The sequence below is a fragment of the Dendrobium catenatum genome, unplaced genomic scaffold (assembly GCF_001605985.2).
Source record: "Dendrobium catenatum unplaced genomic scaffold, ASM160598v2 fragScaff_scaffold_334, whole genome shotgun sequence".
NCBI lineage: Eukaryota > Viridiplantae > Streptophyta > Magnoliopsida > Asparagales > Orchidaceae > Dendrobium > Dendrobium catenatum.
The window spans coordinates 3,141,742-3,285,920 of NW_021318796.1; the positions used below are offsets into that span (position 1 = coordinate 3,141,742).

The following is a 144,179-nucleotide window of genomic DNA, read 5'->3' on the forward strand; positions in this document are numbered from 1 at the left end:
GGATCCCAACAAAGTTTTACAATCCTCTTACCAGAGATCAATCAACTTAGTTGATAGCCTATAAAAGGAAAGAAAAATAGTTTACAAATCAGTGCATTTTGCAACAGGATCCCAACAACAACTGAGAGTTGGAAAAATCTAGCAAGGTATCCAACATCAACAAAAAGACCCAAAACCATCAACAAGGAGCCAAATAAATCATCATCTAAAGTATAATGATTGTATATTTGATGGTAAAGTAACTTAGAATTTCCATTTCATGTTTTTTTTTTCTCTTATTAAAAATAAAAGATTTTCTCTTTTAAATCATACGATTTGATCTATCCTCACTCAAAGTGATCATGTTATTGTCGATCCAAAGTTGGGAAGTAGTAATATGAAGGCAGGAAGAGAAAATCTTCGGGTAATCTTACAAAAGAAAATCTTAGTGTGAGTCAAAACTTGCGAAAATGAGCACCCTTTTGAAAAAATAATCATATTGAATGCACTTTTGCAGATTGCCAAAGGAAACCTAACAATCAAAAAAAAAAAAAAACAAAGGAAACCTAAAAAAAAAAAAAAAAAAAAAAAACATGTATTTGTTAGAAATGTGTAGAATTTGATTGCACTGATCAGTCAGATTATATTGTTGCCTCAGACTTTAGGAGGGAGGTCCTTCCTTTGCAACACTGGGAAAAATTTTTTCCCGTACAACACCCCTTGTCACTGTCTACTCAAAGCACATCAGCGTTATGTACCTAAGCGCCCAAACGTTGTGTTACCAAGCACCCCGATGCTACAAAATTTGATGAGAGAAATTAACAACACAGAGCAGAGCATCACAACACTCTAGATTTGACGCCGCAACGCAGTGGAGTGTTGATGCAACAGCGCGGCGGATTAAAAGACCGCAACATTAGCAGGCAAATTGGGATTAGAGGCCTAAGCACCGCAAAGCTTCAAACTAGTGCCGCATCGCTTCGAGGCGGATTGAACAATTTTCTTTCTCGTTTTTCTCAAGGGAGAAGAGAAGCAAGGAGGGAGAGCAAAGAGAGATTTATACTTATTTCTCCCCATGTCATAGTGGTTTTCTTGGTTTGATTTGACTCCGTGATTTTTTCTCGATTTTGAGTTTTTCCACATTAAATCTTAATGTCGTTCGTTTCTTTCTCAACTTTTACTTTTTTATTTGTTTCGTCGCGTGGCGTACTTCCATCCCCAACTGTTTTTCAATGCCAAAGTTATTAAGGATATAAGTTTGTTCAACTGCAAATGTTACGCAAACAAAATATCTTTAGGTTTACGACCTTGAATTTAAAATTTTCAAACAAATAGTGTATATTTATTTACACGCCCTTTAGACCATATAAAAATTTCCCAGTTTACTGTAACTAGATTTTATTTAATGCTCGTCTAACTATAATTAGTATTATAATTGCTAATCGGAAAATTCAAATTTGGTGGCAGCAACTAGCATTCGTCTCATTAGTAAGCCTGTAGGCAAATTTCGAAGACCGTTAGAAATAAAGTCTTTCACGTTCACAGAGTAGAAGTAACCAAAGCAAGAACGAGTTTCAAGATGAAATTTGTCAATAAAAGAAGAACCAACAAAGTCAGGATAAAAAAAAAGAGAGAACTATATATCCATCCTTGTTAACCTTAAAAATATGCCAGTTTTGAATTTTAATAGCACTATTATGCAAGAAATTCAAAGAGAAGAAGCCTCAGTTATAGTCGTGCATGAATTTAAGTCATAAAATAATATTTTCATCAAGTAGAGGAAGATATATAATATTGCATTATTATATTGATGTTTGTGCTTCTCTTGAATTTTATATTTCTAAGAGAAAAAATTATGATTTACTTCAAAATTTAGTTCACATGCTCATTAATTCATGTAGATTGTGTTTTCATATAATAAAATAATTTTTAATCATAATTTCACTGATATTAAAATGATTTATCAGACAAGTTAATGAAGAGAAATATAAAATTCATTAAAAAAAAGAGTTTGAAAATGCGTAAATTTAATGTATTGCCAGGTGGTCATTCACGGGTGTTCATTATATGATTGTGATGCGATTCCAATGCAGAGTTTATGGGCTTAACTGGGTTGCTGGGCGAGCATGGTTGGGAATCTCCCAACCCAGTTCGATTCCCATCTCAAGTGGCGCGACCCCTTAAGTTGAGAGAAAATAACAATGGGTCCTGCACCTGTGGGACTAATTGTTGACAGGCTCGCCAGAGATTAGTTATGCCGTCAAATATCTCTTATGGGACAGTAGCAGCAAGTTGATACCCCCATTTCCCAGAAAAAGAATCTCTCTTTCAATTGGCACTAAAATGTGATGTGGTCTATCCACATATCGGATCCAACAACATCTATTATTTCACCTTTAAAATTTTATCTTAAACAAAACTTTTTCATCGATTAAATCACAATTAAATGTGATGCACTCTAAATTATAGCTACTATAGAATTTAATTACAACAAAGAGTCTTCAGGAACCGACAGTCTTAGCAACTCCTCCAAATACTCAGTTCCCAAATCCTCCAACACCAAGACTCCCTCCACCTTTTCCTCCTCTTCTCCTCTCTCCTTAGCTCCAATCTCCGCCGACTGGCCCCTTAACCTCCTTCCCCGAACTATATTCTTCTTCTTAATAGCCAGCAATGGTGACAACGATATCTTCTCCTGGCTTCCATTCAACTCCTCTCCTTCAAGCGATTCCCTCACTCTCTCCACCGGAAAATTGAGCACTGCCGTTTCGCCTCTCGTGGAGAAGGCCGCTTGGTCGTAGACCAGCGCTGCCTCTTCTGCGCTTTTGAAAGTTCCCAGCCAAACGCGCTTGCCGCGTTGCGTTGAGTCCCTTATCTCCGCCGCGAACTTCCCCCACGGTCGCCGCCGGACGCCGATATAGCAGCTGCTTCTTTCCCGCGGCGGCGGATTTGTCTCCGGCGACTGTGTTTGCGCGTGAAAGAGTATTGTTGGCGCCATTAGCTTGTTTGGACGTCTTCTCTGTTTCAACGAATATAAATTGTTAGGACTTTGCTTCGCCGTCGGAGGGGAAGATTCGTGGCTTCCGGTGTAACGGTTCGTGTAGCGTCGGCGTTTGTTTGGGACTCGAGGACCGGTCTTGACCACTTCACCAGGCGCCGTCGCTATAGGAAGAGCAACAGCGTGCGGGCTCAACGGTCGATTTCTTATGATAAAAGGTCACGTGGGCGACGCCAACTGGCTCGTTAAAAAACAACAAAATTGACGTCATCTATGATGGCGTTAATACGATCAATAAGGCTCAAACAAACCAAAGGCTCAACAGCTAATGGCCTCTCAAATTAATTAGAGTCCATATATGATCATTTGGTTATTAAATTAAATAATTTAGAATTTTATTTTGTAAATATGATGAATAAATTAATTTGAAATCTTTATACTTATTATCAATTAATATCCTAATTAATCATTATTTAATAATCAATAAAATTAATTAATATGATAACATCTATTAATTAGATTCAATTATGAATATCTATTTAATTAATAACAAAATTATTAATTTATTTAAATATCTTCTCACAATCAGACAATCTAGTAAAATAATGCCAAAATTTTAATCCAAAGTAGCTAGTGTTGACTCTCTGTTGCTCATATATAATAACTTGAAAGGCCAAAATCTCTCCTGCTGCTTTCTCTCTTAAGATATTGCACACTCAAACTCTCTAAAATGCTAACCAAATTCTCAAAACCCTCCAAGACAAGTTCGAAAAGTGGCAGATTCTTATGATAAAATACATCTTTGGAGTCAAAAATGTGTGAACATGAAGACGGCTCCTGAGTGAGGTCTCTCAACAGGACAAACGAGCGGGAAGGAGAAAAGAAATTTGTCGACCAAACTCTAAGATAATCATTATCAAAATAACTATTATCTTCTAATTATCATATATCAATGTTTATTGGTAGCTTAGGCAATGAATTATTGGCATGGACCTATTTTAAATGTTGGGAACTCAAACATCTCTCTCTCTCTCTCTATATATATATTATCATGACATTGAGAAAAATTTTAATTTTTATACTAAAAAATTGCTTAAAGAAGCAACAACAAAATTGTACCAAACGATGCCTAAATGTCTTAAAAATAATTCTTATTATATAATATTAGAATCTTAGAAGATTTTTTTTAATTATAAACCTAAACTAATAAATGAGCCCGGACAAAGTAAATTAACCTTACCAAGCTAACATGTTAATTGTTCAATATCATCAAAAATTTTGCCCAATTCGGTCCACTTTGACTTATAGCTTGAAATATTTTTATATTTTAGGTCTTTTGGGTAGTTAGTTTAAATATTTTTTTATTTTAATATAGGCCAAATTTAATTTTATGAATTCTATAAGAAATTTTTAAATATTTACCTATTTAATTAATTGGCACGTGCCATTTAACTTTATAAAGTATAAACTGAACAGATGCCTCAATAGTGTGGTTAAAAAAAAAAAACATAAAGGCCCAACTTAACTGGTTTAGCATACTAATAAAGCCCATCACTGGAAGGCCCGTCGATTATAGTTATAGATTATACCTATATTCCTCTTCCATGGATTTAAGAGGTGAAATTATTTGGTGCAGGTCCGGACGTAGAGTCCAATGCAAGAACAATTATTAGGTCAGGTGACCTGACTTAGGTATGCCTTCATGCACTAATAATATTTCGCCACATCTTCATACTTTTTACCGCGCGGCCCGACGACCCGACCCGGACCGGAACCCGAAATTACTATGTTCGCGTATTGCTAGGTATTGCTCGGTATTGTTAGGTATTACTTGGCAATAACGAGAAATACCGTTTTGTGAAGACCAATACCGACTAATACCGAGAAAAACTCGGTATTGGTCTTCACAGAATGATATTTCTTATTATTGCCGAGCAAAATCGACCAATACCTAGCAATACCGAGCAATACGCGAACATAGCAATCCCGGGTCCGTTCCGGCTCAAGTTGTCGGGCCGCGTGGTAAATAGTGAGAACACGTGGCACTAATTTACTGGTGTCCGAACGTAGAGCTACGTTAGGTGACCGAACCAAATAAAAGTTTCCAATCCAAAGGCCCCACATATTTTTTCATTAATATATTTTGTGCTGTCACATGGATTTTTTTACTAAAGCAGGACCCCATAACCCGGCTTGGCTATTTTACAGGTCGAATATACCGTGTATACAAGTGGCCGTATCGGTTTTAATTTTAATGGAAAACTGTAAAAATAATAGAATTCAAGCATATATGTGAATGGATCAACACACGTTTCACATTGAAAACAAATGCTTGTACTAAATTTACATGGAAAAAACGTTGTGAAGAGAAGAGCTTGCACTAAACAGTAGTTAACTAACAAGGGAGGATAGAGCTTGCCTTCTTGAAGATAAAGAGCGGTTTGTGATCAGAACAATCCTTATGTGAGCTTGCACTAAACGGAGAACAATCCGAAAGCAAAACCCTGAAAATGTTGTAAGCTCTTTTTCAGAATTGAAGGAGATGACGCTTCTTCACCATTTTTTCAAAATATTTTACTCAGGATCGGGCCGGGCAGGTCGTTAGAAAAAACATATGCTGTCTTTGAATTGGAGTCTGAATATTGAACTACATCCGGACTCCGCACCAAACTAATCATTTTTATTTCTTCAAAATGGTGATCAGCCAAATATGTAGATTAAGTTTATAAATCATTATTATTATTATTATTATTATTATTATTTTACAATATTAGAATTGATCTTGGAAGGATTAAATCCAAAAGTCTGACACAAATTGTTGGACAGTTTTTTTATTGTGTAAAATCATAAATTTTATAAAATGTTTATTTGCATAACACTTAAATATTTAAATAACATGAAAAACATCAATAATATTAACTTATTATAAATAAAATATATCTTTTTCGTAATTTTTATTAAAATATTTCTAACAATCTTAGATTAGTGGAATTATTTTTTAAATTACATCAAAATTTTCTTATGTTTGTTTATTAGAATGTAACTATTAAGAAAAGGTTATTGTCTATTAATTTTGTGGATTATATTTGTTACATGGTTCAACCTCTACTTGCAAATAAGATCTTTATGGAATAACATCATATATTTTAAGAGTTTAAATTACATCATAAAGTGAACTACAAAATAAATTTGAAATTCATCAAATATTTACACTCCATTATTTTTTCTTCTATTCAAACATCAAAATTTTTAAAATCTATATATTTAAAACAATTTATATTTACTTTTAATTAAATCAAAGAGCCCTTTTAACTAAAATTTTTTCTTAAGCATACTCAAGAAAGAAATACTCATGCTTCTGCCCTTTTGATCGATCACCCACTGATCAACCAAAAATATTTAAGGTTTTTTCGGAATAATTTTTGTCAATTATTTTTTCATTAGTTTCAAAAAAAAATTATGCTAAAAAGTTGTTAAAATTAGTGAGGAAGCATTCTCAAACTAAACCTTGTTAATGGATTAAAAACATAGTTTTGCAAGACATCGTGATGCAGAGCATCTTAACTAAATTACTTCTTAGGCATATATTAATTAGTTTGTTATGAGCTTATTACAATTATCTTCTAAATTGTTCTATTTAGCTTATATAAGCAAGTATTGTAGGAGGAAAAGACATTGAATGAATAATATCCCTTTTATGAAGCTTTGAAGCTTGTGTTCCTCTTGTTCCTTGGATTGAGATTAAATCCTTCTTGCAGGTCGATTCTTCCGACCATCCACTACATTACATCGCATCTCATCTCATGTAGACTTCATTTAGGATAACTTTTTACTATTTTTTTTAAATAACTTTTAGTTAAAAATTTTTTTGAACTTGAAATTTTTATAATAAAAAGTTGTTTTAAAACATACTAAGAGAGTTATCTCGAATGAAACCGTATACTACTACATCTACACCACAATTCATTTTTTTTTTTTAAATTCTCACCACAATCAAAAGAATATTGCCAAAATTCAAAATGCGCCAATCAAACAATACGTATCTCAGGCACTTCTGATGGTGGCATGGTGCCGAACAAGCCTGACAAAGAAGAGCAATTATTAGGTCCTTTCACTGGATGTAGAGGAAGGTTCGGTTTTAGCCAAAAATAGGTAAAAAGTGCAAATACCGAGTTTTTTGAAAAACTCGGTATTTTTTCAAAAAACTCGGTATTTGCACTTTTCTAGGCAAAACCGAACCTTCCTCTAGGTCCTTGCACCGGACCAAATAAAAACTCCTAAGCTAAAGGGGGTTCTTCCCCTATTTTGAGCCAATTATTTCTCAAAAATTTTCAGGAGAAAAGTTATAGAAAGCCTATAAATTATTTAGGCTTTGTTTAGGATAGTTTTCTTATTTCTTTCTAAAATTTTAATACAAAAAGTTCTTGAAAATAACGAAAAATAACGGCAAAAAATTATCTCAAACGAAACCATATTTGTGAACCAATGATCATTCATATAATTATAATTTTATTATAAATTAGAAGGCTAATATAATATTTCTACCTCATTTATTAGTTAGTTTCTATTTGTGCTAATATTTCAATAAACGAAATAATATTTGCAAGGTTATGTTTCCCATTAGTCATATTTCAAAACTATCAAAAATTCAAAATGTACATTTAACTCTATGTTAACGTCATGTTTTATTTATCTTGTCATACATAATACATTTAGGCATCATAGAATATAATGTTTTTTTTTTTTTCAAATTACTTTTATAATTCTCCATGCTTTCTTTCTGGATATTTGGATGCATTTATGAGTAAAGTAATTTTTAATAAATTATATAAATTTAGTTTAATTAAATTATTAGCATTAAACTTTAAATTTCATTTTGATATTAATCCCTTTATATGTCACCAAAAATCATCTTAATTATACATGAATCTCAAAACATATATGAATTAATAACTTTCAAAATTAAATTCAGCACCATCCGAGCTCCAATTTCACCAAATTTATAATCAAATTGAATGTCTAAATGAGATGAACCCACCCACACCAAAATTGGTCCAATTCTAGCCCAAATCAAGGGAGCAAAATAAATTTAGAAGCTTTAGAGCATTAATTGGATGACCAAATGATATCCAAAAAGAGCATGCTTATAGTCGAATTGAGCGGCTCCATGTCCAAGATAACTTATTCTGACATCATTAAGACACATAAATACTAAACAAATACTCAATGATCAAGGGAATCATTATGAGCTGGCTGATGTAGCACTCCAAATTTGTCTTTGATCTTCTCCATATTTACATGGTATGTCACTCTCAAAATTTATAAATAGACCCCTACCGACCACATGAAAAGCGGGATGAACTTTTGAAGGTTTAGACCATGGGTTCGAGACTCAAGAGAGTTATAAGGCTTGAGCACCCAAGAGCTCCACCCCGACACCACAATCAGTAAACCCTAGCCATAAGGCCGCCTCTATTGGACCTTTGTCTGACCATCGTCGTTGGACCTCCATCGTCCAGCAATCACTGGGCCTTCTTCTGACCACCATTGCTCCCAACTAGTGTCGCTTTGATCACCATCACCCCACCAACTTCATACCTCTTTGACCACCGTTGCCCCCACGAATATAGTCCCTCCAACCTCTGTCACATACCAACTACGGTCCCTCTGACCATCATTACCAACAAACTATAATTTATCTAACCTCTATCGTCTGCTGACTATGATCCCTCCAACCACCTTCACCAACCGACTATGGTCCCTCCTACCTCCGTCGCTAGCTTACTACAATTCCTCATACTTCTTTCATAAAACAATGGTCTCCTCGATCTCAGTCGCCCGACTACGATCCCTCTGAACTCCTTCGCCCACCGACTGTCCTTCTAGCCATCATTGCTTGTCGACTATGATTCCTCTTAGTACCGTCACCCGATTACAGTTCTACCGACCAAATGAATATGCCAATTTCCTCAGAACAACTCTCATGACATTGGATTCCTTCAATTCCAAACAAATAATGCACGAGTCAACTACGATCCTTCCGACCTTTGTCCAACTATGTAATGTATATTATATAATGTATATTGATTTAATGCCTCCCTCGAGGAAGGGCATCATTTGTAATCAACAACAAACATTAGTGGATTCATTTCAACTGGGAAAAACCTTATGGGTTTCCCCCATTTAAGAGTTTTCCACGTTAAAAATTCGGATATCTCTTATGACACTCGCATCCCTCTCTCAATCTTATTTGTTTGTGTGTTTGAACTTCGTACAAAACTATGACGCTAAACTTTATATCTCTCTACTATCACGAATGTTTCGGAACACAATACTTTTAACTTAATTAACCACAAAATACTTTGTTGAACAACTTAGAAATTAATTAACTAATTTAGGACAAGTAGATTCTATTTTATTGATGCATTAATTTCCCTAAACACTTAATATTTGATAATTAAGATGCCAAATTAGGGCTTAATTAGTAACTGTAGTTACGTTAATTAGTTCATTATTAGATCAAATATAACTATGTAAGATAAATAGACTTGAATAGGCTAATTAAAAACCTTAGTTAAATAAAATATCATAAAGTTCTGTAATTAATATTTTGGAATTTTAATTCATATTAAAATTTTAAGTCATTGGAGGGTTCCATGGAGGAGATGGAGCTCCTCCTCTTTGGGGCAAATTATTAGGTCCAATCACATGACAAAGAGATACATCCGAATTTCTCTTTATGTATAGTAAAAGCGCAGTCAAAGCATAGTCAAAGCGCAGCTGCTATAGTAACTACGCTTTGGCTGTATTTTTATTATAAACAAAGAGAAATACGGATATATCTCTCTATCAGGTGACCGAACCTAATAATTTTCCCCTCTTTGGAGGGTTCTATTGAGCAGAGTACTCGATAGTGATTGAGGTTTGGGGTGTAGAAATAAAAAAAATGATTCTTAAAAAATATGAAATCATCTAGAACTCATTTTTGCTATTTATAAAAATTAAATAATTTATTTATAAAATAAAAAATAAGCATAATTTTGTGAAATTTTGTTACACTCGTCTTAAAATAAATCTAATAGCTCTCAACTTCATCATAATAAAAACAATTATCCATGTATCACAATTTTTATCTAAATTGATGATTAGGTAGGACTAATTAAGATCAAATTATAATTAATCAAATGAAATCGTAAGGCTTCGTTTGTGACAACTTTTTAAAACGTCTTTCTAATACAAAAATTTTAAATTAAACAAAAATTTGTACTATAAAGCTGCTTTAGAAAGCAAGAAGAAAGCCGTCCCAAACGAAGCCTTAGTTTAGGATAATTTTTTACGAATAAAAAAAAAAAAAAACCTAAACATGAACAGTAAAAATATTTAACCTTGCAAACACCAATTTTCAATTATTAGAACGTTCTCTTAAGCTGAGCAAAGATAATTTGTGCCCCATGCAAAACGTTAATGCTATTTGCAAACTGATTAATTTGTGGTAGGGTTGGCTTCGTAGACTAATGACGAGGGATCGTTGGGTGCACCAATCTATACTTGAACAGTTGAGTTTTCTCTGGATCTGTATTCTGTACCAAAGAGGCATCCAAAACTGAAGGAATTGAGGGCATCTTGCGGACAAAGCCAGCGAATGCGAGCCCAAAAGAAGACAAGTTCTACTCTGTTGGCTTTGGATTCTTCACATCTGTCAAGAAAGGGACAACTGATGGCACATAAAGCTTTGGAAGGCTGCTCAAGTGCTTATGTCGCAGGCTGATCATCCATGGCCAATAAATAATAGCCAAGAAAACGAGCTTTCCCACTGTATCCCCTTGTAATGCAGTCCCAGTTATGTTGGAGGTTTTTTCCTAATTGAATCAAGTAAAAATAATAAATATGTAAGTTCCCAAATGAAACATACTATTTTTCTTTTTTTTTGGAGAAAATTTTAGATGTCAAAGTAAAAAACGGCTTTTTTACTGCTCCTTAAAATAATTTATAGTATAAATATTCTAATCTTTGTACTAAAAAACTATTTTAAGAAAAACGTATCAAATGCAGGCTCCATATTATTGATATTCTATCAAAAAAAATTCACATATACTTAGAAATTCTTTAATGACTAAAATAGCAAATACTCACATAAAATATGCTTGTAATAAGCTTTGGCATTTATTTATTATCTTAATTACAATAATAAGCTTGTTTAGAAGCAAAATTATCAATTGAGGGGTGGGCAACCTTTGGCGAAGGTTTTGATGCTAGAGTTAGTAAGTTGACATAAAAGGCTCTATTTGTTTTAATTTGTGGACTGGGAGTTTGGTGGCATACTTTTAAATGAAGTTTATATTTAGGTATGGACAAAAAAGAGCCTTAGCACTTAATCTCTTGTAAGCATTTGAATGGGCACAAATAAATTTTGTGTGCTCTTTTATTTATTTTTTTTATATATAAGTGAATGAAAAAGTAGTTCCCTTTAACTCGACCTTTTGAAAGACCTAGAAGGGTTCATGCATTTTACATGGTAGACATTACTATTAAAGGGTTGTCTCTTTAATGAAATAAGGGGAAAAATTTTGAGTTGTGAGTCATTAAAGGGTTGTTTAAATTGATGCTTAAGATTCAAAGATCAATGTCATATGCGGATTGAAAACTTTGAGATTTTATTGTTATTGATTATTTCGATTGTATGACCATTTTAAGGTTTAGATCTCAAAGATTGATGCTAATGGTAAGCCTTGTTAAGATGATCAAATTGAATTCCGGTGCACATGATTAGATTGATAAATGTTCTTAAAATTGATTATTTTTTTTGAACAAATCTACATATAATCAGATGCCTTTGCAAACATAAAAGCAGGCTATGTTCGAACCACATTGTACGATAATACTTTTACTTAAAGCATAAACATCATTGCATATTAATCTTTTTAGATCAAATCATATTATTACGTTTTAAAAAAAATCAATCAATCATCCCATTATGTATAGGAAGCTAGTCATAAGTGAATTCATGAATGCTATTTGTACATTTCGTTGACTTCAAGCATTTTAGGCGTCCATATGTACATGTATCAATTAATTTGGTCGAGTACCATATTAAATTTATTATTTATGGGCCTCTTCTTATAACAAATGCTTACTTTTTGCAAATCAATAGTAAAAAATAACTTGTACTTGTAAAATAAGTAATTTCAACTATAAATTACCATGAATAGTTCAAAAATTTTATAAATTTGATGCTGAATTTGTTAATTCAAGCATAATTAGCTTAAACTGACTATTTTTTATCCCTCAATGCCAGCGAATTTGACAAATTCGATTGCTTAGGACCAACAAAACTAATCAATCCAAAAATAAACACATAGAAGTCTTTTGATGAAGAGAGGGGGAAGTTCACATGGCATCTTTCAACGTCCACTCAATGAGGATAATTGCTGTCACAATAAATATATAATGATGCACATATAAAAGAAAAAAATATATATATTTGGCGTGTGATTGATAATCATGTGCCTTTCAATTAGTTAGATAATATTTGGACCATCAAACATTGCTAAGGGCCACCAACCAACCAACAAGACATAATGCATTGATGCATACAGTATTTTGTACCCACATGAATCTAACCAACAAGGAGTGTACAGTGTGCCTTAAATAGAGCCTAATTAATGTCCAAAAGAGGAGTTACAGACAAGTTACTCTTGTTGAGTCCCATAATTTTTGCTATTTGCAGCACTGTGGTCAGGAACCATGTGTATCTAGCCTAGTTGTAGCATCAGCCTCACTGACTGGTAAAATTTTTCTCCAGATGAGCCTAAAAAAATTGATTTCACTTTAATAATTTTTCGCCTACCTGACTCATTTTGGTTGGTATCCGGATGTAGAGTTGTGTTCGACGTCCGCACGAAATAATCTCTCCCTCCAGAGCCACAGATTCATGTCTTCCAATGGATCCAAACTATCATGTCACTTGGCATCTTCTTAGCTTTACCCATGGGCATCAAAAGACTCGCAACCCTTTTTTCACCTCATTTCACTAAAGAGACAGTTCTTTAATGGCAATTTCTCCATGTAGCATGAACCCTTCTAGATCTTTTACTAATGATTCCATCCACAATATGACGAAACTCACAGTGGAAACAATAATATTTCACGTCACCTCAGTGCTGTGAAAAAAAATGAAAATTTGATTTACAAATTAATGACTCAGCTCACATCTCACTGGCGTAGTTAGGAAGCAAGAATATAAATATATTCATTTTGACTAGTAAAAATCGATTTTCAAGCTTCCTGCCTCAATTTTCTTCATGACTTCCATTTGCAATGGCTTCAGTGCCTTCTAGCTTCATAACCTCCCATAGATCCACGTTTTCATTTCCAATCTGAATTACTTTCTCTATATCTTCCTCTTTCATGTGAAAATCTTCCATTTTTCTGCAGCTCTCATCACTTTCTTTAACCCAAATCCCAAACAATCAAAAGTTTAGCCTTTAAAGCGCAAGAAGTCTGCTTTGAAATCTCAGAATTTTACCACATTCCATGCTTCCTTATACAATACGACCTCCTATTATAATCCTATCGCCACCACCGCCACCAACGCCACCGCTAACTCCTTCAGGCTCTTTAGAGTCCAGTTTCCCAATTGTCACAATTTCAATTATAGGTATCCTAGCCACAGCAATTCTCCTCATGAGCTACTATGCCTTTGTGACCAAGTGTTGCTTAAACTGGCAGCAATCCAACACCATCAGCCACATCTACCAGTCTCACCGCCGCCGCCGAAGCCATCATAGTGAAGACATCTTCACACTCCAGTACTCTGTCATGCTCGGCGACCGTGGGCTGGATGAATTGACAATTCAGGCAATCCCAACATTTCGATACCGAAGAGACCAAGTGCAGGGCTCTTCCAATGATTGTGCTGTTTGCTTGAATGACTTCAAAGAAGAAGAGAGGGTCAGATTGCTCCCTAATTGCCTCCATGGCTTCCATATAGATTGCATTGATGCTTGGCTGCAGACACATGCGAACTGCCCACTTTGCAGGTCTGAGATCACAACCGCTAAAACTTTACCAATCAATTCAAACATAGATGAAATTCCAAGTCAGAATTCAGCTGAAATGGAGAGCATTGTTATTGAAGTAAGGGATGATGAGGCTCAGATAAGTAATGATGATGGCTACGATGAGAGGCTTGATCTGAGGAATTGGAGAAAGAAACCTTATGTCTCCAGTATGGGAGACGAGTGCATTGATAGTAGAAGCAAGGAAGGAGAGTTTGGAGTGCAGCCCATGAGGAGATCTTTCTCTATGGATTCTTCTAATAACAGGCAACTCTACATTGCAGTGCAGGAGATACTACAGAAGAACCCAAATTTCCAAATGGCGAGTAGTGGTGAAGAAAGCAGTAGTGGCAGTTCTGCTAGAGTTAGAAGATCATTCTTCTCTTTCGGACATTCTCGTAGTTCCAAGAATGCTGTTCTACCAATCCAAAATGAATTGTAAGCTGTAATGGTGTATTGCTACACTTAATTTTTTTTCTTAGAGATTGTATGTAAAATGTTAGAGGGTGAATTTTGGATGTGAGAAGAATCATTACTGTAAAACATATTGAATTAGTGGGCGGTTTCTTCTACAAATTTACTCTTTCTTTTTTCATGAAACAAGACTTTGATCTACATGGTTTTCGATAGACAATAAAACGGAATAGTTTTAGATTGGTCTTTTGGTTCTCTTATCCCTCACGAGAAATAAAAAATTATTTCAGGATCACTGCAGGTAATTTTTGTATGAGGGTTGGATGAGTGCCACTTATTCTGTGCGGAAGTCCGGAAGGCGAATCAGGTGCAGCCATGTCAGCAGTACTAAGCATTAACGAGCCGCGGTATAAGGGGTGACGTGATGCATTCTGATTAGTCTCCGAACGGCATCCGACGTCCGCACAGATTAATTTTTAGTTACTTTGTCTCTCATTTGAAAATAAGAAAGTGAAATAATAATAAAATGTGAAAGGATTCATATAACATTGATTAAAGGAGATGATTATATTTCAATGTTACTACTTTAAACTACATATTTTTTATAATATATCACTCATTATTTTCAATAATAATAAGAATAACGACCCAATCGTGTCGTTTTTTTTGAGTTTAGATATATATTTTGTAAACTTCTGCTACTTTTAGTTATTATATTAAGGCATGGTTAGAGACGGCTTTCTCACTGTTTCTTAAAGTGACTTTTTAGTACAAAAATTATAAAAATTAAAATTATTGTACTAGAAAACCACTTTAAGAAGCAGTAAGAAAGGCGTCTCAAACAAAGCCTAAGAGTCTTTGCATTTTGCTGTGGGAGAAATTAGTATGAGGAGATCTTGATTCAAATTTGAGGAAATTATTTGCAAAATTATCATCCTCCTGCCTCTATTTTTAAAATCAGCACTCAAATATCAAAATTCTCGTTGTCAAATTCTCAATGATTTGATCATGACAGGTGCAAATACATAAATTCCATAGTTCAAAATTATAACATGGGAATAAATGATTTGGGGGTTGTATATGTAATTCCTCCTTCAAATGTTTTTCCCTGAAAGTTTCACAAATAAATGTAAAAATGCTTAGCTTCAAACCATTACTGTCATTGGTTCCTTTTATTTCCAAGTGATATAAATATCTATCAATTCAATCAAAACTTCTAGTCTTTTAAGCGGAAGGCTTGAGACAAGTCCATGTGTTCTTCCTTGAAATTGCGATGTCATGAAAACTACATAAGAAGGGGGGACCTTAGAAACAGCCAAGGAAAGAAAAGTAGAAAGATGGGGAAAAAAAGTGGGGGTGAGCTTTGGTCATCTGAAACCATCAAAGTTTCTGCTCAAGTCCACCCTCAGAAATACCAGAGATTCTTTGGTAGACTGGAAAACTTGGAACTTTTGACGATTCATTTACTTACAATTTCATAATATTGATTGTACAAATATTAGAGCTTCGTTTGAGATGATTTTCTTATTATTTATTAAAGCAGCTTTTTAGTATAAAAATTAAAAAAATTATATTAAAAAAATGCTTTAAGAAATAGTCTGTATCAAACAAAGCCTAAGTTACTGGATCTAGCAATATGGGTTCTTTGATTTTTTGATGATTAAAGAGGATATGAAGCAGTTAAAGTACTGTAATTCGGAGATTAAAACAATTTAAGCTAATAATTTGTTAATCCTAAGCCTTGCCTGGTATTAAAAAAAAAAACCTTTTGCAAGGTAGACCAGTCTCACATTTATTTACTGTTATGGGTTGTTCGTGTTAATGCTTTGAAAATATTGGAATTATGCTATATTGAATTTGAACAAGTAATGGCTAGCCGTTCAATTACGTGCTTAAGAATTGGAAGTGAAAGTAAAGTTGATCATATAAACATTCTAAGTTAGATTACTAACATAAGAAAAGTGATGATCCATAATGAGAGATCTCTTATATGTAAAAAATATTTATTAATACGAGATAAAAATATTGGATTTAGGGACTGTATGGGATAACTTTCTTATTGTTGTGCTTTCCAGACTTTAATTATAGATTTGTTCGTCTAACATTTTTTTGTTGTTTACAGGAAATTTCTGTGTTAGGAAGTTGTTTTTTGCAAGAACTTTCAAAAAAATTATTTTCTCCATAGCAACCTTACAACCATCTTTACCAAAAGATGGAGCCATACACAAATAGACTGGTAGAGTCTATTTGGGACGGCTGCTATTTTTTGTAAGTGTGATGATATAATTGTTGTGGGGAAAGTGTTTTTTAAAAGCTGCTGTAAAAATCAGCTTACTAGTACTGAAATTTTTTAAAATTAAAGCAGCAAGAAAATAGTAGTCGAATAGAACTGTGGTTGTCATTTGGAAATCGTAGTCAAATAGTAATCAAAATAAACTCGTAAGTTTTTTTTTTTATTGGGTGTATACAAAGTAAAGTAATATCAATGTATTATGAGCTTGTTCTCTAAAACCAGGGCATCATTATGGGAGTTTGCCAAAGAAGCGTATAGAGGACACGAAGATTTACGGGATTTGGCCAAAAAAAGCGAGGAATTATGGGATTTGACTGAAGATGCGAGCAAATTGACAATCGAGTGAGTTCTTTGTGTGAGCGAGCGAGCTCTTCGTGCCTTCTGATCCAAGAGGAAGGGAACGCCGTCTAAGCAGAGGAAGGGAACGTCATCAAAGTTGGCAACTGTGCCTTCCTATCCGAGAGGAAGGGAACATCATCCAAGTAGGGTTTCGAATGTTGTGCTGCCGACCCAAGAGGAAGGGAATGCCATCGAAGCAGAGGAAGCGTAATCCGAACAACAAAGAAATCGAAGTGAGCTCTTCCGCGCCTTCCCGCAAGATTCTTTCTCTCCCATGCCCGTTGATTTCCTTTTTGCTCAAAACGAGTAGTTTTAGTTTACGCAGAATTTGAACTGCCGCAGGGAGTTCGGGGTTTTACTTTACTTTGCATTTTAGCCAACTAAACATCAAAAAGTATTATTAAAAAAAAACATTACATTTTTTTTACAGTGCATTTCTTTTTCCTCCAATTAAAGAGCCCTTTAAACAATCTTGATATATTTCCATTAATTCTCTAAGCTATTGTTGGATGAAATTAATTGTATTTTTATAAAATTTCTTATCTTATATCACTCCAATTTTTTTTTTTAATATTTTAACAACGTATCTATAATTGCAAATGTTACGGTTATCTATATCTCATTTCTTCTATATAATAAGATTAGACCGATGCATGTGGACATATTAAATATAGGTATCGCTGTACCTTTTATATGCAATTATTCTTCTTTCTATTTACTGCAATTAGAATTAGATGGATCGATCCCTTCCATCAGATGTCATTAGACAGGAAAGATCAGCAGGATGGAGCAATAATTGTAAAAATCACCGGTCAACATTCCAATTTGGTATTCATGAAAAGCCCGGTCAATTAGGGCTATTTGTCATCTAGTTTTTGAACATTACACATCAAGTTATCAAACAATCCAAACTTGTCAAATTTTTTTTTTTTAAAGAAAATAGAGGTCTAGTCAAGCCATTAGTCAAGATACGCGTAGTTTATTTAGAAGAAGACTTGCGATGGATACAATTATTATTATTAGTATTTTGATGAAATATTGATCCACCTTCACATAGTTTATTTGATTATGATGGACGTATTATGAGATATATTGATGACAATATATTTGTCACCGTGCATTTTTGTAGGAATATTGATGATAACCTATAGTTTTTTTTTTAAGTCACTTAAGCGAATAATTATTAGGTCAGGTGACCTGACGTAGCTCTACGTTCGAACATCAATAATATATCGCCACGTGCTCTTACTATTTACCGTGCGGCCCGACGACCTGACCCGGGATTTCTATGTTCGCGTATTGCTCGGTATTGCTCTAGGTATTGCTCGGTATTGCTCGGTATTACTCGGTATTGCTTGGCAATAACGAGAAATACCGCTCTGTCAAGACCAATACCGAGCAATACAGAAAAATACCGAGTCGGTATTTCTCGGTATTGTTCGGTATTGGTCTTCACAGAATGGTATTTCTCATTATTGTTAAGCAAAATCGACCAATACCGAGTAATACCTAGCAATATACAAACATAGCAATCCCGGCTCCGTTCTGGGTCGGGTTGTCGGGCCGTGCGGAAAATATTGAGAACATGTGGCACTAATTTATTGGCCTCCGAACGTAGAGCTACGTTAGATGACCGGACCAAATAAAAGTTCCACTTAAGCAAACCAATTTACTAATCCCATTTGCGTAAGATCGGAGTTCAGCTTATGCACTAATTTAAGCAATTAAATTTTACTTCTTATTTCACCATGCCACATGGTTACTTCATACATCAGAATAATAATCAATGTAAACCTTCTATTTATCATATTGATCAACCCAATCAACATTAGTAAAAGCTTCAACTTGTGGAAATTCCCCCTTTCTAAAGAATAGCCCCTTTATGAGCTTCTCTTTAAGCAGTTTAGGATCTATATATTAGCATTAAGTTGCTCTTCACAAGAGATCTAGAACATAATTTCTTTGAGATACGATAATATCATTGTTGTGTCCTTTGAGGCGAGAAGTTCCACAATTAAAAACTAATGAAGAAGTTGAGGCATGCGAGTACAAAGAACCAATATATGGTTTTTTATATTCACATCATGTAATGTACTCCATATGATGTACATTAACTCAAGGCCTTCCCCCCAAGGAAGGGCATCATTTGTAATCGATTACAAATAATAGTAAATTCATTCAAATTGGACCATGCCTTGTTGTTTTTCCTTCTTTTCAGTGGTTTTCCATGTAAAGTATTTGTGTCTCTAATAAATACTGCACCATCTCTCTTATCTGATTGCATGATGGATCTTCATATAAAGCTAAGACGTTAAACTTTATATTTCTTTGCCTCCGCAAATATTCCAGGACGCAACAATCATATCTATTTCTAACAATTTTTATACAAAGAAAAATACCCGTGATGATTGAGTTCTTTGATTTCAAATTGCTTAGCAAGCTTTGCCTTCAAGCAACTTATATTTAAATCATGGTCGTCATTTAGGATGATATTGCTAACATATATAATTAATATTGTTGGCTACGCATAATCTTGGTATTTGATCCATGTTTGAGGCAACAATCATTATTATTTTTTAATTTGGATAATTTTTCGTTACTTTTAGTCCTCATAAATCCCAAAAGATGTTCCATGCAGACATTGTAATTCAAGCTTTCCTTTAGAAAATTATCATTGGCATCTAGTTGGTGCAGAGACCAATCAATCTTTACAACTATGGAGAGAAGTAATTTGTCATGTTTCAAAGTAATTTAAGAAAGTATTTTTGAATGAAATAATTTGTTTTTATTTTTTTAAATAAAAGATTTTTTCTCCATTTTTCTTTTTCCTCACTTCTCCGTTGCATTCCAAGTATCTCTTATGCTGGCTCACATCGGTTTGCAACACTCTTTGAGACCATAGTAATTCACGGGTGTAAGTGAGTGGATCTGACTCGCAAGCCAACTCGAGCTCGACTCATTAATAAGCTCATAAGTCTAGTTTATCGAGCCACGAGTTCGAGCTCAAGTTTATACTGAAGCTTGTATATTAAACGAGCTCAAGCTTGAGCTCTGATTCAACTTGAAAACTCATTGATCCACTTGATTAAATTAAACTATATTTAATAATTTATTTAAAGTAATATTATATAATATATTTTAATATTATTAAATTAATTCTATATTAAAAAAAATAATTTTTAAATTTAAAATTAAGAAAATGAGCTCAAAATCTTAGACTTTATAAATGAACTCGAGAGCAATAGAGTCGAATTCGAGTCTATTAAATTTTAAATGTCTACAAAATTTTAAATGAGTCAAACTAGAGCTTAATATACGATCTCTAATTCAGTAAATGCTAAACAAACTTAGCTCGCAAATACTTAATTACGCACCCCCTCACGCGGCCCTGCAATAGTCTGCCAGCGGTTGATCCTCCCCGCATGCTGAATCTCCCGCGAAGCCGGACCCGATGGATCTCTCCACTGCTCGTCTTCAACAATGTACTGTTCACAATCTTGATTTGCGCCTTCCATCAACACGACTCGACTTCGATTCCCACAGCCGCGTCTTTGGTCCCTGCATGGCAAACCCTTTTACTCTTCTTCCTGCCGCTAAACAGCCCAACCCCAGGATTTGTGCCCGATATCTAAGACGCCCGATCATGTCAATTCCGTGGTGCCATTCACGCTGTTTGTGCTGATCTTTACCATCGCATCGACCACCGCCTCTGTGTTCTCTACAGAATCGTTGATTTGTATCTATATTCTCCATCAGGATCACCGATTCCCCTATCGAGGCTGCAATCTCGATGTCATCTGTTCCGCATTCGCGGCTCTGTTTTTTGCGATCACATGAGGTTCTCTCATGTTCTTTTGTATGGCTTTATTATGCTTTTGATGTTTGTAACATATAATAAGGGTTTACCATTATCAGTATTCGTAATTCGATAGTGATGATTACAAAAATCACAAACTTTTATATTTATTTGTCTGAGCAGTGTTCCATACATCAGTTAAATCGGTCTAAATTCTCATCCAGACTATTGATTATTATGGTTAAACATTCTACTCATCGGAATTCATACAACACCTCTGATTCATATAGATATTTGCTGTGCAAATGCAGCTGAAACAAAATCAGAATCAAAGCACAATCAATACAAAGAACACGATGATTTATGTGGTTTAACTAAGATGTCTATGTCCACGGGGAGGAGATGATGATTTCACTATATTGATTATTGAAGAAGAATAGGGATTACAATTTCGCTCTCTTCCTCTCATGCCTCTATAAAAGCCCTCAAATTCCTTTAAATAGATTTGAGACAAAACAAATAAGGAAAACTTTCTAATCTATGCATCAATCAAATCTCCAATAAAATTTGTAATTAATGCAATAGTAAACCCCTCTAATTAATACATTAATTAGTCATCAAAGCTTTCCAAAATAAAACTTATTTAAATTTGAAAAGATTTCCAAATCAACAATCTCTATCTCATTTTTCACCTAAAAAATGGAATATGATAAACTAGACTTCAATATCACGACTGCACCAAGATGGTTCCCTACGTACCACCCCCCCCCCCCCTTCCCCCCGTCCCCCCCCCCCCCCCCCAAAAGATCAATCCAGGCATAGTTCTTTAAAATTAGTAGACAATCAGTCATGAGTCTGAATGTTCACCAAAATCATACAGTAGTTGAACCTGCTCACTACAACTAAATACTTATCAAATCTGCAAACCAATTATTTTGAGATTCCAAAGCTAGGCGATTGTAAAATGTGGATCTCTTCTTAGAATTTCTAGTATAAAAATGCAGTTTTTACATCGAGTTGCTCCAAAATCAAACCATAATGTGCTACAAATGCTAAGAGAACACGGATCGAGGGATGCTTGACCACTCGGGAGAACACCTCATCACAATCAATCTCTTTCTAGTTGCGCAAAGCCTTTTGCCATCCACCTAGTATTGTACCGCATATCATCTTTATGAGATCATTTCTTCTTTGCACACACCTATTTGCACCAAATGGCTTTCCTTCCTAGAGGAAGCTTCATCAAACTCCAAGTAACATTCTTCTAAAGAGACGCCATCTCTTCATCAATAGCCCTCTTCCAAAGATTACTATTAGGATTATCCACTACTTCCTTATAGTGACTAGGAACTTTAATCTCTATGGTTGAAAGTGTAAATGCAATGTGGTTCTTCAACTAAACTGATTTTGGGACATTATGACGCTTGAACCTGCTCCTCACAATAGATTCCTGAGCTAGAACCTCATCCTCAACATCATCTTCTTCCTCTTGATCTGCAACTGTTCTGGGTATAAGTGATGTCTCTGTGGAACAAATGGTGTTGTATCAAACTTTAACTTCTGTAGCACATCTGTGGTCCCAATAGAACTCTCCACCCACTTAAAGTCCTGAGGTTTTAGCATGCTCTTTTCGTCAAATGTATCATCTCTGTTAATGTCAATCTTCTTCTCTATTAGATCATAGAGTTTGAAACCTTTGACTCCACGCTTGAAGCCAAGAAATATTGCCTTATTTGCTCGTGATTCTATATTATCATTTTGAACATGATAGTAAGCTGGACACCAAAACACTTTTAAGTGCTCTCTAGCAGGATTAGGGGTGTCAAAAATTTACACGACATGAAAATCCGAATCAAATCCGACGAAAAATTTTCGGGTTAGGGTCAACTCGATTTAAGAACAGGTCAAACTTGGGTACTGATTTTCGACCTGTTTCGAATTCTGGGTCAAGTTCGGGTCAATCCGAAAACCTGATTTGGACCTGGTTTTGACCCAACTCGAATTCTGCTCGGCTTAGCTTCTACCTACAGACCCGCTTAATTTAGGCATATAATCGAGCTCTAACCGCGCTTCCGTTTGGCCTTCCAGTGACAGACCCTGCTCCGCCTCTTGCGTGCTGCAGTCGATAACAGTTTGCCGACGTTCACCTCCTTCGATGACATTCCTTCTTGTTGGATCGGAAGTCACAACAACTCGCTGCTCGTTGTTCTTACGAGTCGATAAAAGACTTATTCGCTTCCTTTGATGTCTTTCATTCATGTCGGGTCGAAAGTCACAACAGCTCGCTACTGACGTTCTTTTGTACGAGTCGATAAACGATTTCTTCACCTCCTTTGACGATGTTCCTTTATGTCGGGTCGGAGTCACTACAGCTTGCCTTTTTTGGATCGAAAGTAACGACGATGATGGGAGGGACGAGGGATTAAGGGAGCTTGCTTGTTGCGAAGGTAATCATTTTCTCCCTTTTGAGCGCTTCTTCAGCCAAATCAAAATCGTTTCGTGTCTAGTCGAGTTAACTTAGAAACCTGACAGGTAAGATCCAGCCAAATCTATCTTTGCAAATTCCTTGTTCTGTTCAGTAATGTTGTAGTCAGCTCACCATAGTTTAAGACATCCTTCCAATGAATGAGCGTCATCGTAAAGTTCTTGTACTAACTCGGAGCGAATTCAATAGAAGAAGTGCCTTGTCTTCATTTCCAACATCCTCATCCATATTCAAAACATCTACCAACAGTTTTGTGAAGTCATTCAGACGCTCATTAATTGTATCCTCATATTTCTGTAAAGCTTGCATTTCATATGGAGACGATTCTCCACGCTCTTCGTCATGTACTTATTCTCTAAAATCTTCCACAACTTCATAACAAAAGTCTCCATCATCACTCCATACTTGATCTCTTGAGATAAGCAATTTCTGATCAGGCCATAGGCACCCCGGTTCATCTTCAGCCTATCTCTCTCTGAAATCTCTTCAGGATGTTCATAGCTATTCAGAACTTTCTCCATATTCAAAGTGCACAGCACATCCATCACCTCACATCTCCATATATTAAAGTTTTTTTTGCCATTAAATTTTGTCACATCGATTTTGACGAGATGTGTAATCACCTAATGGATCGACGCCTTTTCCACCATCGAGGTGGATGTTTCCATTGCTCCATCGGATCTCATAGCCTCCACCAAATTATAGCCGTCTCACAACGCTAGAATTGCACCAATCCGTCTATCTTCCTTTGCCTAGACGAACCACATGAACAGAAATAACTTATTGATCTACTATTCTTCAAGCCGCCACAGAAAATCCCACCGAAATTTTCCTCTAATTCCAATTGTTGTGCAAACACAGTGGAAACAAAACTAGAATCAAAGCACAATCAACACAAAGAACACGACGATTTACGTGGTTTGATGAAGATGCTTACATCCATGCGGAGGGAATGATGATTTCATTATATTGGAGAAGAATAGGGATTACAATTTCCCTCTCTTCCTCTCATGCCTCTACAACAGCCCTCAAATCCCTTTAAATAGATTTGAGACAAAATAAATAAAGAAAAACTTTCTAATCTATGCATCAATCAAATCTTCAATCAAATTCCTAGTTAATACAATAATCAGCCTCCCTAATTAATATATCAATTAGCCATCAAAATTTTTCCAAAATTAAGCTTATTTAGATTTGGAAAGATTTCCAAATCAACAATATTCACCCCAAACTCTTTGATTGTACTCTTATTCTTTTAATAATGGCTAATATCAATATATCAATAAGTACTAAGCTCGTTTAATTTCTGGATTATTGCTATCATTCACTTTAACATGGCATGCAAGAACCTAAATCTCAGTCAAGATAGTATGAAAAACATTTAAGGATCTTAAATAAACACATCAATTACATTCTAAAATCACAAAGGAAGATTTTTGACCATTTATAGTAAAAAAGCAAACTAGCGATAGATGATGAAGATGTTCAGGATTAATCTAAAATTTATCTGATTGTGCTAGTGTGAGATCGAATCTTTCAATTGTGCCTGCAGGTGAATCTAAGTTTACAGAGATCGTTGTTGTTCTAGGTTACTTTAGCCATTGCCAAAGGAAGACCGCTAATTGTTCATAAGGCTTCCATCTTCTACAAAAGTCATTGATATTGGGTTTATACTTTCTCTTTTCATCAAATGCGAGTAGTCCCAAGAGTATATCCTTCATTCCATATCATGTACTGTGTCCAATTGCTTGCACTTGTTCTCGTTATCTAGTTCACCTCCCTACTCAACTTGTTATTGTGTTTATATTACCATGGCATCCATCTACCACAACATAGATCTTGTTGATTACTTTCATCATAGACTGAATGCTTTCTCATGACTGTGATCAAAACCCGACCGCCAGAAACCTTCCTTAAACCACATGCACCCTACTGATTAGAAAGTTGAGCACTATCAAATTCCACCTGCTTCACCACCATGGACACCTTCCAAGTTCTAACTCTTCAGAAAAGAGTTTTTTTGGGCCAGGTGTATGATGCAAGACAAACATGGTTGTTTGATTTCTTTTCATATTAGCTTATAAAAATGCATCCCTTTAATATAAATACTTTTAATTATGTTTCAAATAGTTTATTGTACACAAGGAGTGCGCTTAAATCCTTCCTTACATGTCTTGAGTAGTTTAGAGTAGTATTTGGAGCCTTGAGTTTATTAAAAGGTTCTGGTATTATATTATGGAAGCTGGGACTTGATTATTGAATGAATTATTGATCATTTACTGTTCTCCTATTATTTTTCTTTATATATATATATATATAGCTGATCTTGATCTGTTGGTTGGGAACTTTGACTATTAATCAAAAGATTTTATGTTTAAAGTTTATGTGTTGTGTGTGTGCTATTAGCTTGTCTTCTTATCTTGTTGACTAAAAAATTTTACATGCAACTCACAAAAATATCACAAATGTATGAATAGTTAAGCTAATTGTACTAAGGGCCGTTGAAGTTTATATTTAAATTTTATGAAGTGGTGAAATTTGCCAGATTCTTTAATTTGGGTTTTACATTTCACAACTTCTCAAACTAAAAGATTTTTTTTCACCATGTCAAATAGTTGAAAACAAATTCATCATTTTAGAGAACATCTTTTCCATTTACAAGCAGCAAAATGAGCTCAAGTATAGAATTGAAATAAGGATTAATACAGATTTACTTGCCAGGACCTCATAAGCATATGTAGTATATAAAATTCTTAAACAAATGAAGCATTTTGGAAAGGGAAAAGATCTATCAGGATATTATAGATATGTTTCTCATTTTAGGAGGGAAAGAAAGACGATCAAAATTAAAAGGCAAATGCTCAAAATACAAAACATTTAAACGGAAATAAAAACAGATAGATGATCAAAAACTTGTCTCTAGTGTTGTTTTTAGTCTAAATTTAAATATTATCTAATTTTTTGTGTTCGTCTTCCCATATTGACACAAAAATAATAAAGATACCCAGATATAATTTTTTTGTGTCTTGGGAAAGGATCTTTTGTTCATTGGATCCTTTGAGGAACTCTCCATAATTTTCAATTTCACCCAACTCATCGTGCTGCTTCCCAGAAGATAAATTGGAATGGTCTTGCTATGTTCATGAAGTTCCTTGATCATTTTCTTTGCCCCACAGCAACAAGTATAGGCCAATTATAACAATCGATCCTCCCAATATGCTACAACAACACAGAAAACAAAGATAAGAAGTTCACAAAGAAATATGAAATGTTCATGTGATTTTTTGGGACAAATTGGCTCAGAATTTATAGAGATAAACACTTCTTCCTCCGTTGTGATTTGAACTAATGGTCTAATTGCTTATATTGTGATATCGAGTTCATTGAGTCAAGTCACAAGACAATCTCTCAGAAAAGGAACGTAAAGTTTAATACATCAATCTCTTCCGAAATCTTGCAGTATCTAGAGCTGCGTACACTGGACTTTCCCCTTTTTTTTGTATGAAACTTTTTCTGGGTAGCAAGGCAATTGTTCCTATTTCATAGAACAAGAATATTTTGTCATGCAAAATAAAAACTATTTATTAGTTGATGTGGACTATGCTACACCTTTGACAAACCACAACATTTTTTGTTTTCCTCCACTATGTTTTCAACTTTATTACTATTTTTATGTAGTCAGTGCTTTTATCATTTTTTTCTGTTTGGTTTATAGTAGAATAGTTTCAAGCTAAAATAGAATAGTATAGACGTAATTGGGCTGTATTAGAAAGGATATATAGAAAATACATATACGCCTGATTGGTATCAAAGCTCGGCAATTGGCATCAATGGTGAAATTGGGAGAAATAAGTATAGATCTACATTCTCTCTCACTCTCTCCTTGCTTCTCTTCTCACATGCATCATTCTTATACTTGCCCTAATAAAAAATATAAAGAGAAAGCCAAGTAAATAACTTCAAGGGACACAACCCTTCATAAAAAAGAGAAATAAACCATTCAGTCTGTCTCGCAGTGCTGTGGTGCTAGTTTGTGGCGCTGCAACACTAAATCCTTTGTCTTGCACCGCTGCGGCGCCATGTCTAGGCCACTGGCGCTTTGCTCTCTGTTATTCAGCACTGGGGTGCTCGGGTACATAGCGCCAGGGCGGTGTACGGGAAAAAAATTTCAGATGCAAAGCACCCGAACCCAAGCAGGGGGCAAACCTCTTGCACCCTCTAGTATACACAACAAGCTTTGAGGTCCGAGACAATAGAATAACTAGATTAATCAACACAATCAAACTCCATACATAACATGCCATTACCTATCCCACATTTGATTTGTGAGGATTTAATCATGTATTTTATAATGGAATTGCCTATAATGAAGAAAGGGCTATTCTATTATAGTGGTGGTTGACAGATTTTTGAAAATACTCACTTTATAGCCTGTAGAAATTCATTTGATGCATTAAATGTCATTCTTATTTTCTTTAAAAAGGTTATACTTCTTCATGGCATTCCCAACGACATCACATCGGATTGCGATTTTAAATTTGTGAGTCATTTTTAGAGAGAATTATGTAAACACTTAAGGCATGAAATTAAATTAAGTTCCACATATCATCCTCAATTAGATGGCCAAACTGATGTTGTCATTCACACACTCGATAATATATCAATTATCAAGGTACCTTACTCAAGACCATCCTAAATAATGTGATGAATTTCTTTGTCAAGTTGAATTTGTTTAAAACTCTGTCTAATAGATCTATTGGCAAATGTCCTTTCAGCATCATATATATATAAAGGTTCTAAACCACTTAGTCAAAATTGTTGTTCTTCCTAAATGCTAAAATAAATTCACTGTTGATACCGCTGAATAGTTCACCGCAATATTGGAAGAGGTCGATGCTAAATTAGCTACATCAAATGCCCAATACAAGCAGATAGCTGTTGTTCATCGACATCGCAAAGTTTTCCATCCGGGCGACCTTGCTATGGTATGACTTTGGAAGGAAAGATTTCAGCAAGGCATGCATTCTAAATTGAGCCTATGTAAAATGGGTCATATTCCTATTGTGAAACGCATCAACGATAATGCCTACATTGTTGATCTCTTGTGGGGTATGCTTACCTCGTCCACCCTTAATATTCCACATCTATGCTTATCATCCATTAGATGCTGGCAATACATAGCTCATTTCCTCGGGTGCATGGAGCGGGGGAGAAATGATGCAGACTATCCTACACCTACGGCACATCACAACATTTTTTGTTTTCCTCCACCAATATATTTTCAACTTTATTATTGTTTTTATGTATTCAATTAGGGGTGTAAACAAGTCGAGTCTAGTCGAGTATCTACCTAATCGAGTTAAGCTTGTTAGCTATTACTAAGCTTGAGCTCGAGCATGACTTGATAAAAAATTCATAGGCTCAAGCTCGACTCGATTACTAGAGCTCATTTAGAAAGCTTAAGCTCGACTTGATTTCTTAGTTTTAAATTAAAAAAATTTATTTTTTTATATAGAATTAATTTAAAATTATTAAAATATATTATATAATGTTAATTTAAATTAATTATTAAATACATGCTAATTTAATCGAGCGGCTCAACTAGTTTTCGAGCCGAGTTAGGCTTGAGCTCTTTTAATATACGAGTTTGAGTATAGGCTTGAGCTCGATCTCATGGCTTGATAAGCTTGACTCACAAGCTTGTTAATGAGTTAGATCGAACCGGCTCGGCTCACTTATACCCCTATATTCAGTACAACTTTTAGCTTTTGGCCGTTTGGTCTACTTCATGATAGTTTCTGGCTAAAGTAGAATAGTATATGGATAATTGGGCTGTATAAGAAAGGATATTCAGAAATGCATATACATTTTGCCTTTGTTCTCTGTTTGATTTTCTTCTCGATGTTTCTGCAGCTACCATGCAAGTAGTTGTTTTAATTGTTCTCTTATAGAATAGAAGGGGGTCCTTCAATTCGATGGAAATACTTTTAAAAAGAAGTGTATTGTGTCATTTTTTAAAATTTTTTTCCTCATGTTTGATTTGCAAAATTTAAGATAAATTACCTCCCAGTGTACATCCTTTCACCAAACACAAAGTATGCTAGTAGTGCCACCATGATTGATGCGAGGGGATTGAACATTGCTACAAAAACTGGTCCCTTTTCTTCAGTGCACCATAACTGAATGAAGATTAGTAGGCCAGAACAAATGGCTCCCTGCAAAAAACCCAGTTTTTACAGTTGGAATTTACTATCATGACAATTCTAATGAATTGATTACTTACAGAGTATATGATATTCCACAGGTCAATGTTAAATCCAATGTGCCAAGCTTCTGATTTATGCTCCATTAATACAGCAAAAACTGCTGATTGTGCTCCTCCAATTAAGCACATCCATGCGGTAAGTGAAAGTTGTGCTGGATATTTCTTTAGTGTAACGGCCTGTTGCGAATATATTAACTACTATTAAGATGTAAGTTTTGATGTAGTTTACTACCTCAAGACCAAATTTCTCATGATAAAATTTCATTGCACACGCTGTAATTAATTCTTTCTCATTCGAAATTGACTTGCTCTAATTTTTTTGGCAAGCTTGCAATTGCATGACTTTGATATCCCATGTAGACATTTAATTTTCTTTTTACTAACGTCGTTAGTACATTCCTGCCACAGCATGCCATATGGCAGTGCATCTAAATAATATATTATTTTATGGAAATTATAGATATCAATATACTTATTTTAGGCTTACTTTGTTCTGTTGTGTTACAGCATGTATTGTACAACAACAACAATATCAAGCATTTATCCCACTATTACAGAATGTATTGCATGAAATAAAAATGTCATGTTTTCTATGAGCTTGTCCTTAAATCATACACGTCAAGTTGTAGAAAAGCTACATGTGCAAAATGGCGATTTAAATTAAAATTTCAAAAGTTAAACAGGAGAGAATCAACCATAACTTATAGTATGATCTGTTAAATAAACTACTAAAAAAAACCCAGAAAACAAACAAAAACAACAATTGGCTGTGGCTTGTAGGAAACTCGATGTCCTCTGTTGAAATAAAACAATTAACTACCCCAACTATTTAGTTTTTGTTGTTGATCAAAATTCTCATTGATGTATTGAGACATGCGTAGAGTACCTGCATTATATACCACATTGACCATGTTACACAGCTCGCAACTGCGAGAATTGATCCTATCAACTGATTTTCATGGATTGTCCTTCCTTGGATGTGAATCAATGCACCCCAAAGATTCCTTATTGTTGTTCCTTTATAAAATGTTATAATTGTGACACCAGCCAAGGAGATTATTGTTCCTGCAACCTTAGCCTTTCCACGAGCTTTCTTGATGTCAGCAATTTCCAATCTAAAGAACAACCATGAAATGAAAATTCATATCAAGAACAATAACTGAAGAATAAAAGAGTGATCGTAATATGATCATATAGGATAAAGATTTACGAGGCTCAGAAATAAATTTTTCTACAACTACAGTCACATGAATTTCATTTAATCGTTCAACTTACAATTATATTTGATCATGGCCTTTAAATAGAAGTTTAAAGAGTTTGATCAAAACAAAAAGAAGTTATATTTGTCCTCAGAATATGTTAGATCTGTCCAGGCGATCCATCCTGAACCAGCTTTGGTGTATAAGAGGCGGAACAGATGTCTGTTCCACCCAGCAACTCCCGCTCTCCTCTCCTATGGGGTCTAGTAGACTTGTTTAGGAGGGAAAATTTAAAGGAGGGGCTGTTTTGGGATTTACATCTTTATTGTATGCTTTAATTATTGTTTCACTAGGGTTAGTGATATGCTTTGTTTGCTGAAATTGTAGTGTTCTTAAAGTGTTTTGGGCTCTGGCCTGTGGCTAGAGAATCGGGACAGCCGGATCTTCCTCTCTAATTGAGGATTCATTGTATCTTGTTGTTTTCTTCCATCTATCATCAATTAAAAGCGTTTTTCTCTAGTTTATCCTATTATTTCTTTTTGTGGATTGAGTTTGAGAGTACAACAATAACAACAACAAGCCTTTATCTCACTATGTGGGGTCGGCTACATGAATCATTTTTCTCCATTGTTCCATTATTCCCTCTACCCCCCAAGTATCCCACTATGAGTTTGGGAGTGCTGAAATTAAAATTTCAATCAAAGATTGTTCGATTTCTATGAGTACTTCCTATCAAATTGATATAAGAGCAGTGTCCTGGGCTGAAATTGAGGCTTTTCCTTGCTGATTTATGCGGAGTTTTCCACTTGCATATTTTTGCTGTTTGAAGACCAGAATGACTATTTTTTTGTTGTTTGGCCAAGATCCGGGTACCTATGGCGGCCAAGTAGTCTGTTGCATTGGATGAACGACTTTTAGGAGAGATGAGTCAAATCAAAACAATGGTCCTCCATGGAAGCTAAGTTCTCCAACCTAGAAGAGATGGCGAAGAAAGTATTGGATCTTCACAACCAAATGGTGGCATTAGAGGAAAGAGTGCCTGTAGGAGGAAATACAAATTCTGATAGCCAGAGGGATGATTACATGTGGAAATCTTAGAGGGAGAAGAAAGAAAACCTCTAGACCCTATTCATAGGGAGGACATAGGTAGAAGGTATGGGAAGAGGTGTAAGTATGTTGGGTATGAGCGAAAGGGTGCTAATTTTGAAAGGAGAGTGATTGATCATGATCATAGAGGTGTTGATTTTGAGAGGAGAGGGGAATTTGAAGATGGGTTTGGGTATGAGCATGAAAGGGATGATTGAGATACTTGGGGGGTACCACCCACTTGGGGAATTAAAAATTATGGAGGAATAAGGGGGAACAGAGGAGATCCTAGGATAAGAAAGTTGAAAATGCCTATTTTTGAGGGAGAGGATGCACATGAGTAGATCTATAAGGTGGAAATATATTTCGTCATCAATGGGTTGACGAATGAAGAGATGCTGATGACAATTGACCTATGTTTAGAGGGAAAGACATTGACATGATACCAGTGGAGCGACATGAGATGGCCCACACAGAGCTGGATGGAGTTCAAGGATTGCTTGTTGGAATATTTCTAAATCAGCAGGGGAGGGGACTTCTATGAGTTGTTCTTCACTCTAATGTAGGAATGATCAGTGGTGGTGTATCATGAGAGATTTGAGTACCTAACTAGTCGACTAGACCAGCTCTCTGAGATTGTGCTAGAGGGAATTTTTATGAAAGAACTAAAATCAGATATTCGGGTGGTAGTTAAGTTAATGAGGCCTCATGATTAGAGAGAGACTATGTAGCTAGCCTAGTTAGTGGAGGATTAAGCACCTGGAAAGGAGGGTCAGAGGCAGCAGTTCAGGACGCTCGTACATGATGATCACCACCTTTTTAGCACCCAAGCGTCCAACACCTGGTAGCCTTCGAGAGACCCCAAAGGAGAAGCCTGTAGGAGGGGGAATCAGGGGAAACTTCAAGAACCTCACTGAGAAGGAGCTGCGGGAGAAGAGGGTGAAAGGATTGTGCTTCGGATGCAATGAGAGGTATACACATAGGCACATGTGTAAGGACCGAACTCTTTAGTTTCCCACCGTCTGTGATGACAAGGAAGCTTAGGGAGGTGGGAGTGAGGCATTAATAGAGGAGGAAGAGTTGCATCTAGACATGGCGAATGTCTCCTTAAACTCAGTGGTGGGATTCACTTTAAATCACACCATGAAAGTGAAAGGAGAAATAGCAGATAAAGAGGTAGTGGTGTTAATAGGCAGTGGGGCTATCCACAATTTCATCTCCAACCAGGTCGTAGGCTAATTTGGGGTGAAACTGGTGGACATAGGGTGCTATGGAGTGATGATGGGTACTGGGAAGGTGGAGGTGGATAGAGGAGTGTGTATGGGAGTGGTTCTTACCATATAGGGGGTTCAGGTGAGGGAGGACTTCCTTCCATTGGAGGTAGGGAATACTGATGTCATCTTGGGGTTGAAATGAATATAGACCTTAGGGATATTAAGGTTAATTGGGGAGCAATGACGATGGAGCTGTGGTGGAGGGAAGAAGGGTGGTGATTAAGGGACATACATGGTTATCCAAAGCCATGGTGTCTCTCAAAATTATGGTGAGGACCCTTCAGGAGGTGAGAGGAGGATTTTTAGTAGAGTTGCAGAGCTTAGATGGGAGTAGATTAGAGGAAGGGGGATACATCCGTTCTTCAGTACAATCGCTTATCCAGCAGTTCAACGAGGTTTTTTAGCCACCATAGGGATTTCCACCATAGAGGGAGTAGGAGCCACTCTATCATCTTGAGGGAGGGGGTGTCACCAATAAGCGTCAAGCCTTACCACTACCCTCAGATCTAGAAGAATGAGATTAAGAATCTGATCCGGGAGATGTTGGAGGCAGGAATAATCAAGTTAAGCTTGAGTCTTTTTTCTAGCCCAGTTTTACTGGTCAAGAAGAAGGATGAAAGTTGGAGATTTTGAGTAGATTATGGGCCCTAAACAAGGAAACTGTGCCAGTCAAATTTTCCATCCGGTGATAGATGAGTTGCGGAATGAGCTTTGAGGAGCAGTGGTGTTCACGAAGATGGATATGAAGTTAGGATGCCATCCGATCAGGATGAAAGAGGAGGATTTTTTGAAGACGACATTCAGGGCACATGAGGGACACTATTAGTTTTGGTGATGTCGTTTCGCCTCACCAATGCCCCTACTATATTCCAATCCCTCATGAACAGGGTGTTTCAACCATACCTCAAGAAATTTTTACTAGTTTTCTTTGATGACATCTTGATTTATAGTAGGTTGAGTGAGAAGCATTCGGAGCACTTAAGGGTGGTATTATAGGTGTTACAGTAGCATCAGCCGAAGGCCAACTTGAAGAAGTGTTGTTTTGCACAAGCAAATGTGGAGTACTTGGGATATGTGGTATCTCAGGAGGGGGTGATTGTTGATTAGGCCAAAATTGAGGCAATGTTGAAATGACCTCTACTTAGGAATCTGAGGGAGCTAAGGGGTTTCTAGAGTTGACTGGATACTACAGGAGATTTGTGAGGGGAAATAATACCATAGCCTGGCCACTAACATAACAACTGAAGAATGATAACTTATTTTGGGGAGAGACAACTATCTAGGCCTTTGAGAGATAAAAGAAGGTCGTGACCATGGTACTGGTTTTGGCCCTACCAAATTTTAGCTAGAGTTTCGCGGTAGAGATTGATGCATCAAGGTATGGATTGGGGGCAATGCTCATGCAGAATCACAGACTCATAGCTTACTTCAGCCAGGTGTTGATAACCACAGCTAGGCTAAAGTCAGTCGAAGGAGTTGATGGTCATTGTATTAGTTATTCATAAGTGGTTGCCTTACTTGTTGGGCTGACATTTCATCGTCAGGACAAACCAGAATAGCTTGAAGTACATGTTAGAGCAAAGGATGTTGACCGAGGAGCATTAGAGGTGGATGTCAAAGCTGTTGAGCTATGATTTTGAGATCCAATATAGATCAAGGCTAGAGAACAAGGCGGTTGATGCCTTGTCTAGATGCATGGGGGAGCTCTAGGAGTTAGCCATTTCAAAACCACTGAAGTTGGATTTGGGGGCTATTAAAGAGGAGAGTACGCAAGCCGAGGAGCTGAGGAGGACTATGGTGGATCTACTGAAGGATGAGAGTAGCCACTCTGGCTATGCCATAGAGGGTGAGAGATTGTTGTATCAGTGGAGGTTTGTGTTGTCACAGATCTCGATTTATATTCCACACCTACTGCAGGATTTCCTCTGGAGCACTGTTGGGGGTCATTTTGGTGTGCAAAAGATATACAGGAGATTGGTGGCAGAGTTTTATGGGAAGGGGATGCATAAGGATGTGGAGGGGATATTGGCTAGATGTGAGGTATTCCAGATGAACAAATGCATGGCCATGGTTTCAAGAGGATTACTACAACCCCTAGCTTTCCAAACAGAGTGTGTAAGGAGGTCACCATGAATTTTATAGATGGTTTACCCTGATCTGAGGGGTTTACAATGATTCTGGTGGTGGTTGACATATTGAGAATGTATGCTCATTTCATTCCCCTACGACATCCTTACATGGCCGTGATAATGACAACAATATTTATCAAGGAGTTGGTCAAATTGCATGGGATACTAGAGTCTATAGTGTCCGATCGAGATAACATGTTTCTCAGTCCTTTTTGGAGGGAGCTGTTCAGGATGCAGGGGATAGTGCTGAAGAGGAGCACCGCTTATCACCCTCAGACAAATGGGTAGATAGAGGTGGTAAATTGGGGCCTTTAGACGAACCTGAGATGTTTTGCTTCAAAAGCATCTCAGTTATGGGCCGAGTGGCTAGTATGGATATAGTACTTGTACAACACTTCATATCATTCAGCTTCTCAGATGACTCCTTTCAAAGTGTTGTAAGGAAGAGACCCACCTCATTTGGTGTACTTTGGGTGCAGTAGCACACCAGTTTCTTCAGTAGAGAAATACTTAGAGGAGAGGGATAGGATGTTGAATGAGTTGAAAAGGCACTTATTGAGGGTTCAACAGACCATGAAGAAGTAGACAGATGGGTGCAGGAAAGACATTCAGTTTGAGATAAGGGATAGGGTATACTTGAAGCTTTGTCCCTACGTACAAAGGACGTAGCTAACAGGAGAAATGAGAAGCTGGCTCCAAGGTAGGCCCTTACAAGGTATTCGAGAGGATTTGAGCAGTGGCTTACCGATTGAGATTACCCCCAACCGTTGCTATACACCCATTGTTTCATGAGTCACTCTTAAGGAGAGCTATTGGTAATCATGCCTCCAGTTTAGAGTTACCCGTGACACTGATTGAGGATTTGAAGGTGGTGTTGGAACCATTGGAAATGAAAGGGGTACGACAAGGAGAGAAAGGAATTAAGGAAGTGCTGACAAAGTGGAAGAACCTACTTGACTATGATGCCACATAGGAGCCGTATAAGAGAGTGAAGCATCAGTTCTCATTCTTCCACCTTATGGACAAGGTGAGTCTTTGGGGAGGGGGTATTGTCAGACCTTTCTAGCTAGTCCATCTTAGATTGGCCTTAGTATATAACAGCCTAGCAACTCCCACCCTCCTCTCCTATGGGGTCCAACAACCAGTTGTAGAAGGAAATTAGGGCTTCTTTAGGAGGGAAAATTCAAAGGAGGGGCTGTTTTGGGATTTACATCTTTATTGTATGCTTTAGGTAAGGTTGTTTCCATAGGGGTAGGGATATGCTTTGTTTGCTGAAATTGTAGTGTTCTTAGGGTGTTTTCGGCTCTAGCCGGAGGCTAGGGAATTGAGAGAGCCGAATCCTCCTCTTTAATTGAGGATTCATTGTATCTTGTTGTTTTCTTCCATCTATCATCAATAAAAAGGGTTTTTCTCTGATTTTTCCTATTAATTCTTTTTGTGGATTAAGTTTGAGCATGTTGAAATTAAACTTTCAGCCAAGGGTTATTCGATTTCTACAATTACTTCCTATCAGAATACTCTCACAAAATACAAGTTAAAATATTCCTTGGAGGAATGAGTCTATTTCATATTATTTTGGGGGTTGAAACTCTGCCCTCAAATCCCCAAGCAAGGGGGCACTTAATTGTATAGCCCCAACCAACTCTTCTTGGAGTTAGATCCGCTGAAACTGGGAAGGAATCGACACCAAGTAATAAGCCGTCTAGCTTTTTTTACTTCGAATAAGTACAATGAACATCTTTAAGTTGTGCAATTATCAAGTTCAATGGACAGCCGTTTCTAAGTCACTAGTGCGAAGTATTGGAGAAGATGACATACCTTAGTAAAACAGCAATAATAAATGTCAAGGCTGCAATGTTGTTAAGCATTGCAGCAACAAATGTTGGCGAGGTGCATCTTAAGCTTGCGAAGTACATATTCAGAGTAAGGCTGACCCTGTTAAGAAAAAGAATGATCCATCCTTAGTTCTACAGTTTTGAATTTTGTGATATCTTCTACTTAAGAGGCGTTTGAATTTCACAGGAAAATGAATTCACCCTAGAATCGAAAGCACAAAAATCTCAAGAAATAATGCCCACGTTAGCTTTGGTCTTGCCTTCCTGTGACAGTTAAAATAAAGCCATCAATATTAAGCACCAAGAGAACTTTCCATGTAGTATCAAATATTGTAAAAGAATAGAATAGCTCTACCTTTCTAAGAAATAGGCAAAGGGACTCATTATTAAGGCGGCGACAACAAGCCTATAAGTTACATAGATATGAGGATTCATCCCATGATTAAATGAAGCTTCTGTGAAGAAGTAAAGTAGTGCATAGCTTATCTGAGTGAAAACCATTAGAATATGAGGCTTGAATCTTTTGTATATTCCTCTGATCTGAGACAGCTTAGGTTCCATAGCTCTGAATCTTGTCCTCCAAACTTCAGAAGATTCAGGTGCTCGTACTCCAGGTCAATTGTTTCTAAAAGAACAGATTTGTAGTAATGTGTTCATATAATATTGTACTGATAATGCTGTTGCCTACTTTTTATTCTTATTATTTTGATATATCACTTTGTCACTGGAACGCATAGTGGACACAAAAAAGACTCGTTAGTAGTGGCTGGAGCTTAACAAACTTTTATATGAAAGCATATTGGATGATGAGTCATGACAGACTAGAGAGGGAGGTAATACCTGTAGGCGAGTATTGGTTTTCCATGATAAGGACTTTGCTTAGCCGCACTTGGGTAGCTTGTAAAACTTGAGAGCAGAAAATTTGTTTATTTTATTTTGATGCAAGTTCATTTCTTGAATCCTTTCACCAAGTTTTCCTAATATCAGCCATTGATCTTGTTCATACACTATGGAAGCTAACTTTAACATCCCATCATGAATGAAAGGAGATTAATGATGATTCAAAGGCCGACCATAATCATTGGGATAAGGCTAATTAAAGTAAATTTTTAGCCCAAAAAATTCTAATTCAAGAAATTTTTATACAATAAAAAATTGTTTTAGAAAACGATAATAAAGTTATCCCAAAGGAATCCTCAAATTAGCCGTTGGAGCATGAGATATTGTGGCGAGCTGGAGTATAATGAAAAACTTATTTGATGGGTTGATTTGAGAGAATTTGTAGGTTAAATTTTTTGTTTTATCACCTCTATATTCCACGAGGATTTTTGCCTAGGATGAATCTCTTCTTGTAAATATATGAGAGTTGCGAAGCCTTGTTAGTGTGCTTACTGTAGCTTTGTGTATAAAGCTTGAGATATTTTGCTCTTGTTGACCCATGAACCAAAGTTTATAAGGACTCCCTCTGCCAGGCCCCTTGAAAGAGCTCATGAGGTTGTGGTAGCAAGCTCGAAAGTAGAATCCTAGGAGTTTTAATGAAGGTTTATATGTGGATATAAAACTATTAATGAAGATTATATTCCTCCTAAGTCTCACTCATTGGTAAACTCTGTAGAGGACTTTCAAAAGAAGATAAAAACTATTCTATAAAAAATATGTCTTCTTTAGAATGATTGCATTTTGATGGAGCTATTATAATTGTTTCATGTTGTTGAAAATTTCTATGTGATATACCTCCATCGAAACTTTTTTCCTTCTAAGAATTTTAGCAAACAGTAGGGTATGAAATTTCCAAATTAAAACTAAGAGCGTCCATTTAAATGTTTCTGATATTTCTTCGAATGAAAGAAAGTTGCCATAACGAGAATTTCGTGAAAGCAATGAATTTAATCCTCAGTTGAAACTCTCGTACATCCTTTTTTTTTTTCTTAGTTTGGATATATTTATATGATACCTGTGACAAGGGAACTTTATCATTATATATTTAGTCATATTCAACATATTAGTTGTTAAACTTAATTGATGTTATTTTTTACATAACTTTTATCAAGTTTATATTTATTATGTGTGACATCTAATCGTGTTGATCAATCGGATTGTTCTGTTGCATCGGACCTCAAGTTTCTCATGCTCACTGGGGGTTGCGGGGGGTTTACCCCTTGCTTGGGTTTTGGTGCTTCGCATCCGAAATTTTTTTCCCGTACAACGTCCTGGTGTTGTGTACCTAAGCACCCCGACGCTACATACCCGAGCATCCCGACGCTGTGTTCCCGAGCGCCCTGACGCTATGTTCCTGAGCACCCCGACGCTGAGCAGGGTGCCGCAATGATTAAGACAAAGGTTTGAGCGTTGCAACACCCCAAACTAACGCCGCAATGAGACGGACTAGATGGTTTTACTTCTCATTTTTCTGAAGGATTGTGTCCCTTGGGGTAAATTTTCTTGGCTTTCTCTTGTATTTTGAGTGAATAGATATTGAGAATGGTGCATTTGATAAGAGAAGCAAAGAGAGAGTGAGAGAGAAGAGAGATCTATACTTATTTCTCCAGATTTTCATAGTGAATTTCCTGGTGTGGTGCAACTCCATGATTTTTCCCCTATTTTGAATTTTTTCCACGTAAAATCTCGGCGTCCTTTACTTTTCCGCTGCTTTTACTTTCTTGCTTGTTTGGTGATTTTGGTGTTTACTCCTCATCTCCAATATTCATTCTCTCATTTTTATTTCTCTAATTCTTGAACAGTAGTTTTATTTAATCATCTTCTGAATGCTTTTTTTAAAGCTTTAGCATTTGAGTTTGAAAAATGGGCAGAACCAATATTGAATATTTTATAGTGGAGAATGAAGCAGATTTTGATAAGCGAGCACATGACACTAATTTGGTTTACTGTTGTTTGATGATTTTATTTTTCCTTCTTAATTTTGCTATTTGCTACAATGTCAATCGCAATAGCCATCTTGCCTTCAATCCTCGTGAAGAGTTCTGGGAATTATATATATATATGCATTTGCTATGGCCTTCTATATATGCATGACTTCTTTGATGCGAAGCATAATGGATTCGTCCATACACATACACATTCTTTTGTCAAATAGACCTGCGCTCTCACTAGTAGGTTTTCTCAGCAGTGCTAGATTTTTTTTTTTTTTTATCGAAAAACATTAGGTATTAAATACGTGTATGCAAGTGCTATTTTTATAATCGTACTCCTATGCAGCTGGGAACCAAGCACATTTTTAAGGCGATCTAATGAGTCTCTTTATTTCTCTTGAAGAGTTATATAAACTCTGCTACTATGCTATTTGCTTTTGAGCAACCAAACTTGCATATTGAGCTCTTGGCATTACCTTATGTTAGAAATTTCTTGAGGAACTTACTCTTCTTGGATGAGAGGGAGAGGGGGAGAGATGGAGGGAGAGAACTTCATAGCCTATATATAAAAAAAGACATTGATATGATGTCTTGCAGAATAACTAATTTAAAACTAGACCAAAGATTACTAACAATCTCTACCTTAGTCCAATTTTATTAAAAAAAAAAAATGAGATTTTATGCCATTTTCTTTGGCTGCAAACTTTCAAGCCACATATCAAAATTTATCATGGTCGTGACGCGGTTCAGTGTTGCGCACTGTATAGTAAGGATTATTATAATATATTGCATGTATAAGATGATTAGTAATGTAAATTGGTTCTCCTCTTATGTTGAGTACCCACCCATACCCACCCACGAGGCTATGAGCGTACCCATACCCACCCATGCCCATTGGGTATGGGTGGGTATGTGGGTGGGTGTGGGTATGGGTACCCAATGCAGGGCTCTGCTGCCTTGGTGTGCTTTTGCATGCCTCCGTGTCCTTGATCACGAGCCCGATGATCCAAGCTCAACATGTGTAATCCTCTTCTCTACCTTGTTTCGGCCATAAGAAACCCATACACTTATCCTCTCCATTTGCATAATACACGATCGTCAAGAACCGGATGAAATCCCTAAAATGTGATGCACACCTAGATTAGGCCCCAAAGAAACTTAGACGAATAGGTTTGCTCGTTGAAAACTGCATACAAGATCATTAGCTCCAACACACAACTCGTTGTCCAGTCTCTCGTGCGACAGTCTGTTGTATATGCCTAATCAGCCCAACCTACTCCTGCTCACTGCATCAGGCCGCTCTATGCCTCTCGTTCGCAGCACCAGGCCCAAACCCAGCACGACAGTCACGCCTCCGTTTCTTCCACGCGAACAGTCTACCGAGCTGCCTCACACGAACGAAATCACACATTTGTTTGTATGTTTCCTTATGTGCCTTAACAAATTAGTATGATCTACTGTGCTGTCCGTCGCACTGATCCAATGTCTTACCTCCCTTTCTTAATTACAAGATGCTTCGTCTTCCTTCCCCTTGATCAACTCCATCGTGCCCTAATTCCGATTTTTTGGAAATTTATTGAGGAACTTGCTCCTCTTGGATGAGAGGGAGAGGGGGAGAGATGGAGAGAGAGAGAGAGCTTCACAAGTCTTTATTGATTCGTTCTCTTGAGGTCCCTTTTACAACTTCCTATAAGCCTATATATAGAAAAAGACATTGATATGATTCTTGCAGAACAACTAATCTAAAATTGGACCAAAAAATACTAACACCTTATATACTCGAAAAGCAAGTCTCTCAAGAGTCGTACCTTGCTAGACAAAATCTCTAGCCCAGAGCGATGAGTATGACCATATATGACTCTTAACTAATCCATGCACATCTCTAAAAGACTTGTTGACTTCAAGATAGGAAGAAGTTTTGGATTGCACTTTGACAATTGAAAAAAATAAGAAATAATGAAAATTAAAGGCTAAGTCGCAAAAGGATAGGGAATTAAGACTCACTCGATGGAAGATGAGCTACCACCTTATCAGGTGTGTCGAGTATGTAGTGCTTGTAGTTCATCCCCTCCTTTTGCAAGCTCAAGACAAACTCAAATTCTTCAAGAAAAAGGATTAGGAATCGCTACTCTGTACGGGGCATCTCCTTGGGACTAGTACCCACAAAACATACTGTGGTTGACTCCATAAAAAGGAACTTTTTCCTATAGTTGCTCGTCTCTCTCAACAAATAAATCCTAATTAGAAGTAAGGGTGAGAAAAGAATGCAGACGGCTTCAAGCTTTCTGGATCTGATCAAATTATGAAAAGGTAAGCACTCTGCTAGAGTTGTCTCTCTCATAAGAGGGAAGAAATGCAAGTAAGAGGATTAAGATACTCAACAAAATCTAGGAAAGAACTAGCTCATAGAGGCTGAGGATGGCTAACACATTACTAGAAAGGGATAGTCATCAACCACAATGAAATCGATCTAGATAAAAACATATTTCCTCATCCTTTGATGAATTTGGAGACTCTCCTCAAGAAGGAGCTCAAACCATGAAATCATCGCTAATATTGTACTTTGGTTTTAACGGTTCAATATCATGCCCTATAATTAATGAAGGACCATGAAAATTGAAACATAAGAATTTCTTAGCATATCAAGTTAGATGACTCGGCATGTCACTTAAGCTAAAGATCAAGTGAGTCATTTGGCAAGGTGGATAGATAAGGTAAGAGTAGAGTAATGATAAACAAAATGATCCCTAACTTGAATTTATAATAGGGATCGGGGAAGACAAAGTATTACATAGTACAGATGTCAAATTTTCAATGATATATCACAAATTTCTATATATTCAAAGTGACACCCTCGCTAATGCACATAAATGTGCATCTTTTTAGAAGATGCAAGTTACTCATTTTTATAGAAACAATTAGCATATTAATGATATGATGACCCCTTTACAGATGGGATTAAAGTATTGGATATAGATGTCGCTCATCATCTCCAATTAAATCAGGCCATCTAAAGAGTAAACGACAGACACATTGTGAGACAATGCTACCTCCTCAAGAATCATCAAATGGGGGTTGCGCACCATTTCCTACTCACCTTAAGCTAAGTAAGATGTCATAAATATCTAAAACTTTCATATATAAAGATCAAGGCACTCACCCTGTACAATATCCTTATAAAGCATTATGAAAAGATAATGAATCACTTGAATTAGAAGTCAAGTAACTAATTATAATAGGCACTCACCTTAGAGGAGCTCAACCAAGAGAGACATTTACCATAAAAAGAATTTAACTAGATACAACACTCGCCCATGTCATGAGGCACTTGCATAAGGCACAATTACTCAGGCCAAGGGAGATCCTCCTTGAGGGCCCTCACTTCATAAGAAGTTGCCCAATTAAGGCAATCACATTAGAAGAACTTGGCTCGAATAAAGGGACATATATTCAATAATCCAGAGATAATGATCCTAGAAGCTTGCATATTGCATTAACAAAAGAAGCAAAAAATACCACTATAAGCATACACTTATATCATTATCTTCCTTAAACAAAATAAAAAAGAAAAAGAAAGAAGATAGCAACGATATGATCTTTCCCATACAAGATTACAATCTAAGGTAAAATTTCCCAAAAATAAAAAAATAAAAAAAAGGCAACCTTGTTGTAGTTCCTAGGAATGTACTAAAAAACTGCCTCATAGAAATGTAGAAAGAAAGAGGAATTCGGGGCCTCATGAGAATGGGTGGTTCAAGTCTTCTTGTGAAAGCTCATTCTGAGGTGATTGAGCATGCTCTGGTTGTCCCCTTCAATAATGATATCCTTTAAATCATATGTCCATGGGGCGATGAGGGTCTTTAGGAAGATCATAGATTCAAGCTCATCAATATTACTATCCTTGTATTCCCATGTGTGGCTAACAACTAAGATGATGGTACCACACTCATCATAAATAATTTCATCAATGTCTGCTTTGCATGAAAAAAGATGGGTTATGTCCACATTAGCTTTTATCCATCCAGGCAGATAACACCATGAATGAGGGGCAAGAAGCAAGTGCTCATCCACCTAATAATAATAACTTCATCAATCAAGTCAACATCTTAGCTAGAGGCCAAATTTGCTAAAGTAATCAACTGTAGTCACACATCCTAGGTTTTCACCAAAGGCACTTGCTAGTGGTGTTGTAGCCATCAAAGCCATTTTCATTTGCCTACAATATTCAAATTATTTATTTATTGTATTACTTATTAGATATAATCTCTCATGTAGTATTTTTAACCCTATAATATTGGGTTGAAAGACATTTTTAGGACATAATGCAATTAATGCTCATAGAGAGTAATATAATTTCGTAGCTCTTTTCCTTACTTGCTTATCTCTTCCTTCTTCCCCTTTGTTGTTCAGGTTAGAATTGCAAATAGGGTCAAGATGTCACCTAGGGTGTCAATTTCGGGTAACGGGTAGGGTTCGGGTCGACCCGACTCGTTTTTGCAAACGGGTCGATTTTCTAGACCCGACCCAACCCGCAGACTGAAGCGGGATGTGGGAGTGACGCAAGATGCGAGACGCGGACTGACGCGAGTGACGCGGGACGTGGGCAGACGCCGGACGTGGGACGCGGACTGACGCGGGACGCAGGCAGACGCCGGACGCGGGCACACGCAATTTCAAAATATTAATCTTCTTTAATATTTTATTCAACTAAACTAACTAGCACCACTATCAACTCAAATTTGTTAATATTGAGATTACAGTTTTGAAACAGCTTTCTTACTGCTTCTAAGGCATCTTTTTTATATAAATTTAAATTTTTATATCAAAAAATTATTTTAAGAATCAATAAAAAAACTGTTTCAAATGAAGCCTACATTTATAATACAAAGATAAATAGATGAAGACAATTGGACAAGGATAACATCTGATGTAAATATCAAAAATATATGTTATTAAAAATATAGAATAAATATATTTATCACTCATAGAGTTATAATATGTATTTACATATGATATAAAATTATCTATATTAAAAATTAAGATAATAGCATTATAATTTCATGGATAAAATAAAATTTATACAATCCAATTATAAAATAATAAATTTTATTTTTGCCAGAAAATAAAAATAAATATTACAAAAAAATGTTTTAAAGTATTAATTATTAAAGAAATGTTTTCATGATACATATATTTGATGTCTGTATTATTTATTTAGTTATTATTTTTAAATTAAATACACTAATAATTTATTCAATATTTGTTAGAAGCATATCAAATAACTGTCACGAAATTTGATATTATAAATTAGAAAAAAAAATGAATGAAAGTAATATGGATAAATTTTTATTCAGAATACATTTCAAATTATTATTGATATGTCATCAAAAAATTATCTTGATTGGGCACGAATCTCAAGGCCAAAAATCAAGTTGGGAACTTCAAAAAATTAAATCTGGGATCATCTGAACTCCGATTTCAGCAAACTTATAGTCGAACTAATCGTCTCAAAAATATGAACCCAACGACATCAAATTCGACTCAATCCGAGTTCAAATGAGTCCAAATCAAGGACCCGAAGCACTGTTGGAAGGGCCGAACCACAATTTGGGTTACCAAACTGTTTCCAAACATGACATTCTTGTAATCGAATCGAGCGGCTCGACGAGACAAATTCAACGAGCCCAAGATTGCTGAATTCCGACATCATTAAGACTTTCAATTTTTTGACAAACGATACACGATCAAGAGATTCAATATCGATCGTCCATCCAACCACTCCCCATTTACCCCTAATCTCTCACATATTTACGGTCCATGCCACTTCAGAAATCTATAAATATATCCCTTATTTCTCTTGAGAGGGGACCCCAAGCAAGAAGAAGAAGAGAATAATGAGAAGAGAAGAAGGATAGAAGGTAAGAAACTCATCCGCAACCACCGCTGGAATTATGCCCGACTTCCATGGGACATCGAAATTTTGTCTAACTACCACGGAACGTCGGAATTCGGCCCGACCTCCAAATGACGCCGGAATTTTGCCTTACCTCCAAGTGATGCTAGAATTTCGCCCGACCTGCAAGTGACGCCGGAGTTTTGTCCGAATACTATCTAATGCTGGAGTTCTCCTCAGCCGCCAACTGAAGTCGGACTTCTACCCGACGCCGGACCTCCGCTCGTCGCCAAGTTTCTACCCGACGCCGGACTTCTGCCTATTGTCTCACTTTCGCGGGACATCTATCTAATGCTGGATTTTTTGTCCATTGCTGGATTTCTTCCTAACACCATCTTTCTAACCTTCGTCGTTAGACAACGACCCTTCTAACATCCGTCGCCCGCTAACCACGGTCCCTTTGAATTACGTCGCCCACCGACTACAGTCCTTCCGACCTCCGTCGCCTGCGACTAAGGTCCTTTTGACTTACGTCACCCACCGACTACGGTCCTTCCGACCTCCGTCGCCTGCCGACTAAGGTCCTTTTGACTTACGTCACCCACCGACTACGGTCTCCGTCGCCCGCTGACTACGGTCATGTCGACTTACGTCTCTTGCCAACTACAATCCTACCGACCTCCGTCACCCGCCGACTACAGTCCTTCCGACTTATGTTACCCATCGACTACGGTCATTCCGACTAGGTCAACAGTGACTCTCTTTTCTCATTATGTATTTCATATAATGTACATAGCCAAGGCCTTGCCCCTAAGGAAGAGCCTCAATTGTAATCGACTGCAAATAATAGTTGATTCATTTAAACTGGGCTATGCCTCATGGTTTTTCCCTATTTTCAGGAGTTTTCCACGTAAAAATCTTGGTGTCTCCTATAAATGCAACATTATCTCTTTTATCTGATTGCGTGCCAGATTTTCATACAACATTAATACGTTAAATATTATATTTTTGTACCGCCGCGAATACACTGGGACGCAATAATTATATTCATTTTAAAATAAATAAAAATAAAGTTTAATTAATTTCTTATAAATAACTATTAACTTTGACAGAATATTCAGATCCAATAAATATTTTTTTTTCCCTAAAATCGATTACAACGCCGCCTTCGCTTTTGCCGGTGAGCTAAGTGGCACCCCCGTAATTTGGTGCTCATACTGAGGGTAATTTCTTGGACGATACCAGAGCTCTGTCTTCTCTGCACAGACGTCGAGCATTGAATCGGGCGCTGGCATCCGAGCTCCTTTTGCCAGCAAATCAGCCTGACGGGATTGGGAAGAAGCGGAATATCGCTCAGTTTCTGCTGTCTTAGGTCCATCTCTTGGACCTGCCGAGCTGGGGTTTGAACTAACTATGGGGTTCTTTTCTTTTGCAGGGAGAGTTCTTTTCGCATCCATCTTCCTTCTCTCCGCCTACCAGGAGTAAGCTCTCTCTCTGTTTCTCTCTATCTGTCTTAAAACTTGCAGTTGGAAGGCATAAGAAAGCGAGTTATGTTTTGGCGTCTGATATAGGTAAGTCACGCGTTTCTTGATGCGGATCAGATGATGAGCGACCGTTTGGCTTGTTTTGATAGCTACAGATGGTTTCTTTTTTAGACTGTTTCCTTTTTTTGTTTACTATTTTTAGTCTGGGAGAAGTGATGATGCGTGCTTTGTTATCTTGATTGGTTTTATGCGTCGAACAGCTTAATTGGTGGGTTTCCATACCTTTCCTGATCAACCTTCGGGTTCTTCGTTTAGGGTTTAGAAATGCACGATTGCTTTTCTGGGTGGGACTGATGACTGAGTTGTTTTTCGAAGTGCTAAAACCTCAGTGGATGATTGAAGAGATTATGCAACTTTCAAGTTCAGCGGTATCAGAATGACTTGGTCGTTTGAGCTCTGGTTGGTTCTTCTGAAGATTATGTATTAGGATTTACTTTTGATAGATCCTAGGTAGAGGTTTGTTGCATTTGCTAAATGTTTGAAGTTCCGAAAGTAATACATCTTAATTGAATTTATGGATATTCATTTTTAACAGAAGTGGGAATGAGGGTTACCTTTACATGCTTACCTATTGTTATAGTGAAAATGGTATGTGAAGCTGGGTGCAAAGTTAAGAGAATGTGACTCAGGCATCTATTGAAGAATTTATGAGCTTGGATGGGTTTAGGGATGCAAATAAATCTAGATGAGTGTAGTACTGACTTGTTTAAGTTTATTCATTTTTTCTTATGGAGTTCAATATAATCATAAGAAGAGTTATAAATTCTTGTTTATTTATGCTTATTTATTTTCTTATCAAATTTAACCCACAATCAAGCTTTAATTGGGCTTAGCTATACAATAAGATGGTGATGATTTAAACATATAACTTAATTAGAATGTAAATGTATTCATAGTTTTTCAACAATTTTTTTTAATTCACTTAATATTGTTTCTAATATACCTTGAATTAAAATGAGAAAGAGAAAATTTGAATTAAATAGAACCATTTAGTTATTTATTTAATATAATAATTCATCATAGGAGAATCTCTACTGATAATAGACATCATTTTTGTTGCTTGTTGAAAAAATTGTAGTGGCAGAGATAAGTTAATGCCTTTGGTTGTGCGAAGATCTTACACATAAAATAGATATGTTGAGAGCAACACACAGGAATACAAGATTTTTTACATGAAAACCCTAGGAAGTGAAAAAACTAAGGAGCCTAGTCTAGTTGAAACAATTCAACTCCTATGAGTTTAGTATTAAAAAGGACACCATTTCTTGTAAATGTAGAAAGCACTGACACTAAATAATAAGCTTGAACTATGAGAGACCTCTCATGTGGTGCTAATAGGAGAATTCTAAGTTGTCATAGTTATTGTTGAGTGATGAATGCTAATTAGCAATTAACGGAGAACATTAGAAGTTTTTGAATGATCAATTTGGTCATTTTCTTAATAAAAGTTGAAATTGAGTGATCATGAAAATGAACTTTAGGTGTTGTAGCTACTAGACATTGGAAGTTGATCATTGATTGACATTAGATAGCGGTTGAAGGGTAGCATCAAATGTTGTGCCATGGGGACAGTATTGTTGCTCGTTCTTTTGATAGGACCATACAATCAAGAAGATGGATGTCAGATGTTGATCATGGCAGGCGTTACATATCGGATGATAAGAATCTTAGACATTGTGTGATAGTGGGAAGTTGACTTAGTCATTTTTTCTAACAAGAATGGTAGGTTCATCTCAGGGGTGGAGGCAAGGTGGGGGCATTGGGGGCACGTGCCCCCACTAGACTCATGAAAAAAAAATTGTTCTATTCAAGAGAGAGAGAGAGACTGAGAGAGTACAAACTGTCTGAAAAATTTTTCTTTGCGAGTAAAGAGGTGCACGATTTTCTTCTTCAAGGGTTGGAATTTGAATATTGAGTAAAAAATTTTAATTTACAAATTGATTTTGTTTGTATCTCTTTTTTTAAATTATTATATTTCTTCTTTAGCAAATTAAAAAAATAAATATAAGTGGTAAAATTTATTTGAGTTTAAATAGTCTTAAGGTTTTAAATTAAAACTTTTCATGTACGTTGAGTTGTGTTGAATAATTTTTTGTTTTTTCACTTGAAAAATAAATTATTTAATTTTTCTAGTAATTATTCATTATTTTTTTTAGAAATTTTTAGAAGTAATTATCATAATCCACTGTCTATTAAATTTTCCATCAAAGTCTAGACTTATATTGAAAAATATAGTTTTAATAATATTGATAATAAAGTAATTGTACAATATTTTCAAAAAATGAAGACTTGATGAGAGAAATTGTAGGTGTCATGTAAGAAGAATATGAATAGCATGTGCTCTTGATTGCAAGTTTTTTTATTATATAATTTAACTTTTTTTTTTATAACAAGTCTAAAAAAAAATTTAAAATCATTGTCCCAAGTCCAGATGAAAAAGGTCGAAGATATTTGTAGTATTCATGATTTGTGCCCCATATGAAAAAAGTTCTGGCTCCGTCACTGGTTCATCTTCTTTAGAAGTTGGACGACAATGAATGATCAACTTAGTCATTTTTCTGATAAGAGTTGACATTGAGCGATCATGAAGCTCAATTTTAGATGTTTGTAGCTACCAAAGATCAAAAGTTGATCATTAACTTGCATCAGGAGGTGTTTGATGGGTAGCATCAAAAGTCATGCGATCAGGGCAATTTGTTTACCATTCTTTTGATAGGAGAATTGGTTAGGTAGCCAAGAAGATGAGTGTTAGACATTGATCATGGAAAGTGTTGAAGTATGGTTGACTAGAATGTTAGATTTCTCGTGATAGTGGGTTGTCAACTTAGTCAATTTTCTTATAAGATGGGAGGCCAGACATATGGAAAGATGGGTGTCGAACTGATGTTGTTGGTGGATGTCATTTGTTAGTCATTATTAAGTGTTGAATGATGTTCAATAAGAATGTTGGTCGTTGGGTGATAGTGAGCAATCAAATTGGTCATTCTACTAATATTTAAGAGAGATCGGGAAGTTGGTAATATGGATATTAGACATTGTAAAGCATTGAGAGATAATTTATAGGAATGTTGGACGTTGGGCAATTGAAGGCAATTGTTTTCGTTGTCTTTTTGATAGGAGGGGAGCTTGGGCGATCAAGAATATGAGCACTAAATGTTGTTTGTTAGATGTTCAATGTTAATGTTTGATGTCAGGCGATGGTTGGCGATTGATTTTGTTATTCTCTTAATTGGAGGTGAGACCGCCAACTCAAAAAGTGGGTGTTAAACATTAGTGGCTGACAAAAGTCAAACATTAGCCTTTTGGCAAGCATTGGGAGATAATCAATGGGTAACAATAAAAGTTGGGCTATTGTGAGTGTTTAGCTTGGTTCTTCTGATTAAAGGGGAGATTGTATTATCGAGAAGATGGGCATCAAGCGCTTGTTGTTGGCAGATGTTGGACATCTCTCGACTGGGAATGTCAAAAGTTAGCCAATTGTGGATCACTTTCTTAATATGATAGGAGATGAGATGATTGAGAAGGCTAGTGCTAGAAGTTGGCGGTTGACGGACATTCAACAATGTATGCTGACAAGTTTCAAACGATAGTCAATAAGGAACGCTAGAATTGGGCATCGATGGGCAAGTAGCTTATCATTCTCCTGATAGGAGGGAAGATCGGGCAACTAAGAACGTGCATCGAATTTCAATGACCGGAAAACATCAAATATTGGTTGTCGATAGACATAAGGAGAAAGTCGGCCAAGAACATTACAAGTTAGGTGATAGTGAGTGATTTGTTTGGTCGCCCTCTTGAATGGTGGGAAACAAGATGATAAAGAAGATGGACGTTGAACATCTATCATCAACATACGTAGGTGACGATTGATGGAGGAAGTAAAGAATTGGGCAATCAAGGGTGTAACACCTTGTTTTGTGAACTCCGCATGGTCGCACATGTGTCTAGAAAATTTGAATTTAGATTAGATCAATTTCCATCACTAGTTAACTAAATTTAGAATATGGCTAGGAGGGGGAACAAATTGCCACCTTAGGTCAATTTTACCCTATAGAATACCTGCCAGTTCAATCCTCCTTCATTGATAGATTGGATCGGAAAGGACCCCCTTGATAGATTTAAGCAATGCTACCTTGGCCTACTTTGCTTCAAGTTGGCCGTATCATTTGGTGAGCTACTGGAAAGGTTAACCCCCAACAAATCTGCCTGACATGCTCTCTATCCTGACTAGATTTATTCCTCATTGTTACCTTATGATATTTTCGAGTTTTGCGCTTGTTCAAGGTTTTAGTTGAGCTTTTACTCCTTCGTATATATACTTGAGTGGTAAGGTGTCTGATTTTCTTAGAGTTTGTGCTGTAAAAATATCAAGATAAAAGTTTTCTAATTGATAGTTCTCCATTTGAAGATGAATTTGATTAAAAAAATTGTTTCTCATAATAATTGAACCATTCATTAAATATGTGAGAAATATGTGGACGATCAAAAATGATATAAAAACCCTCTCAAGGTGTTGTTTTTTCCATATTATTCACTGATTAATGCCACCAAATGAACTCTAAAAACCGTCAATGGTCCATCTATTTTAATTTCAAGCAAGTTGAATGTCTCTTTGCACTTTGAAGTCAATTCTTTTATGCAAGCAGAACCATTCATTATAAAGTTTTTGAACCATTTGATTGATGACCAAATAATATGAAAAGCATTTAAATCGATAATGTATCTGATATGTTATATTAAAATTATCATGATTGGGCACGAATCTAGAGACAAAAATCAAGTTGGAAACTTAAAAAATTTAATCTGGGATCACCTGAACTCCGATTTAAGCAAACATACAGTCAAACTAAGCGTCTCGGAAATACAAACCCAACGACACCAAATTCGACTCAATCCAAGCCCAAATGAGTCCAAATCAAGGACTCGAAGCGTTGTTGGAAAGTTCGTACCACAATTTGTGTTACCAAACGGTCTCCGAACTTGACGAGCTTATAGTTGAATCGAGCGGCTCAACGAGTCGAATCCAACGAGCCCAAGATCGCTGAATTCTGAAGTCATTAAGACCTTCAAATATCTGATAAACGGTCCACAATTGAAGGATTCAATATCGGCCTTTCATCCGAACCACTCCATATTTGCCCCTGATCTCTCATCTATTTACGGGTCATGCCACTCTAGAAAATTTATAAATAAACCCCTCATTTCTCTTGAGAGGGGAGGGAAGCAAGAAGAGAAGAAGGAAGAAGAGAAGAAAGAAGCTCCTCCTCGACTACCGCTGGAGTTTCACCGGACCACCACCTAAGGCCCTCGCCTTCGCCGGACCACCACTTGAGCCCTCATCTCCGTCGGACCACCGCCTGACGTCGTTCCTTCGCCGGACCACCATTTGAGGCCCTCACCTCTGCCGGACCACCACCACCTGAGGCCCTCGCTTTCGCCAGACCACCACCTAAGGCCCTCGCCTTCGCCGGACCACCACTTGAGGTCCTCACCCTCACCTCCGTCGGACCACCGTCTGACGCCATTGCTCCGCCGGACCATCACTTGAGGGCCTGAGGCCCTTTCCTCCGTCGGACCACTACTTGAGGCCCATACTTCTACCGGGCCACCATTTGACACCGAGAGTTTCTCCCGAAGTACCGCTCTTCTACTACGATCTTTTTGACCCCGGTCTCCTGTCGACTATGATCCTTCCGACCTCCGTCACCGACAATGGTCCTTCCAACCTCCATCATCAGACAATTGTCTTTCAGATCTCGGTCTCCTACCGACTATGGTCCTTCTGACCTAAGTCGCCTACTATGATCCTTCCGACTTACATCAGTAGACAATAGTCTTTCTGACCCCGGTCTCCTGCCAACTACGATCTTTCGGACCCCTGTCTCCTGTCGACGACGGTCCTTCCGACCTGCATCACCTACTACGGTCCTTCCGACCTCCATCACCAGACAACGGTCTTTCCGACCTCTATCCTATCGACTATGATCATGCCGACCAAGCAAACACATCTATATTGATTATTGTAACTCCCACCATGTAATGCGCTCTATATGATGTACATTTGTGACATCAAGCCAAGGCCTTCTTCTAAGGAAGGGCCTCATTTGTAATCGATTGCAAATACTATTGGATTCATTCAAACTAGGCCAGACCCCGTGGTTTTTCCCCCTTTTCAGAGGTTTCCACGTAAAAACTCTGGTGTCTATTATAAACGCTACACCCTCTCACTTATCTGCTTGTTTGCTGGATTTTCGTACAATGCTAAGACGTTAAACTATATATTTCTCTACCGCCGCGAATACTCCAAGACGCAACAGTATCTAGTTCTTATGATATTAAAAAGAATGATCAATTTTGTTATTGTATTTGAAGGTCATAACATCAAAATCTAATTGGTTTGAGAATGATGATCCTAGATGTTTTTCCCCTATCCGTTAAATATGAAGGACTAAATCCATGCAGTACACCATTAAATATAGTAAATGACTAATATTTATTGTATTTTTTATAACTGGTTGGTTGCAACTTCTAAGATAGCATGATATAACATTCCTTATTTTTGGTGTATGTTATATGTTCAAAAAAATTGAATTTCGTGCGTGAGATCTGAGTAGGTTCAAGCATTTACAAATCCTTCTTGCCTTCTATTATATGAAGATTGTAAGCAAAAGAGGAATGAAGTAGCTATCTGATAGTGGCAGCACCTTCATCCTATTTGTACTGTTGTCCTGCTGTTGCTTATGCAACAAGGTTAAAAATGGGTGGAATTAAGATGGCATGGTGCAATTTATTTATTTATTTTTTTTTTTAATTTTTTATGTGCATTTGTCTTTACTTCAGAGTAGCTTGAAATGATATATATATGATGCATTAATTGTGTGTTGGTGGATTCGGAACCATGTAAGGGTACCAATTCCAGCCATTCAATTCACTCTAGATTGGAATGGACTAATTCTGCTTGTTTTCTGTATGAACACACTGGTTTTGGAAAAGATAATCTATCCACTGCTGGGATTGGCAACCGCACATGGCGAAATCAGAGTAGTTTTAAAAAAAAAAGGCAAGCATCTTTAATTCCGCCCAATCCAAGGTGGGTTGTATGGATGGAATTAATAACACCACGTTATGTGTTTAGCATGCCGATTGGAGAGGATCCGAATCCTGTGTTTTTACTGCATTCTGCAGTGCGACGGTAAGCATTTGGTTCTAGCATGTTGGAATTTTCTTGCGTTTTCATATTATAAACCTGAAAATCCTAGAAAAGTTTGGAGAGCAGAAGCTACACGTTATGAAGGTGCTTCTGTAGTTGCTTATGCGGCCAAGTTGAAAATGGGGGGATTCTAGAACGTGTTATCCCCTTTATGTATTTTTCTTGATTAATTGTCTTTTTTTTTTAATTTATTCTCCTTTTCATTTGTGGAAGGTTGTTTATACCCTAGGCTTTGTTATGGAGGATATTATATATGTTGTGATTGGTCCTAGATTTGTTGATTATACTTTCTTGAGTAGTCTCTTGTGCTACCATTAGGATCTTGTTTAGTTTTTTTTTGTGTGTGTGTGTGTGGGGCTATTATGCTTCCATTAGAAGTTTATAAATAGTTACTACAGTTTGTAATAAAGAAGCAAGCCATTAAGTAATAAATCTTTTCTGTTTTTTAGTTCTCTGCCCCCTCTTTCCTCCTCTCTCTCTCTCTCTCTCTCTCTCTCTCTCTCTCTCTCTCTCTCTCTCCTCTCCCAAGAAGCTCAAGAGGAAGAGCTTCTTCTTCAAGAAGATTCTAACAGGCGGTATCAGAGCAAAGTGGAGGTAGAGGAAGTTTTCTTGTCAAAGAAAATGACTCAAGAGGCGGTAGGGAGTTCTCAGGCGGAGACTAGCTGGAGTCGGGCTGTGCTTCGTAAGTTTAGGCATGCTCCCAGGAAGCAGGGCGTCTAGAGCCCTTAGATTGTGGCGTTGGCCCCGCAGGACTCGATGAAACTCGTTTGCGAGTGTGGCTCTGAGCGCGGGAGACCTGGTGCCACTATCGGGCTGAAGCGAAGAATCGCACAGACAGATGGGCGCAGGCAGAGCGCGTGGGAGCGCAGGGCATAGAAGACCAAGCGAGAGCGTACGACATGCGATAGGGGGTGGGGTTCGCGCGGGTGAAGGTGTATGCGTGTGGAGCGCAAGGACCAAGCGTAGTGCGTGGGTTAGCTGGCATGAGGGATTGCTAGGCATGGTAGGGGTTGACCAATGCAGTGTGGCAAGGGAAGTCGTAGGTCGTGAACATAGTGCAAATGAGTGGAACGCATGGGGTAACTGAGCACGAGCTAAGCTAAACTCTTAAATATTGAGACGACTTTTAGTGTAATGGCTAAAGTTTTCGTAAGAAACTCTGCAGTTAAGAGTGTTAGTGTTAATTCCGGAGCAATTTTGAGATGGGTGACCAACTGGGAAGTTACACCAACAGGACAAAATCGTGAAGCTCTTAGGCCAAAGCAGACAATATCTCGATAGTTAAGAGTTTGGGCTGTTATAAATGGTATCAAAGCAATACACCAGTCGTAAAATGGAAACTAATTATCATACTACCATGGGAGCCACCTCTTGAACACTGTATGGGACAAAGTGCTATATGACAGGAGCCACCACTTATAGCAGGAGCCACCACTTGAACTTATAGAGGCCACCTCTAGAATCCTATCTATCTAATGGATGATTCTGGGATAAAGATGTTGACGAGGACGTCAGTTATTTAAGTGGGGCAGATTGTGAAACCTCTTAAGTAAAAGAAGTTAAACTCTTAAACATCGATGCACCTTTTAGCGTAATGGCTGGAATTTTTGTAAGTAACCTTGCAGTTAAGCTTGCTCATCCCGAAGCAATTATGGGATGAGTGACTTACTAGAAAATACACTAACAAGACAAAATCGTGAGGCTCTTAGGCCAAAGAGGACAATATATTGATAGTTAAGAGTTTGGGTTGTTACACGTGCTCAGTCCGTTCTCATAAGGTGGAGCAGACGATTAGAGTTTGAGTCATGCAGGCAAAGGTTGCATAGGTGAACAAGTGAGGGGCTGCAGTTTTTTGCTCCAGTGCAGTTCTTACAGTCAGACTAGGATGGCAGATGAAATTCTTACTACAAGTTCTTGACCATATCGATGCAAAAATTCAAAATCGATAAGTTTACTGGTGAAAACGATTTCGGCTTATGGAGAATCAAAATGAAGGCCCTCCTTGTTCATCAAGGAACCTCTGAGGCGATTTTTATAGAAGATATTGTTGCCATAACTGATAGGACAAGGGATAGGCAAATCCAATTGAAGGCTGATAATGTAATTCTGTTATTACTCAGTGATGAAGTTTAGAGGGAAGTAGCCGAAGAGGGTTCTATCATATAAGTCTTGGAGAAATTTGAATCATTATCGATGGCCAGTTGGTTATATCTAAAGAAAGCTCTATATACATTGCATATGGATGAAGGTAAAGATTTGAAAAAACACATTGATAAATTTAACAAAATTATTCTTGATCTTAATAATGTAGATGTAAGAGTTGATGAAGAAGGTCAAGGTATTATCCTCCAAGTTCTTTGCCAAAGTCATATGAAAATATAGTTGATACATTACTATATAGAAAATAAATGTTGACCATGACCAAGGTAAAGTCAGTGTTGGTGTCCAAACAACTGTAGCGTAGGAATGAAGATAAAGAAGAAAGTGTTGGCAACATTCTGATAGCAAGAGGAAGGCATGAGTACAATAAGTAATGTTTCTACTATCACAAAGAAAGTATTTCAAGAGAAATTACCCAAATTTGTTGAAGCAGAGAGAGTTAGGACCAAAGACGACTTCAACTTAGCTGAGACAATAAATGGAGTCATATGGAGTGACTCAAATGTTTTGTAAATCTGGACCAAGGTGAAATTTGTTGTGATTGGTCTAATATTTGTTGATTGTACTTTCTTAAGTTAGGTTCTTGAGTTGCCTCTTGTGCTACCATTATTATCTTGTTTAGTTTTTTTCTTTTTGTAGCTATTGTGCTGAGTCGGTCTACTATGGAAGTCATACATTTATTGAGAGGTTTGATAGAGAAATATAGAGAGAATAAGGAGGATCTACATATGATATTTATTGATTTAGAGAAAGCATATGATAAAGTTCCAAGAGAAGTTCTTTGGAGAGTTCTTGAAAAGAAAGGAGTTAATAACGCTTATATTCAAATCATTAAAGATATGTATGCAGGAGCTATTACTTGTGTTCAAACACAAGGTGGTTTGACCAAGTATTTTCCTATTTCGGTTGGATTATTACATCAATGATCATCCTTAAGCCCATATCTTTTTTCTTTAGTCATGGATGTTCACCCTAGACATTTGCAAGAGAATGTACCTTGATGTATGCTTTTTGCATATGAAATTCTTCTTGTTGATAAGACTAGAAAGGTAGTCGAAGGTAAACTTGAATTATGGAGGTCAACCTTAGAGTTTAAAGATTTTCTCTTGAGTAGATCTAAAATGGAATATATGGAGTGTAATTTTAGTAGGAATAGATCTAGTGAGGGGATTTTGACTTTGAGCGATAAATCATTAATAAGAGTACACGTTTTAGACATATTGGATCTATTGTTCAGAGTAATGGTGAAATAGATGGGGATATTATCAGTAGAATTCAAGTTGGATGATTGAAGTGGAGGAATACATCGAGCTTGTTGTGTGATAGAAAAGTCCCCCTCAAACTTAAGAAAAAATTCTATAAGATGGTGGTCAGACCTGCAATGTTTTATGGTGTCGAATGTTGGTCATTAAAAGAGAAGCATAATACTAAGTTAAGTAAAAAAAAAAAAAACTAAGTTAAGTGTTGCAGAGATGAGGATGCTCATGTGGATGAGTGGCTTTACCCTTAGAGATAGGATACGAAATGAGCATATACGTGAAAAGGATGGAGTAGCTCCAACGGAAGATAAGATTAGAGAGTCGCCTTAGATAGTTTGGTCACATAAAACGGTGGCCTTCCGAAGACCCGGTGAGGAAAGTAGAGGTATTAGATTGACTTATGTTAGAAAAGATAGAGGTAGACCTAAAAAGATTTGGTTATAAAATATTAGAAATGATATTTCTTTATTAGATTTAAATGAGAATTTAACTTTTAACAACACATAGTGGAGAAAAAGGATTCATGTAGCCGACTCCTCGTAGTGGATCAAAGGCTTTATGTTGTTCTTGTTATTGTTATAGCTATTGTGCTGCAATTAGAAGTTTATAATAGTCCCTTTAGTTTGTAATAAAGAAGCAAGCCATTAAACAATAAATCTGTTCTGTTTTTCCCTTCTCTCTCTCTCTCTCCCGCTCCCTCTCCCTCCTTTCCCAAGAAGCTCAAGAGGAAGATCTTCCTCAAGAAGATCCTAACAATATATGTAAGCAAATTAATTTTTTACGCTTGGATGTCATGGAATGCTACTTAAAATACTCTACTTAATTTTGGTTTGTATAGGGAAATCATTTAAATCAGTTATTTTCTTGCTGGCAATGCCTTTGTTCTGCTATAGATTTACTCATGAACTACCTTTTTTTTCAGACACAAGTAATTACAACTGAATGAATCAGTGTTTCGTGGGAGTGTCTGCTGGCTTTGCTGATTTAGATATTATATGACCCCTTTTATGTTTCTGATTCTTTTTTTTTTTTAACACACAGGTTCAATGAATATGTCATGGATGGTGGCCCAGCAGCTCAGACCTTTAGATCCAAATATAATATTTTCATAAGACATGTTACCACTACTCTGGGAATGGAAGTGCCTAAAGATGCAGTGAGCATTTTTCCTGTCATTTCTCTTATTGAAACAGATGCATCATCCTATTCTTAATTTGTGCATTTTTCCTTTAGGTCAAATATATTGTTAGTGCTCATATTGTGCTGAAAGGAATTGGAGGCTTGCTCTTCATCTTCAATAGTTCATTTGGAGCTTATCTGCTGGTACGTAGTTCAATCTTCTTTTGCCTTGATTTTATAGCTTACTGTATTTTGGAGAAATGATTGCAAGCAGGCCTTCTATACTCTTACCACTCTTTTAGCTCCAGCAAAACAATAACAAATGATAGGTGGCATATGATTTCAAACTTAGATTAGTTTTGAAGTCCACTGCAATGATCATGATTGAGGACATTGATGGTTTTATATTCTTGCAGCTTTTTCATTTGGCATGGACTGCTCCGATAATATATGATTTCTACAATTATGACATAGAAAAGCCAGAATTTGCACAACTGTTTGTCAACTTCACACTGGTTTGTTGTGTTTTCTCTTTTCTTCATGTGCTTATCATGGAAATGATGAATATAAGGGTAACTTGTTATCCCTAAGCATGAGATTTTGGAATTTGCTTCAGAATCTAGCTCTCTTTGGTGCATTGCTCTTTTACCTGGGAATGAAGAACTCAATACTAAAGAGGCAAGGAAAGAGGAGATCCACCAGACCAAAGACACACTGAAGTGAAGATAGTCGCCTTTACAACATCATGGTCTGATACTCTGATTATTGTTGGTTTCATGATACTGGTTGGTGCATGGCTGATTTATGGAACTCGTTTACTGCTCCCAAGGTAATCTGGGTATTCTATACTTGTGCTATAGACCGTCCCTAAGAAGTACAGGTAATGCTATAGGCCCTTTTTGATGTACAACGAGCCATTGCAGAAACATGACATGTTTGTATGATTAGTTCATTAATAATATTTATATATTGTTTTAGATTTGCTGACTCATGTTGGTATGGTCTATGCCAAACATAATATTGTGGGCTTTAAAAATTCTCGCGCCCCGGCCTCTCCTCTTCCATCTATTTTCTTGTTTGTGATGGAGGGTTTTAATGAGCTTAGATTCCAATTGGATTTTCATAAGGCATATTGGATTTTGGATTAAACATTACTCAGAGATTTCACCTCATTTTGTGAGGACTTTATAATCTGAGTTCTGGTTTCCTATAGGCGCAAGCCTCTATAGTTAATTATCCTTCTCGATAAGGAGAGAGAACTTTCGATTAAGGCTAGTCATGAGATAGGCATTGAGTACTCATATAATAGCCACAACTTTAGGATTTGACTTAAAGTTTATCACCATAAACTTAAAACTGGTGATGGGGAATGAAGACGAGTCTGATCAAGATCCCATGGTTCCATCGTCCCGGGCTATCATGGTCCCTGGTCTACTTAGTCAGAGGAGGTAGTCGACCCAACCTGATAGAAGGCGCACCTTATCGACAACCATGAGTTGCTTTGTCTAAGAATATCTTGTAGACGTTAGGTGGTGTTTGTCTAAAGGGATATATCTAAATCCACCTGAGCTTTCATAGGGCTTTATGCCTATCAAATATACCCTATAATTCATTAGTCAAGGGTTTGACATCATTAGGAAACATACGGGCTTTAGCCGTGATCGTAATAAAATGGTGCTATTTTACAGCAAAACCACCCGATCAGAGGGCACTTGTCCCTGCTAGCAAGAGATTGTTTGAGAATGAATATTAATGATACACCCGACACGACATTTGCTCTTTGTGAGCTAAGGTTAATTTCAAATTTATCACCCTTGACAGATGGTTGCGGGAGGTGGATGAGTTTTAGTTTTAAGTTTTTAAGTGATAAACTTTATTTTAAGAATTCATATTTTTTCATAGTTTTAAGATTTGACCCCTCCGGTTGAGATTCCTTATCAACACGGCCATCATCATAGTGACGTTAAAGTCACTTGTATTTTCGTAGGAATTTGGGAGATGTTTTAAAAGTTTGTGGTCTCCCCGGCTGAGATTAGCTTTCAATATGACCATCATCCTGGTAACATGATTGTCATTTGAAAAACATTTGTATTATGTAGCACCTTAAGAGGTCCTATAATTCTAGTTAGGTCGATCAAGGAGGATGATGAAACTTGAATATTTGACCCGTGCAACATTCTCTGGCCGTTGGATGTAGGAATCATATGTGACAATCGGAGTACATGCGGGTGTATTTTTCAAACGTATTTTCAAGTATATTAATACTTATACACATGCATAATGTATTTTACATTTTACACATGAATGACCTATTTGTATTTGCATGTGCACAGTACATTTTCTCACTATAACACATTATTGTATAAAGCATTTTATATATGTAATTCATTTACGACACTTGAGTATTATATTAAAATCAGTTTGATGGTGTGAATGATATGCTTATGTGATCATTATCAACGTCTCTATCTACCACCAAAGCTATAAGGTCATTTTCTTTTTATCATTGCAACCTAAGTCACTTGCGTCAGATGATCTTGTAATTATGCTATGATAACTTAATTCAATAGCAATCTTCATATTTCTTTCGTCTTCTATAGACCTATTTTTCTCAATTAGGGTTTGCAGTGAGAATGGCTATGTTGATTTGTATCTAGATGGAGGCTTACTCAAGGAAAAGTAATATTTGGTATATTTATACATTGGGTTGTAATGTTGTATTATTGTGATTAATTGGGTGTAACAGTTTTAGTAGATAGCTATATTGGTTACTATTGAAATTGAATGACTAGCCATTACTGAGGCCAACATGAAGATGACCCATCTCATAGCTTTCAGGAAGAATTTGATAGGCCACAAGAGAGTACTGCACTCTATTGTGATTGTCAAAACATCATCATTTAGCAAATAATGACACTTTGCACTCTCAAACGAAGGACATGTAATTCAAATATCATTAAATAGCTTGTGATTTGTGAACAATAAAGGGACAGAAAGCTTCTTGGAGTCAACAAGAAAAGGTAGAAGGCATTGCAAAGCCTTGATTAGCGACAATGAATGATACCATAGAAATGTCACACATAGAAGTATTTAGACACACATCACTAAATATGTTTGGCTGTCGATGTCGGGTGTTAGTGTTGTAGTTTTAGAATTCAACATATTTGAAAGCATGACTTATTTCTAGGATTTTAGAGGGAACATTTTGATCGTTTTGATAAGAAACAAGGATATTCCATCAGATGATTGGAGTTAATTCTTAATTATTTAGTATTTTTCTCAGCTTCTTAAGGCCTTAATTAATGTACTCAAAATTGAATGATTTTTGGCTTATTAGATTCATTTCTTTGCGATGCTCTTTTCGATCATAAACACATTTGAGTTGATCCCTTTGATTATTCATTATTTTTTGGGCATCTTAAGGCTTTAATGAACTCATAATTGAGTGATTTTATGCGTGTTTAATGCATCTCATCGAGGCGCTCACTTTGATTATAACTGCAGAAATCAAAGGTTGTTTGGTCCTTCAGGCTTCAAGTATATCTACAAAATGTTCAATTGTACTTCTTAAGTGTTTAATTTGGGATCATTTGGGCTTGAGCCTAGGCATTTTTGATATTGTTGGTTTTGAAAGTTCTGTTTTGAAATTAGGAAAAAAAAATTACATTATTCATGATCTTTCTGATGACTGCTGAAATTCTTTTCCTGTGCTTTATTAGTTAAGAACGTCTACTAAACAAAAAAGTACTTTGCTTTTCTAATACTAAACAGACCAAAGAATTCATGAGCTCGAAATTTTCGAGTATGAAATGCACTCTTTCTCCAGTTTTCTTTTGAGTTAGATCAATTTCTTAATCTGCTAAAGAGAACATAATTGTTTTCATTGCGGCTTTATTTTTGCATGCGAGTCCTAAAGAATGATTGATTGGGGAGCATCAAGTGCATTTGAGCGTAGGTCAATGACGGAGAGCAAAAGCCAGGGGTGAAAAGGAGTCAAGTTGAGCTCAAGTCATGCCCAACTCGTGAGCCAAATCCTAAGCTCGAACTCGAATTGAGCTTGAGCTTGGCTCGTGCCAGTGAAACGAGCTCATGTGCTTCCGCAATCTAGCAATTGCGCGCGCTTTGCCTTTCACGGTCCGGCATTCGTATGCGTTTCGCCTTCCGTGCACACTCTTCGCCTTTTGAGCTTTGCTAGTTCGGGACGCCCTCGGTTTGGTTTCTGCGGTCTACTGTTTTGCACGCGTTTAATTGTGCCGCTAGACAATTAATTGAGTCGAGCATCATCTAGATCGAACTCAAGCTCGATAATCCAACAATCAAAATTTTGCTCGAGCTTGAAACTCATATAAGCTTTGACTCGTCAGCTCGTTAATGAATCGAGTTCGAGCCGGCTCGTGAGTTGACTTGACTCGTTTACACCCCTAGTAAAAGCACTCAGCCATGTCTGTATTCACTTTAACTAACTATATACTTAATGAATCTAAAATCTATTCGCTGCAACTGTGTATTTTGAGGGGCATTTCATATAAACTGTTCCTATTCAGATAAAATGATTTTGAAAGTAATAACACTGTTTTTGGTGTTAATATAACATTGATAGGATTAGAAATCTTTTGGGCAATTCAATTCATTTATCTTTCCATTACATTGGAGTTTTACTCCTCTCGTGCTGCCATATTTCTAGCAGAAATCCTTTTCCGTAGATGATACAGATAAGTTATAGATAAATATAATTTCCTTTGACATCCGCATCCTAAAATATTAAAAGATGCGACCGTCAACAATTTGTAATTGCTACAGCGAAAAAGGATAGCTTTCCACTCCCAAAAATGGAGAGATTATTAGGTGCGGAGTGCGGACGGCGAGAACCGTCCGCATAAGCATTGGGTATCTAGCAGTACCCGCACTCGATACTGTTGCGTACAGCTAGGTACTCAGTGCTTGTGCGGACGGTGCGCACTCCGCACCTAATAATTTTTCCCACAAATGATATCAGAGTGCACTATTGAAGATGACTTGCAAATAAGATAGCCAGTGAATAGTCCCATAGCTTCTTCTTCACGCGCTTACTTATCTGCTAATCTACCGCAAAAGCACAAGCTCCGTAAGAGTAAAGCAATTGGATTTCAGCCTTTGTGAATGATAGGATTTTGCTCTATCCAGTCATTAAAAAAATCTTTATTTGTTTGAGAGAGAGAGAGAGAGAGAGAGAGAGAGAGATTAATGTATTTATTACTCTATATGATTGTATATTATATCTAAATCTTTTACATAAATTTAATATACTAATGGATGATTTTTATGTTTTTTGGGCTTGAAATGGGATGATGTAGCATTACTTAAACTTAGTGGCCTTACCCTTTCAACTAGATAGTCATAGACTCATAGCTTAACCAGCTTGCCTACACATAAAATCATCCAATTTAAACACTTAACATCTTTTTTTATTATTTGCTCACATACCCTAGAATTCTTCAAGTAACATCAAAGTACCACTTTTTCTTAGTATGAGTGTTAATTATCATGTTAGCTTGTGCCTTTTTCCGTTGCAACTTTCTCAAACTCTTCTTCATTGGTGAAGGTTTTTAGTGCGCTACCTACCCACCGGTCTTGTCAATAGTCTCCTTATGAGTTCTTCATTGTAACATTCTCTGATATTTTTGTTGTTGAGGGTTTTGGAACTACACAATTCGAGAGTTTTGTGACTTCCTCTATACAAAATCCATTCATTTTTGCCCTTCGTTGTTAGATCTCATAGTGACTTTCTCTTGGGTTAGATTAACAGAGTGGAGTAGCAAATAAATAGCAACTTTAGATGTTAAATATATAAATGAGATAATTTTGAGCATTATGCATGTAAGTCTCTCTTTTTATTCAAAAAGTTGGGCAAAGACGACAAATTCATTTAATATGAAAATGTTAGCTAATAAAATTATGATCAAATTTTTAGTCACCATGATTGAAAACCATCATATTTATTTTAAATCAAGTGCAAGACAAATTTTAATTAATTTCTCTTACACTAAACTCATCTCAAAGCAAATCTCACAATTCTGAACTCATTCTAACCAAAATTTGATCAATATATCCTGACCTGACCCAATTTTATTTTCCATTTAATATGATAAAAAAATTATTTTAAATATGCCAAACTCATAAATTTTTTTTTTTAGAATGACAAATATACATAATATAAAGAAATTCATAAATGGACTTTCAATGACAAATTCTTAGTCCTTTTATTAAAAAAAAAAAATTAAAATTCAACAAAATGAACAGTCAGTCAATCTAACATCATCATTATTAATTAACTAACATATCCACCAATCCTCTGATTAACCTCCCATAATTTTAATCCCCATTACGTAACGCGCTTTCTTGTCATCGATTCTTACAACGCACATGCACCTGCCTTTGCCATATAAAACATACCTTTCACTCCTTATCATGGCTGCAATTCTTCTCTCTACTCTTTATATTGATAGCTACCTAAATGATTAGACTTCTTCTATTCTTTTTTTTTTTGAACGGGGTATCGGCCACTGGCACGTCAGCTTATGACGCGCATGGTGATGTCCACTAATTTCTCGGCGAGTCTACCAGCAACCAACCCCACAGGTGCAGGACCCACAGTTCTTTTCTCTAGCTCAACTTAAGGAGTCATGCCGTATGAGAGGGGATTCGAACTTGGGATAGGGGTTCCCAACCAAGCACACCCACCAACCCAATTCTTCTAAATTGTTAATAACATTCTGTATATTATCTGATTGCCACGTGGCATCTTCGTCCATGAAACACCACGTGGCCAGCAGATAATCACGGTGCGTTGGGGAGAAGCACTTTTAAGTAGTGTAAGAAATATTCATGAAATTCCAAATGAAAGGAGGAGGAGGAGAAGAAGAAGAAGAGATTAAAAAATAGTGGAGGGTAAAGAAATAGATTAATTAATATAGGGTTGGAAAATCTGCCTGCTAAGCAAGACAAAAACATCTGCGTCGCTATGATCTAAAGGCAACTAAACTAAAAGGCCACACGGGCGTGAAAGCGAGGGGATGCGAGGCTTGTCGCTGGACCATCCGGCAACGCCGCTCTCATGGCTTTGTCTGTCCCCTTCTCCGCTCGGAAAACCGCCGTTGCTCCGATGATGACAAGGATGAGTAAGGAAGGAGATGAAGTTTTAGCATTATATATCAGTTCTATGGGCGAGAAGTCGCTAACAAATTTGTAAGCAAATAATATAAGATATGCAGAATATTATTATTATTATTTTAATTTTGAAAAATGAACATTTTAACAACCAATTTATATGTATGCGGCATTTTAAATATAAGAAAAATAAGGTGTACGGAACATAATATATAAATGTAGTATTTTAATTAAATCTGAATAATGTATAGGTACACCTTGTTAGAAGTTGTATTATTGCTAAGATAAAGAAATGTTGTGTGTGATGTAAAATTTGCGAAGATAGAGTGAGAATATATTGTCTTAGGCGTCAAACACTGATGTTTGACAAATGTTAGATGTTTGCTATTGCTCAATGGGGAATATTGAAAGTTGAATGATGATTACTGATCGACTAAGTCTTTTTTTTATTTATAATAGGGAAAGCCAAGTGATTTAGAAGGATGGCATTATTAGCCATGCGGTGGCTGACGAATGGTTGATGCGGTTGTTGATTTGTATTAGGCATATGTAGATTAAAGGATGTTAGATGTCAGTCAACAGTTGGTTGTTTTGACATGTGGGAAGATTATATGATCGAGAAGATGAGTTTAATTAGATGTCAATTGATGACTATCAATATGTGTCAAGATGATGGACATTAATATTAGTTAATTACTAGTGATGGACATTGATGTTGGGAATAGCTAATTAGAGCTATGAACTTCTCCAAATCTATAAATTCTCTTCAAGAAAGATCTCATCCCTGAATTTGTAGAAATAATACATATTTATAGATTTCTAATGGGGTATTCTAATCATTTTTGAGAAAAAATAGAAAATGTATCAAATAATTTGAAAATATTTGCTTGGTCATGTTTTTTTTCTTTTCTTTTTTCTTTTTTTCCCATTGATGTTTTAGTTCTTTAATGAACTCATAATTGAGTGATCTTAGTAATTTCTCATCATGGTGCACATTTTGATTACAAGCATGTAAGTTTTGAAAGACATTTGACCCCAAAATGCACTTTGGAAGTTTTCAATTGTGCTTCAAAATGTTTGATTTAGGCTCACTTGGATTTAGAGTTTGGCGTTCTTGGTATTATTAGGTTTGTCTCATCAAATTGTTCTATGTTGACTAATCATATTATCTTGAAATAAATGTTTAAAGTTTTTGGCTTAAATATTTGTGTGCTTTGAGATCCAACAATTATATCAAAGTTATGTTTTGTGAGATGAAAAGATTAATTACCAACTATTTCAGATGGCAAAAACTACAAGTTCAAGATAACTTTGGGTCTCAAAATATCTGAGATATAAAATTAAAATTTTGAGAAAATTCTAAGGCACAACATCTGCCCAGAGGTCAATGAGGTTATCCTTTTGAGGCTGTGAACAAGTAATTTCCTCTCTATTATAATTTCATTTTTAATAGGGTCAACATATTTTAGGTTGTAAATTGCTAGAATATTCGGCTTAAAAATATATTCTCAAAATTGCTTCATAGGATTCATTAATTCCCAAAAGTGATTAAATTGAATCTAAAATTAAGAAGAAAAAAAATTGTAGTTGGCCTAAAAAAGCTCAAAAAGATTTATTTATGCTTGAACTAATTTGGTCAACTGCAAACTGCCAAGGTTGACTATTCTTCAACTCACATTGGCTTGGCATACAATTTTGTAGAGATGTGTTGCTTTAAGTATTTTATTTTCTACTTTTTCCATCTAATATTATTTTTTCAAGGTTTTAAAAAGAAATTATGGATTATAACATTTTAAATTTTTTTTTAAATATTCCAAAAAAAATGTCAAAAATAATTTGAAGAAACTTTCTCTAGCTGCCTCCCATCTTTCAAATTCTATAATAGACAACTTAGAGTTTAGAATATATCACAATTTCCTTTCAAAGCTACATTTTTTTCTTCTGAAAGACATAAGCAATTATCCTAAGGGAGGCATAGCCGAATAGCTATAAAATACCAAAGTTCTTCAGAAATTAGCATGCCCTCTTAAGACATTTTAGATAAATGAATATCTTGTTTATTACTTGAATTCACAAGGTTTATTTACTAAGCCTTTATGAAAGCTATTAAATAGGGAGGGAGAAATTTATTTGTCTAAATGCCTATTTGTGATCAATGAGATAATAAGCCTTCTCAGAGATTTTTAAATAAATATATCTTTGTCTATTTACATGATACCCTAGGGTTTCATATATTTTAGAACTCTCCGAGTTACTTTTAAGTAAGATTTCATGTTATCTTTCCCTCATGTGGACTATGTGCTTATGGTCTCACTTGGAAAATTTTGAATTAATTTTTTTTTTTTCTACCCTGTCAGGGTTCATATGAAGATAAACTCCCATGCATTGAAAATTTTGAAAAAGAGACTTTTGTTGAGTATTATGCCCTATTTTGGTCTATATATTGATGGACTCTTTGGGAGAGTTTGAAATATATAGACTATTTATAATCTTGCCCTCTTAATGATTTGTAAATTAAAAGTTATTGTCAACAGAGGTAGAGGTTGAGCCTTAGCTTGGCAAGAGGAGATAACTTCTTAAACATCCTCAAATGGGTGGTCATAAATACATGATAGAGGAAAGCATGATTTGTAATATTTTTATGTGATGGTCTTGAATCAAGAATCATGCATAAGATGAAAAAAAATTGGGCTGAGATTTTTTTATACAAAAGAAAATGTCCTTTAGATATGCATCAATAAAACCTTCACCAATCGAGCTCTATTAATATGTAGATAAGAAGGATATATAAAAACATTGTCTTAATACATTAAAGAGTTCTTTGAATGGTATATCCTTATTTGGGAATTTTTAGTGAGGCTCATGTCATATATTATGGAGTCTTATTGAAGAATTTTTAATAAGGATCGTGTCTAATACTAGGTGCTCTCTGGGGCTTTTGAATGTATGAGGGTGCTCTAAAAATACTTTTTAGATTATGTTGCCCTAAAGTATTCAAATGTAGATATGTCATTCTATTTATTGTGTCTTATGAATTTTCTTCTCTATAAAGGAAGCATATAGAATTGATAGTTTGGTCAAAATCTTGTGAACTATAGTAACTCCTTAGACATCAACATATGCATTGCCTCAACACTGCAGTCCAAATAGGACTTTCAGCTACTTGTTCAATAACAAGAAAAAACAACCCTTATTTTTTTACACCATTCTAGAAAAGAAATGAGGTTTTTCTAATACATTGGCAAATTATAAATTGAAGGATCCACATAAGTACAATCATATATATACATTAACATGAATATTGTTCTTTGGAGTCTACAACATGGGTTGCCCTTAGTCTAAACATGCTTCTTATAGATTAAAAAAAAAACTATCATGTGTTGGGATATTTATAATTTAGTGTAATATAGAACTAATATGATATATTTTCCATGGAAAACTTAATAAGGTGAAAATTTTATAGAGCCTAGCTATATTGAAATATTTTTAATAATGTGTATCAATGATAAATAAGAATGCCCTTCTCTATTGATAAAGATGATATTGATACAATATAATAACCATAAGCTAAGTAATATTTCTCCTATGGTAATAGTAGGAGTATGTGATATAAAACTTGTTATCATGAGATAATAAATGATCAAAATGGTCATTCTCTTAATAGTAGAGAGACTAAGTGTAATATCCATCGTCAATAGATAATTTCTATTGAGGATCATTAATATTAATTTAATTTTCATTTATAAGTCTTAAAGTATTTAAAGAAATCTTGAATAAGTCAAGAAGTAGATTGAAGAAGTAAAATTCCAAGTTAGCAAAATTGCTTTGTGGGCGCCACGACGTTGGGATTAGCAGTACAGTGGAATTAAGCTCTCTTGCAAGAAAATGTGATAACATAGTGTGCTTTGCGGCATTGAGTGGCGCCGCCGAGTCTTCCACTAGTGAGATTCTGGGATACAACGATGTTAGAAAGTTGAGCACCGCAGTGCTATCTCAAGTTCATGGTTTTAAATATTAAAATATCTTAAACCATTAAACTAATCCCATTCTAGCCACCTTGCCAGACAAGAAAGGGAAAGAAGGAAAAGAGAGGAGAATTAAGGAGAGAGAGTTCGGAGGCCAAAACTCAAGATTTATTTGACGGGCCTATTCAGGATATTGTAGAGCACAAGATAGACTCCTAAACATCTATCTCTTATTTCAATTTCAATGAGTTTATAAAAAGTTATGAATGAATATATATATTTCTAAATTTCTAAAAAAAATTCACCATGTAACTATTAATATGTTATTGTATCCATTATTCCAAGCATTTTGGCTATATGAAAGTATCATTGGTTAGTTTTTCCCATGTGAATTTTTTAGTATATAATTGAATTTAGGATTTTCTAGCAATTTTAATAACATGTTCAAGTAAAAGTCCCTCTGAAATTAAAAATTAAAAAAAAAAACCCAGTAAGTATATTTTTAAACAAGCAATGTGACTTTTTACCAATAATACATGCATTATCTGGGCATTATATTAAATTTTCTAACATAACTATTATTGCATTACATTTGCATTATGTAGAACATGACATTGAAGATATAATGATACATAGAAAAGCACACTCTCTGATATGTTATAAACTCTCTGATATGTTATAAGGGCTCAAATATATTCTATTCTAGCCTCATCTATCTGCTTAGTGTGGACGTGGGAGGGATTTTGGCCTCACTTGGTGAAAGCGGGTGTGAGAGGTTATATGGTACTACCATGTTCTAATTTTAACCCCCACTTGCTCTATACAAGTGAGGGAAATTAAAGGGAGGCATAAGTGAAAGTAGAGTTATAAGTATGTATCAGAATATGTGTATTATAATTTTTGCATTACATATGTTAATACTCTAATGAAATAAATTTAAGTAATGTTTTAAATTAAGCATTAGTAAACTCTAAACCTCTGTTTGAATTCTGATGAAAAGTGAATGTGAAGTGCAAGCAAATATCTAAGAATAAATGTTGAATATTGTGTCTGAGAAACCTCTCTGAGGGTGGTTGTATGAATATAAGTGATAACTCTAAAATCAAGTATACATTGAAACCCTCGTAACTTTTATTTTGTTTGCACTTTAATTACTCAATGTAAAAAAAAAATGTAAGTCTTTATATTTTCTTTAAACATTTTTTATTTAATATTTGAATTGGATATTGATATTTGTAATGATTAAGGGAGGAAGTCTACTAAGTTAGTTGTGCTCATTTCATTATTTCTAACATCTCAGGAAAAAGTGAAGGCTCAGCAGTGTAGAAAATTGCAAAAGCCAAATCTTCTGAGTTTAAGTTTTAAGGTTCCATTTTATGATCCAATTTTATGATTTTGATGTATGGATTATTGGCTAGCTCAATTATTGTATATATCTTTTGATGAAAGAATGTGTTTATATTACTTTTATTGTTCGGATTGTGTAGCATCTCTAATTGTTTTTGTGATTATTGAGTAGTAACTATAGGTTTAAGTAATCAAATCCTTTCATTAGATTGTAGAGCATGACACTGAGTGATTAATATTAAAATGTCGAATATTAGTGGATGTACTATGTTAGATATGTTGATTGTAGAAAAATTAAAATGGCATATGATTCAAAATATTGAAAGTTGGGTGAAAATTGATAATCATTTATATCATTTTGCTGATATGAGAGGGGACTTAAATAATCGATTTAGAAAGAATGCATTAGACATTGATGTCTACCAGACTTTGAATATCGATGATTTATAGGCATTGTGTGATGAACTATCAATGATGTCAATGCAAATGTTGGTAACCAATTTTGTCATTCTTTTGATTGCAATAGAGATAGGCTAAATAGGAAGGTTTCCATTGGGAATCGATAATTGACGGAACTCAAACTTTGATGGATGATTAGTACTATGTAGTGGTGATGATGGGAGTCATTTTTAGTTGATGATTATAATCACACGGTGTTGATAGTGAATATGAGTGTTGGTTAATGACAACTGTCAGATGATGGATGATGATTGTTGGTATCAATGTTGAGCAAATTTTATGAATGCCTATTGATGGCTAAGAAGGCTATGAAAATCCCTCTAAGTTTGAGAATTCTCTTAAAAAAAAAAAAAACTTCTATACAAGTAGAAATATAGTATATTTATAGACTTATGGAGAAGGCATACATATCATTTTTAACAAAATAATGACACTCCATCATACAATCTGAAAACATCCTTCTTGAATATGTTATATTTCCTTGAAGACATTACTAATTACTAATTAAATTAAATTCATTAATCTTAATTAAAATCTATAAAATACTTTCAAATTTTCTTAAAAAAATTATATGACCCTACTTTCATTTCTTCTTATCTCTGAAAAGCAAATCACTATGTTTTAATATATATATATTTATCTCTCTGCAAGCAACTAACGATCTCTAAGAGAGCTTTCTTTCAGTCAAAGGTTCCATGCAAAGCCATGCTTGGAAAGACAATGACATTAACCTAACTTGAGGTAATAGGGTCGTTGTTAACCCTTCTTCTTCCTATATTCGTAAACATATCTATGGTGATCTTCAGCTACTGTTAATCAACATGGACACTGCAACTGAAGCTTCCAGCTGCCTATGATTCTCCTAGATTTTATACAGTTGGTACGTAGACACTGGACTCTCTGACTGACTGCTTTAGCTTTAATGAGTGCAAGAAAACTCTCCCACGCTTATAATTTACTCAATATTTATCATTTATATAAACGGGTTTAGGTTGATCTAAGCTCTCAGGTGGGGTAGGATCATATAGCTAATCACCCACACACATGTGTGGTGGCCCGCACGTGACATATCTGTCGGCTTGACCGGTCTTCCTAGAATAAATATAGGCAGCTGTTGCTGTGTTTACATATATAAATCTATAGAGTAGAAATCTGAACCAAAACAAGCCAAATTTGACCACCCAGAAATTGAGCTTCCCTGTGCTGTGCTTGTTCCTTTGCCTTCAATGATTTATAACTATTTCTGTTGAGGATGATCGCGTGATTTCTAGTTCTATCGGATCCTGCGATTTCTGCAAGAGAGAATTAATAGAGGCTATAGCAAAATCTGCTATTACCGTCGGACTTTCGGAGGTAATATATACGTCGGAAAAAGTAGCGGGCGTACCGGCGGCGAATACTCCTGCGGAATTGCCGCCGTTAACTTACTGGTGGATTAGGGTGCATGCATGGAGAGATTGAGAGGGAATTAATAGCTGATCTGAAATAAAAGACTCAGAATAATGCAGTATAGTAGTATACATTCTGAACAGTTGGGAGAATTCTTCACTGAGTTTTTAATTTAGCTCTTTTTTTTTTTCTATTTTATAAGACAACAATCAGTACAATTATAAACTATTTGCTGAGCCGTGCGAGACATAAAATATTAAAAAAAAAAAAACTTTTTGAGAATATCATCTCCGAGGAATATTTCGTTTATTTTCCTATCAGCATTGATTTCTTTTATTTTCTTTGTCGATTATGTGTCAATGGTAGCTGCATATTTGGGGGAGAAGGAGAAGCTTAATTAATCAATGAAGAAATCTTAATGAAAAAATAGTCCTTAAGATGTCCTAATCGTTTTTTTAATATGATGAATGTTATACGAATCAACTTCCTTGAGCATTATTTTTTTTGGTGAAGACGACTAAATAATCTTTGAGGATTTGCTCTGAATTGAAGATTTGGGTCATCATTACAAGATTTTTGGAGCTGAATAAAATTTATGTTACTTCTTAATTAATAGTTCAGCTTCGATTTTCTATCATTAATTATTTGTTACGGCAGTGTGCAATTAGAATAATTAATGATTATAATTACAGGAAATATGAAACAAGACACATTAAATACTCGGTCAAGCTTCAAATTTCAAAGATGAGCTGGTGAACAGTATTGATTGCTCTGTCAATATTGAAGCTGGATGAGAGCGATTCCATGAATATATAATTAACATTATCCCTCATTTCTCCCAAACAAAATAAAAAAAAATTAACATTATATATATGTTTTTGCAAAATGCAAGAAATCAGCTCTTTCTATGCTAAATTATTCAAATTATCATAATTTTGAAAGTATAAGTCTTAATATGTTAATGTTGGGGAATAAAATCACACGCAATGCAACAAATAAGAAAAGAAAGCAATGAAAAATGAACACTAGAATTTAATGTAGAAAAATTGAAAATTAGGAAAAAAATCACGGAAACACAACAAAACAAGATATTCACTTTGAAAATGAGAGAAATTGTATGAATCTTTCTTCTCTCACCTCTCTCATTATTTTTTTTCACTTCACACTTCATTCTCAACTCTGACATAATAAAGCGACATACATATAGACGCAACCCTTCAAGTAAAGCATTAAAAATAAAAGAAAATTATCCTGCCTGATGCGCTGCGACACACGGGTTTGGAGCGTTGTGGCGTTGTAGCCTATAACGCTGTGGCACTGAGCTATATATCGCCAGAAAACCTGAAATAGTGCAACACTCCAACATACAACCAACATACAGCGTTGCAATGCTTGTACCGAAAATTAACTATAAATGCATTTATTTTGGATTATATTTTTAATCATTATATGCATTCATTAGATTTAAACGAGAATTTGACTTTTAATAGGACACAATGGAGAAAAAGGATTCATGTAGCCGACCCCACGTAGTGGGATAAAGGCTTGATGTTGTTGTTGTTGTTGTTGTTGTATATGTTTTATTAAAGACTTTTTTGAACCGTTATAATTTTTTGTAATTATGATTGTAAAATTATTGTAGGTAAAATGTTTTTCTTGGAAGCAATTATAAAAAATAGTTTCATAACATAATTTTTTTAAAAGTAACAAATAATAGCCAACAAAATTATAATTACATGATAAAAAAATTATACCAAATAATTCATGGTTCAATATAATTTTGAATTAAAATAAAGCTCAAAGTTGACCTTTTTAAGTTTGCACAAACTTTAACGGTCCTCTGCATCTAACTCTTCTTTTTAGTGTTCCGTCCATTCCCAACCCCCACTTCATTTGGTCTCTTCGGACCGTGGCCAGCCATGCTTACGTGGAATATATAAATAAATTATATTTTGTAATCACTCCGAGATCCGTAAAAAAACCTATGGGTTGCAATATGGTGATGTCAAAGCTCATGAAACACGTTGGCCCACGTGGAAGAGAATCCCTAAGAGAACCTCACACTACAGCGTGCAAAAACTTTGTTCTTTTTCTTCCTTTTCACTTTAATGGCTCGCCGGCCAAAGAGATTTACGTTCTAATAAAAAAATGCATTCAAATTTATTTATTTATTCAATTTTTTTCTTATAAATAATTTGAATAAATGGATGGATTTTTCTTTTCTGAAGAAGGAATGATTTTTAAGGAAGAGTGTCTCCTTAAGATTTTTGTTGAGACTATTTATTATTTTTTTTAAATAGTTTTTTTAGTATTAAAATTTTTAAAAAATATTAATAATGAAATCTAAGAGTTTATATAAAAGAAATTAGTGGAAGTATTAATTAGGATTTTGAGAATTTAATTAGTGTCATAATAGATTAATAATTAATTATATTTATAAATTGGAGGCATCAGCAAATTAATTAAATAAAACTTTTAATTATGTAGGTCTAATTTAATCATTAGATATTAAATAAGAATAAAAAAATTAATTACTTAATTAAGTAAATGCAAATTAGCATTTTAAACAAATTATATACCAATGATTAAGATAATAAGTTAATTAATGATCATCCAATTACGTACGTAATTATAAGAATATTATTAAATCTGGTCTATCGGTCATTAATTTCAAATTAGTTACAATGATAAAAAAAATAGGATATAATTACACTAGAGATAACTCATAACAGATGGTAATTATAGTGACCGCCCCTTCTCTGAGAACTATTACTTTGAAGGCTCAAACTTTTTTGAATCTTTGTCTCGAATACTCCAATAATTTGTATTTCATTTGCCTCTAAATATTCCTTTTAGAGAGAAGTTTGTCCAAATATAATTATTTGGGCATTGTCTAATATTTATATTCAATTTATTTGATAAGCAATGAACATTATTTCAGTAAATATCATAATCTTGCTCATTAAAACTATTGATATGTGACCATCAATGTTCTTATTTATAATATTGGCAACAACAATGTGGTATATTTAGTTTGAAAATTAGAGGCCTAGGCTTCATTTTGGATGGCTTTCTTATTGTTTTGTAAAGCTACTTTTCAGTACAAAAATTTCTTGAAAGCATAAAAAAAAAACAGCGGTCTAAAGCTGTTCCAAACGAAGCCTTAGTTGGGGATGAATGATTTTTATAGCCCAAGTCAATTCATGTATATGTAGGTGCATGAAAGGGATAAACGTTGGGTTAGGATATCCTAAGCCAAATATGGATATGATAGGTTTCTTGATTAGTAGATTTAGATTAAGATTAGTGTAATCTATGATTAATTAATCAGCTTTTATGATACACTCATGTTAAAATTAATCATGATATTCTCAGACAAATATCTTCAAGGCTTGGTTGATTTTTTTTTTCTTGGAAAGCTTTGATCTTCACAATTTATAATGCATAAACACAAACTTAACTTTAGAATGTCTCATATTTGGCATCAAGGAAATATTTGTGTCGATTGGGTGGCCAAAGAAGGGGCCAACTCTTTAATTGTATACACTTCACTTTAACGTTGATTCTTACTTAGGAATTCTCAAGGGCATGAACAAAATGGATATTTTGGGTATTTCTAATATTAAAAAATAGCCATTGATCGACCTCTATTCTTTGTTGCTATCCTATTTCTGATATCCTTTTGTTAGTGCTGATGCCTTTTTGTTAGCTCCTTGGTGTTGGTTCTCCTGCTATGTTATCTTGTTGTTGGTTCTGCTCAGCTTCCTAATGGTGGACTTTGGTTTTCCTGGTGTTGTTGGAGTTTTGATATTTAGCTTATTTGTTTTGTTTTGTTGGTTTTGGGGTGTAGATGGGCCAGATGTGTTTCTTAGTCTAATGATTCTCTATGCCTTCATGTTGATGTTGGGTATTGCCTCACCCCTGCTAGTATTTATAGTCTTCAGTTGTTTTACTTATGGTTCTCTAGATCCTTTGCTAATTTGGTCCTTGAGCTTTGGCATCGATCCCTTCTGGTTGGGAATTTATGGACTGCTTTATGGGTGCTTATGTGATCTGAGTTTCCTCCTGGCTTCTTGATGTTGGGAATTTTTTTCTTCCCTAAATATTGATGATGTTGTTCTTTATTTTATTTTGGTTGATGTTTTTGATACTTTCATGGATGGTGGTGGTGGTAGTCTTGATGTTATTCATTACACTTCTCTTCCTGGGTTTCCCTTTGGTGTTAGTGATTAGGAATTCTAGGAGGTTTAATAGGTTTGTTTTTCTAGTATTTCGTCCTTTTGTTTTGACTTTTTTTGTGTATTGTTTTGTAGGATATTGTGCTTTTATCCAGAATGCTCTTCATACCTATCTATCTTTGGCTTTGGGGATGTTTCATCTTCAATTTTTTGGACATGGCTTCTTGCTAGCTAAATGCGTATTTTGATTATTTTTGTAACTTAGGTTGGAATCAAGGTCCCTAAAGATTTTTTTTTTCTTTCTGTTGTAGCATTTTTAGTAGTAGTGGGCAAGGCAATGGATCATTTTAGGGGGACACACACACACACAAAATGTAGACATTTGTCACTCCTTTTGAGGAAAATTGTGTATTCATGTTCTTGTTGATGACCTTGAATTTGTTTATTTAAAGATTGATTTTTTATGAAGGAGATTGACTATGTGATTAAGATAAAGAAGGAAATGAAGCCATAGTGTCAAGTGGTACAAGTTGAGGAAGAATATATGATTACATTGATGATGGGATGTTATTGATAGTGTTTTTGCCAACTAATCTTTTTTTTAATTCATTTATAAATTGGGACATCATGCCCAAAACGATGAAAGTTAGCACAAAATACTAGATCCCTTTCAACCATCAATTTTTGCATATAAATACAATTCTTAGAATTAATTCATATATTATTAGAAGATTGCTGGGTAAAATCAACGTTAATAAGCACTATAGCAATCGAAGGCGTTATTTGTGCAATAGTAGGGGCATCAATAAGTAGAGGTTTCCCAAATAAAGAAGCTAGAGTAAAATGAATCTTTTAGTAAAACAGATCATGAAGCCTGTGGTGTAGAAATGAACTCCACATTATAGCTAGGTGCAAGTGGACATTCACTAAAAGATCAACGTTCTGAGTCCATTTGCTAATCCTCATGAAGAACCAACGAGATCACCTTTTGTTGAGTTCTTCCCATAGGCCAGGAAGCATCTGGGGAATAAAACTCTTCCTCACAATTTCTCTTGACTCGATTTCTGGTGCCATCTCTTGACTCGATCTCTGGTGCCATCTCATCTCGTGATCATTGTGGTATATATCTAACGATAATTATTGTGGTTTACAAAGTTTGAATTTTTTTATTTAAAGAGCACTCCATAGAAATATGATTTTGCTAATCCTCATGAAGAACCAACGAGATCACCTTTTGTTGAGTTCTTCCTATAGGTTAAGAGGCATCTGGGGAATAAAACTCTTCCACAGTATTTCTCTTGACTTGACCTATGGTGTCATCTCATCTCATGATCAATGTGGTATCTAATGATCATTATTGTGGTTTACAAAGTTTGAAATTTTTGCTTAAAGAGCACTCCATAGAAATATGATTAGAGATTTCTCAAATTAAATTATACCCTGATACATCAATAATATGTGTGTGTGTGTGTGATATTGAAATATTTGTTAAATTATATGGTATGATTACAAATAAAGTATTATTCAAAATTAAAAAAAAAACAACATAATTTTTTCATATCTTTTTGAAATAAAGATTTCATTTTTGTTTAGCTAAGTACATTAAGGATATTTGCATAACTATATATTATTAGAAATTGTGAAAATTTTAAGAAAAATATTAATATTAGTACAAAGTTTTTAATAAATTACATAAAAAATTAAAAATATCACTAGCCATTTTTTTAGTTGTCATATTCTTAGATAATCTATATTTACAAGTTACAATTTCAATAGTGCTAGTTATTAATTATTAGTAAATTTGCTTAAGAAAATTCAATTTTTAGTCATTGAAATCAAATTGGGTGGGTCCACTTGTGAAAGCTCAAGTCTACCATCAATCAATCAAAGGAAGCCTTCCAAAAATTTTCATAAAGTTTTAAATTATTCCTCTTTTAAACTAAAAACAACATAATAGGTGGTCACCTCATCAAAAATATGACATAGAAAATATTAAATAAATAAAATAAGTGCTTTTGGAGCTTGGAAGCGGCGATTCATGGCTCTTTGTGCGTAGTGCAGTAATATGTTGGTGCAATTAATTTAGGTTTTCTTCCTCTTTTCTTTTAATTTTCCCAACTTACTAAAAACTTGGAAGGTTTGAGGCTTTCATCTAAGTTAAATTTTTCATTATATATATACTTTTCAAATTAAGCTGCCAACAAAGACATATGAGTAAGGTTTCGTTTGGGACAAATTTTTTATTCGTTTGCTTCTCATACCGCAACCACAATTTCTATTTGATCATTATTTTTTCCGTTGCTTTTAAAAAAATTTGCACTAAAAAGTTGATTTCTTCAATAACTTTAAAAAATTACTTTCTCTATAATAATTTTACATAGCAGTAAGAAAGTTTTTCCAAATAAAACATAAAATATGATAAATTAATATATATACATAAATGTCAATTAATTTTTTATGATTATTAATGTATTATTCTATTTTTTAATTATTTATATCATCTTAACATCATCTTATTGTGATATATAAAAAAAAATTAAGTGATTTATATAAATATGACAAATTCTATGTATTTAAGAATGTGATGCATAAATATTTATATTTATTTATATACAACTTAAATATTTAAATTAAATAAAAATAATAAAATATCACTAATTTTAACTTAGTTAATATAAAGTACATATTATCATAAATTTATTTTGAATGTAATGTGGAAATTAAAATAATATAAGTAAATATAAGAATACAGGTGTTAGATATTACATAAATAAGTTTATAATATGTATGTGAATCCTTAATGTAAGTTTTGTAGAAGAATTATTATGATAGTAATTATTAAACAATTAGATGGAATCTCAATAAAGACAAATTCACACACACATGCATGCATCATATATGCAAGCTTCGAACATAAGACGTCTTGACTAACAACCAAAACTCCCAACCAACATATATTAAAATGAGCTGCTAATAAAGATAATATGTTAATGTAGCATAGAAATATGAGCTATTTATTGCTTAGAGGAGTGCACAAAACGTCGATTTATTAATGATATTGTTTATTTGAATTAAAATTATTAAAAAAAAAGTGTTCCCACCTCATTCAAGATGAGTATCAGCTGCAGCTCTTGTTTTTATTTTTTTCCAACAAACTAAATAAATATTTTAAGATTAAAAAATTAAGATGTATATTAATGCAGTTTTTATTTCTATTTGATGCATTTTTTTGTCTCTTGAATTACATTCAAGCCTAGTCTACTTCAAATAAGCCAGACTTGCACAATTAACCTAACTTGCACATTGCAAATAATCTTTTTCCCATCCAACGTACAAATCATTCTGACTAATTTACACCAACAGTCAAGCTGAACAAACCGGAGAAATTATTCTGTGCAGAGATCAGACGTAGAACGTCGTCCGGAGACCAACCAGAATGCACCACATCGGCAGTATAGAGCAACGGTGCTGAGCGTGGTACAGAGCAAGGGTGGCATGACACATTCTGGTTGGCCTCTGAACGGCTTTCGGCATCCACACAAAATAATTAATCGGGATAAAGCCACCTAACTATAATTTTAAAAAAAAAATCAGAAAAAACTGCTTCACCAAACAAACAAAAATGGGTTGGGTCAGTGTTAGCTACGTCTCTTTTGTTGAGGCCCTCTCATTGGAATCTCAATTTAGTATATTTACATGAGATGAGTTGAAGAAGGGCCACCACATGGCTAAAATAATGAAGCTTGTTGGCCACTAGGGAGACCACTCTAAATTAATTATTCCATGCTAAATCATCCATCCCCCCTTCAACCATGTGCTTATAAGTAAACGTTTGGTGAAACACCTAAGCCTCCAAGAAAACAAAGAGAGAGAGAGAGTAAAGCAAAAGCATTCAATTACAAACACTTGAAAGCACAATGACAGGTCTTGGCTCTCCTTGTGGAGCGTGCAAGTTCTTGAGAAGAAAGTGTGTGAGAGGCTGTGTATTTGCCCCTTACTTCTGCCACGAACAAGGAGCTTCACATTTTGCTGCAATTCATAAGGTCTTCGGCGCCAGCAATGTCTCCAAGCTCCTGATGCACCTTCCGGTCACCGATCGATCCGAGGCCGCCGTGACCATCTCCTATGAGGCCCAAGCTAGGCTCCAGGACCCTATCTATGGCTGTGTTGCTCATATCTTTGCTCTGCAACAGCAAGTGAGTATAATTAATTACTCTGCATCATACTATGTTGATCATCATCTTAATCATTTTCAGATAGTATCTATGTTGTTTCAGCTAAAGAATTATTTTCTTCGCAGGTTGTTAGTTTGCAAGCACAACTTGCTTCTTTAAAGGCTCATCAAGCAGCTCAAGGGGTTGGTAATAATAATATTATAGGCTTAACCGAAGCTTCCATAGCTCAAGAAGCTGGGAAAGCCTACAATAGATACGCATCATATCAGCAAGATGTGCAGGGATTAATTATGTCTCAGGCAATCGATGAAAGAACAAACCAACCATCAGTTTCAAATCACATGATGAACTGTGAATCTTCGTCTCAAGAAGATCTCATCTCTATGAGCGTGGAAGATGAATCATTTTGTGGAATGAGAGCTGCTTATAATTATCATGACCTGGAGGACCTTCAATCTATAGCCTTTGCCTATCTGCATCGTTCTTGATGAGTAGCAGACTTTGTTGGCAACTTGATAAGTGAATAATAATATTTTACATTCTTGAAAATCGTGCATTCTCTTTAATATGATCATTTCCTTGTACTATATACAGTTAATTAATAATAATAATAAGATTATCATTTCTTAAGCTTCTGATAAACAAAATATACAGTAGGAAAGAACAGTTGGGCATATTATTATATAATAAATTGATTGGTGCATTGTCATATGGAGGACAGTAGGGAATGGCACGCACTAAATGATTGATTAAGTTATTGGCATTGATGATTCAAGAGAAATACATAAAATAAGACAGCAATGAAATCTCGTACAGTATATGATTTTAATGATTTTTTTAACTAGTTGGCGGTTGAGATGCCACGCACTAGGTTTATTTCAGTTCTGCAGGTGAAAGTACAAAGTGTGTGATTGTAGTTCAGAGAATCTACAGATCGATGAGCAGATACGCTTGCTGACATGCACTTACTGTTTTAAAAGAGCACACTTCAGTTTTTTCAGAATATATCAATTGTTAGGTAAAATGACACCAACGCATCAAATAGAAAATCGATAAACAACATATAACAGCATTATGAAATTATGAGCAAACCCCATCGGATTTAGCTGGATTGGTGGACAAGCATGATTAGAAACCTCTCATCTTGAATTCGATTCCAAACTGTGGGGCTAGTTGCAAGTGGGCTCGTCGAGGGATTAGTCAACCTGCCAAGCACCTCTGAAGGAGACGACAGCAGGTAGATACTCCTATTCTAAAAAAAATTATGAGCAAACATGAGTGAAGAGAGAGACAATTAGTTTGGAGAAATGGTCTTTTATATGTTCTAATAATATTTAATATATATATGAGGTATGTATTTATAAGTTGAAAATGTTTTGATTTTGTGGGGGAACGTGAGAAGTAATATTTGTCTTTTAAATTTGGGTATTTGAAACGAAAATCTGAAAGGAGGAAAGATTCATCAAATATATTATCTATAATAATTTTTTTTTTTCACAATTAACTCAAGAAAAAATCTTGGCTAAGATATTCTGAGTTAGGTACAAGATGTATGTAAAGCACTTTTTTTTAATTATAAGACTACTCCTTTTTTTAATTTACGAGATAATATTTTTCATCTTGTTGAGACTTTATGTTACCTTATTTTTTGTCTTTGCAAAATAGAAAAGATCTTCTTTAAGCTCAAGTGTTTTACATCTTGATCTAAAATTAATTTATAATGTCCTAAACCAATTTATTTTACCACATAAATTCAATTATCTCATAACAAGAAAAATCGTCAACCCACAACAACAGAAAGTGTGTAAATGCACGAATTTACTCTAAATACATAGAAATAACAAAGAGAGATGAAAGCATAGATCTAACTTTGTAGATCACAATATAAAGGTTCATCAAAGTCATGCTTCATATAGATACAAAATGGTAGGATTAGATTTCATGATAAGGAGTTAGAGGAAAAACATTAGTGTTCTTCACTATGCTCATTGTGCCTATAGGTAGAGGAGGGGGAAAAACATTAGTGTTCTTCATTATGCTCATTGTGCCAACAGGAAAAATGACAAATTTTGGCGGTAATTTCCGTCAGAAAATGTGGAAAATCCGTCGAAAAAGTAACTTTCTTGCGGAATTTCAATATGTTCTGACAATAAAATGTACGTCGAAAAAAATTCTACGGTGAAAAATTTTCGCCGAAAAGATTTCTGATGGATTTTCGGTAGATACAGACGCGAAAAAATAATGTTTTCGTGTTGAATTATAGGTAGAATATTCCGCTGAAATTGCCGGCTGATCACCCCCGCCGAAAAAAAAAACTGTATAAACTTGTCATATCATCATTTCTGACGATTTTTTGTTAGAAATATGCAGCACAGCCCAAAAAAAAATCTAATCTTATCTCAATTATTGTACAACACAATATTTCTACAATCACATACAATCAAAAAAATTAAAGTAGCCTCATATTTCAACATCTGGAAAAATTTTGATTAAAAAGTAATTACGCGTTTAATCAAAAGTAAATGTTATACAATTATTAAAAATACTTCTAAGATTAAAGTCTAGTTCTTATACAATAAAAACTCAACATAAAATTTACAAACACAGATGGTTTAGTTAGAATCTATATCATCATTCTCCTCATCTTCCAATACTAATTGTTTTCCACTAAGTTCTTGTGCATTCTTTGAAGCTCCTCCAATATCTGACTTTGTTGTATCTGCATATGCATCTATATGTGGTCTTATGATTTTCGAACATGCTCAAGCTCTGTTGTAAGGGCAGCCACATGTTAGATATATAAACTCTTCTAATTATTTGTAGAGAAGTTGAAGCCACCAGAGGGCGCTGTCCCTCGTACGCGTAAGCTTGCAAGCCTAATCCATAAACTCATCTCTTCTACATTCTTCCTATCGCTTGTAGCCAAATGAGGTAGTCGGAACAATCTGCAGATCGCTCACCACATCCAAGCTGGCTCTCTTAAAGCTATATATATTGATCATATAAAAAATAACATAAGATTAAGTAATTTATGATTGACATTTAAAATATTTCTCTTAAAATTATAAACTTATATACTCATATAGGGCCTCCTCGCTCGCTCGTCCACCCACTTTAAGAATTTTTTGCGTAATTAGATGGAGGATGAGGCAGAATGCTAAAGTAGGGCCTTCTCGACAGTGAAAATTTCTGCCGAATAATTCACCGACAAACTTAAAATAGGCTAAACTTTCCACCAGAAATTTCTAGCAATAATTTTCATCAGAAATCCCTCATAAATTTTCATTACCAAATCTGCCAATATTCCCCCACTAATTCCAAAAGCTTATGATCCATAAAAAATTCCACTGAAAATAGCTGATTTTCATGTACAATATGCATATATGAAGCTTTGTAAGCTACAAACTTAAGAAACAAACAAACACACTTCTTAAAATATTTGTAAATCAAAGCTTGGATGACCACTCTCTTAAAATATTGAAAATTTCTTTAAACCATAAGTGATACTTTCCTTACAAATAGAGATGGTAAAAAACTAGCTATTAGTATTATATTTTCCTTTTTTATTTCATGACACTCTCCTTTAAGAAATACTTTGGTGATCACATAGCTCATTGAGTTAAGTTTTGTATATATTTTATTTCTTTCTCACAGCTTATCATGCTTTATTTATACTTCTTATGATTGAATGAAAAATAATATTTTTTGTCTTTATAAAATTTGTGTTATAAGATCTTGGTGTACTTCTATTTGTAAGATTGATTTGTGAATCAACACTTAAAATTTATAAGCTCGTATGACATATCTTTTGCTCTATGTATAAATATTTTTATTTATTTGCACTATCTTTTCAAACCCTAACCACTTCAACCCTCACAAAATTGAGACATATCACTTTTGTATAAAACCCTAGCATCCATTATCAATTTATTTTGATCAGTAGTCCATTCCATATAAAAATTTTAGATGTTTCTATGCGCGTATTCAATTAACCTAAAATTGCATCCATTAGTTAAGTAACATCAAAAATCTCTATAAATTGAACCATGGCCTAGTGGTTCAAACCCTACTCATCATATGTCAAGTGTTGGATTTCTCTACTCATCACATAGTTTCTCAATTTTCAGAAAAAAAAAAAAAGGTGTGGATCTCTTTGGCTTTTGTATCAAGGATTCATTCATTTAGTGAATATTTAGGGTAATCATTCTAGGTCTAAGACGATTGATATCTCTCAAGTTATCAAGTCGAATCCGATTCAAGTGGTGGAGCATCAAATACAATTTAAGTGGAATTGCCTTTGGCATAGAAATGGTCATGATTTGGTAGAGTTTGATCAAAATATAATCAAAGCAAAACAACTTTGCACTAGGAAATAGAATGAATTTAGGTCTGGTGTTTATTTGATTCAATTTTAAGTTGACATACAAGATCTAAACATCCAAGTGACACCAAGTGTTCAGTTTAATCCTTAAATTAGAGACAGACATGTAGGTGACTTTCAGAACGCACCAAATTATCTCAAGATTACTTTTCTTTCTTGGTTTACTACTTGTGGTAAATTGCCTTGTCCCTCACACCTATAGAAAGTTAGATCTCCTATTTTCTTGTAGTATTTGTGATGATGATGAAATGAGTATTTATAATTTGTTCTTCACTTCTTCTCATGCACTCTCATCTTTGAAGCACTATAGAGCTAAATTTTAAATTAAGTACTATAGAGCTAAATTGTCCCTTCTCTACATTATTGAACTGTTATAATGTTTGATGTCAAGCTTCATCAATGCCAAACTTCTCATCAACTTTTAAATATTTTCAATAAAAATAATATTTTTGTCCCTTCAAATTTTGATATGAAAGCTCTTCTTTGATACTCTATACTACGTAGAGCATTTTTATATTATTTTTAAAGCAATTTTTAACATATTCATTATATAAATAGATATTTTTAATAATTTATTGATATGATGATTCATGCAAAGATAAGAGGATGGGATAATAATATATCTTCTCATAATTTATATTAGCGATATAAATAATAGGATGTAAGAATATTTCTCTAATTTTTATATATGATGCTTTATTTTATAAAAAATTGTGTGCTTTAAAATTATTTTTTTATCAACAACTTTAAGGTTTCTTAGCTTTAGAACTTAACCAATCTACACTAGGAGTTACTCTTCAATATTTGGCATGCATTATCATTCAATAAACTTAGTCTTTACTTATCCTTAGTTATTTATCTTATTATTATTATTATAATGTCCCTGAAAAATAAGTGGTAGCTATTTATTAACCCTATAATAAATAGGGTTAGGATTTGACTTTGAGTCTCTTTCTTTACAGCTTCTAGATTGTGTTAAGAACAATACAAATTAGAAACAAGGCTGATCAAAATCTGATCCGTGTAATTTTTTCAAGTGAGATTTTAATAATTTTTGTAGGTAGGACAAGCACTAATACTCAGCCTATTCGCTATAGGAAAAACGTCATTTTCGGTGGCCATTTTTCATCGGAAAATGAATGAAATCCGTTGGTAATTTATATTTTCGAAGGAAAATTTTTTGATGGTAAATCACACGTCAGAAAACAAATACCGTCGAAAAAAATCCGCCAGATATTGCTTAGAAAAGAATTTTAAAAAATACTATTCAGCTTGAGCGGGCCCGTGAACCCGGCTGCAATCACTTGGCCTGTGAACCAGGCCCGCCATGCACTCCACTGGCACGTGAACCAAGCCAGCCTCCAAACAGCGAACCCATGAACTAGGCTTGCAAAGCGCTACACTAGCCCAAGCCAACCCGCGAACCGCGGGGCCGTAATAAATATTTTACAGAAAATTTCAAATTTCGTCAGAAATCTACTAGAAATTTCGTCGGAAATCTATTGGAAAATTAGGCGAAAAATTCGCTGGAAATATTCCTTCGGAAATCCACCTGAATATTTGATGGAATTATTTCCGCCAAAAATCAACTTTTTTCCTGTAGTGATTCGAATTTTCAAATTTATATTCAATTAATTTGTTGTGAGTTAGAGGGCAAATTTGAATAATTTCATCTCTCAAATTTGATAATGATTAACATAAACACTAATCTCAATAGTCTTATTTTGTTAAATATCGAATCAAAACAAATATTTATATTACATATTTAGTTAATTACCCTCTCTTTATTAAACTCTGCGTTGCCTTTCTTTTATGACTGAAAGCCCATCGGGCTTAGTCCAAAACATTAGGACTACGTTTGGGAAATAAGATATTACTGTTACAATTTTTGTATTAATATTATTTATAAGAAGCGAAATATGCATAAACCAAATATCATTAAAATATGATAAGCAGTAATTAGTTAATTACCTAATTGTTTCCTTCCCCATACCAAAGCAGTTTCTTGACTGAACAGTGTGGAACTGTGGATTAATAAGATATTATAGTTTATACACTAATATTGGAACTGTTTTAGACTCAGAACTTTAAGCTAATACTTAATGACAAATGGTCATTATTGTTAGTGCTATTACTTAATTAATTTAGGTTTGATTGTCTTTTTTTCATATAAATGTAAGACTAATAAATGTCTAATAATATTATACAAACTTTAAGCTAATAGTTAGTGGCAAATCCATAGTAAAAATTTATCATCTTTTTCTTCCCCGCGAAATTTTAAAGTGTTTGTATGAAAAAAAATAAAAAATTCGCTCAAGTCATTTAATTTTCCAGGTAAGAAAAAGCTGTAATTCATTTGGGGTGATCATATATAGCTTTATTGTAAAGATAATTATAAAAACTTTCATGAAAAATATATATTTTTATTATAATTATAAATATTTTTTTAATCGAACAATAATTTTGTTATAGTTATGGGTGTCAATATTTGACACGACTAAAAAATCCGACTTGACCCCAACCTGAAAATTTCGAGTTAAGGTTAGCCCGTTTGTAAAACAGGTTGGGTCAGGTTGAACAAATTGACCCGTTTCAAAAATCGGGTCGAGCTCGGGTTGACCCGGAAACTAGAAATGACCCAGCAAAAACTCCTCTGCCTGCACCTGCCAGCGTCTTTCCAAGTCGCCTGCCTACGTCGCATCGAGTCTCTTCGTTGTAGCGTCTGCCTGTAGCCTGTCACGCGTTGTTGCACCGCTGCAGGATTTGGCTGAGTAATTGCTCGAAGGGAGGGCTGGCAGCGGGATTTGGCTAAATAAGCGCATGAACAGAGGGCCGCGCGGCGGGATTTTGCTGAATAAGCATGCGAACGAAAGGCCAGTTGCGGGATTTTGCTGAATAAGCACACGAATGAAAGACCAGCGGTGGGATTTGGCTGAACAAGCGCATGAACGGATGGCCAGTGGCGTACTAATGGATTCGATCGGGTTGACCCGAATGCAAAGTGGGACGAGTTCAGGTCTGAAAAATTGACATGTTTGCAAAAACAGGCTTGGTTAGGGTCAGGTCGAATAGTGCCGGTTCAATTTCGGGTTCGACCCGAACCAAACCCATGAACCGATTTTGATAACCCTAATTATAATTATTATATTCTAGTAGATATAATTATAAAACATAATTTTTCACCACATAAATTTATGAAAAAGAAGTCGTCAAATTAAACGAATAATAATTAACAATCCACTATATGAAAATCACCCATTAAGCCGTCAAATTAACCCTAATTAAGCCGACGGGCTGGGCAGGCTACCACAGGAGCGGGTTTGCTCGGAAGCGTGGTGGTGCAAGCCCGGCCAGGCGGGCTCCTGGGGGGCAGGCGCAGGAGCGGGTGCAGGGACTTCTGGGAGGGCTCCTGCGGGCACGGGAGCGAGTTGGCTCGGGCGGGAGTGGGGTGGCGGAAAACAGGATTTTTTTATTATTTTTTTCTTTTTAACTGGCAGTTTAATTTCATCGGAATTATTTTCCGCGGGAAAAAGCCGCCGGAATTTATTTTCCTACGCGTGTTTTATCGGCGTAATTTTTTTCGCCGGAAAATGATCAATTTCTGGCCGAAAATTGCACCGTAAATGAGTGATTTTCCTGTAGTGATCTAAAAAGCGAAGTCCCGAGGAAGTTGCTCTCAATAGGCCTTTAGGGCTTATTTGTATTAGCTGCAACTCTTCGTAAATACAATAGCAAAACTACTTTGATGAAAATAACTTCTTTAAAAGTTGCTATAAATATTATATCATTTTTTAAAGTCCAACAATTATTTTTTAATAACAATCACAAGCTAAAGATATTTGATTATAAAAAATAACTTCCCATTATAATTTTTTTTTTAAATATAAAAATACTAATCCTAAAACCCTAAATGAAAATATGACATTGATCTGAAAGTCAAAACAACGAAAATCTATACCCAACAAACCCTTAATTATTGCACACTCCAATCATTTCTAATATTTCTTTCATACAACAAAGAAATATCAATTAATTAAAATCAAATAGCTTTTTTTTTTATTATTATTGTCAAAGATATCATACATTTATACTACTATATCAATGAAACACTTTTATTAAACTTGTTTCGTCATCAAGCTGTTCTAGCACTCATGAACCGGTGTCATTAGCGTAAATCACCAGTATTTAGGACCTTAATCTCTTAAGCCATACAAGTCAAAGTTTAATTACGTCGGAATCCATCCGTACAACCCCCCTACATCTCTTTTAAATCAAAGTGCTATGGTCCATGTCGGCTTTGGGCCATCAACAAGTTTCAAGAGCTTAAAAATATTTAAATAAATAAATAAAGTTAAGAGGGAACAGATGCCTTTAATTTAAGCGGCACCTAACCTATTATTATTATTTTTAAAAGGAACGATGGTTTCCATTTGAAAAATATTTTCTTACACGGTTGAAGGGGACGTGGCAACTAAAAGTCCCGGTGTGGTTACCGCGCCAATAGTTTCTTCTTAATTGTGTAATTAACTAAAAGTTAGTAATTAATCATTTGCTTAATCTAATTGGACCTTTATTATCTTTTGCTCGCCATTGTTGTTTGCTTTAGCTTTCTTTGATCGGCGGTTTTCTCTTTCAATGATGGAGAGTCAAATGCGTAGGCCTTCATGCGTTTTAAAAAGGTAAGTAAATTGCTCGTTGTAATTAACTGGTCAACAAAGTGCTTTGCCCTATGGATGGAGTCAGTCCCACATAAGTCAGAAAATAAGTTCGAAAGTGATCAATATTATTATATATTTTTAAATAAATTTATATTTACAATGCTGTACTGAATAAATTATTCTATGCGGAGACCGAACATAGAACGTCATTTTGAGACTAACAAGAATGCGCCACATCAACGGTACCGAGCAATACAAAGCCGCGATACCGAGCACAGGGTGACGTGACGCATTATGGTTGGTCTTGTTGAACTAACAGTCAAATATCAGCTTGTGTTACACAAGGGGATGCAACAAATAGATTCATTGATTCACCAAAGCAGGAAAAGAAACAAGCATACTAGTTTTGTAGTGATTGGGATAGCTATCTTCCTATTTTTAAAGCATTTTTCTGATAGAAAATTTTTAATTTTGTACTAAAAAAATTATTTTAAGAAGCAGAATTGCTCATCAATGACTGATATATTCAGATTTAAATTTGTACATCTGCAGGTTCAATGAAGAATGTAATGAAGAGTATTAGTAGCTTTTCTTATATTGTCTGTAACTTTCTCTTCTTCTTCCATTGTTATTATTCTATTGTATTTCTCAACTAAGGTTTCGTTTGGGACGGCTTTCTTAATGCTTCTTAAGGTAACTTTATAGTATAAAAAAATTATTTGTTGCATTAAAAAAGCTGTTTTAAGAAACAATAAAAAAGCCTTGTTGAGTAATTTATTTTTGGATTAGAGAGATGGAGATGTTGAGTAATTGTGCTGGAGAATTTAACATTTATGACTTAGGCTTGGTTTGAGACTGTTTTTTTACTTCTTTTTAAATCAGTTTTTTAGTACAAAAATTACTAGGAAGCTACTTTAAGAAGCAGTAAAAAAGCCGTCCCAAACTAAGGCTTCATTTGTGACGGCTTTCTTTTTGCTTCTTAAAGCAACTTTTTAGTACAAAAATTTAGAAAGTCATCCCAAACAAATCCTGAGCCTTAGTGTGAGATAAAATGAAGTTGTTAGATGGCTTTATAGCTTATTTTATTAACCTTAATTATGTAGATTTATACCACATCAAAAAGAAATAATGTGTGAGATAAAAGATATCTAAGGAACAAATTTGATAATCCTTAATTAAGTATCATGAAAGAAAATAATTTCAGGAGTTCATAATCTATGATTTTGTAAGTTTGATATAATAAATTTAATATTTTTGTTCAAAAATTTATAACTTTGATATTATCTTAAATACTTATTTCTCCTCTCCATAGAGAAAGCAAAATAAATAGAATTAGGTTTGTTAGGAAGCAATAACACATCTCTCAATATTATTTATTTTCAAATTTAAATGTGAAATATTAGAGCTTGTTGGTAAGTATAAATTTATTTAGTATTTTATAAAATAAATATTAAAAAAGTTTCTGACATATTAGAGATACACATGCACCGATCAAAATAGGCAGAAAAAAAGTGGGTGAATTACAACTATTTTTGGCAAAAAAAAAAAAAAAAGCCCATTTATGATGAGAAATAAATCTAAAATATGTATTTTCCTAGTGTCCAACTAGAATCGAAGAAATTCATTTGTTCTAAACTCTTTGGGCCAGCCAGGATCAATTTATGAGGTTATGTGAGTATATATAAATGTTTCCTCAATGATATCTCCCTATTTAACTTATTTTTTTGTAAGAATCTTGAATTGCTTTCATTGTAAAAAGCTTGAGTCTTTTGCAACACTTTTAAGGAGCGGTTTGAAAATCATTGCTTCTAGCTCGTTCCGCTAGCAGTTTAAACCGTTGATTTAAGTAGTGCTTTTTGCATGCCCTAATTCCTTTGTTTTACCACAATCTTCTCAATCGTTCTAGCTAAATTATTTGAGCGCCGCTCTTCTCCGTTTCCTGCTATCAACCGAGGGAGCGACGACCTAGATCCGAGCGTTACGTATAACATGTTATTACTGATTCAATTTGGTATTAGATATTTGAATAAAATTAGAGATGAATTTTCAACTTGTACTTTCCACAAAATATTTTGGTTAGTAATATGTTAGGATGTGATCTATAGTAATCTATAGGAATTTCTATAGTTTTTAAGCTAACAAATTGGATAGAAAAAGGGCAATAAAATTTGTCCGCATCAAAAGAAAATTTATGGGGATGATAAATGCCCTCAAATATGCTTAAAAAGATGACCACTAATATTTGTTATTGTTATGACACCAAAAGTCGTCATGATCAGGCACAAATCCGATTAAAATATAAATTAAAAACTTCCAAATTTAAATTTGGGATCGTCGAAGCTCCGATTTCAGCAAGCTTATAGTCAAATGAAACATTTGAAGGAGTTGAACTCAACGACACCAAAATCAATCCAATCCAAGCCCAAGTGAGCCATAATCAAAGGATCAAAGCCAACTTGAAAATTTTAAAGCATTAATTGGATGACTAATTGATATCCAAATATGACATGCTTATAGTTGAATCGAGGGGCTCGATGAGAAGAATCTAACGAGCCCAATGTCACTTAATTCTGACATCATTAAAGCACTCAAATGTTTAATAAACACTCTATGATCAAGGGAACTAATATCAGTCGTCTGATGAACCACTCCCAACATATCCTTGATCTTTTTCATATTTACTACCCATACAACTCATAAAAAATTATAAATAACTCAACATTCTTCACATGATGGGGGAGGAGAAGAGGAGCAATCTTAAGAACTCTCTTGCACTCTCCATCCAATGCTGCAACCACTGGAGTTCTTGCTATCTCCGACCATCATTGCCCGTTGACTACGGTCCCTCCAACCACCATCACCCATCGGCTATGATCGCTTCGACTACCATCCCTCTGACTACCGTTGCCCATTGACTATGGTCCCTTAGACAATCATTGCTCGCCGACTATTGTTCCTCTAAACATATTGTTGTCTGTAGACTACGGTCCCTTCGACAACCGTTGCCCATCAACTATGACCCTACTGACTAAAAAACAAAAATGCCAACTCTTTTTTAAAAATATTTCTCATGTTCTAATATGCTTTATAAATTGTGTATTTGCTTTATTGAGACAACGCTCCTCCGAGGAGGGACATCATTTGTAATCAATTATCAATACTAGTCGATTCATTCAAATTGGACCAGGCTTGTGATTTTTCCTCTTTTCAAGATTTTTCACATAATTATGCATCTTACTCTTTTATTTATCTGTGTATTAGATCTCCGTGAAAAGCCGAGAGGCTATATTTTATATATCTTTACGGTCTCAAATGTTTTAGGATGCAAAAGTTATATAGAGGACCTTTGATCTCAATCATTCAGAACTATATATATATATATAGTGTCATGGAAGCAATGTGTCTAATAATAATGGGAGGTTCCTTTTTGGTGTTGGTTTTGGTTGGAGATCGATTGGTTTTGGTGCACATAGCTCTCAATCATTCGGGACATTATATGTGTGCAATTTGTTCTTATTTTGTTTTTTTCCTCTTTGGGTGTTCTTCAGATTTTGCACTTTGTTTTTAGTGATTTATCTCCATTTCATCTCTTAGTGGTATCTTTGAGTTAGGTTCTCCTATTTACGGTTTGGGGGGTTGCTGGTTCTGGGTTACTGATTTATTTTGTTTGGCTTCTAGGAGGACTGCTTCTAATTTTGGTTATGTTCCAGCATCTAAGTTTATTTTTCTGATGATTATGCAGTTTCTGCTTTGGCTGTTGATTATTTCTCAGGTTTTGATAACCTCTGTGGGTTCCCATTCATTCTAGTTTTCTTTTAATCCGTTCGGTGGTCTTTGGGTTTTGCGGGTGCTTATCTCTGGTCTTTGGTGTTGGATCTTTTGGGTTGAAGATTCATAATACAGGAATTACTTTGTGTTATTCTCCTTGTGCTTTCTTTATTTTGCAGGTATTGTATTTGGTACTTGGTTGGGCCTCATCGTTGATCTGAGCTTGGGCTTTCTTTTGAGGTGATGGCTAGCTCCTTGCTTCCCTTTGCTTTTTAATTTTATGTTGTAATTAGTAGAGATTATTGGCTCCTTAGGTTTATTTTGATTTTGGATGTAGCTCTGTGAGCTTTAGAGAGCATTTGATCCTTTAAGATCTTGTAATACTTTTTTATTATAATTAACACATAGGCCATATTATGAGTTAAAAAAAAGTGTCTAATAATAAATTCGCAAAATATTGCAGCTTCGTGCAACTCTAGTTTTGGTTTCATAGTGCGAAGTAAATCCAACAGCTCTTAATTGTTTTAATGTGAATCTGTAATGAAGAATACTAAAAAATTGGCCTAGTTCTAATAAACAAATACCACATCATGAAGGCTGACTGAGAGCCTGGTGATCATCAAGTCATGAGGGTGTGATGACAATAGAATCCCACTATTTAACTAGGAATGTCAAAGGAGAACACACCAAAAAAAAAAAATCAAACATTAAGGCTTTGTTTTGGGACAGCTTTCGGCCACTTTATTTTTGTTATTTTTAATAATTTTTTTTACTAGAAAGCTGGTTTTAAAAGTAGTAAAAAAGTCATTCCAAATGAAACCTTAGTTGTCATAATAAGAACCGAGTATTAGCTATCCAACATGTATTGGTCGGTGTCATGATTTTGAATTCTTCATTTGTTCTTATCGATTGTTGTCATGAGATATTACAATTTCAAATGATAATCATTGTCAGCATCGTTGTTAGAATTATTCCTGCCATTGAAGATTAGAACCATCATGCTTTATTTGTTTTGGTTATGTTGCGGTCTAGAATATACACGGCGATAGAGTTATAGTCTTACGTCTTAGCCTTGCACTGATATCTAGTTGATCACACACAGAGAACACAAGATTTTTTACTTGGAAAATCCTAGGAAGGAGAAAAATCATGGGGCTTGGCCCAGTTGAAAAAGATTACACTAAAACTTAAGTAGGTTACAGTGGGCTAACTCGCATTCGAGGGCAATCATGTTACAAATGTCAACCGTGTGGTTGAAATCTAGCGACCAAAGAGGATAAAGGTCCAGTGCCACTTGGTGGACTGGTAGAAGTCCGGTGCTACTTTAAAGTTCAGGTGTCAGTTGGTATCTTGGCGGTGGTTTGACAGAAATTCAATGTCTGGCCATGGTCCGGTGGAAGTCCAGCACCAGATGGTGGTCCAGTGGAACTCCGGATGTCAAGTGATGGTCTGACAGAACTTCGGGCGTTAAGTGGTGGTTCGGCAGAACTCCGGGTGTCAGGTTGTGGTCCAGCGAAACTCTGGGCCTCAAGTGGTGGTCCGGCCAAGCTCAAGGCCTCAAGTGGTGGTATGGTGGAGCTCAGGGACTCATGTGGTGGTCCGACGGAGCTCGGGTCCTCATGTGGTTGTCTGGCGGACCTCAGGGCCTTAGGTGGTGGTCTAGCGGAGCTCAAGGACTCAAATGGTGGTCCGGCGGAGCTCAGGGCCTCAAGTGGTGGTCCGATGGAACAACGACGTCAAGCAGTGATCCAGTGCAACTCAAGTGGTGGTTGAGGAGGAGCAAGGAGGCAATAGCGATCTCTGATCTCTTTATTGAATCCTTTGGCTTAGGGGGGCCCTTTTTAAGAAGAAAGAGGGTTCTATTTATAGATTTCTTGGAGTGACATGGCTTGTAAATAGATGGAAGATCATGGGTAAATGGGGAGTGGTTTGTATGGCCGGCTTATGTTGAATCCCTTTTATCGTGGACAGTTCGCTAGACATTTGAAGGTCTTAATGATGTCAGAATTCCATGATATTGGGCTCGTTGGATTCGTCTCATCGAGCTGCTCGATTCACTATAAACAAGTCATATTTGGAAACCATTTGGTAATCCAAATTGTGAATCAAACCTTCCAACAGTGTTTCAGACCCTTGATTTGGACCCATTTGGGCTCGAATTGAGTCGAATTTGGTGTCGCTAGGTTCGTATTTCCGAGACATTCAATTCGACTATAAGTTCACTGAAATCGGAGTTCGGATGGTCCCAATTTTAATTTTTCGGAAGTTTCCAACTTGATTTTTACTCGAGATTCATGTCCGATCAAGATAATTTTTTTAAGGATTTTAAAATAGTCACGAAGAGTTTGAACTTATAAACTAAACTTTTTTTTTTTTGTTACCACAAAGCGTGAATGAATTAGTCTCTGGAAAGGTAGTAAGAATACATCTAGCAATCAACATAGGAAATCCATCAAATAGATAACATGATTTGCGTTTCTAAAAAGTTATAATCGAACTCATAATTATGATTTGAACCAGAAATACTCGCCTTGATGACTTCATGATTATTAGTATAGGAAATTAATATGTCAAAATTATACATGGCCTATATATACGGTGCAGTAGAAACAGAAAAAAAACTGGCTCTTGCAACCGAAATATTATAAAAGTACTTTATAATTATATATATAGTAGGAAAAATTTACTGTTAAACACTCCTGCATATATCTAAATTTTGAAATTTTTGCCCTTAAACTCTTTCGTTTCTTCTCATTTGAAGCTCTGATTCTACCTAATTCCGCCACTGTTGGGCTATCTCACCAATGGAAGAATCACACCTTTTCATCGACATCCCCACAGCCAAGAGCTGCAGATCTTGTAATTCTCCCTTTGCTGTTCTTTTCTTTGAAGATATCTGAGCAGAGAGAGCTTCTTCAACCAAAGAACTCTGTAGAGCCATAGAGTGCCCGTTGGAATAGACATGGATGAAAGCATTATTTGCATCAAGGCTTGGGCATGAGTTCCTATAAGCAAGCTGAGATAAGCCAGCGCCATAAGCCAGCTGCGCCCTTGCATGTACCAACTGGGCTTGCAGTATTGCTACCTTTAATCATGAACAGTATGTAAATACTTTCAACCAGCTCCATCAAAAATCTATATATATATATATATATATATATATGAAAATTATTTTAAAAATCAGTAAGAAAATTGTTCCAATTGAAATTTTAATTTTTTAGATATCATAAAAAAACAGATATATAACAAATGGCACAGATAGATTGACAAGCAGAAAGAAATTGCGATATCGATGAATATAGTTAGTGAATTGTGGAGTTTAGTCTTACATTAGTGAGAAGAACAATTTCATTTGTAGAGTACAAATGAATAGCTTTTTAATACATATTTAATAATATGAAATGGGCTGGTTTTCATAAACCCTTGCATTCAAACTTATTGGGATGGGCTACCATATTTAATTGCTAGTAATGGCAATTGAGGGACCTTTGACTAAAGAGCCTAGAAGATTTTGGAAATTATTTTAAATTTCTATTTTGATAAATATTATAAAGTATTAAGTAGTAAATTTTACATTTGTTATTAGCAGTATCTATTGGAGATTTGTTTTATTCAGTTTTTTAGTGAAAAGTCCTTACTACTTGGTTAGTTTCAAAGATTGAGATTTGATGATTTTGCTCATGTTGTTTCCTAACTTCTTTAACTTGGAAAAAAAAAAGAGTTCCTCAGACTGGCCTGCAATCTGATTCTCACTGAATTTGCATTAGATGAATGAGTACTAAGGGCATCTACAACAGAGAACTTCATTTTTCACGGCAAAATACAGCAAAACTTTAAAATGCCATGGTGCTGCTCCAATCGAACTCCATTTTAAGTGCTTCTGCAAGGTAACGTTCCTTCTCCCTTTCGCGTGTTTTCCGGTTGAGAGAGCAAAATAGCATAGGTGAACAGTGCAACGCTAATATTGACGTCACACTATTCATTCGCAAGTAAATGGTGGAAGATTTGACGTTCGGGTGGAGCGACCGAACGACGCCATACGCACGTTTGACGTTCGGTTGGAGATGCTAGCTGTAATAACTCCCTTTATATTTATCCACCTATTCATACTCTATCTCACCTGACTAACTCAAGTAAAACACTAGTGAGAGCAAAAATAACTTACCTGCTGCTGAAGAGCAATTATATGGGCAACGCAGCCATGCACAGGATCACTCAGCCTAGCCTGTGCTTCATAAGCAATAGTTATAGCTGCCTCGCCACGGTCGCCGTCCGGAACGTGGTGCAAAAGCTTGGACGCATTGCTAGCCCCAAAGATCCTATGGATCGCCGCAAAGGAAGCAGACGAGCTGCTCTCCGAGCAGAAGTGAGGAGCAAAAATACAGTCGGCGGTGCACTTTCGCCGGAGAAACTTGCATGCGCCGCATGGAGAGCCGGCGCCGGCCATGTTATCAGATTGTGATGGTGAGTGCAGGGGGGTGGGTTTGGCAAAGATTGGTGATTTGGCTTTTCATTTATAGTTGAGAGGGATTTGTGCGGAAGCTCATAAGTTGTTCTTATGTGAAAGTATAATTTAATTGGTGGTCATTATAATATTAATTAAAATAAGATAAATTTAGCTTGATAATCTATAAATTAACCATGCTTAATTAAGTGCTTTGGTCTAAATGTGCTAGCTAATTACTTACTTAAATTAAGTGGAAAATTCTTTATTTCTAAGACATTAATCATGAATTCGAAAAAAATTATATGGCTCTAATGTCAGCTAAAATATGTAGTAATGATTTTCTTTCTATTTTATCTTAAATAATATAAAAGGGATTAGATTTCTATCCTTCTAGAAGTAAAATTCTTAATTTTTTTATTAAACAAAGCCCAAAAACTGTGGTAAGGAGGAGCATGGAAAATCCTGTAGGGTTCTAAGGGGGCCAAGTATTAATTTTTGTGCGATAGAAGAGCTCCTTTTCCATTGTTTTTATTGAAGGTCGTTGAAGTGGTGACCAAAGACTTAATAATGGAGGATTAATGGAGGATTTAGGCAAGTAAATTACGTTTTCTGCGCCGAACGCCGCAGCTTGGTGTTTATTGTCTTCTTCCTCGCCAGTGGCTTAAAGTCACCTGGATTTTAATACTTTCTTCTTGGTGTTCATACTTTATTATTTTCTAATCCATAAGAATAATGAAGGTGGCGTGGAAGTCGTGCATGAATTTGTCGTTTTTCTTTGATGTCAAATGTTAGGTTTGTTCCAAATTTCGAGTATGTGTGTATAGAACCATTGGGAAATAATTTTTGAGAACTTTGGATCATTTTAATTGAATGAGTTTCTTTTGTCAGAATTTATAAATCAATTTCGAAGAATATTTTGGAGTCTGGAAGTATAGAAATAGTTTAGAAATTTTGTATTTAATAATTTTGAAATTAACTAATTTGACTTCTCATGTTCATCCTTTTATAATGTGAATTTGTGTTATTATATTACATCAATGAATATAAGTTGAGCCACTCTCAAGTAGTCTAGGAATTATTCTGTGCAGAGTTCGGATAACGACAATCATCTGATTTATTGAGTATACTCAATGAATACTGCACAAATATTTAGTAAATTTTTTGCTGATTATACTCATTGAATCAGACGGTTGTCCATCTAAACTCCGCACAGAATTATTTCCCAAGCAGTCAACGGTTTGTTTGACATCATTTTTTTAGTTATTATTTTTGCTTTTAAAAATTTGTGTAAGAATTTTCTTTTTATTTAAAAAAATAAATCAAATTATTATTTTTTAAAAAATTTCAAAATTAATTTTAATTGTTTTCATTTTTTTCAAAACAAGAACTATAAACCACTCAATCTCATGCATAATGTCATCTAATGCTGCACCCGCAATCGATTAATTCCATCCTCACAATATTTAGCCACCGCGCATAGATGCCAAGAAGGCAAGAACTCCATCTAGTCAACCAACACCTTTGATTGTGGGTTGTGGCACCACCACCCTCTATCAAATTGCAATATTAATTTACTTATGTTATATTGATTAAAAATAAAAAAAAAATAATTCATGTTTAAAATATCATTTTTTTTATATCAAGGGGGGTGGGCCAAAAAAAAAATTTTAAAAAAATCGGATTAGGAGGCTGATTAGTGAAATAAGTAAAAAAAAAAATTATTAGGTTTATCGGTTCATCTAATATTCACAGTCGCCCGGTTCATCTCATATTCTCATTCGCCCCTTTCACGCAGCCGCTGCTTTCGCGTTTCTTCGGGTGACGTCGTAGCTCGCATTCCTCACAACGAGGCGACCGGCGGCGGCGGCGGACAACGGTCGGAGACGGCGTGCCTTGCCTCGAAGCGACGACTCTTACTCCTTTTGCGTCGACGATCGACTTGCTCAGACGGAAGTCCCGAAATAGCTATACAGTCGTTCAGCCATGAGGTTTTTTTTTTTTTTCATTTTGCTGCTAGAAGAGTCATGAACTGCAATAGATATTAATATAGTTTATTTTATGAAACGATGGATCATGTCTTAATTTTTTGGTAGAAATAAATTATGAAAATCTGAGATATTTTTTGGGGATGTTTGGCCGGAATTTGCAAAGGAGCAAATCTATTTTATTTTGTTTAATTTTATAAGTTTTATTGTTTGTTTCTTTGCATTTATATGGTTGATTTTATAAGTTTTATTTATTGATTTTTGAATAGATATATAATCAGATTAATCTTAAGGCATTTTTGAGTTGGAATATTATGGAGAGATATTTCAAACAATCTTCAGTTCCAAAAACATCAAATGACAAAAGCAATCAGGTTAAAGATCATAAAGAAAAGTGTATTCGAGTGGAAACTAATTTACCTAACAATATAGAAGTAAGTGTTGAAAATCTTCCATCTGATCCAGGACTACGAATTCTCATTGTTGATTTTAATCCCAATATTCATGATGAAGTTCGAAGAGTATATTTACAATGAGGGTCATTTCAATCTTGTAGTTATGATTTTCCAAAAACTAAATTCGTGATGAAAACAGAAGATTTAATCCTACTTGATTTGACAAGTATTCAGATTGGCTAAAGTATAACATAAGCAAAGAAAAATCATACTGTCTTTATTATTATATGTTCGGAAAACCACGTAGAGGCAATGAAGATGAAGAAGCATTTAATATAAATGGATTTTCAAATTGAAAAAAAAAACAAATAAATTTGATCTTCATGTAGGAGGTCATAACAGTGCGCATAATAATGCTAGACAGAGTTCTGAAGATCTACTAAAATAGAGTCAACATATTGGGTTTATGTTCCAAAAGCAAACATATCAAGCTCCATCTGCATACTGTATCCGTCTCAATACTTCTGTTGATTGCATAAGATTTCTTTTGAAGCAAGAGCTAGCTTTCCGAGCTTATGATGAGTCTTCTACATCCAAAAATCAAGGTAATTTTCTAGAGCTATTGCAATTTTTGGCTGAACATAACAAAGACATAGACGATGTGGTTTTAAAGAATGCTCCTGAGAATTTAAAGTTAATTGCACTTGATATTCAAAAAAAATATTACTAGAGCATTTGCTATTGTTATTAAAAAGTTTATATCATAGGAGATTGATGATAAATTTTATTCAGTTTTAGTTGATGAATCACATGACACATCCGCTAAGGAGCAAATGGCAATCATAATTCATTTTGTTAATAAGAAATGCAATATAGTGGAACATTTTTTTGGGATTTCTCATGTATCAGATACTACTGCAAATAGTCTTAAATTGACGACTGAACAACTATTATCAACATATGGTTTGAGTATATCTAGAATATGGGGTCAATGCTATGATGATGTTAGTAATATGAGAGGGGAGTTTAATGATTTGAAAGCTCTTTTTCTGAATGAAAATCAATGTGCACATTACATTCATTATTTCTCATGTCAACTTCAATTAGCATTGGTGACTGTGGCGAAAAGTCATGTTCATATTGCTTTGTTGTTTACTAACATTTCAAGTGTAATGTTTCTTGTTGGTGTTTCTTGTGAGCGTCGCGACCAAGTTCGAGAAATACAACGTGAGAAGACATTAACTGGATCAAAAAGTGGAAATCTATTATCTGGGCAAGGCTTAAATCAAGAAATAACCCTTAGGCGTGTGCTGGTGATACGCGGTGGGGTTCACACTATGAATCAATTTTAAGATTAATTACAATGTTCTCTATAGTAATTGATATTTTGGAAAACATTTTGAAAGATTGCTTAAGCTAAGAACAAAAAGGTGACGCATATGCTTTATTAGAATCATTATAGACCTTTGAGTTTACCTTTTGACTATATCTTATGAAAGATATTTCTGGTATCACTAATGAACTATCACAAGCTTTACAGAGAGAATAACAAGATATTGTTAATGCTATGCCTTTGGGGCGTATATGTAAAAAAAGACTGCAGGATATGAGAGATAATAAGTGGACTGACTTCATCAGTAATGTAACCTCATTTTGTCTGCAATAGAAAATCAATGTTCCACATATAGATGACAAATGGGTTGCTCGTGGTCGGCCACGCCGTAGAGCTCAAGATATAACAAATATATATCATTTTCGAGTTAAATTTTTTTACACAGTACTTGATATGCAACTTCAGGAGTTGAATAATAGATTTACAGAAGTAAATACAGAACTGCTATTATGCATGGCATGTTTGAATCCTAATAATGAATTTCATGCATTCAACAAAGACAAGTTGATTCAAATGACATAGTTTTATCCAACTGATTTTAGTCTTGTTGATCGAGCGATTATTGAAAATCAATTGGATACTTATATCATGGATATGCGATCTGATTATCAATTCACCTCATTAAAAAAATGTTGGAAGTTTTGCTGAGAAAATGATCCAAAGTAGGAAGGATATAATATATCATGTTGTTTTTAAACTATTTGAATTGACATTGGTATTACCTTTTGCTACAGCATGCGTTGAAAGAACATTTTCTATCATGAATATTATTAAAAATCAGCTGCGAAATAGGATTGTCGGTCAATGGATGAATGATTTATTACTTGCTTATGTTGAAACAGAAATTTTGGATTCTATTGATAATGATGTTATCATTCAATTCTTTCAGAATATGAAGAGTAGACGTTATAAATTGTAAGTTATTTACTATCTTGTATTTGGATAATTATTAATAATTTTTTTTTAAAACTGCATATGCCGGTCCCAAGTCCGGATAAAAAAAGTTGAGGAAAATTTTTACTAAATTAATTTAGGCCCCCCCCCTTGATAAATTTTCTGACTCCGCCACTGATTTTAATGATATATTAAAGTATAAATAGAATTGAAGAAAAAGCATTAACCAAAAGGCTGTAAGATTTTATTTCTATTTTTTTCCCAAGTTAATGATTAAGGAAATAAGATTAAAATGATTGGTTTTTTACTTAGTATAGAATACTAGCACAGTAGTCGAGTTTTAAAGATACTAATAGGTCTTTTATGTATTTTAGGCAGAGTATTGAATGGAGAATATGAAGTTATGTTAATAACTGTTTCGCTTGAGATAAATTGTTATTACTGTTTTTCACTATTTAATAAACAAATTGTATTAAAAATTATTGTAAAAACAGTATAAAAAAAAAAAAAAACTGAATTTCTTAGGTATAAATTCTTTTATTTTAAAACAATATATTAAATATATATATATATTTTCCAGTCAAAAGCATTCGATTAGGATTTAAAACTTTGGATCCAACATGGAACGGTGCGCTGAAGACTTTTCTTCTCGCTTCGATGTTCGAACCCTTTTTTTTGTTTGATAAAATTTTTTTATTAGGCATAAAATAGCTTAAGAAAATATATAGTATTTTATTTAGATATAAAAGTATAAAACCTTTATTTAAATATAAAATATTAAAAATATTAAATATGCTATGTAGATGTAATATTTATTTTATCAACTAAAATATATTTTACTCAGATTTAAATGTCTTAATAAAACTTTTGAGTTTTGAGTTTTGACCCACATATTACATTTTCTTAAATATAAACCCATTTACGCAGTTATAAGAGTTTGATTTAAATATGAAGATTTTATTTTAACTATGAATTTATTTAAAAATAAAATATTATTAATTTGAGTAATTTATTATAATTTAAACAATCTAATTATGCAAAATATTTGTATTTATTTGCTTCTTTTAGATATATGCAGGCAAGAGTTTTATAAAAGATTAAGATTTAGGGACGTAGAAATTAGATCAGACGGTCCAGATTGTTTAATCTCGTCACCCTTTTTCCGCTCTCCGTCTTTCGTCTATCTCTCCATTCTCTCTCTCTCTTCCTCTTCTAGCTCTAGGGCTTTTCCACTTTTGCCTGCCAAGCGACGACCAGGTAGCTTTAGCGATCCGATTACTTGCCTCTTCTATTGGCTTTTATTCGATCGGGGGTTTCAAAATTTTCTGATATTATAATCGAATTTCTAATTTATCAAAGAACGGATTGATTATTCATATCTACTCCCCTTGCGTTGTTGGTCTCTTTTGAGAGCAAGCGAAATTAAACCAGTGGAGGAGTTGAAAGCTTATTGCTTTCGATACTGGCATCTGATAATTATGTCATTTTTGCTCTAAGAATGCTGATTAGCTTATAGTTAAACAGTACTTATGCACAAATGAAAATAGGGAACCTGCCACCACTGTTGCCTGCTTAATTCTTCTCCTTTTAATCGTATATTTCTATGTTTGTTTGATTTTTTTGCTTCCTCTTTTCTTTACTTACTTCCTTGCTGTAAGAATCCAAGGAACTTCATGCTTTTGGGCTGTTTGACTGCAAGTAGTATTTAACTAAGTATGATTTAGTAAATCATGTAAATTTCGATTCAGTAAATCTTGATGGAATTAAAACCTGAAAATCATTTGGTATGTCAACTGTTAAATATTGGTAAATCATGATTAATTCCTTCGCCATGGGTTTCAGGATTTATGATTTGTGGGAGTGAGAAATCTTTAAATTTGTTATATAATGTGAATAATTGGATTTAACCAATTTTTTATATAACAAAAAGTGAGTTGAAGTGAGATTTATTAAAACAATAGGATTTAAAGTTTACAAAAAATTTTTGGCAGCATTTGAGCTAAATCTTGCTTAAGGCCTTTCCTAAAATAGGATATGTACCAAACAACCCCTTACTCTTCTTTACTTCTTATACTTATTTACATATTGAAAATCATTTGATTGATTTACTTAAGATTTTGCATTCTATATTTGCTTTACCTACTTTTGTTCATTTACCAATGTTGTGTATTTGTCTTTATTTTATTTTTTTTTCATTATCCATGATTTGGAGTTGAAGGTAAACTTGAATTATGGAGGTCAACCCTAGAGTTTAAAGGTTTTCGTTTGAGTAGATTTAAAATTGAATATATTGAGTATAATTTTAGTAGTAATAGATCTAATGGGGGATTGTGACTTTGGGCGATCAAATCATTTATAAGAGTACACGTTTTAGATATCTTGTGTCTGTTATTCAGAGTGATGGTGAAATAGATGGGGATATTATTAGTAGAATTCAAGTTGGATGGTTGGAGTGGAGGAATGCATCAGGCTTGTTGTGTGATAGAAAATTCCCCCTCAAGTTTAAGAGAAAATTCTATAAGATGTGATTAAACTTGCAATGCTTTATGGTGCAAAATGTTGGCCATTAAAAGGGAATTAGGAAACTATAATATTAAGTTAAGTGATGCAAAGATGAGCATGCTTAGTGGATGAGCGGCTTTACTCTTAGAGACATGATACAAATTGAGCATATACATGAAAAGGTTGGAGTACTTCTAGTGGAAGATAAGATTAGAGAGAGTCGTCTTAGATGGTTTGGTCATATAAAATGACAACCTTTTGATGACGTGGTTGGAAGAGTAGATGTATTAGATTTGACTTATATTAGAAAATGTAGATGTTGGCCTAAAACGACTTGGTTAGAAAATATTAAAAAAGACCTTTATTTATTATATTTAAATGAGAATTTGACTCTTAATAGGACACAATGGAGAAAAAGGATTCATGTAGCCGACCCCACGTAGTGGGATGAAGGATTGATGTTATGTATTCATGATTTTGGATTTCTTTGAACATTTTAAAGATTTGCTGGCATAGTTTGTTATATAAAGTATTACTACTTCATTTCCTTGTCTTAATAATACTGACCCACCATAACTTTAGCTTATGAAATTATGGTTCTTTTGCAATTGCATTAATTGGTTATTTTTTTTATCAGTTAAGTTATATAAAAAGCACTATTTTTTCCATTTGAAAAGTTTACCTATTGTACTCATAGAAAGCATTCATATGAATAAAACTTGAAGTAGTTATTGAACATTTTTTTCATAAATTTATTCACTTTGTTATTTAATTTATTTTTGTTACTGAAATGCATCTTATGCCCATGTCTTCCAAGACTTGCTGATATTTTCAAGATGAAAAATTGATATCAAATTGTTTGATGGATATTCTGAATGATGGTATTCCTTAATGCAGGGCAGTCATCGGTGTTAGTTCATTCCTGAATTCTGATTTTTCTTTTCTATTTATTGCAGATGTCATCTTCAAAAGAAGTAAAGTGAGTTTTCTTGCCATCAATTATTGCTCCAAGTATATTGCCTGTGGGGTTTACTTGCGTAAAATTGTTTTCAGATATACTTCTCGATCGATTACACCTCCAGCTCAGCGCCAAAGATCGAGATCCTCATCAAGGTCTAGAGGAAGAAGTCGTTCTAGGTTGGTTCTGTTAATTTTATCTTGAATTTGTTAGAGCATTTTGTTTGCCATCGTCCAAATTGCATGTTTTTAAATGCACTGGCATTTGATTTGATTTATATCTCATCTGATTATTTCTTTACATCGTTGCAAACAGGAGCCAAGATTCTTTAGAAGCAGATAATCCTGGGAACAACCTTTATGTAACAGGTTTATCTACAAGGGTAACTAATGAAGACCTAGAAAAGTATTTTAGCAAAGAGGGAAAGGTGTGGCCCATTTAATAAATACATTATGCACATTGTTTTTGGTTTGTGATCTTGTGTATGTAACAAACATTCAAATAACATTGCTTTTCTAAGTATATGATTAGAAGAGATGCTATCATGTTACTTTTGTTGTTTCTGGAGGTCTATTTTGATAACTTTGCTTAAAATAGGATGAAGTTTGTGAGATGATTATATAAGAGGGATGATGTGAGTAGAATCCATTGAAGATAAGATAATAACAAATAAATTTAGGTGATTTGAACATCTCCAACAAAGGGTATAAAATTTGCTAATAGGATGGGTATGTAAAATTTATGTCAAATCACTAAGAATGAAATTTCGTGGATCAAACTTAATATAGATAGAAGCTGTGCAAATGTTTTATTTAGAATGGGTTGACACTTTTTGTCACACACAATAGTAATGAATGGAGAATGAGAATTCATAGAACTTACCCAAAATAGTTCAGAGAAAGGTAATTAATGATGTTGATATCCATCATCTATTAGTTAAGTTAGAATTTATTTTGTTTTCTTATATTTGTTTGATTTTTGAGTTTGATCACTAAACTAAAAAGCTACTCTTAGGCATAAAATATTATTTATTGGCTTGATAGGTTATTCTTTTACAAAATTTTCTCTCCTCTCTCTGTATCTCTCTTCTTTGTCTCCTCTTCCCTATCGTGCATATTCATCTGCATGGATGGAAGTGTTCTAGATATTTAACTAGAAATTTAAAAAGAAGGTTATTTAATTTGATAATTATTTATATGTTTTAAAATGAATTTAAAGTTTACTGATGATTTAATATTTTAAAGAAATACTCCTATGTGATGATGGATACATGAGTGAATTGGTAATTATACATAGTGCACCAACTTTTGCTCGTTTAAAGCTGTTATTTACTGTTTATAGATTATAGTTGTGGGCATCACCAAGTGATTAAGAATCTTGTATTTTACCATTTGAATCTACATACAGCTTTATGACACTTATTCTACTCTCATCTCCCTCAACATATGTATGGCCTCACTTCACATTTACGTCAAGACATGTACATGAAGATGGCAATACTTTGGTGTTGGATCAATGTAGCTTTAAATTTTATTCTTAGCTGCTTTAAATTAAAACAAGGGAGGGATATTAGGATGAGAGAACTAGGGCAATGAAGAAGAGAAAAGGGATTGAGACAATTTGTGGATACATATAAGAATTGGAAAAAATGAGAAAGAGAAAACATAGAAACAAGAACTGTGGCCTGCAGTCGGCATTTGTGTTGGGCAGGGAGCTAGGGCTCAGGATGGGGCTGGTGGTATGATAGTGGAAGAACTAGAGCAAGTAGGAAGAGAGAGGGGATGAGATGAAATTTGGTCTGGGCAGACGTAGAGGTTGGGGATGTAGATTTGTGATATGATAATAGAAAGTTGAGAAGGTGTAGATGATTGAAGAAAAATATGGAGAAGAGGACGAGATGGTTTGGCGCTATCTTCCACTATGTTATTGTTGCTCCTCATACATCCTCTAGCCATAGATTAATGTTGTCATCATTGTGCAAAGGAGAACAATAATGGTTGGAGTCGATGAAGTTGTTTATTGTCATGCGTCCTCCAATAATCCATTCTTGTCATCTACATTGTGCAAAGGAGAGCTAGAATGGCTGGAAATGGTGATGGTTGATGGTGATGAAGAAGATGTACTGCTAATGGGTATGAATTAGTGTTTTGGAAGTGTTGAATTTTTGCATTTTTTTGTCCATCATACAAGTGCTCTTAAAAACCTTTCTTTAACTATAATATTTATAATCATAAAATTTGTTTAATGCATCTTTAACGTTATTACATACAATGTAGACATTACGAAGTTGGTTTAGAGCTAGCTATTGTTGACTCTTAACTATATCCTTTGAGGCGATTGGTGCTAGTCCAATTTGAGTCCTATTCACTACGGGAAAATGTTGGCCAATCCCATGGTATTAGAGTTATATATTGGTTATAAGGGTTTTGGCTAAAATTACTGTCCAATTTTGCATTTCATGTTCATATGATTGGAGATACACGCTTACATGTTAGAGATAATCATGTTTACTATTTATGTGTTTGTGTTCTCATTTGTATATTGTTGAAATGTTGAGTGATAGGCCTGACCAAGTTGTGGATCCAAAAATTTGTGCCCCTAGCCTCTCCATGTCTTCTTTATTGATGGGATAGTTTTAACGAATTAAGTTTCAGGGTAAATTTTTAGAAGGCATATTTGATTTTAGAAGATACAGCCCAAAGATTTCACCCTCATTTTGTGATGATTTTATGATATGAGGTCTGGTTTATCATAAGTACAAACTCCTATGATTAATTACTCCTCCCGACAACAAGAGAGTATGTTCAATTAACACTATTCGTTAGATAGAGCACTTACAGCAACAACAACTTTAAGTTTTTGGAATTAGATTTTTAGAGTTTTCAAGATTTGAATTTTATCACCATATACTTAAAGCGCTTATGGGAGAATGATGATGAGCCCGATCAATATCTCATGGTTCTGTCGTCCTAGGTAGTCATGGTTTCTTGTCTACTTAGTCAGAGGAGTTAGTCGACCTAGCCTGACTAAAGGATCCTCTTAACAATCATGGTTTGCTTCGTTCAAATGTACTTGGTAGGTAGGCTTAGGGTGAATATATATTTAAGGGGACAAAAGTTGAGTTAACTCTAGATAATATAGGGCATAAGATTTTATGCCCTATCAAATATACTCTATGATTCATTACTCAAGACTTTAGAGTCATTGAGGAATATATGGTCATGTAAAATAAGATTAGAGAGAGTCGCCTTAGATGGTTTGGTCATGTAAAACGGCGGCCTTCTGAAGACTCTGTTAGGAGAGTAGATGTATTAGATTTGGTCTATGTTAAGAAAGGTAGAGGTAGACCTAAAAAGACTTGGTTATAAAATATTAGAAATGACCTTTCTTTATTAAATTTAAATGAGAATTTGACTCTGATCAGGATAATGGAGAAAAAGATTAATGTAGCCAACCCCACGTAGTGGGATAAAGGCTTGATGTTGTTGTTGTGCAAGCATCCAGCAAATATGGGTGTCTTTTCCAGGGTTTTGAGATGTTCCAAACATACGCTATCCATTTCACGCATGAAGGTCATTCCGACAACATCGCATATTGTCGCACACTTAATTTCATGTTTTCAATCGTGTTCACTCGATTCGCTTGCGAAAGGTCTCATCTGGCTAATTTTAATGTCCCGATCGCAACAACACGACCCTTTTCACAATTGAAGTTCATTTCAAGTGGGTTTTGAGTATCATCAGTGCATGTCGTATTAGCTTATGTGGCACCCCGTCAATTGATTGTCAACCTTATTGGGCGTCTTTATTTTGCTCATTGGATATATTTTATGGGTCAACAAATTCAACTAATGATTTAGCAAGTTTGTGATACAAACATAGATACTGAGTGCTTATATTTTACAATTGATTTCATTTAAAAAGGATTTGAGGCCTAATGTGAACTTTAAAGCAATTAACTTGTTCGATTTTATGATCATATGTTTGCTTATAACTTCAGGTCTTGTCAACTCCGGTCCCATCAAGGAGGATCGGATTTGAGATTTGAAATTTCACTTTTTTTTATTTTAATTTGCACCGCATTCTCAAACCTTGGACTTAGGAGTTTGATATGATTGTCGGAGCACTTTTAGGTAATTTAAAATCCTTTTAAATGATGCATGTATTTTCTTAGTGCATTTCGTATACCGCATTTGTGCTTGTCAGTGCATATGCTCATTATGCATTTATACATTACCATTACATTTGCATATGGCATTTATGTCTTTGTGTATTTGCATAATACAAACTTATATGTTCTCAGACACTGCATATTGTATTCGTGCATTTTAGTATATTTTGCATAATGCCCTTTCATGATTTTCAGTGCATATGTATTTGCATGTCACATCTTCTGATATACATGAATAATTTACTTGCACATTCTCAGTGATCTATGACGCCTCCTTTTGCAAAGGGCAGGTAGATTGTATTATTATTACTGCTTGACTATTCTCCTTATTAATATGCATTGTAAAATGCATGAAACATAGAACCAGATATAATACAGCTTGTGTTTTGGGGTGCTATGATGGGCATCAAAGTTATGTGAACAACTAATCTTTTTAATGAAATTGTAGAAGAGTGAATAATATACAATATTATTTGAGGATAAGAGCAAATTCAAGGCATTTGAGACATTACCTGATAATAGCAACTAGAAAATCTAGTCTTTCATATACTCCATTAAAAAAAAAAAAAAAATCGCCCATTGATAGACATGCAAGGTTCAAGAAAATAACAAATATTAGATTATGGCAAAGCAATGCATTAGCAATATGATCATACTTTTGAAAGTTTACCTATAACAGCATTAAAAAAACGTAGCGCAGCTAAATCATTACTAGAAGAGACAAGTGTCTAGGATCATGCAAGAAGTTTTTAGTGCTGCAATTTGTAGTGTTTGAAGGTAATTTTGCCAGCATGAAGGTGTCAAGAAGAAAATAACTGAGGTAATTGCCATTGAAAGTAATGGACATAGCGGATGTATGTGACAATTACTCAACCTATTTGATAGTTTTCAGAATTTTGGACTTAAAAGCCCACGCTAAAGTAGAGATAAAAGGAAATAAACCTAGGGGTAAATGCTGCAAATGGTGGTTTCTTGAGTAATGATTAGCTTGCCTCTATTGTGACAAAGATCTATAGATTCTAATCAAGAAAATAGGAGACTGCATACAATAACACCTCCCAGACCTCTTACTATTGATGCATTGGTGACGACCTCAGTGATGTCATCATGATTCACAAAGGCTCTTTGTCGTATGCATTCATGGGAAATATAGTTTTAAGCAAGCAAACTGATTTAGGATTACTTAGGTCTCGTTTGGGATGGCTTTCTTGCCGCTTCATAAAGCAGCTTTTTAGTATAAAAATAAAAAAATTTGTACTAAAAAGCTGCTTTAAGAACCAGCAAGAAAGCTGCCCCAAACAAAGCCTTAGTCATCTTAAGATGTGCCTAGAAATTATGTATATTTAGCATTATGCAGTCATGCTACTGTTAAATTATCATAACAAAATTCCAATTGTTGGCACTGCTAACAAGTTTGATTGAATATCTATAGTTCCTATGAACTATTTTTATTTTCTTGAATATTCAGGCAACTTTTACCATCTTTATGAATTGTGACTAAATAACATTTTACTGCAGGTTCAGGAATGCCAGGTCGTTATGGACCCTCGGACAAAAGAATCTCGTGGGTTTGCATTTGTAACTATGGAGACTGTAGAGGATGCAAACCGTTGCATCAAATATTTGAATCGATCTGTGCTAGAAGGACGCTTAATGGTCGTTGAAAAGGTGTTATATTTGCTTTCACAGGATTAGGTGTTCAGAAAAAAATGTTATTTATATTTCTCATCCATAGAAGTGTTGCCTAATTACTTTTGACATCAGGTTTGGTGTGTATAGCTCCATCGAATTCTGAAACTATGCTCTTAACAGTATGAACCACCCTCATGTCGACATGAGCACCGCATCAACATCTCAGTTACCAATTCAAATCCGACTATATTAGAGAGGATTGTATGCCCTATATTCCCTTTTTTCCCCCTCTGTCCTCATGATTAGCAGATGGTATGTTCGGCAGTATGTCCTCATTGCCAATTTAAGATGACCGTTTAATTTAACTTGATAGTTTCTTTTCACTTTGATTTCTTGCTTTACAAATTTATGTATATATTTTTTAATATTTATAGTCTAAATTGATGTAAACAGTACTAAATGTTGCCACTATCAAGCCTAAGGGCATCTCCAACCGAAAATCTCATTTTTCACTCCAAAATGCCGTGAAACTAAAAAAATACCGTGATTCAAGTCCAATTGAACTCCATTTTGCCCCCTTTTGCGAAGGTAACGGTCTTCTCTTCTTTTGCGCATTTCTTCGACAAAATCGGTAGAGAAAGAAAAATAGTGAAGATGAACAGTGCAATGCCAATATTGGCGTCCCACTGTTCACCCGCAATCAAATAGCGGAAGTTTTTTCCTTTCGGCTGGAGCTCACGAGCGATGTCATTCAAGCGTTTGGAGTTCAGTTGGAGATGCCCTAACCACAAAATAAGCAAAAAAAGGAAAAGCATCTCATATTTATTAAGCTTCTGCCAATGCAGGATTTGGGTTTGAGGGTTGATGAGTACGACCTTATCCCTACATTCCTAAAAAGGTTATTTTTATGATTCGATCTCTGGTTTACATTAGAGCCAACTTAATCAATACTGCAGACCTGCCTCTCTTAACCACAAACAAGTACCTTGCTTAAATTGACTGATAGTCTTATCCATGTTAGAGTCAAGTGATTACTAGTTTGTAAGAGTTAAAACGATGGTGACCAGTATTACGAAGATAAGTTATAATGAAATTACAATTTTGAAGCTCTGTTCTGAATTTGTATGTGTTAGATTGTCTTCTATATCATCTCTATTGAGCATCTTCTGTGGCAGGCAAAAAGACGTCGTGGGAGGACACCTACTCCTGGAAAATACCGTGGTGCAAGGGAAAGAAGTGGTGCAAGGGAAAGAAGAGGTGCGCCATGGAATAGTTTGAATTTTTATAACTTTGGTTGCACCATAATGCTAGTTAAGATAAATATTCATCTAACCTCTTTTAATCTGTTGTTGCCAATATTTTGAATTTGTTTTCAAGATTAAAATGTTTTTCTTATGTATTTTCTCATGATACAGCATTCCACTTTTAGCTCATATGTCACTGATGCTTAGCCTTTTTTAACATAGCTTCAATTTTTTTATTTCTAATTTGCATTTGTTGAAATAATCATGAATACATGGTCTACTATCTTTCTATCTACAATAATCCAACAATATGTGGATAATATAGCTTTCCATTCATAATAATCCAACAATTTTGGACAACTTTTCATCTATGGTAGTCCAACAGCCTATGGGCAGTAACTTATGTATGTTTGTCATTAATTTTAGATTAAAAAGTTAAAAGAGTGTTTTATAGATTTATTTCTCCATCTATATGTTCAAAATTTCTTATCATTTTTTTTTTTTGGATATACATTTCAACCATAAAATCTCCCATTTTTAAGCCCTATCTTTTCATTCTATATTTCAAAATTATATAAGAGAGATTAAGATTCTATTCTTTTTGAGGCCTACAATTTCTTTATCATGGAGTCTTTCCAAGCTGATGACAACTTTAACACTAGAAATCAATTTAAAAACCCTAAACCCAGATCGAAATATGAAAAAATTATGATGAGATATTGGACTAAAATATAGTAAATAGAATCAACTACAAAGATAAATTTTAGTAATTCTCTCCTTTTGCTTTGGCCATTTGGACTACAAATCGAAGACAGTCGACGGTCGACGGTCTGTTCCAGATGAATCACAATAAAAAATGGTCAGAATAGGTTTGATCATTCTCACAAAAGATCTTACACTTAACTATTTCCTTATAGTGCCTAAACTAGATAAAAATTGTGCTACCAATTTCTCTTCCAACCTATGTCACTTTCATGATTTAAATTTGATAAAAATGATTGACAGTACAGAGATATATTCATGGCTCTACCCTTTTAAGAAGATCCCTCAAGTGAGGTACGAGCTCAATAAACAGGTTTTGTTCTACCCTTTTAAGATTAGATTGGTGGTTGTTTTGAAGGGGTGGAGCACTCCCTTACTAAAGAAGAAAAATACATATATAGGTCACGTTTACAGAAATGAAATAATTTAAGCAAAAAATTATATAGAAAGCATTATTTCTTTACACGAGCTGCTGTTCAATCGAAATTTCCATACAACTAACTCAATATTGTCTTGTCAAAATAGTTTTCTAAATATTTAAGTTTTCTCAATGCAGCTCATCACTGCTTTTGTTCCTGCAGTTCGCCGGCGGAAACTATCCCGGAGCTGCTCGCCATCTAAGCCACCTCGTTGTCGTGGACATTCACATTCAAGGGAGAGATGTCAACGGGAACGATCCCGCTCACCGCGTGGGATAGAAGCTCGTAGAAGGCTTAGAGAGAGATCAATGTCAGCTGGAAGTGATCGCCAGCCTGATTAGGTTGTTAAGTCCAACTGCAGATTGTATTCACCCATAAAGACTGAACATTGCTATATTTCTGATTATAGATTGATCTGAAATTAGCTTGTGATTTAGGAGGATGGAACATATATTCTCCTCAGTTGGCTATCCACATCTGTAAGGCCATTTTATTCTATTCTGTCGTACTTATGTTGTTGTAATACCACAGCGGCTAATCAGATGAAATATTTGAACTTTTAGTCTGTGACATTGTATTCTGAATTATTAAATGGATTGCCACTTGATCAAGTATTAGTTTGTCATCTGAAGTTGAGAACAATGTGAATTATCATTTTACCATTGAAAACAGAAGCAAACAGTTGGGATAGCTTCGTTTGTGATAGATTTTTTATTGTTTTTTAAAACATCTTTTTAATAAAAAATGAATTTTATTATACTAAAAAGCTGCTTTATGAAGAAGTAGTAAGAAAGCCATCTCAAACAAAGTTTAGATGGGATAAAAAACAAAAGCAGAAATAGTGTGAAGATCAAAAACTAAAGATACTTCATGGAGCACTTTGCAAACAGAAAACATTAACAGGTACATCCTACGTAAGAGCTCGTCAATGATGATTTAAACATCATCATCAAAGATTAGCATTAGCGTCAGCAACAACAGTAGATATAGAAGCAGTGCGATCCGGTGACTGATGAGACGAGTTATCGGCGTTCTGCTTAGATGCAGATTCGAGGAATAGGATTCTCGCCCTCACCTTCTCAATCACCTTCTTTAATTCAGCGAGCTCTTCTATTTTTGAGATCCTTTGTTGCTCCTGATTTGTGTCGGGCCGGCGGAGAGGGTTTCGGCTCCGATAATGGTTGACGATGAAGTCGGTGGAAGTCTTTGGCGGCAAGACGACGAGGAAGGCGCCCACGCCGTGGAGAGCAGAGAGCCGACGAACCTTCTTCTGAAATTCCTTCTTGCTTTCGATCCTACACTTTGCAGGGCCCATAGTTACAAGAATTAAGAAGTAGAGAGGACAGGAGAATCGAAAATGAAGAGGAAGGGGAATTGATAATGAAGAGGATGTTAGATCCTTTTATAGAGAAGCTATGACTTATTTTTGGAAAGTCGAGATCGGCAGCAGGCAACGTGTGCGTCTCTGTATCAGGACATCTCACATCCGACCATTAGAATAATTTCTCTGATGAAATTCAAAATTCAAATTTTAGTACTTATTGAACGGTAATAAAGCTCAACGGTAACCAAGTTAACACAAGAAAGGGCAAAATTTTAAACTAATTATGTTTAAAATACTTATTATGTAAATGGGTACTCTTTTTGAATCAGTCAAAGCCGAATATATCTGGCGATGAGGTGCTAGAAAGATTGAGCGACTTGGTATGTTTCATTTTTAAAATATATATATCTTATCGAATGGAAGAGCAGATGGAGTTATACATACGATTAGCCATGGAGGATAGCGGCTTTCACCTACCAACCTCGATGGGTAATAATATATATAACCCAAAAGTTCACGAGATTTCCCCCATTCGATGCATCAGCTCGAATGTAGTTTATTTGATTGTGGGGATCGGTTTCCTATGGGCGCAAGCCCCCGTAGTTAATTACAACTTAGACATCGATCTAAGAAAACTCTCGATTAAGAATGTGAGATTATCTTCTTGAATGAGTTTAATGCAAAGGAATTTCTAGGCTTTCCTAATCAAAGGGTGAGATGGGCTCAATTTGGTTCAAATCATCCTATGTTTGAGCTAGATCTATAGGATTTAGTTGATTTAAATTTGTGAAGATAAAAAATTGTCTAGAATAATACTTTGTGTAGATGATTTGAGAGTCGAATGATTTAGTTGATTTAAAAATGTTTAGAATAAGCTATTTATATTATTTGTTTCAATTTGTGTGCTGAATTTTGTTTTCAAAAATTTTTTCTAAATGTACTAAACTTAACACTTTATAGTTAGATTTCAACGACTCTAGGTTTTTTAGTAATTGTGAAATTGTATTAAAAAATTTGTCATATGTTTTAAGAATGTTAAGTTAATATTTAATTAAGTATAAACTTTTAATATGTTTATTACAAGTATGTTAGCTGCAAGTTTTGGAAAACTTTAATTGCGAAAAATTGCTTGCTTGAGTATTATTTCAACATGTGCTATGGAAATATTCATAGTTTAATTTAGTTGTTATTTTTAGGATATTATAATGTGTATATTGAAATTGGCAAATTTTGGAGGCGATAATCCTCATATATAACTTGTTAGATTGTCGACTTAATTTATTATTAGTTTAATGTTGCATGTTTGTTTAACTTTAGTGTTTTACTCTCCCTCAAATTTGCTTGATTAATTCGTAGAGCTTTATATTTGATAACTATTTGATATGTTTCTAGAAGTTTGGTTTTGAAAATGTGTGGATGATCACCATCATTTGTACTCATGTATGATGGATAATTATTTCAGGATGATAAATTTGCCCCTGTGTATATTGATTGCAAAACACTTCTAATTAATTAATGTGAAGTGTTTTGCTTTTCCTTGCTCTTTTTGAAATTCTTCATTTTTGTAATTCATCATTTTAAAATTATTTATTAATCTAGAGTAATGACCAACATTTTTTTTTTCTGGATACATAAAAAACATCAATGGTTCGTTTTTCCCTTTTCTCCTCTCTCGCGATTCACGACTCACGACCTCAAGCACGGCTTTCATTTTTCCTTTCGCTCCTCTCTCGCCCTCAAACAAAGACTGTGTGTGGCAAATGTTTATGTTTTTTAAGTTCTCAGGGTCATGTTATTTTCATTTTTTATTTTGATCTTGCAGCTCCTCTTGGCTTCAATAATGAGACAACAAAGGAAACTATTTTAATATATTCTAACATTCCAAATTAGAGGACAAACATAACTATTTTAATTTAGGCCCCCTCTGAACAAAATTTCTGACTCCGCCACTGAAGGCAAGGGTTCTTAGAGCGCTATAAGTATGATATGTCCATGTTCACAATTAACGTTGTGCGTCATTTGCTAGTTGGAAATTATTTCATTTCTTCGTCAGTTGAGGATGATGAAGCATGTGAAGTTGTTTTAACCCCTAACTATTGGAGAAGTTTTTCTTTTTTATGTGGAAGTTGAAGAGATTACAAGGGGATAGTAATTGTGATGAAATTGTTTCATCTCAAATTCGTGATTCTGTCACTTGCTCGTGGCAGTGGGACGCATGAGGATGGGTATAGCCAAGTACTTGTGCAAGATACAAACATTCGATAAATTGAACATTGAACACATTAATAATTTGGTGATCTACATTTAATTTTGTTAGTGTTATTTATCTGAATATATGTTGGTATGATGCAAATTTGTGGAAAGAGGATGTGGAGTTAATGTAGCTGGTCCTATGCATCTCTAGGCTACTTATTTTTCTAGGGCTAATGAGTCTAGAGCTTGTGATACTGTAGTTGATGAATAATATGAGATAATGAGTAGTGGATCCAACGAAGAAGTTTCTAAAGATTTGGATGATGTGGTAGATGATCTGAATGCTCGAAGTGACCTTAATTATAATGACATAAATGAAGTTATTCGTGATTGATGCGATAGTACAGTTGATATAGATGGTAATGGTAGAGAACAATTAGTGCATAAAAACTGGTAGGACTACTCATCAATGGAATGTGGAGAATGCTTCTAACTATGAAAATTTTTTTAGTCTATCAAATGAGGAACATGTAATTCCAATTGAATTGGTTGAAGGTTTGTGCTTTAGACATAAATAAAATCTCTAGTTTGTTGTACATTGGTGGTCCATCAGGAACAATGTTCAGTTTGTAGTTGTTGCTTTGAATAAATAAATTTTCACAATTGTTCATCTACAACACTATAGCTCTGCTGAGAGATATCCTTGGTGTTTGCATGCAAGGTTGAGCAAACGATTGGGTAGCATCTATAAAATTTCCTCCATTAGGCTACAACATACATATAGCAATCCCATTCTTGTGGATGGTCATAGGTAGTGTAACTCATAATTCATTAGCTTCTACTTGCTGACTACCATAAGAAAACAGACGAACATTAAACCAACATAAATTATAGGGAGAATTGAAGTAAATTTTAACATCACGTTATCTTATAATATAAAAGCTTGGAATGCAAGATGAAAAAGTTATTAAGGCTATATTTTGAAGTTGGCAGGAGTCATATAGAACAATTAATTTGTTCATGGAAGGAATTGTTGCAGCAATGTTGGGTATTATTCACAAGATCAAATCCTATGATTCACATAGGTTTCAACATATTTTTTTGGGCTTTCGGGCCATGTATATTTGGTTGGAGCTTTTGTCGGCCTGTGCTCAACCTCGATGGGACATTCTTATTAGGTAAATACAGTGGGGCTTTGCTTATTGCAATATGTTTGAATGTTAATAACAACCTTTTTCCATTAGCATTTGCTATAGTTGATTCAGAGTACAATGAATCTTGGATACGGTTTCTTAGAACCCTTAATGATTTGCTCCCATCCGTTAGAAGCAAATTAAATCTTCTATCATCTCAGATCGGCATGCTGATCTCATAGGTGGATGTAGGGAAATTTTTCCCAATGCCGCACACCTGCATTGTTTAAGACACTTGCGTGAGATTTTTTTTATAAAAATTGTACGACAAATGGGAGTTTATGATGTCGATTTTGTTTGTCATAAGATGTACATGACTGGTAACACATATGATCTGAACTTGTTCAACGAATGCATGGTTGATATTATCAACATAAAATCTAAACTACATCAATGGTTAGTAGATAGAAATGGGAACAAGTGGGCATTGACACATGATGGTGGGGATAGATATAGAGTACTGACTACTAATGCTTCTGATTCCTTCATCGGAGTATTAAAAAGAGCATGGGGTTTACTATTCAAGCGCTAGTTACATCGATTCATTACAGCATTGTTGGGATGCTCATTCGACGAAACAAAATGATCAACATTGGTGAACAAGAATACGAAAACATATTGGCCCCTCGAGCATAAGCAAGAATATAAAGATTCGAAATAGATGCTTTTTCAACAACGTTTGAACTCCCAACTTCCCTTTCATGGCATACCTCACGAAAATGCTCTTGAAGAAAATAAGCACCAACAAGGTGGCGATCTTGCTCGCAAAACATATATTCCACATATTTCCATCATGTAGCATTTAGAAACTTTTCAGTTCTATTAGCATGTACCTTCATCTCCTTTGCATGCAAATATCAAAGTACATTATCCCTGACTTTCATCTATACATTCATGCAACATTTGAATATCTCATTCGCCCTTGCCTGTTACTCAAGCGGACTGTCAAAACACATTGACATACACTCATGCATTCATCTGCTAACAATTTCCACCAACTCCTTCGTCGGTATACCGCGAGACTTATCATTATCCTATCAATGCATTATGTAAAACATAAGGCAAGGTAAAGCATATAACTTCTACACAAAAAAAAAAAAAAAAAAAGTGCTAGAGGAAACTACACTCAATTTTCACCTCCAATGCTACAACACCCACTTAAATAGCTGAAGTTCAACTATGCAAATCAGTTCAAATTTCTTATTAATAACATCCAATAAAGACCTTCACAGATAATTCTTACAATGACGTCATTATCCAATGTTGCTTTCCTTCAGTATGGCCTCCAATCACTAACGTTATACTGGACCACACGGATTCTGCTGTCCAGGCATGTTAATCTGATTTGACAACACACTAGTGATGCATTTTTATTAAAAAAGTTATAAAATCTTATCTTTGGTATAGATGCACAAAAAAATAGAATAATATAACTATCAACTAAATTCGGTTGTACAATAGTATAAATGATGATTTAAAAAAAAAAAAATTAATGCAAGTCGCTTGTGCAATGGGTGACTTATATTAAAAAAAATTCCTTTGAACCTAATGGCAAGGTGAGTCAGCTACTAGTCGCTTGTTCAACCGGTGACTATGCATATTCTTAATTTTTTTTAAACATACTTAATCCCAAAATTTATTTACTATACTGAGTTAAAATTTTGCCCCACTAGAAATGTTGTGGTCCCTAAAAGATTTTACATAAAAATTTATCTCACAAAACTATTTGATTAGATAGATCAGTAAATTTCTTTTTATAGTAAAAAATAAGATATTAATTTTTATTAAATATAAGAGTTATATGAGTGGTGTCAAAATAGGTTGATTGGCCTGATTCGGGTCCAACTCTAAACTGATGCAATCAAAATATAGTCAACATGAACCCAATCCGTTTAATAAACTGGTCAAAAACATGAATTACAATCTGACTCGCTAGCAACTTGAACCCAATCCGTTTAATAAACCCGAACTTGACCCCATTAATCTTTTTTTTATAACTTGAAATAAATTTGTTTATAACTTATTAACTATAAAATTTAGGATATTTGATTAAAAAAATAAGATTATATGTACAAGTAAAAAAATTAAGGTAAAAAAAAAGATATTAAATGGAACATTGTCTGAGTCAAAAATGAGTTTGCGGGTCAACTTGAGCCTAACCCGTTTAATAAACAGGTCAAAAAATCAATTTTGAATCCAACCTGTTTATTAAAAAGAGTAAACCCAAATTGAATTTTTTTGGACCGACTTGGCGGGTTGGATCATATATTGGTTCCCCTAAATGATATAGTTGTAAATGGATAAATTCTTTTAAATTTGATTGATTCATCTACAAAATTAGAGGTTTTGTGTAGATTTGTTTGAGAGTTTATTTAAAAAAATATCACCATAAATTTTCTATTATAAAACATTATTGCTAAGAACAAAAGAAAACAAAAATAAAGGTCAATCATAGAGTTCCAAAGCAACAAATATATTGCACTCTCTTCTATTTTTACAGGACAATCTTAAAAATCGAACCTCAATTTAATCTCTTATATATGAATTTCTTGGGGAGGGTAATAGTATTCAATATATATCTGTTTTTATAGAATCCATAACATCAAAATATTTTAGGAAAAAATAAATTATGTAATAATTATATGAATTTTTCATTTAATTTAGATTGGAAGATAATCAACCCTTATTGATAATATTAGATTAAACAAAAATAAATAAAAAAATGCATTTATTTTTTTAACATTAAAAGTTGATTTAAATAAGATTGCTTTTGAGCAGGACAAAAATTAATATTTTTAATTGACTATAATAAATTTAAATGTGAAGAAAATTTTACTTTTATCATGGTCACTTGAAGAAGATTACCTTTATCATTAGTTATAATTTTTTTCTAAGTGCACATTGATACAGTTCAATTCTTTGTTATACAATTAATGATAAAGGTCATTAGAACAAGCTTCTTTCAATAACTGATGCTGCCCAAGCAGCCATTGTTCTTTTTGCCACCCTGCCTTTGATTTCAGTGATGCTTAGATCCTTAATCATCTTCCAATCGAAGCAGGGAATTTCATTACGATCATATCTGCCTACATAGATCTTAGGGGGTGTTTGGTATCAGATTGAATTTAACTTAAGTAAGATTTAGTAAATCCTAAACTGATAAATCTTGAAAAGTGTTTGATATGATAAATGTTAAATCATGTTGAATCATGATAAGATGTTTGATAATACATTTCAGAGTTTATGAAAGTTAGATATTTAAATTGTATAATTATAAAGATTATTAAGTTCAAATTATGAAATTACTCATTAATTATATATTTAATGATATATATTTTAAGTTAAATTAATTAAGCTAATTATATTATTTTTAATTACTAATATATCATTAATAATTCAATTAGGTTAAATTAGACATTTATTTTATGCACTAATTATACCATTAGTTTACTCAATTATTATTATTTTAAATTATATTAATTAAGTTAGCAATTCGGCTTTAGATTTAGGGTTTGCCTTTCATCTTCTATTTTCGTCCTTGTTGTTTCCTTCGTTGCTTTGCAGGAGGTGTATAGATTGCACGCGTCAATTCTTCGGCTCCTTCATGACTGTTAGACTTCATTCCTTTGACAACTTTCCCTTCCTGTCAGATGGGAAGTTAGGACATTTTTATCGGATGCAATAACGGGAGCTCTCTAGCTTTGAAGGTAACTTTCTCCCATTCGCGCTCTTCTGGCCAAATCCTGTAAATCTCGTTAAATCCGGAAAAGGATGGGACTACGATTTATACATATTTATTGGGATTTATGCTGTAAATCAGTAAATCCTGGATTTACGATTTCGCAGGATTTACAGACGCGCGGAATACATTTGACTAGATTTACATTAAATTCTACTTAAAACTACAGCTAAATCCATTACCAAACACCCCCTTAACATGACTAATTTCTACTATCGTTTTTCCGCGAATAGGTCTAGATTTCTTCAAAACAATTAATGGCGCCATTCTCATCGGATTTTTATTAAGGAACATACTACTGGTTTGCCTACAGAAAACATTAACAGATACAGCCTACATTAAAAAAAAAAATCATCCACATTGATTAGCAATGGAATCGCCAACAACAGTTGGCGCAGAAGAAGTGAGATTCCCACTCTGATCAGACGAGTTCTCGGCATTCTTCTTAGATTGAGACTCGAGGAAGCGGATTCTCGCCCTCACCTTCGCAAGCACCTTATGAAATTGAACGAACTGTTCTTGAATTGATACCCTTCGGTGCGCCTGGTTTGGATCTGGCAGGAGGGCCGGTTTAAGGCCGCAGTAACGGACGGCCGTCAAGTCGTCGGAAGTCTTTGCCGGCGAGAACCCTTCGTTTCTCAATTTTATAAGGAGAGCATCCGCGCCGAGGTGAATGGAAAACTGGAAAGCAGCCTTCTCAAATTCTATGAGCCAATTGTTGTAGTCGGAGTGAACTTCTTGAGGAACTTCTTGAGGGTTCTTCTCCATGCTTTCGATCTTCCGCTTTGCAGGGACCATGGTGTCAAGAACAAAGAGGAAAAGAGAGGAAGGAAGGAGGGTTGACAAAGAAGAGGAAGGGAACTGATACTGAAGAGGACGATTCAAGATCGCTTTATAGAGAAGCAGTAACTTATTTTTAGAAAGTGGAGATAAGTGGGTAGAGCTGCTTAACGTTATCGTGATGTGAGGAGATTTGACCGTTGGGGTAACTTCCCAGTGGGAATTTGAAATCAAATTTGAATGCCATATAAAGCTTAACCATCACAAAAGTAACGCGAGATCTCCGGTCGTTCCCAACAAAATCTGCATTAAACTTTATAACACTAATATTTTATAAGAGGGATTAATATTTTTTTTCTAAGAAAAATAAAAACACTTCCAAATTTTTCTAAGAATAATGACAGTCGAGAGTCGACACATAGAATAATATAAATCTGATTCAAATAAAAAATATAATGACAAAAAAATTTAATTAACTAAAAATAAATTTAAATATGAAGAAAACCATATTTTTATCATAGTGGTAAAATTCTATTTTACAGGATTTACTTCACAGTAAAATTTATTTATTGTAAATAAAAAAAAAATATATTTTAAAACATATTAATTTTAGCCTTGTTTCAAAGCAATCCTAATTAATTTTTTTAACATTAGAAAAATTTAGTTGGATGGTTGAAGTGGAGGAATGCTTCGGGCTTTTGTGCGATAGAAAAGTCCCCTTCAAACTTAAGGGAAAATTCTATAAGATGGTGATGAGGCCTGCAATGTTTTATGATGCGGAATGTTGGCCATTAAAAGAGAAGCATAATACTAAGTTAAGTGTTGCAGAGATGATGATGCTTAGGTGGATGATTGGCTTTACTCTTAAAGATAGGATACGAAATGAGCATATACGTGAAAAGATTGGAGTAGCTCCTGTGGAAGATAAGATTAGAGAGAGTCGCCTTAGATGGTTTGGCCACATTAAATGGAGGCCTTTTGATAACCCTCTTAGGATAGTTGAGGTATTAGATTTGACTTATGTTAAAAAAGGTAAAGATAGACCTAAAAAGAGTTGGTTATAAAATATTAGAAATGATATTTCTTTATTAGATTTAAGTGAGAATTTGACTTATATCAGGAAACAATATTGTATAAAAATTTAGTATATTTATCTGAATGGAATATGAATTATTCTAATTTTATCTATTACTTTTGATTTAACTATTGTTGTAAGGTTGAATGATATCTAATTTTATTATTTAAAAAATTGTCTATAAATAATATTTTCTTATGTTAATGAAATGTTCTCTAAAATTAACACCATTTAACTATCAAAATAAAATTAGTTATAATATATTTTCATATACCACTTTATATAACCTTTAATTACATGAACGAGCTTCATCAATTTTTAATGATGATTTAATCACTAATGTAGAATGTACTCATACTCATTATCATATCATTGATTGGGATTTCCAATATAATAGTTATGTGGATCAAATTTCAAATATATGCAAAATATCATAAAAATTATATGCAAAATAAAAAAAATGAACCATTATAAATTATCGCCATGAACTATACAATATTACAATGACAATATTCATAAATACAGCAAACGAATTTTATACACAAATATAAAGATCTTGCAGATCCACTGTAAATAAATGAATGACTGACGCTGATAAAATGGTACAGAAGATGAACCAAAATAATTATAAAAAAAAATTGAAAAGTGTAAAAAAAAAAAAAAGGGTAAAGACCTCCCTCGAAGCTCACAAGCGCTTCTTCTCCTGAAGTTCAAAGAGACCAAGTTTCCTTCATCCAATACCTTTTTTTTATTATTCATCAAAAAAGAAAAACCATTAAACAAGGGTAAGAAGCTTATACTTGATCATGCTTTTGCTTACATGCCCACGTATTCCCAAAGAACAAATGGCTTCATGCTTATGTAAAGAGGAAGGTATGAAATCATCCAAATGGCCTCATCTACAAGGTTCGGTCAAACAGATCAATATCTTCAACCTCCATGAGCTGCATGAATTGTTCGCCAATAAGAAAAGTAGCACTCCATAATTTCACACATTCCAGGTCTAAAGGTTTGATCAAGGATTCAAGGTAATTGTTCTTGGAAATGGACTTACTGAAATAAGAGCATAGATCTATAAAGAATTTTGAAGGGAAGACGAAGAACCTAAATTTATACGAAGGATAGAGATTAAGGTTTCATTTGGGACGGATTTTTTACTGCTTCTTAAAATATCTTTCTCTAAAAAAACTATTTTAAGAAGCATAAAAAAGCCGTCTCAAACAGGCCAAACTTGCAGCAAGCACAAAAGATTCGTGTTGTTATACTTGGCTTATCTCTTAGTAATGCGGGTCATATAGGAAAAATCACAAAATAAAGATAAAATAAGAGCAGTTATGCAAATACTGGTTTCTTTTCACATACCCGGTTGCATACGGCACAGTTACTGCTCCTCTCAAACCACTCAAGAATGCACGAAAGGTGAAAATGATGTTTACATTTTGTAATAATACGAGGGTTCTCATCATCATAATCTGCAAAACACATGATATGAGTTTTATAAATTACTTCAATCATTTCCTGCAAAGAAATGCAACTAATGACATGATAAAACGAGTTATAATTGAACTGATAGTGATTTAGCACATTATATGCAAAAACGAGAAGATGTGAGGGGAGAAACGCTACCTTCAAGACAAGTGGGGCAAACATCTTCCTCGGTAAAAAAAGTCGTGGAACTGTTTATATGTGAAAATTCTTCTTTAATCTTAGGAGAGTTGTTTACAAAGTCAGATACAAACTTGGGATCTGACCCTATCAAACCACCACACCTATCTGAAGCTTCAAGCCTGTTCCCACCTATAGCATCTCCCACTGGTACTGAATCTGTTGACTGCCTATGCTCATTTTTACTTGCGCAGTTTTCAGTGCTTCCAGAATTAGTTTGTGAGTTTGTAAAATCCACAAGAGGCCGTACGGCATTAGGTCGTTGATAGGCATCCCGGATTGAAGCTTCCACGTTTGAATCAACCATACGACGTGGAACTGCAGAACGAGTGGATGACAGAGGTTCATTTGCTTCTAAATCCCGTGGATACTGGAAGAAAAAAACTTATTAGATCTAATTGAACTGCTAATTTCTCTACCAAAACTATCATGGAAAGCTAATAGAACGCAATGCTCTAATATGGGATATGATATTTTAGAAATATGTCAAAATAGAGCATGTTGAACATGGAGACATCTAAAAAAATTTCTAATATGCCAAGATGTTGCATTCAGCGGGGAATATATATAAATGAGTGGAAATTACAAAAGACTACATCAGTAATCAATTGTCTTTGTCTTTTAGAATAATCATGTATTTTCCTATACATAGGCAAGGTAATAGAATAATAAAAAAAACTTGCAATATATTAGAATACCTTTCATAATAAGAAACTATTAAAATAATAACTACTGCATATTCCTACTATAAATAGCTAGTACATAGTAATTAAAGATTGTGTTGCGTAGAGGTTCCAAGTGGACAAGGCCAATCCGTAAAAGGGAAAGTAATATATATCGAAGGCAAAAAGTTGGCAACAAGATCCGTGTCAAACAAGATAGATAAGATCCTTAAATAAATGTATCAATTGAGAGCGTTGATGAAGAGTATTTGATAGAAAGTATCAACAAAGATATCAATGAAGAGCATCAACAAAGCTAATTGATAGACAGCGCCATCAACAGACAAAAGACACCAATGCAATCACCATTGGAGAAGAGATATAGATTATAGAGATGGAGGGAAAGTGTTTAAATGGTCTATGACAAGGACGAGAATCTCACGCAGGGAGTAACTGATAGAACGCAGACAAGTTGCATGGAGAGGGAGGGAAGGGAACTAAGAAAGCAAACCCATGAAGATCAGATGTCAAGGAGCGTGACATCTACAAGGCGGTGTTTAGAGATTATCTAGGGAATTCTAGGCCACAACTCTCATACCATATTAGAAATTAGAGAGAAGCAAAAAACTATTTATTTACTCAATTGACTTTTTAATATAATCATATACGTGCCATCACGCCATTATATAGATAAGAGAAGAGAATAATAAAGAAATTTACAACAATTAATATACTTGAAATGAAGAAATATGACAATAAGTAATTCAAATTTCTATTATAAATAATTACAACATATTTGAATGAATAAAACATGAGATTTTTGGGTAATAATCACACATTTTACGAGGCTACTTACATTGAAGTAAACAGATATTCCACCTGATGCAGTTCTTGATGAAGAGCTGCAACACCCGCCCATTTCGTTTCTATGAGATTAGCTTTATCAAGATGGACATCTCACAGAAACAACAACATATGCTGCACGCTTCGTGAAATGAGAAGAAATAAGAAAAGTTTGATGATTAGATGAAAACATTCAGTAAATTTATATTTTCACAAATATCCCAGGCTAAATCAACTGAGTAAACTACCAATTGTTTCAGCGGTTACGGATTTCAAGAAACATAGAGACTTAATGGTTAATTTTACAACATAGATTAGGTTAAGTGCAACTCTTACTATTTTTCCATGTAAAAATAGGCCCCTCATACCATGCTTAATCGAGTTAACCGACAGCATAATACCCTTGAAGCCATTTCTTTGATAACGCAAATGTCATTGTCCTTATATCCTGAAGTAACTTGATTTCAGCAGCCTTAAACGGTTGTAAATTGTTTAAAAGATGTTAGAACGCCTAGATGCGTATCCCTTGCAAAGGATTTCACTGATCACCTTTTGTTTAAAAATAAATTCACAACAAGCAATCTGGACTAAGAAGCTAAGGGATGCGCAAAACAAACGGAGTTCATTAAAAGTGATTTCTTAAATTTTTTTTTAACCTGAAATCTCATCAATGGATGAATCATAGTCGCTCCAAGAAGAGACAGAATAGCAGATTAACAATTAAAAAAACCGATCTAGCCCTAATTTTTTGATAAGGAGACGGCCAAATAAGATATTTTATTTTATAAGATTGACACATTAATCCGCTCAACGGCTTGCTAACAGCACAAACCTTTTCCCTACCAAAATAAAAAAAAAAACAAAAAACAAAATAACCTATTTTTTTCCAATATCGAAATATTACTCCATTCAACAGCTTTTTACCAACAAAACCTTCCTCAATTTACAAATTTGTCAAATGAGATTCAGCAAACTAAGCAGAATCTATTAAATTCATATTATTTTAATTATTGGCAAGGTTCAGAAATAAAAAAGAACATACATTTCCAAAAGAACTTCATTAATTTCAACTTGTGCTATTCATTCGAAGACAGCTTTTCCAATAAATTAAATCTTTTAGTCCTTAAGAATAAACACTTTTATAAGAGGCATATTGGTCTATCATATTGCAATCCTTGGTCACGTGTATCAATGCATGAACCTTACATCAATGAGAGGCCAGGGAAGGATTTAATACATGGATCCTTAAGAAAGGTTATTCCCATCATAAAGTATCATTCACATCACAATGGCTACAATTTAACAATTGCAAAATGCATACTTTGCATTTCTTCGTATAATACTAGAAAAAGACCAAGGAAACTATACAACATCGAGCCTTTATCCCACCACATGAAGACCAAGGAAACCATACTTGAAAGAAATAATAATCTCCCACCCCACTCTTTTTCCCATTTTTTTTTCTAATCAGCCATTCAAAAAAGAAAGTAATGTTATGATGGTTTACAAAGTTTGGCAATGGTTTCCCCATCACAAGAGGATACTTATAGCACCAGCGCAGACAAAAAAAATATTAAAGTCACTGGGAAAAGAAACATTTGCTAAAATAAATAATCCAAAAATGCACTATTTGAACAAGACCTTTCAAGAAATCAGAGTGGCGATTGGTATTTCTAGCTCTTCTAGATATGAGAAAATACCTATATAACTACGTATAATATAGAAATTTGGGATAAGAACTTTCGCCCTCTCACACTTGAGATTATAATTCCATCATTGTACAGAACAAATAGATTGCAAATCGATCTCTACCAATATTCCTCTTCAATATAAAAATCGGCTCAAAACTCATATTAGCCAGAAGCCATTCCACGTGCTGAGGGACTAAGCACTTATATAACATGATTGAAAATGCAACGGCTTGGAATTGAACAAGCAAACCAAGGATAAAAACAGCAAGGCCAACACATGCCAGCCCTACAAATTAACAAAACCTCTATCCTATCGGAATCACAGCAAACCAATCCAAGAAAACCAGAAATCCATCACCGCTATCCGCACGGAACAAAGAGAAGAATCGATACTCACACCCAAATTAAGAGCACAAATCGCAGAATTGACTAAAAATCAAAGTTCAACCTGAAAAGATCGCCAATAGGTTCTCTCTCCTCAGTAGCCGCAAGAGAAGCAACGGAACCTCGTCTTCTCCCGCCTATCTATCATCGGTGGGTAAAGTAGGAGAGAAAGAACGGGGAAAGTAGAGAATCAGAAGTAACTTCGGTGGGGTCGAGCAAGCCTGATATATTATAGACCAAAGCAACGGGGACGAGTCGCAATGAAATGGGGGGAACGGTTAAAGAGACAAAAAGGGTTTCGTTTCAGAGTTAGCAAGCCCTGGAAGTCAAAAAGTACGTCGGGACGATAGGATCCCTCAACTACAAATCAGAGCTGCCACAAAATTGGGCACGCGGGAGCCTTGCCATACGTTCCAAGTTGCGTGACTGGATTTCGTGAATCGTTGGCGCACGCTAGGGCACAGCGGAGTGAGGACGTGGCACTAGTAGCTGGGACTGGGAGGAAGAAGATGAAATAATAACATGAAGTAAAATAAAAAAAACTCATTAGTGAGCCGACTATGACCAGAATCTATAAATAACTTGTGAATCAAATTTGATGAGTTATAAATTAAGCTTGAGTCAATTTAGACTCGTCTTGTTAGCTTGTGAGCTGATTAATTTAAAAAATTATTTATTTAAAATATATAAACACAAAATTTTAAGTGAAAAATTATTTAAAATATTTAAAAAGTTATATCTCTCTTACATTTGACAAAGCATGTGTTGAATAAAGAGGGTGATTTTTATGTGATAATACTTCCCGAGTTCGGACCACACACGCTCAAATTTAATTCTTCAAGTTTTTTTTTTTTTTGACATTTAGGTCCATTAAAATAAATTTATACACACATCATATATATGACTCAAATTCAAGATCTCTTGATTGATAATTAATACATCTCCCTCACTATAATACATGGGTTCTCATTTATCAGAATTTAGCAGCTACCCTATACTCAGTGACTTCTCCAACCCTGCTATTGTATGTGATGTCCCTAGATCACTGTGCTGATATCTGGACAACCATTGATATGCGTCTTCAATCATTCAAGCGTTCAAAGATAATTCAACTTAAGAACGAGCTCTATTTCTCCATGAAGGAACAAACGATGGCTCAATATTTGTTGGAGATCAAATCCAAGGTAGATTCCCTTGCCGCAGCAGGGTCGCCGCTTGATCCTGAAGGTATCGTTAACTACACATTGAATGGTCTTCTAGCCTCATATCAGGCTTTCAAACTGTCATACGTACAAACTTGTAGCTATTAAATTTGGTTGATATGTACACTCTTCTATGAAGTGAAGAATTCAACCTTACTTACGAAGTCACATGCGAATTAAGCACCCTCTAGCTGTGGTTCTTGTGGCAACTCGAGGCCATGGTCGAGGCTGCTTCAACTAGCCTCTAGGATGATCTACTGTCTCTTCAAAATCATCCCCATTTTTAGCTTCCAACACTCATGGTGGGAAACCTATGCGGTCCCCTATTACCGGTTAGATATGTGGTAAATAGGGACATTCAGCTATTCGGTGATGGAACAGGCACGATCCTTAGTACACCACTGAACCACCAACATCTGTTTTGTTTACACCAATAAATCATACACCCTTGCTTGAATGGTACTTGGACAGCGACGAGTCCTCTCATCTCACGTCTAACTCTATCTTCCTTCAATCCTCCCAAAGATGCACAGGATCCAACCAGGTAGTGTTGGGTAATGGACAACAGCTACCCATCCATCACACTAGTAAATGTCTCCTCCCTACTCCAACAGGTAATTTATAACTATCCAGACCAATCACGTTCCAAACCTTCTTTCAACTTACTCTTTTTTCATTGTTTCACCACTAAAAATAATTGTGATGTTTCGTTCTCTTCCAACGACTACGTTATCAGGAACTGGAAGACTTAGCAGACTCTTCTTCAGGGTCTGTGTATTAACAATCTCTACCCACTTCATATCTGGCCAGTAACAAAGTCACCTCCATCTCATCTAGCTCTCATCCACATAAAAGCCATTCTTGATCTCTAGCATCATTGACTAGGTCATCCATCATCTTGAACTTTATCGCTTAGCTAAAACTAACAATATTATTTGCAGTTCTGTAGTTTCCCCTTTTTGTAATGTCTGTCGGTTAGCCAAAAGACACCAACTCCCCTTTGGAATGTCTGGGGTCCGTCCCCTACACCCTCAAATTCTGGGTTTCGCTATTACATCTCTTTTATAAACGATTACACCAAATTTAGCCGGGTATATCTTCTACTTAAGAAATTTGATGTGTTTCATAAATTTATTGAGTTTAAATGGATAATTGAATGCCAGTTTATTTCTCCAATACAAATGCTACATGATGTTGGTGGTGAACTCGTTAATGCTCAATTCACGTCCTTTAAACAATGTGACATTCTACACGAATTCACTTGCCCTTACACTCCATCTCAATATGGAGTTCCTGAGCGTAAACATCACCATATAATTGAAACCCTTCAATCCCTCCTCATTTAGGTACATCTTCCTCAATACTTAAGGGTTGATGCTTTACATGCCATGGTATATCTTATTAATCGATTGTTGTCCCCCAACACTCACCATGTATCCTCATATAAACTTTTCTATGGTAAAATCCCTATATAAGGCCATCTCAATGTCTTTGGGTGTCTCTGTTACTAATGGCTTCGTCCCTACACCCTCAATAAACTCTCCCCTCTTTTCAGGCCATATGTGTTTATTGGTTATGTGCCGTTACAAAAGGGCTATCATTGTCTTGATCATTCTACCAACAAAATCTACACCTCTCGTTACGTAGTTTTCAATGAACTCATTTACCCCTTCTCCCAACCATCCAACGCACCTTCAGTGCCTCTGAATCACATTCTTCCCCTCCACTGGTGTTAGTTCCAACATCAGGCTTACCACCCTCTCTACGTCTGTCCTAGGTACCTGCATCTTCTCATACATACTCAACTATAACAACCAATAGACCTATCTCCAACTATTTTTCCCAACCCTGCCATTGCAACATCTTTTACTCAATCACAATCTCACCTAGGGGTGTAAACGAGTCGAGTCGAGTTTAGGCCCTTATCGAGCTCGGCTCATTAGATGGAAAGCGAGCTCGAGTCGAGCTCGTCTCACTGTAAACAAACTCAAGCCAGTTTGCCAGCCATCGGCAGGAATTTTTAAATTTAGGCTGAATTTAAAAAAAAAAATTAAAATTAGGCGAGATTTTTAAAACTTTGACAAAACATTGAAAAAATATGAAATGTTTAACATTTAAATAAACTTTAGTTGATTATTATTATTATTTTTTAATATTTAAATTTAATAAATAAAATAAAATTATTTTAAAAATATTAATTTTTATTCGAGTCGGGTCAAGCTCGAACTCGAGCTCGATAAGCTCGGCTCGCGAGCCCATAAACGAGTCGAGCTTGAGCCGGCTCACGAGCTGGCTTAGCTCAATTACACCCCTAATCTCACCCAACCCCACCTTTAAAAACAATAGTGTCCTCTTTTCACCCTATGCTCACCCGATTCAAGAGTGCCATAAAAAAACCAAAACATATTTCTAATCTGTCACATACCATTCAAATGGCTGACCTCACCATATATCTTCAAGCCTCCAAGCATGAAAATGTGTGTAAAGCCATGCCTTAAGAGTTTTAAGCTCTCCAATCCCAAGGAATTTGGGAATTTGTTCCACCATCATCTGAGCTTAACATACTAGGGTGCGAATGGACATATCGAATGAAGTTTAATTTCGACGGGTCAGTAGCTTGGTTCAAAGCCCATCTAGTAACCCAAGGCTTTAACCATAAACAAGGACTTGATTATCATGAAACATTTAGTCTCGTGGCTAAAAGGCCAAGTGTTTATGTCTTTATTCTAATTTTCCTACATTGGCAATGGCCAATTATACAACTAGACGTATCTAATGCATTTCTACATGGCCATCTAACGGAAACAATTTTTATGCAGCAACGACAAGGCTTCCACGATTCAATCCATCCTCATCATGTCTGTCAACTAAAGAAAGTTATATACATGCTAAAATAATCTCCACGTCAATGGTATATCACCCTTTCAAATCACTTACAAACATTTGGATTCACATTCAGTGCGCTCGATTCATCGCTGTTGGTCTATCACTCTGGTCCAGTATTCATGTATGTCCTCATTTACATGGATGAGATTTTAATCACCGACAACGATCAAAACACACTGAAGAATTTACAAGCCTAGTTCTCAATGCACAATCTTGGGTCTTTATCATAATTCCTAGGCATCCAAGTCACCTCAACATTACACAATGTACATATAAAATAATCTCAGTATGCCCAGACGATTCATGCCCGAGCAAGAATGCAAAATGATAAACCAGCCTCCACTCCCAGCACCACCAAGAAAATAATAGTCAAACATTCTACATCAAAAATTTTCAATCCTCAACTTTACCGGCAATTAGCGGGCTCCTTGCAGTACCTAATGCTCACCAGACCAGACATCACATTCGTAGTTCAATAAGTGTGCCAACACATGCACAAACCGCTCATGTGTCACTTTGATTATCTCTCAAACACATGTTGTGTTACATTCATTGCATGATCTCACACGGCTTGCCGCTATGCAAGGATTCTCTCACATTACACAACTATGCCGATTCTGACTAGGCCTAAGTCCCTCGAGATTGCAAATCCACCTTAGGCTACTGTAACTTCTTGGGAAAATCATTGATTTCCTTGAAGATAAAAAGTAACCAACAGTAGTACGCTCATCTACAGAGGCAGAATATTGAGCATTGGCCACCGTTGCTTCCAAAATCATTTGGTTACGATGTCTACTCACATATTTCAATGCTCCTTCAACAACCCCTACCTCCATGTACTGTGATAACACTTCAGCAATTACTCTAGCCAACAATCTGATTTTCCACGCTCGCACAAAATACATTGAAGTGGATTGTCACTTCATTCATGACTGCATTCAAACCAAACAAATCACCATGGATCACTTAGCCAACCAGTATCAGCTCGCCGACATCTTCACTAAATCCTTATCTATCACCAAGTTTAAGGATCCATCCAACAAACTGATCACAGCTACGACATCATCAGTTTGAAGGGGCATGTAACATAAACGTACAAGAGTACAATGTGGATTCCACACAGCTGCCAATCAGCAATCAAGCCAATCCTAACCCTGCATTAATCACATGTTTCATATCTAAACCATTCCCTAATAACAAACTCTGTTGTAATTTGTTATCATCAGCCATATATACATAAACTATACTGTAACAATGTGATGAAGGAATAATATATAGAGCTTCTCTTAAACTCTATGTGATCTTTGTCTGCTATTAACCTGTGCTGGTTTACATAAAGCTGAAAAATCTCAACTCTATGATTCAACGGATTTAGATATGCTTACAACTTTTTTTTTTTTATGATAAGACATGAGATTTTAAGTATATGAATAAATTTTTCAAAATTTATTTATTTTTAATAATAAACCCTTATGATTAATAAAGAAAGCTGCTCGTATTATTCTTATTAAAAAACCATGAGCTTTGGGCATTAAAGCTCTGCAGCTATGTTGGATTGATAGAGGTCGAGTTGTGGAACTAACCGCGGAAAGGCTGATAAGAAAGGTTCCTTTGATTCCGGAAATGCTGATTTGATTGCACTATTTATACTCTTGGAGAGCATGCGAGGTCTCGTTTCCAGCCAAACCAGCCTCAGCCTCCTCAAAATAATCTCAAAGACAAATAACTTGAGATTAGGAAAGTCCGTCCACGCGAAACTAATTATCTCCAACTTGTGTGATATCATTGAATCCAACTATCTCATCGATATTTATGCTAAGTGTGGGCATCTTACTTCTGCGCGCCAAGTGTTTGACCTTATGCCTAACAGAAATGTAGTTTCCTACAGCTCGCTAATGGCGGGCTATTTCCACGATGGATGTCCATCAGAGGTTCTTTCTGTACTCAAAATCATGAGTTCTGATGAGCTGTGGCCTCGTCCTAATGAGTTCATCTTTGCGACAGTTCTCGCATCCTGTTCTGATATGCAAGCTTTCAAAATGGGACAACAGTGCCATGCTTATGTCCTCAAATCCGGATTATCGTTTCATTCATATATCAGAAATGTGCTACTCCACATGTACTCAACATGTTCTGGTGTGGAAGATGCTCTAAAAGTTTTCTACTCTATGCCAGGAGTTGACGTCATTTCTTTCAATTCCATGATTAATAGTTTCTTGGAGCATGGGCGGATATGGGATGCAATGGAAGTTTTAAATAATATGGTGAGTGAAATATGGCAGTGGGATCATATCACTTACGTTGCAGTTCTAGGCCTTTGTGCTGATTCTAAAGACTCACTTTTGGGCCGACAAGTTCATTGCCAAATCTTAAACAGAAGGTTTGAGTCAAATTTATTCGTTGGAAGCGCCATTGTTGACATGTATGGAAAGAGCGGCGATTCTTCTTCTGCTCGGTCAGCTTTTAACGAACTATCATGCAGAAATGTGATCTCATGGACGACAATAATGGCCGCTTGCACTCAAAATGCAAGCTTGGAGGAAAGCTTGAAGTTATTTATCAAAATGCAAGTGGATTGTGTTCAACCCAATGATTTAACTTATACAGTAGCACTCAATACTTGCGCAGGACTCGCAGCACTGACCAACGGTAACTCACTGAAAGCTCATATTGAAAAAACAGGATATATGTCACACTTGATAGTCTGCAATGCTTTGATTAATATGTATTCTAAAAGTGGAAGCATTGAAGATGCTGAGGTAATATTTGTTGATCTGACTTGTAAGGACACCATAACCTGGAACTGTATGATCAATGGCTACTCACATAATGGTCTTGGGAGAAAAGCATTGGAGACTTTCCATGACATGCTTGTAAACGAAGTTTCTCCAACCTATGTAACTTTCATTGGTGTGTTGCTAGCTTGTGGCCATCTGGGGTTGGTAGATGAAGGACTCTATTATGTCAATCATTTCATGAGAAATTTAGGAATTTCTCCTGGGGTGGAACACCATACGTGCATAGTTGGGCTCTTGTGCAGAGCAGGGCTTTTGGATGAGGCTGATAGATACATGAGAACTACACATTCTGAATGGGACTTAATTTCATGGAGAACACTCCTTAGTGCTTGCCAAACACATAGAAAATTTGGCCTTGGCAAGAAAGTCTCTGACTACATCCTTCAGTTATATCCCAATGATGTGGGGACTTACATCTTGATCTCCAACATGTATGCGAAAGCAAATAGGTGGGATGCAGTAGTGAAAGTTAGAAGGTTAATGAGAGAAAAATGCATTAAAAAGGAACCAGGGGTAAGCTGGATACAGGTGAGGAATGAGTTGAATGTGTTTGCTTCAGAGGACAATCGACATCCATTGATAGAAAAGATTCATAAAAGGTTAGTTGAGCTATTAGATGAGATAAAGGGAATTGGTTATGTTCCTATCACTGATAGTGTTCTGCATGATGTGGAGGAAGAACACAAGGAAGGATACTTGAAATTTCATAGTGAAAAGTTGGCTATTGTTTTTGGGCTTATTAGCACGCCTTGGGGAGCGCCAATCCATGTCATTAAAAACCTTAGAATGTGTGATGATTGTCACATTGCTATAAAATTGTTCTCTAAGGTTACAAAGAGGAAGATGGTGGTCAGAGATGTTAATCGTTTTCATTGCTTTCAAGATGGGATATGTTCTTGCAATGATTACTGGTGATATTGCACATTTGGTTTCTTACTTTCTTAGAATTAGCTGCCAGAGAATTGACTTGGCCAAGTGTCAAAATAGAAAATATTGAAAAAACAATTAATTGTAACCAGCGTCAATGAATGACTGAGGGCATCTCCAACTGAAAATCCTATTTTTCACTCCAAGATATAGTGAAACTCGAAAAATGTTGTTATTCATCTCCAATCGAACTCCATTTTATACGCTTCTGTGAAGTTAACCATCTTCTCCTCTTTCACCCGTTTCTTCGGCAAATCCAGTTGAGACAGAAAAATCGCGTGGGTGAACATTTTGACGCCAACATTGGCGTTGCACTGTTCACCCTCCATTTTATTTGAAAAAAAGTTCTCATTACTTAAACATTTTTCTACTACATAAATTTATAGTTTAAAAAAATTATACTAAAAAATTATTTGGAAAAGCAGTGAGAGAGCTATTCCAATCAAAGCCTTAGAAGGCCTCAGTGTCTACTTACAAAACCTGAAACTGACAATTTTAAAATGTGATAAAAATATATAAATTTAAAATTTAAATTTCTTAAATAAATTCTTTAAAATCAAATTTTAAAATGGAAGACAAAGGCACCCGGTGAGCATTGGCAGCCACAAAAATAGGCACCTTGGATTAATTAACTGTCAAAAAACCTTCAAAATCAAAACACAAAACATCTTTGGAGTATAATAAAATAAAGGGTTCTTCATTCGCCTACTTCAAGCCAGTCATTCGCTTCATGATGAACTAATAAAATGCCTCAATTCTACTAAAAATATCGTATTATATATTACACTTCTAACATTTTGCAACAGTAGCTTTAACTTAAAGATGTTAGTAACATCTAAAAGAATGATGAGATATCCTCAATTCAAACACTCTGCATGAGGCATACTAGTTTACCTTTTTTTTTCTTTTCTTTTTGCCTCTTTTTTTGATACAACTACATTGCCTGCCACCCTGTGTGAATGTTTGAGCACTAGGAAGTTTCATTAGGAATATCAACTTCCAAATTACAGAAACAATCGAACAATCTAGACATTTCTAAGCCCTTCTTTCATTCCCAACCGACTCCTAGTATGTGAAAATAAATAAGAAATGTGATGAAGGATTACAGGGAAAGTCGGGGCAGGATGCATGACCTCTCTGAACCAGTTAGGCCACCATTCGAACCACTAAGCTTTAATTGATCACCTACAATCATAAATGGCTTGGCCTCCTCTTTCCTGAATCTGTCCTCATTTTCTTAACAGGCTTGGCCCACTGAACCTCTTTCAAACCTGGAGATAGACCACTGGCCGGGCTTCCATCAGGATGAACCATATGAGCATCCCTCTGGAAAGGAGTCCTGGTACTTCTATTTGTTATTGGAGACCTAGCAGGAGATGGACGATTTTGATTCGCCGGGGGCAGGGGCGGTCCCATCCACCTAGGGGTGACTGGGGAAGAGGGACCCACTCGCTGCTTATCCCTGTCATTCCTCCGCTTCTTGCAGATGACAAGATCTGCGGGGTGCGCTGGACCGAAGTCCTGCCGATCCTCCTGGAGAGCAGCAGAGGTATGACCCCGAGCCTTGGTAGGGCTGGAGCTTGGCCGGGTCTCCATCTGGGGAAGTCGTCTGCTTTGGCTCAAGGAGGGCTGCCTTGGAGATGGCGCAGCTCCTGTTGCTGCAGGGCTGAAGAATGTATGTGCATTTCGAGCTTCTCTAAAGTCTGTCTCTGGAAATGCAATCTTCATGATGTCAAAGAATAGGTCGTGAATCATTGCAGCTTCGCACTTCACCTGTTAGAACATTCCAACAATCATTATCGTGATTAAAATATGTCTAGTGCGAGGAAGAACATTGATATTTTGGGGGCATCAAAGATGTCCCATTGCAAGACTTTATTCAATGGTCAGCATAAGTGTTCATAAAACAGTAAAAAAACTAAAACGCAAGCTATTCCGCTTCATTAAACTCCACATTTCTTTCATAATTACGGATTATCTTTTCATAGAAGGGATTTATAGTATTTTGTGTATTGCAATTGGCTTATTTGGAGATTAACTATGGAATAACAATGTGTTATGACTCATAGATGCAGCTTAGAAAAGTGTCTCAATAGCCCGATTAAATAGCAAGATATATATGATCATGAATAAGATAGATCTTTTTAGCCACATCATCGCAAGGTTGCTTCCTACATGATGATCTAAATTTTTGTAAATATGGAAATCTTCTTTTGCCTACATTTTACATACACAAACCACTAAACTTTTTTTCAAAGCTCTTTTCCAAGAATCTTAGGATTTTTAGTTTGTTCAACCTTTATAAGTTACTTTGTTTGAAACTCTACTTTGAAGGTAGTCGTGTTTTGGGGTTGTTTTCTTGTTTATTTGTCCTCGTTCCTTCCCAGCAAATCAGAACATCCTTACGGTGCGGATTTGTTATTCCTGAGGGTTCTCGCTTTCGTTTTAAATTTATTCATCATTCGTTTTTTAAAAGCAGTTATGCTTTGGTCTTTGGTTATCACTGAGTTTGGTTTAATATAATCCTTTTTTTTTAAGAAATTTCAAATTTAAAGCCTGGAGGTAATCAATTCCAGAAGATTTTGATTTTTAAACCGACCCAAAACTGATTAGATTACAATTCAAATAAACTCAACTCAAAACCTAAGTCAAGCTGGAGCTAGGTCCCTGTAATTGATTTCCAGTTGGGGTGGAGCTCAACTCACTTGAACTCAACTTAATATCACCACCTAGTTGAGCACTGTAAGTGCTTATTCCAATTGAATTAAATTCAAAGAAACTAAAGTAGTTTATTTAATTGTTCATAACAATTTATTTTGACAGTTTTCATTTAAGGATTGTTGGCCGCCTACAAAAAGAGTATAAAGTATTTCAAATACAGCGATTTTGAGAATATTGGCGTTTAGTTTGACGTAAAACAAATACAATGTAAAATTTTGATGAATTTAGAATACAAACTCTAGTTCATTTTTGGTGTATTTTAAATTCCTCGGATTTGAGCGAGTTCCAAATACACCGAAAATTCATTGCAATTGCTGCAAGCTGACCGCCTGACCGCCCTATCGCCGCCTAACAACACCGCCGGCTGCCTCCGCCCAACATCAGCCACACCACCACCAATGTCGGTCACTGACCAATACCCTTTTTATACTTTATATTGCATTCATTTAACCTCAAATCAAATAAAAATAATAATATCATATATTTCTTTTATACTCATCCAAACAACTCCAAAGTAGTCTTCCTTTTTCAGGCAACCAAACAGATCCCTTAGTGGCATGACCTTCCATGGTACTCTCTTGATACAATCTCCTTGATGCATTTTAGAAAAAATACACTTCGGTCAGATGATTATATGTGTTTTTATATGGACACAGTTTCCAACTTGAAACCCTCTTCAACTGGTTCCAACATTTGGCAATGGTCCCAATTCATGGAGGCTGCCTGTTCGCAAGGTACCCCATGGAACTACTCCAACCCAATTCAAGTCTAAAATAAAAATGGTGGCTACCATTGCCAGTCTCCCATTCACTCTCAGTTGGTCCACTTCTAAACAAGAAAAAAAATAGGTAAAAATTACCTCATTTTTCACAAGATTTTGGTTCTTCCAAGGTTTAAAAAAGCTAGCAGAAAAGTAGATGAAAATAACCAGATTGCTTGGACTTCTAAAATCCAGAACACAAGTGAATGATTTAAATTAAGGACCACGTGCAATTTTATGAAAAATAATGAGGCAAAACAACAAAACAATATTTTGCAAGTTGGTGAAAATGTTTTAGATCACATCTCAAAGCGCATGAAGAAAAACATGTGAATGAGAAAAGCATACCTCGTGAGAGTAATTGCAATACTGAACAACATTTTTCAACATCAACTGTACATCTGCTATGAAGTCCGCCACACCATTATACTCCAAATTGTCCACTCGTTGTTCAATTCTTTGTAGGTCTAGGAGAACACTACTCTTTCCCACAAGATTCTTAAAACCATAATTTTCCTTCCTCCTCAAAAAATCACATAGGACGGGGAAAACTTGACTGCCATCTTTGTCTACTTTCCTATGAAGCTTGCTGATCACATTTTTGCACTGCATTGGAAAACTGTCATTCAGCAACACAACATTGATCACAAAAGATATGAAAATTTTATCCATCAAGTTATAGACGGAATGCAGCACATTAATATTTACCACTGCCAGTCTTGATGTCTGAGGCTCAGACAAGAAAAGATGGAATTAACTAAATTTCCCATTGACTAACAAAATCAAATAAGGAAATATAATGCTTTTTGTAAGTATAACAAAATTCCAAAAGAGATAACTCCAATTTACCAGATCAATTGTTCATCTTTCATGAAATGAGGGCGATATATAATACTGGTTTACATGAGCAGCAGTTCTTACTATCAAAACAAAATACGCAAGGATTCATCCACAAAGATGGCATTCCATTGAAGCAAAAAAATTCAAGGTAGCAGGACAAAAATATCACTATGCTGGCAGCAACTAGGGTGCACATTCTATTTAGAGTACTTCCGTTGTTACTTGAAAGCTCAAGAATAATCATAGATGATACTTAATAAATGCAAACAATAGGTTCAAGTAATTCATACTGCAGAAGGTTGGTGACTCAAATGTGCAAACCTAAAACACTTTGCTTCAGCAGTTCCAGCTATTACACCAACTTGCAAGTTATGTCGATTATCGCATCAACCAAGGAAAAGGTTGTAGACATTTTTCACTAAGTGCATGGACATTCACCAGATGCACTTCAGTATCACGCAGATTTGTATGTTTTGGAGTGATTAAGAAGGAAAAAGCCCAAAATAGTCACTCAATTATTCGTATGCGGTCAATTTAATCCCAGAATATCAAATTTCTTTAATTTAGTCTCTCAACTATAAAAAAATGATCACAGCCCCTTGGGGACTTAATTGGGATCAATCTTGCATCCCGCTACAATTTTGGACCAATTTTATAAAGTCAAACTAAATAGTAGAAATGTGATACTTTGATACTACAATGACACCATAAAAATAATCAAGAGTACTATTTTAGATTTCTTCTCAATAAAAAAAAAGATGAATATTAAACCAATATCACATGCGTGGTAGAAATCGAGCAAAAAATATAGCCACATGATGCACAACTAAAGTCCATGGTTTCCATGTTGTGATAGCCAACACCTAGTATGCAAGAAAAGGACAGGCATGGTTCTAATACTTGGTATGCCAGAGCCACAAACAGCCATGCCAACATTGTCCATCTACAACAAATCCTTCCCTCAATTGTGCTACCATAGAGATGCAATGCGAAAAGAAACAATATCTCATAATAATATAAACTAA

At 35.1% G+C, this 144,179-nt stretch overlaps 10 protein-coding genes and 1 long non-coding RNA gene across 27 annotated transcripts in view; 6 read left to right on the top strand and 5 right to left on the bottom strand.

Moving 5' to 3' along the window:
• Positions 1-2,301: 2,301 nt before the first annotated feature.
• On the bottom strand, positions 2,302-3,263 carry LOC110099956 (ethylene-responsive transcription factor 1B). The gene has a single exon (XM_020827298.2). The coding sequence runs from the start codon at positions 2,975-2,977 to the stop codon at positions 2,465-2,467; it is 513 nt and encodes a 170-aa protein (XP_020682957.2). The 5' UTR covers positions 2,978-3,263; the 3' UTR covers positions 2,302-2,464.
• A 10,007-nt stretch (positions 3,264-13,270) lies between these two features.
• On the top strand, positions 13,271-14,649 carry LOC110099947 (RING-H2 finger protein ATL1-like). Its single transcript, XM_020827287.2, has one exon. The coding sequence runs from the start codon at positions 13,511-13,513 to the stop codon at positions 14,474-14,476; it is 966 nt and encodes a 321-aa protein (XP_020682946.1). The 5' UTR covers positions 13,271-13,510; the 3' UTR covers positions 14,477-14,649.
• A 5,757-nt stretch (positions 14,650-20,406) lies between these two features.
• Positions 20,407-29,909, top strand: LOC114579359. Its single transcript, XR_003700287.1, has 2 exons — positions 20,407-20,918; positions 29,666-29,909. It is a non-coding gene; the product is annotated as an uncharacterized LOC114579359 (long non-coding RNA).
• On the bottom strand, positions 26,179-39,261 carry LOC110099955 (WAT1-related protein At4g08300). The gene is made up of 7 exons (XM_020827296.2): positions 37,505-39,261; positions 37,351-37,413; positions 37,133-37,249; positions 30,513-30,741; positions 29,645-29,803; positions 29,425-29,576; positions 26,179-26,580 (listed from the first exon to the last, which is right to left on the bottom strand). Exons 1-7 carry the CDS (start codon positions 37,708-37,710, stop codon positions 26,502-26,504), a joined length of 1,005 nt encoding a protein of 334 aa, XP_020682955.1. The 5' UTR covers positions 37,711-39,261; the 3' UTR covers positions 26,179-26,501.
• Positions 39,262-47,107: 7,846 nt separating this feature from the next.
• On the top strand, positions 47,108-60,191 carry LOC110099951. Its single transcript, XM_020827290.2, has 5 exons — positions 47,108-47,393; positions 59,127-59,241; positions 59,319-59,408; positions 59,621-59,719; positions 59,821-60,191. Exons 1-5 carry the CDS (start codon positions 47,326-47,328, stop codon positions 59,920-59,922), a joined length of 474 nt encoding a protein of 157 aa, XP_020682949.1. The 5' UTR covers positions 47,108-47,325; the 3' UTR covers positions 59,923-60,191.
• Positions 60,192-81,605: 21,414 nt separating this feature from the next.
• Positions 81,606-82,351, top strand: LOC110099961 (LOB domain-containing protein CRL1-like). The gene is made up of 2 exons (XM_020827303.2): positions 81,606-81,884; positions 81,989-82,351. Exons 1-2 carry the CDS (start codon positions 81,606-81,608, stop codon positions 82,349-82,351), a joined length of 642 nt encoding a protein of 213 aa, XP_020682962.1.
• Positions 82,352-88,934: 6,583 nt separating this feature from the next.
• Positions 88,935-99,172, bottom strand: LOC110099911 (LOB domain-containing protein 6-like). The gene is made up of 3 exons (XM_020827222.2): positions 98,836-99,172; positions 97,490-97,755; positions 88,935-89,262 (listed from the first exon to the last, which is right to left on the bottom strand). The coding sequence occupies exons 1-3, from the start codon at positions 99,115-99,117 to the stop codon at positions 88,935-88,937; spliced, it is 876 nt and encodes a 291-aa protein (XP_020682881.2). The 5' UTR covers positions 99,118-99,172.
• A 5,711-nt stretch (positions 99,173-104,883) lies between these two features.
• On the top strand, positions 104,884-116,082 carry LOC110099933 (serine/arginine-rich splicing factor SR45a). 13 transcript variants are annotated; one of them, XM_028693676.1, is made up of 8 exons: positions 104,884-105,041; positions 107,243-107,265; positions 107,340-107,423; positions 107,560-107,626; positions 112,933-113,082; positions 113,227-113,307; positions 114,222-114,357; positions 115,634-116,082. In XM_028693676.1, exons 2-8 carry the CDS (start codon positions 107,243-107,245, stop codon positions 115,810-115,812), a joined length of 720 nt encoding a protein of 239 aa, XP_028549509.1. In that variant the 5' UTR covers positions 104,884-105,041; the 3' UTR covers positions 115,813-116,082. The 13 variants fall into 13 exon arrangements, with proteins under 13 accessions (XP_028549509.1, XP_028549514.1, XP_020682929.1 ...); XM_028693681.1 differs by having other exon boundaries at positions 104,885-105,041; positions 107,369-107,423; XM_020827270.2 differs by having other exon boundaries at positions 104,886-105,041; positions 107,560-107,671; positions 114,222-114,303; positions 115,609-115,811.
• A 10,171-nt stretch (positions 116,083-126,253) lies between these two features.
• Positions 126,254-131,562, bottom strand: LOC110099964 (probable E3 ubiquitin-protein ligase RHB1A). 4 transcript variants are annotated; one of them, XR_003700289.1, is made up of 6 exons: positions 131,085-131,562; positions 128,959-129,087; positions 127,402-127,810; positions 127,138-127,247; positions 126,596-126,719; positions 126,254-126,516 (listed from the first exon to the last, which is right to left on the bottom strand). XR_003700289.1 is itself a non-coding variant. In XM_020827309.2 (5 exons), the coding sequence occupies exons 2-5, from the start codon at positions 129,019-129,021 to the stop codon at positions 126,675-126,677; spliced, it is 627 nt and encodes a 208-aa protein (XP_020682968.1). In that variant the 5' UTR covers positions 129,022-129,080; positions 131,085-131,562; the 3' UTR covers positions 126,254-126,674. The 4 variants fall into 4 exon arrangements, 3 of the variants coding, with proteins under 3 accessions (XP_020682968.1, XP_020682967.1, XP_020682969.1); XM_020827309.2 differs by having other exon boundaries at positions 126,254-126,719; positions 128,959-129,080; XM_020827308.2 differs by having other exon boundaries at positions 126,254-126,719.
• A 5,075-nt stretch (positions 131,563-136,637) lies between these two features.
• Positions 136,638-139,414, top strand: LOC110099953 (pentatricopeptide repeat-containing protein At5g39680). The gene has a single exon (XM_020827294.2). It carries the CDS (start codon positions 136,770-136,772, stop codon positions 138,819-138,821), a length of 2,052 nt encoding a protein of 683 aa, XP_020682953.1. The 5' UTR covers positions 136,638-136,769; the 3' UTR covers positions 138,822-139,414.
• A 314-nt stretch (positions 139,415-139,728) lies between these two features.
• Positions 139,729-144,179, bottom strand: part of LOC110099939 (ATP-dependent helicase BRM) — a 26,589-nt gene continuing 22,138 nt past the window's right edge. For both annotated transcript variants that reach the window (XM_020827277.2, XM_020827276.2), the window contains exons 13-14: positions 142,663-142,920; positions 139,729-140,606 (exon numbers count right to left, since the gene is read on the bottom strand). In XM_020827277.2, coding sequence (XP_020682936.1) covers positions 140,025-140,606; positions 142,663-142,920 — 840 coding nt within the window. In that variant the 3' untranslated portion in view covers positions 139,729-140,024. The remainder of the gene's footprint in view (positions 140,607-142,662; positions 142,921-144,179) is intronic.

What these genes read in the sequence shown, in the direction of transcription:
- LOC110099956 (XM_020827298.2), bottom strand. Translation starts at nt 2,977, where the DNA reads ATGGCGCCAACAATACTCTTTCACGCGCAAACACAGTCGCCGGAGACA.
- LOC110099911 (XM_020827222.2), bottom strand. Translation starts at nt 99,117, where the DNA reads ATGGCCGGCGCCGGCTCTCCATGCGGCGCATGCAAGTTTCTCCGGCGA. An exon ending in TAATTGCTCTTCAGCAGCAG is followed by an intron (nt 97,756 to 98,835) that starts GTAAGTTATTTT and finishes TCATGATTAAAG; the next exon opens with GTAGCAATACTGCAAGCCCA. An exon ending in GTGGGGATGTCGATGAAAAG is followed by an intron (nt 89,263 to 97,489) that starts GTGTGATTCTTC and finishes TCAATTTTTCAG; the next exon opens with ACCTGAACTCGTCCCACTTT.
- LOC110099947 (XM_020827287.2), top strand. Translation starts at nt 13,511, where the DNA reads ATGCTTCCTTATACAATACGACCTCCTATTATAATCCTATCGCCACCA.
- LOC110099933 (XM_028693675.1), top strand. Translation starts at nt 107,243, where the DNA reads ATGTCATCTTCAAAAGAAGTAAA. An exon ending in AGAGGAAGAAGTCGTTCTAG is followed by an intron (nt 107,424 to 107,559) that starts GTTGGTTCTGTT and finishes CGTTGCAAACAG; the next exon opens with GAGCCAAGATTCTTTAGAAG. An exon ending in GCTTAATGGTCGTTGAAAAG is followed by an intron (nt 113,083 to 113,226) that starts GTGTTATATTTG and finishes TGCTCTTAACAG; the next exon opens with TATGAACCACCCTCATGTCG.
- LOC110099961 (XM_020827303.2), top strand. Translation starts at nt 81,606, where the DNA reads ATGACAGGTCTTGGCTCTCCTTGTGGAGCGTGCAAGTTCTTGAGAAGA. An exon ending in TCTTTGCTCTGCAACAGCAA is followed by an intron (nt 81,885 to 81,988) that starts GTGAGTATAATT and finishes TTTTCTTCGCAG; the next exon opens with GTTGTTAGTTTGCAAGCACA.
- LOC110099953 (XM_020827294.2), top strand. Translation starts at nt 136,770, where the DNA reads ATGCGAGGTCTCGTTTCCAGCCAAACCAGCCTCAGCCTCCTCAAAATA.
- LOC110099955 (XM_020827296.2), bottom strand. Translation starts at nt 37,710, where the DNA reads ATGGAACCTAAGCTGTCTCAGATCAGAGGAATATACAAAAGATTCAAG. An exon ending in ATTATTGCTGTTTTACTAAG is followed by an intron (nt 30,742 to 37,132) that starts GTATGTCATCTT and finishes GTTGTTCTTTAG; the next exon opens with ATTGGAAATTGCTGACATCA. An exon ending in GAAAGGATGTACACTGGGAG is followed by an intron (nt 26,581 to 29,424) that starts GTAATTTATCTT and finishes GTGTTGTTGTAG; the next exon opens with CATATTGGGAGGATCGATTG.
- LOC110099951 (XM_020827290.2), top strand. Translation starts at nt 47,326, where the DNA reads ATGGGGTTCTTTTCTTTTGCAGGGAGAGTTCTTTTCGCATCCATCTTC. An exon ending in CATTTGGAGCTTATCTGCTG is followed by an intron (nt 59,409 to 59,620) that starts GTACGTAGTTCA and finishes ATATTCTTGCAG; the next exon opens with CTTTTTCATTTGGCATGGAC. An exon ending in TGTTTGTCAACTTCACACTG is followed by an intron (nt 59,720 to 59,820) that starts GTTTGTTGTGTT and finishes AATTTGCTTCAG; the next exon opens with AATCTAGCTCTCTTTGGTGC.
- LOC110099964 (XM_020827309.2), bottom strand. Translation starts at nt 129,021, where the DNA reads ATGGGCGGGTGTTGCAGCTCTTCATCAAGAACTGCATCAGGTGGAATA. An exon ending in GAATATCTGTTTACTTCAAT is followed by an intron (nt 127,811 to 128,958) that starts GTAAGTAGCCTC and finishes TTTTTCTTCCAG; the next exon opens with TATCCACGGGATTTAGAAGC. An exon ending in ACTGTGCCGTATGCAACCGG is followed by an intron (nt 126,720 to 127,137) that starts GTATGTGAAAAG and finishes CAATTCATGCAG; the next exon opens with CTCATGGAGGTTGAAGATAT.